This window comes from Drosophila novamexicana, unplaced genomic scaffold (assembly GCF_003285875.2).
Source record: "Drosophila novamexicana strain 15010-1031.04,08,12 unplaced genomic scaffold, DnovRS2.1 tig00004549-arrow-arrow-pilon, whole genome shotgun sequence".
Lineage (NCBI taxonomy): Eukaryota > Metazoa > Arthropoda > Insecta > Diptera > Drosophilidae > Drosophila > Drosophila novamexicana.
Genome location: NW_020825047.1, coordinates 191851 through 336029, shown reverse-complemented (window position 1 = coordinate 336029; position 144179 = coordinate 191851). Strand labels below are relative to the sequence as shown.

The 144179-nt window shown below is 36.7% G+C and overlaps 4 protein-coding genes and 3 long non-coding RNA genes across 8 annotated transcripts; 4 read left to right on the top strand and 3 right to left on the bottom strand.

The window, feature by feature from the left end:
- Positions 1 to 30870: 30870 nt before the first annotated feature.
- On the top strand, positions 30871 to 31597 carry LOC115769259. Its single transcript, XM_030713969.1, has 4 exons — positions 30871 to 30946; positions 31000 to 31120; positions 31184 to 31364; positions 31425 to 31597. The coding sequence occupies exons 1-4, from the start codon at positions 30930 to 30932 to the stop codon at positions 31589 to 31591; spliced, it is 486 nt and encodes a 161-aa protein (XP_030569829.1). The 5' UTR covers positions 30871 to 30929; the 3' UTR covers positions 31592 to 31597.
- Positions 31598 to 35918: 4321 nt separating this feature from the next.
- On the top strand, positions 35919 to 36824 carry LOC115769238. 2 transcript variants are annotated; one of them, XR_004018722.1, is made up of 4 exons: positions 35919 to 36088; positions 36156 to 36368; positions 36433 to 36633; positions 36689 to 36824. It is a non-coding gene; the product is annotated as an uncharacterized LOC115769238 (long non-coding RNA). The 2 variants fall into 2 exon arrangements; XR_004018721.1 differs by having other exon boundaries at positions 35922 to 36088; positions 36156 to 36633.
- Positions 36825 to 37410: 586 nt separating this feature from the next.
- Positions 37411 to 38406, bottom strand: LOC115769179. The gene has a single exon (XM_030713883.1). The coding sequence runs from the start codon at positions 38353 to 38355 to the stop codon at positions 37411 to 37413; it is 945 nt and encodes a 314-aa protein (XP_030569743.1). The 5' UTR covers positions 38356 to 38406.
- A 12140-nt stretch (positions 38407 to 50546) lies between these two features.
- On the bottom strand, positions 50547 to 50949 carry LOC115769279. Its single transcript, XR_004018730.1, has 2 exons — positions 50678 to 50949; positions 50547 to 50602 (listed from the first exon to the last, which is right to left on the bottom strand). It is a non-coding gene; the product is annotated as an uncharacterized LOC115769279 (long non-coding RNA).
- Positions 50950 to 52399: 1450 nt separating this feature from the next.
- LOC115769285 lies at positions 52400 to 52672 on the top strand. The gene is made up of 2 exons (XR_004018731.1): positions 52400 to 52541; positions 52617 to 52672. It is a non-coding gene; the product is annotated as an uncharacterized LOC115769285 (long non-coding RNA).
- Positions 52673 to 69906: 17234 nt separating this feature from the next.
- On the bottom strand, positions 69907 to 134419 carry LOC115769254. The gene is made up of 8 exons (XM_030713965.1): positions 133624 to 134419; positions 123063 to 123143; positions 79220 to 79428; positions 77380 to 77515; positions 74246 to 74379; positions 70973 to 71095; positions 70677 to 70878; positions 69907 to 70497 (listed from the first exon to the last, which is right to left on the bottom strand). Exons 2-8 carry the CDS (start codon positions 123115 to 123117, stop codon positions 70172 to 70174), a joined length of 1185 nt encoding a protein of 394 aa, XP_030569825.1. The 5' UTR covers positions 123118 to 123143; positions 133624 to 134419; the 3' UTR covers positions 69907 to 70171.
- Positions 106033 to 110650, top strand: LOC115769252. Its single transcript, XM_030713964.1, has 2 exons — positions 106033 to 107064; positions 107129 to 110650. Exon 2 carries the CDS (start codon positions 108595 to 108597, stop codon positions 110140 to 110142), a length of 1548 nt encoding a protein of 515 aa, XP_030569824.1. The 5' UTR covers positions 106033 to 107064; positions 107129 to 108594; the 3' UTR covers positions 110143 to 110650.
- Positions 134420 to 144179: the final 9760 nt, after the last annotated feature.

The window sequence follows — 144179 nt, the reverse complement described above, 5'->3', positions numbered from 1 at the left end:
CAGCGATAAGCGGACACAAAGTGGAATTGGGTAAATTTGTGTACGTGTTAGTGTTTGGGGGGTGTGTGTGTGTGTGAGTAGGACGTGGAGAATGTCATTGTTTGCGATACAATTGAAAAGTATAATTAATTAGACAGACACAGACATGGGACAACTGTAGCGAGGTGAGGCGAGGGCGAGGCTGAGCTGGCACTTCACCAAAGCTGCTTAGGCGCAAACATGGACGCAGTCACGCCTCCCAGCTGCTACCTGTCCAGCAAATCCCAACAAAAATGAACGAGCCCAACGCATTGCAGTCAGACAACAGATAAACACACACAGACAGGAAAAGCTATGGAGCCGCAGAGAGAGAGAGAGAGAGGGACGCACACACGCACACAATCTTGCTGCAGTGTAATTAGCATATTAGACAGAGTGCTGGCCGGGAGGTCCTTCGACCTGGCCTCCATTTGATGCAATTAACGTAAGGCGCTAGAGAGCATGGCCAGGCCGGACAAATGAGAGAGCTTCCAACTGGAAAGGCTTGAGTTTCTGTTGTTGTGGCCCATTCGATTGCTGCAACTGTTGATATGACAATTCTAGAGCAGACTGCATATATGTATTTGTGTGTGTGTGTGTGCATGTGTGTGTGGCTGCATGGCAGGATTTGCGTTGGGTTTGGGCATGCGGCTTATAATTTATAGGCTGGCCAATTTGTTGGCCAGCATTACAACTGCGATTGCACAGCAGACACAAATGCAATTGTCTCGAGACAACAAATTGAATTACAGATTTTGTGAATGTGTGTGTGTGTAAGTTAACCCAATGTTGGTCTTAAATTTATGGACATTTTGTGTCCAAGTCAAAGGCAAAGCCCAGTTTGAAGCTAGCAGCTGAAAGCCAAAAACGCAACCGCACAATCAATGGTCAAAAAAAGAAGGATAAAAGAAAATACATGGACATTCAAGGGGACAGCGCGGGAAAAATTGTGAAGCCAACAGCAGCAATAAAGGACTGTGAAAACAACATAGTCAAAAGGATAACCAACAACAATAAAACGCGACAACAACAACAACATTGTCTGTTGTGGCCAGCGCGCGCTGTCAACGCTTTCTAGTCGAGTGGGCGGGCAGCTTGGTGGGGGCTGCTTTGGAAGCGTGCGTTCGAAAGGATCAAAATAAATGCAGCATGCGACACTTGCAGCGAATATCCTTTTGGAACAGCGAACAGCTCTGCTTGGGGTTAGGTTTCGCAAAGGTGGGTGATGGTGGGGGGAGTGGGGGGAGTGTGGGCAGCATCCAATGTTGCAAAGGATGCGTTTTATTTCTATTGGGGTCGTCAGGTTTAACGCGTTTGGCCATTGTTGCCAACCATTGTGATTGTCTGGCCATGCCATCAGGAGCCCGCCTGCGGGCTGTGGGAGGGGGGCCAAGTTTTAACTTGTTTTTCATTATGATTGCCGCTAACAGCAAAGGTAATGAATGCTGCACGAAGATCACTTTCTAAATACAGGTGCAGATAATAGCTGTCAGGTCAGGAGAGAGAGAGAGAGAGAAAGAGAGAGAGAGAGGTAAAAGAGAAAAAGAGAGAAAAATATATATTAATGCAAGCATGTTGGAAATTAAAGTTAAAGTGTTAAAAGTAGCTTAAGATATATGCAAGAGCGTGAATAATATTTATTTTATCTTGCTTAGCCTATTTCATATAAATTTAAAAGCAAAGCGTTTGTGTTTCTTTTATTCTTTTCCAAGAAGATTATTGCTCAATCTGTTTAGACTCTAAAATAATATAATGCAATAGGTTAAATGTATAGTTGAACACATTACGCTTCAGCAAAAGCAACGTTTAATGATATAGCATTAAGAGGAATTGCAAAGAATAGCCAATATTGATAGCTAGATCATTTTGGATAATATGAATAGATTAAATTATAATATACTTTATATTTCGCTTTTGTAATAAGTCCGCAAGAGCTAAGTAATGTTTATGCATAAAGTATAAAGGGAAAGTGCAAAGTAAAAATAGAGTAGAGATATTATTTAAGGCATTTATATTATCTATGAGATAGTGGCTATTTTATTTATAAATTTTGTTTGTGGACTTTCCGCTGTATTTTTGATTTCTCCATGCAAGAGCTTTTATAATCCCTTTATTCTGACTGCTCAACTGGAAATTATGCAAATAAGTAAGCGGAATTTCATAATTTGCCAGCAAGCAGACACATGCAATAATAATTGTTATGCATTTTACCAATTTAACTGTAATAAATAAAGTTTAATGCATTTTCGTTTACCGCATAACTAAATTAGAAACAAGCTCAATTTCCATTTGAACAACACCCGAATCGGCAGTTAAAATAATTCAATATCCCAAATGTGGTCAATTGTTTGTTGTTTTACGTATTTTTCATATATGGATGCAAATGAATATGAAATGCCGCAGCTGTCAATGATGGAATATAATTTTTCAATCATTTTTAAATGCACGCCACACACACATGCACAAAATGCCCAACAAAACACAAACACCTCCCGGCAAAAATTTTGGTTTGATGTTTGGGCTAAAAATTGGTTATAGCCCGTGTGTGTGTGGGCCGCAAACAGTTTGTGCCTAATGAAATTTCACTGATGTCAAATTACGCGATAATTGAATAATTTGTGTGCACTAAAATATGGTATAATTTCCTTTTTTAAGTGCCTAGTGTGGGGTTTCTTTTAAAATAATACTGCTGCTAGCTTAAATGTGATGCCAGCCTGCAGACAGTTTATTACAATTGGGAATCCCTTTTCGCACGTGCGTTAAGAACCAGCCGAAAATTGGTGCCCACTCTGCACATGCGAAATCCTTGAAGCGCAGCATGTGGCAAAGGATATTCGTGCCATAAATAATACAGCGACAAGTGGCAGAGGCTGTGTCAAAAATGGGATGGGATGTTAAGAACGAATAGAAGATGCTCTCAAAACTGCGTGTATATAGAAGAGAAATATTTAAATAATAATATTTAATTAATAAATAATAAAAATGTTCAACTTTTAAAGGCAATTGAAGCAAGTTCCTAAAGAGCTTGAATAAACATTCTAAATAAGTTGACGATGTGAAAATTTGATCCCCTTCCAAAACATATATTTATTATCCAATTCCGCCGTGGCCCGTCTCTAGCCCAAATCAACAGCTCTTCTTTTGAGACGAATCTGATTTTAAAGCATGCTATGCACATGTGTGCTGCGAAGAGTTCTTCATTAAAAATGGCTTTTATGTTTTTTCCGAGAACTGTGCAACTCTCTCGACACATGCATATACAAATTACGAATCACAAATACCCTTAAAAACAATTCCTGCAACAGATTCAGCTGCCCCGTCCACTTATGGCAGAAGCGAGCGTTTGTCAATCAATTCATAAATACGAGACACACAATAAGAATCTTTGCAGCTCAGATTTAATTCGTTTTTATTAAAACTGATAAAAATCGGTAGAGTGGAGCTGGCTCCAAATGGAGCCGAAGACAAAAAAAAAAGCAGAAAAAAACGCAAAAAATGAAGAAAAAAAAAACCAACGTAAGCCGAACAAATGTAAATGAAATCGTGCGTAAAATTCGCACAAAAGAAAATCGTTGCAAATATGCCAGAGAATATTGCACAATATGTGTGCGCGTCCGTGTGTGCGTGTGCGTGTGTGTGTGAGCATATGAAAATTGATGTATGAGCAAATTGCAAAGGACACGCAAAGCATTTGTATACGAGTATACACGGGCATGCCCATAAGTAAGTATTGCCAGATTGGATGATGGCGGTACAAATTGGGGCCACACACACACACACGCACACACACAGATTGGGAAGCTACTGGGAAATGGGCTTTGATTTCAGCAGAGGCAAGCAGTAAAAATTGAGCAGTAATAAAATTTTTCTGCCATCCGTTTCTGCAAATCTTCTTCAGCGTCTTGTTGTTCGTGCCGCCTACCTTACTTTTTACGGCTCAGCCGGCAGGCACTTGAAATATGATTTCTTGTAGCTACTTTTCGTTAGCTAATTGTTAAAAAGCACAACGCATTAAATATTTATTGACTGATTTGCATACTTCAAATCAATTTTGATTCCAAGAATTATTTGCATACTATTAATTGCTGCTCAAATATGAAGCTATGCCCAAGAGCAAGCCATTAGAATGCACTAATTAGATGATGTGATGTAGCAAATTTACTTATATTCAATTTATTAGCCAGCGCATATAACAAAAATTTGTTGATTCTTAATGTTTACAATTTTTTATCAATATGGCAGAAGCTTCAAGTTAAATTTGGAACGCTTCAGATATATTAATGCAATTTATTCATGAATTAAACTATATTTAAAAATATTAAAGAAATTAATCTACAACAAATCTTAACTACAATTTTTAAGATATTGATAAAAGATAAAAGTAAAATTAATTGAGACAGTTTCAACAATGACATTTGTTCAATAATAAACGAAAATTTAATATATTAAAAAATATTTAAAAACATAAACATAAGCAAACAAACAAAAAAGCACTCTTACATATTAATCATAACTATAATTCAATTCATAATATATAAAATTTATACATTTAGCTTCAAACTGAAATTTGTTTATTAATGTTAAAATAATCATAACAATCCTAAACAAAAATATCGAAAAGTATTAAGAAGAATTATATTTACAAAACTATTGAAATAAAATAAGAAAAAATAAAAATTTATATATACATTAAATATCTTTACAATTTTATTTTAAAATGTTTTTATATATTTATTTTTCAATATACATTTTTTTTATTTTTAAATATTTTTGTGAATATATTTTAGTTCGCTCTTTTTTATTTATTTTACATAAATATTTTTTTTTATTCACCATCCAATTTATTTAATTTTTAATTTTATTTAGCTGTTTGGTAAAATTTACGGTCTATTAAAAATTGCATATCAAATATAAGATAGTTTAAACATTTTTAAAGTTTCAAGTCTGCAAGCAAGAAAATACATTAAAAAAGTACAAAAAAATATATTTTAGTTCATTTATATGCGTGTGTTCCTGGCCGAAGCTACAAATTTCAAATAAGCCAGCTCAGCACACAAAAAAAAACTCGTATAAAGCAAACAAATTGACGTGGTCTGCATAAATTGAGAGTGAGAGAAAAGGTGCGGCACAAATTAATACGAAAACTTTCTTGATTATTTGCGAATTACCTAAAGAAAAACAACAGCAACAACAACGAGACCGAAGTAAAAAAGAACAACAAGCGAATTGGCTTCCGTGTTTTAAAAACAAAGTCAACGGAGACTCGTTTTACCCTGGGGCAAATAGCTTAGGCAAACTTTGGGTCAAAGAGATGTCAAGTAGGCGCCTAATACGCACGAACTTGCCAAAACCTGAAAGACACGGCTGGTTAGTCAAAAAATGTGGCCACAGTTTTTAGGTGCGGCGCATGGTGGAGCCGTGTGACAGAGCCAGTGGCAGTCGTGGCGGCGACTGTTACGCGTGCCATTTAAAATTGTGCAACCGTGCGTATGCGTAATGTTTTTCATATGAACTCGTTGCCGGCTGGCCTTAAAGTGACAGTGACAGGCTGCGTGGTGCACAAATTGAAATTCAACAGACATAGAACCGGGATAACTAGCCGAGACAGACAGACGAGAGTGTCCCGAGTCCCGAGTCCTGAGTGCTGAGTCCTGAGCTCTGAGCTACAAAAGACAACTCGTCGAGTTCGGCTTCTGTGTGTGGCTCAGTGCACCAAATGATGATGTTTTAATTTTTTCGGTTAACCGAAAGTTTGCAGCAAATTTTCAACGACATCTTTTTGGCATCTTTTTGTCAAATTTGCTCAGTGGCAAAAACTAATTTGTATGCCAGGCACTCGAGAGTCGTTTACTCGTGCGACTCTCGCTCTTTCTATCTATCTTACTCTTCCCCTCTGTTTGCTCTCATCAGTGCCTTTGAATCAAAAAGTCGTCTTTGAAGTTGAGTTCAGTTGGGTTATTTTTCTTCCTTGAAAATCTCTTATGCCTGCTTCTCTGCATTAGCTACGCGAGCGCAGATTCAATTATTTTGGCTAGCTACGCGGCTAATTAAAATGCCGCACATCATTTACTTGCGAATGCATTTTTAATCACACTTGAAAAATGTTGTGACAATTTGCCATAAGAATTATACCTCTTTTTCTTCTTTCTAAAATATTTTTATTTTCTCTTTTTTTTTTGCACTCGTTTCGCAAGTTTTAATTAAAATTTGGCAGCACAATTGCTTCAAAATGGAGACACCGACACTGCAAATGGCAAATGGTACAAAATGTTTTCTTTCTTAACTGTTATTTTATATTTGAGAAGCTTTTTTTTAACTTACATTTTTACACTTGCCTCAGTTGTCGCTGAGCGTAAAATTAAATGTTCGCCCTAGGCGTCTATATTTTCAGAATTTGTAAAGCTAACAAATGCATTTTAAAATGTCTTTCCAGACTTCAAATGGTTACAAACTCTGGCGAAAACAGCACAATTTTGTTCAACGGGTAATACTTCTTTCCTTTTAGGTGAGTACTCAAGAGTGTATTATGCATCTTAAATTACAAATTCGTATTTAGATATTTAAATAATATGTAGATGTGCAAGAGAAAAATCAAAGGTTTTATCCTCAGAAACTGCAGCTCAGTATTAAATTTGGGTACGAATCAATATTTTGAATTTTAGAGAGCTTTTTATATACACATTTCAAAAAAAAAAAAAAATCAAAATAATGGCAATTATAATGGCATTAAAAATGCATTTTTGGTACATACAAATATTTTTAAAATTGTTCTAAATAATATGAGTGTAATTAGCAGAATTATATTTAAGTACGTTACACTATTTCCATGATTTCTTGACATATTGATTCGCCTTTTCATCATATTTTGCGATGGAGCAGATGGTCGAACCAAATCGCCATCAAAATGTATTAGGGCTCCGAGTTAATCCAAAGCTTGTTGCCATTTCATTTCCCAAACGGGTTTTAGCACACACACATCGGCACACACGCACACACCTGCACACTCGCATTTAGAGAGTAGCTCTCACTCTTGTGTATATATCGTGTGTATATCGTGTCATATGTTGTTGCTAGCCACGAACAATGGCTGGCAACAAAAGCGCAAGCATCAACTCCTCAAATTGATGCCAGAAGTGCAAAGCGAGAGAGAAAAAAGAAAATAATACAAAAAACAAAGCCGTATGTGGAGAAAAAATAAATAAAAGTAGAAGCCAACAACAGGGACGCGCTCAAATTGGGGAGCACAAAAAGCGCCTTTTGTCAACACAAATGAAATGCGCCCACAATTTCAAGTTTGACGATGCATTCGCATTCGCATACAGGCCCGTCCCATACAGTCGCGTCCCCCACCAGTGCGTCCAGCGTTCTGAAAGTATAAAATGAATGAAAAGTGAAACAGCAACAGCAAAAGCAACAACAACAGTAAACAGGATGTAGAAAAATGATGTTGGCTAGGACTTGTGCAGACACACACACACACGCGCACACACCCGCACACTCGCTTCAGCGTACTTACAAAAGAAATGACATTCGAGTGCAGCGCAGTGCAAAAAATGACATAAGAATGCATTAAAACCGCGCGCGTCAACGTTGACTGACTACGACGCCGGCTCTAGCACCTCCCCTTTCCCCCTCACCCTTCTTTCTCAACCTACCCAACCAGCCGGCCCCCACCTGTTTCACTCGCTGACTGGCAAATGCTTTTCCTACAATGCAACAGACGCGACAACGTCATGTTGACTTCAACCCAAACTTGCAGCACAGCCAATCCTGCCAGCCACCCGCTCGCTAGCCCCATTGGGGGTACTCGCCGCAGAGGACAAGAGCAGAAAAAATGCTCTGGCTGTGGGGTGGGGGTAGGGAGGGCCGGAAAGGGTGTTGGTATGTTGCACACAAAGTGACAAACAGTCATACTGATTGAATAATGGCCGTAAATCGCATTGGTGACATTGCTGCGTGGCCAGCCGGTGGGGTTGTGGAGCGGGGGGCGATTGAAGGTATTTGCCGTCCGCCTCGGCCCCTTCGAGTGATAGCCAGGTTTGACCCCCTCCCCCCCCCCCCCCTCCTTCTGGGCTCCATTGTTGTTTACCGCCCGTGCCAGTCATCAAGTGTGACAGCAATCGCATTTAAAGTGTTTACTTTGTGAGCGTCTCTCTCTCTTTCTCGCTCGCTCTCGCTATTTTTTCTTCCGCACTCTCAGTATCTCCATCTCTGTCGCTGGGCGATTTGATCATTCACTTTGAATTTTAAAGTGGGCGCCGAATGCGCTGATTTTTTGGGCGGACAGCGTTTAACATTGCTTCATTGATTTATAACCGAGCTGGTGGGCAGTCGCAAATGGATTAGATCCGTGAAATGGTTGACACTTTGAAGCTTTTGCCACATGTGGCACTGCAATTGGTGGCAAGCACCACAATTACGGTTTATTGCGTCGTGTTTTCTTTTCAAGATTGATCTTCGATAAATAAATAAATGAAAGTTAGTTTTTTAGTTTACCTAATGTCAATTAAACATGGAATTGCATGTGCTTACAGAGCTTTAAAGGCACATGTATGCGCTCTTAACAAACAATTATTTATAGAATTTATATTTATATTCATCTTTTACATCTCATATTTTACTTAACTATTTGTTACTTGAAATAATTCATTATATCAAGTAATCAAGTTAACTTTTAATCAATTTGATATTAACTCACATCTGTAAACGGAGCTTTTAGGGGACAAGTACAACAACATAAGTACGCTTGATTTAAATAGAATTTAATACAATTGATGCTGACATTTGATTTAAAAGTGGCTTTGAATGAATTAAAAAAAATTTTAGAAATCTTAATTTAATAAGTCAAACTAAAAAACTGCTTTAAGAACACGTGAAGCTTCAAGCAAGCTTAATTTTCCAAAAAATTAATAATATTAAAACAGGGCTTGAATATATAATTATTAAATAATAAAATTTATTACTTTGGATAATTTTGAATTAATTAGAATAAAGTTCTTTTGAATTTTATTTGTAAATTTGAATGAATTAAGCAACAGTTTTTTAATATTGCAAAATCTTAAGTTAAGTTACATTTAAATACAGCTTTAAAAGTAAATTAAAACTTTTAATGTATTGGGTAACTTAAATATATAACAAAAGGCAAAAGGTGAATACTATAATTATTATAAATGATTTTTAAATATTTAAATTCATAAATTCAGTCAAAACTAAAGTGAGGTATATCCTATGAATATATGTGTATAGGGGAGGGCAATGGGGTCCTCCTAAATAGTCTTTTGCGCCTATCCTCTATACTAATTTTAAACTAGAACCTTATTTTAGTCTTTCGCTAGATAAAGATCAAAAGACACTGAACGATTCCAGTGCATATTAAACATTCATCTTCTATATATTTTGCTATTGTACCTAAAGCATTTCATAAACATTAACTAAAGCCGCGTTTCTCCTTTAAAGTTTAAAGATTTTATTTTTAACATTAGTGTATTGTATTTCCTCGTATTTCAATTTATAATTTATGCCACTTTTTATCGGCCATTTAAATGCGTATTCGTGTTTTTTTGTTAACTTCAACTTCATAACCTCGCTCCATTTTGTGCATTTTTAATAAGTATTTCAACAGTTCCTCTACCCCACAACAATTTTTGAGAACTTTTCTTTATTTCCGTGCAATTTATTTCAAACCTAATGCATTGGGCACTCGGGCATTAGCACCCTCGTTCAACACACGCACACACACACACCCTCTTAAAAAGCAACCCTTATGCGTTGTCTATTTCTAAATTAAAATGCATTTTATGCACACACACACACATCTGCACAAAACTGACAAATGCGTTGCCCTAATTTGTTTCAATTCAATAGATATGTCTTTATAAGTATTGAACCGGGTGCTGCCCCCCCGTCACCCTTAAGTCCAATTGCAAATCAATATGCGAATGTTAAACCAACCCTCTTTTGGCATTCGGTTCAAATCGATAGCCGCAAATTTTGACATTTGGCCAACGACTTTGCACACAAATATCTTAAAGCAGCGCGTAGACAAATTTGCAATTTTATTAGAAATGCCAAACCCCCGCCCACCTTCAGATTGCGCCCCATTCTGGTCGGATGTACGAAATTAATACATTAGATATTTCCACCCTGCCCCCCTGGACAAGTTCTGAGCATGACGAGGTCGAAAGTCGCACATAATTTAGCCCAAAGTATTTCGACGCGTGCCAACACAGCGGGCGACTGCCTGGGTTTGCGGGGGTGTGCGTGGCGGGGTATGTGGCGGGGGTATGTGGCGGGGGTATGTGGCGGGGGTATGTGGCGGGGGTATGTGGCTCAGCACCGTAGGCCAAATTTGTGTCCGTCGCTATCCACGCCTGTCGCACAGCTCAAGAAACTTAAATCGTAACGACGACAATCAATTGATTTATACAACACTGGCAACTAGATGTTGTCCAGGGGGCGAAATGCTCTGGGGGGTGCGTGAGTGCTATGGCAATCCTTAATATTTATTTGGCAAATATTTGGCTGTCAGTAAGTCGGTCATGGGACATTGTTTCATGCCCCGGATATCTGCCAAGCCGTCTGCCTCAATCGAACCGGCCCCTCGGCTGGGTTTACGGCTTGCGCTCTGCGCATTTAATTGCCTTGGCAGCAGCAGCAGCAGCGCTTAAAACATTTGGTTTATTAAACAATTTCTGCTTTGGTTAACTGTTTTGTTGGTGCTGTTGCTCATTTCCAACATTTATATCAATTTGTTGTTGTTTACACGACGCCGCTTTCCGGCCTCGCTTTTTTATAGCGCCTTTCCGCGTCTTTCATAATCGAATTTTTGTTTACTGCAAAGTTGTCAGTTTATGGCCGAAAAGGTCAAAGGATTAGCGTCTGTGGTTGCCAAATACCTGTGCAGGTTGCTTTGCACTTTGGGACGAAAAGGCGAGAACATGCGCAGAAAACTGAAGATATAAATAAAATATGTATATGGCATGCATTAAAAGAAAGCAGGCAAAAAAATAAATAAATGATTCAAAATATTAAAGAAAAAGAGCTCAAAAAACTATAAAATACCTTAATAAATAATATTATAAAAAAATAAATAAAAATAATATATTATCATTGACATAAGTTGATGTCAATTTTATAAATTTTTTAATATTAATTTTCAAGTACAACCTGATATCTCACACTGAAAATCTACTTAAATAAGATGATTTATTTTATAATGTGCTAACCCGACTTTGCCCGTGGCATGTATGTTTTAAAGTCAATGTTTTCAAAAAGGTTTGAAAATGATTTTAAAACTGATCGGACGGTAATCAAACAGCTTTTATACAAACGTTTAACGCCAGTTTATCACGGTTGCGAGTGGAGTTTCCCAAATCGCTGAAAGACGTATTCATTATATTCCTATGTAGAGCTCTGAAAATGTTTGATGCAAATCGGACAAAACTTAAAATTCACAAAAAAAATCTTAGAAATGCACTTTCCACCGAAGGATTTTAGATTTTGAGAAAAATGTGAAACACATCTCAAATGATTTTTCTTATAGATCCTTGAATATGAATTTGAGCGTGGAACGACATCCACAAAATATTTGTCCCCATCTTCACAAAAGGGGAATACATTTTTGGAAAAGTGTGAAACACCCCGCAAGTGAATTTGAACAAACATTCTGAAAATTGAGTATAAGGCTGATCAGATGGTAAACAAGAAAGTTTCATACCAACGTTTTTCGCGATTTTTCCATTCTTGCGGGTGGAATTTCCCAAATCGCCGAAACACGTACTTATTAAGTTTTTATGTAGAGCTCTGAAAATAAGTTTGAGGTAAATTGAACAAAACCTAAAAGTGTACAAACAAAATCTTAGAGTCTCACTTCTACCGAGGATGCTTTGATTCTGCAAAAAATGTGAAACACGTCTCAAATGTTTTTTCATATAGATACTTGAATATGAATTTGAGCGCGGAACGACATCCACCAAATATTCGTCCCCATTTCCACAAAAGGGGAATACATTTTTGGAAAAGTGTGAAACACCCCGCAAGTGAATTTGAACAAACATTCTGGAAATTGAGTATAAGGCTGATCAGATGGTAAACAAGAAAGTTTCATACCAACGTTTTTCGCGATTTTTCCATTCTTGCGGGTGGAATTTCCCAAATCGCCGAAACACGTACTTATTAAGTTTTTATGTAGAGCTCTGAAAATAAGTTTGAGGTAAATTGAACAAAACCTAAAAGTGTACAAACAAAATCTTAGAGTCTCACTTCTACCGAGGATGCTTTGATTCTGCAAAAAATGTGAAACACGTCCCAAATGTTTTTTCATATAGATCCTTGAATATGAATTTGAGCGCGCTCTTATTCCGATCCTAGGGTAAGCAAAACAGTTTCATACAAACGTTTTTCGCGATTTTTCCATACTTGCGGGTGCAATTTACCGAAACCCCATCTTAACGTGCACCTTCATCACATAAGAAAACTACAGTGAAAATTTCAGCTTCCTAGCTCGAATGGTTTGGGCTGTGCGTTAATTACCAATCAGCCAGTCAGTCAGTCGGTCAGTCGGCAAGTCAGGCAGGACAAACAGTTTTATATATAGAGATTACTTAATATTACATTATGCATAATTATTCTATAGATAATTTCTCTTATATATCAAATCGTTCTCAATCTGAAATCTCAAGTACAACTCGACAGAATTAAACTTTTAACAAACTACTTAACTTAATCTATTTTATTAAAAAGTTTCGTTTGAGTTTCTGATTCCTGGCACCAAGGTGCCTGCTTAGCCAACTATATTGTTATTTAAAAAAAAGAAAGCTTCTTATCACTTGCTTATCATTTATCTTTATTATGACCTAAGCCCTTCAACAAATACGGCTTCATTTACTTTCCACAACACAAAATATCTGAAAAATTGTCGAAAAAGAAAACTTGAAGAAAGAAAACTCTGATGAAAGGCAACTTCCTTGTGCGTGGCCTTTTCCATTTTCCCTTTCATGCGCCATTGTCAATGAAACTTGGGCGAGCGTAAAAAGCAATACACGAACAAGTTTGTTATTTAGCTTTTGCACCTTTTACGCAACGTGGCAGCTGTATTTACAATGTGGCATTGTGTGGTAGGGGCACAAACAAAAACGCCCCCCCCCCCCCCCCCTCATTTTTAAAAGAAAACTGTGAAAACCTTACCAAAGTGCGCAATGATATCCCTTATTGGAGCGTGTCGCTGTCGCGAGCGGCATGGGGGCTATTTATGGTCCGGCCTGCGACTTGAATAAGTTGCAACTCAATCTTTGCTAATTGATTGCCATTAAGTGGTTTATTTTCTGGGCCACCAGCTTTATCCTTATCCTCATCGAGAGCATCTGAGTAATTCCAAATGCCAATAGTTCGGCGCGCACAAAGGAATCTTGTGTCTTGTGTGGGCAAACAAACCGAAAGAAAACTCTGAACTCGCCCTCACTCATAAAAAAGCGATTTCAAGTTGTCTTTAAGTTCTTTGACAAAAAAAAAAAAATAAAAATGAAGCAGCTAGCCCCAAATGTACCACAAATCGCTCCACCTTCCGTTCCGGAGTCCTTTTGTCTATTCTTCAGTGAGCCAAGGCCTATGCAAACATATTGAACATCCGCTCGTGTGGGTGGTCGCAAGGACTTCGGTTGCGTCTTCATTGTCCAAGCTATTTACCCAGGGCAGGCGAAATATTTATTATGCCATCAAATGGCAAAAGGCAAGGCGCTTCTCTCAATGAGCCATGCTCCTGTCCGATGACCACCATTGTACATAAAGCTCCTTCTGCTGCATCCTTTACGCATACATTTCAATATAGGGTATTAGGCTAGGGTTAGGGCATTGTGGTTTTTGGATCACCTTAGCTGGTGCTTCACATCGGCTAATTCTATGCGCATCGCAGTTGGTTAATAGTCATAAGGCAGCAATTGAGCTGATTGATTATATATGGGCGAGGTTAATTCAAGCGACTAACTGGTTGTAGCTTCTTAGTCCTATTATAATCCTTTGCAAGATTGATTTATGTAGCTCTTTATTTAACATAAAAACGTCAAGCAAAATTATATTTAAAGATATAATCGGGAAAATTGTTTTATAATGAAAAAATAATTAAATTAATATTTAAGAAGTCATATCAATAATCAAAATATTCATAAAGTAAAACACGTTATCATATTAATTATCATATTAATAAAATAAAAACCAAAAGATTCGCAAAAATATAATTGTCAAAAATGAGCATATGAAAGTATAATAATTAAATGGATCATTGAAATAAATAATAATAAATATACATTGCAAAGATGTAAAGTATTTAAAAAAATATTTTGGCTTATATAGAAGTAGGCATGACGATTCGGAATATTTTATTTATAAAAAAAATGTATTATTGTGATTATTATAACTATTTAAGGTTTATTTTATAATTTATATTATAACCTAATTTATAAAAATAATGGCCTAATGAAAATTCAAATTATTTTATTTTTTGTTTCATTCTCCAGATAGGAATATTTATTAATTGAAACATTTAAATATTATAAATATAATTTTATTTATTATAATATTAATTTATTAAAATATACTGTCTCTATTATATATATTTTTTTATTTAAATATTATTCTTTTTTATAAATAAAAATTTTATAAATAAAAATATTTATTACTATTAATATTATTAATTATAATAAATTAACTTTTTAATAGATTATCTTTATATAATAATAAATAATATAATATACATGTAAGATTATGACAAATATATTATTATTTTCTTAAAAACATATAACATAACAAAAATTAAAAATAATAAAGAAATAATAAAGAAAATTAAAAGATAAATAAATAAAAAAAAAAGAATTACATAAAATAGTAATATTTAAATTATTACAAAATTACGTTTATGCAACTCGCAATGTAAAACATTTATTTAATATATTTCATTTTAAATTCCGTTAAATATCTTATTTTTTCATTCTATTTTAAGTTTCGTGTAATATTTAATTTTAAATTTTCGTAAAATATTGTATACGCAAAAACTATCTCAACTATCCAGTATTCAGTATCGTCTCATATCCCAGCTTGCAGTGTGTGTATTTTTCGTGGCTGACTAAGGTAAATACATTTTAAGTATATTTAAATATATTTTTTGTGGTCGCATTTTAAACAGTTGGCGTTAGTTTGGGAGCTGGGACTCTTTAATATACACTGTGTGCGAAACATATTTAAGGTTGGCAAATATTTAAAATATTTCTCAATTTTGTAATACTTTTTTTTCCTTCCTTTTTTGTTGCTGGCAACTGTTATTACGTAGACCTTTGTGGCTATCCATTGTGCAGTGGCTGGCCATTAGACGTAATTCAATATTCCATTGAAGCTGGCAGCAGAAAAGTGCGGGGGGTGATAGGGTAGCCGGGTGGTGGGTAAAGCGGGGAGGGTTGCAGCGGCACATAAAAAACCAAAGGCAACTGCGGCCGCACAATGCCAAATGCCCAGTCGGATGGCAACGTGGACAACGGCGAACATTATGGACAAAGGGCCAGGCACACAAGATGCTGGGTCGCCAGTCAAGCAATTAGGGCTACTCTAACGAAGACTAGCCGAGTCGCAAAGCATGCGAGTGCTGCCTCTCTCTCACACATTGCTTTCTCTTTTTCTCTCTATCTTTCTCTTAATAATAATATATATGCATTTGTGTGTGAGCTTTGCTTTCATTTTTGAGCAGCGAGTAACGTACTTTGAACACATCTTAGAAAACTCCAAAAAAACGTGTAAGAGTGCTCTACTCGGCTAGCAGATACCCTGTAAGCAGCTCTAACCTGCCGCTACAAAAATTCACATATCCTCCGACATACATATGATTGCGTACACTTACACATGCACCAAATATACTGCAACTGTGCTTCGTCTTTCATAAGCCTTCCAACTATGGAAACTTTATTCTGGAATAACTTTTGTGTCTTTCGGATATTTTGAGGGCATTTGTTAGGGCACAAATGTGGCATAAGAAAGTAAATTTATATGTTTGGAATTTGATAGAGAACGGAGCTGAGCCAGAATATGTCCTTATGTCTGGGTCCAGGGTAAAAGGTAAGCACCTGCATGACATAATTATACCCATTTTTACACATTTTCCATGGCTACAGGGTATTTGAAAATAATAAAATTGGGCATTGTTTATTGGGCCTGTTTGTCTGCGACATCACGTTATGGCATATTAACTTTTGAGCAAAATTCTTGCCGGTTATTTTGAGCAGCATTATATACTTTATTTGGGTTAATCAATCATTATATCAATGCGGACCTTTGTTTGGGCTTGGGCTTTTTCACTAGGTTTTGAAATTTGATAAGCTCAATAGCCATTTTCTTTGGCCAAAAGAGCAAAGGGATTCTTGGAAAATATTTGGTTTCATAAGTATATTTTTCCAGGCGGAAATAATTAAGGAAAGGAACAGAAATGAAATCTTGTTGAGAGAGGATGAATACTGAAAAAGTGATAAAGATAAAAACAAATTTATTTTAAATATGTTGTCGACTAATATATTTTTTTTTAAATAAGCAGTTGTCAGACTGAATGCCTCAGACTAAGAGGTTTTTAATAAATTTTTACGAATTATATTAACAGTTCTTTAAGCGAGCTCGTACTTTAGCTTGTGTATGTATACAATTTTCTAGAGCAGCTTAATAATTCTATTTTATTTTAAATTTGCTATCCATGTTCAATTGTCAGCCCGTCTAGGTAATTATCTGGGTATAAACTATATTTCAATTTAATTTCTAGCAAAAATCATGTGCTGCTCGCTATCGAAATTTCCATTTCAAATCCAACATCAGCGAGAAATGTCACAAAAAACAAAAACAAAAAAAAACTAATTTTAGATAATACTGTAGTAAATAGAATACCGCAGCGCTCTGACAACCGCAGAGTTCATTAACATTTTGGTTTTGTTTATGCAAAATTGCATAAATTAAGCCACTGGCAACACGCAACCGCCAAAGCAGCTAATGGAAAAAAAAGTGACAAAAACAGAATAGAAATTGAAACTTGTGCTGTGTGCATGTGAGCGTGTGCGTGTGTGTGTGTGTGTGTGTGTGTGTGTGTGTGTGTGTGTGTGTGTGTGTGTGTGTGTGTGTGTGTGTGTGTGTGTGTGTGTGTGTGTGTGCGTGTGTGTGTGTGTGTGAATAAATACAAATGAATTCGATTTGTGAAACAATAAAGCTCAATGAGATCGCTTCCGGGGCGGCGGCTTCCGTTGACTGTTGATGCGCAAACAAAAATAATATCACGTATACGCCGCATCGGCCAATGCTGGCTGATAGCATTTTGCTGTGTATTTTGCCTTTGATGGAGAACGTGACAAATAATGCAAAATTTTCATGCACTTATTTGAAAAATAGTTCATTTTCATTTTCACCGAAAAAAAACAATTTGCTATATGTGGGAAAAAAAATAGAAGCAAACGTGAGTTGTTTTCGGCTGTCAACTACGCAGAGTAAAGGCCGGATGCAAACTTGGCCTAATCATGGCCACTGCCAATGGGCCAAGTAGAGCGAAGACAAAGTCAATTTCAAAGTTCGAATGAGTCGTTTCAATGACTAAACTGGCAATTGCCAAAGTATATTTATTTTATTGGACACCAAACAGCGTCGAGAGTTTGCCAAATTATTGTCATTATTTCGTTGAATGAGTTGCCACCGCCCACAAAACCACTCCCCTTTCACACACACACACACACACCCACACACGCACACACAGTTAGATAAGTTGCGTTGTGCTTGTTAGCACCGAATGGCCCAGGGGCAGGTACATCTATACACACACACGCATATTTATGTATGCGTAAGTGTGCATGTGAGTTTGCTTTGCTAGTTAATTAGCCAATTTGGCCAGACAGTCAGGGGAGCAGCTCCCTTTGTGTGTGTAAGTGGAAAAGTATCTACCAAAAAGTTTTGCTAATGTCAAACATAAACAACTCAAGGGCTCAGTTGATTTTTGCTTTTGTTTATATATTTTTATGTGCCTTTAATAGAGTAAAGTTATTCTTTCAAATATAGTTAAAGTTTTTGGATAGTTAGATATGAATACACATATTTAAGAACCCTTCATATCGTGGTAGACACATAAATATATATATACATATACTCTTTAAAATGATCAACGAAGTGCTGCACACAGGTGTATACAAAATATCTTATATCTTTTACCAAATATATATAACTCTGATTTGGTAATTTAGCTAGATACTAGATACGATCTGTACAAACGACAAATCTTATTGGAAAACTCAATTTATAAATCAAATTATTTGAAAGGAAACGAATGGGCTTGGCAACGCCGGATAACTTCGGCTACAATATGTAAGCAATCAGTAAGATCAAGAAAGGATTGAGAGGGAGCGGATCTGTTAATCTGCATGTTTGTGTATATATCGGCTGCAAAAAGCTTTTACTCAGAGTGTGGACACTGGATTGCGGGGTCAACGTGGACTTACAGAGAGCGAGCATTATTAACGCTTAGAGTGGGAGAAGCATTTCATATATTCATCCGCAGCTTAGCAGTCATGCTTTCATCCCGTTCTCTTTTTTTGTGCATTGAGCTGAGAGCGAAAAGAGCGTGAACAGTGTGAGTGTGAGATTATCTTAGTTATCTACACATAATTTTTGTTGTATTGGTGCGAACGCGGGCAATGCGTAGGCGACGTCTGCTTCGCTGCTCTGATATTTATAACTGTTGTTAAATATTTGCAAGAGGCATTATGCTCATTGAATAAAAAACTCAACGGCTTATGCTATTACATACTTATTATTTTATAAAATTCGTGAAGCACAACCACACACAAACATATACATATACATACATATATATTTTTTTATGCGGCTTATTACAAATTTAACGTTTGTTCATACAAAAAATAGATAAAATACAAATAAAAGATAAAAGATGAAGCAGAAAAACCGGACTGGACGGCATTGCGTAAGTCCAGCTAAATTATATAAAACATCACTAAGCCACTGAGAAACAAGTAAGAGGTTCTAGTCGGGAGCTCCCGACTAGGGGATACCCTGAACCCTCTTCTTCCAACATCAAATGCATATATATATTCTATATTAGAAGCTATATGTTAAGTTTGGTGACTCTAGCTCTTATTATTTACCGAAATTGTCCAAAAAACAGGATATCGATATCGATTTTTATCGATTGCTTGGAAACTGAGTAAGTTATCGATTATCGGAAACAAACTCGATCGGCGCGGGAACTAGGATCATCTACATCTAAAATTTCAAGTCTCTAGCTCTTATAGGTTCTGATATCCTTGCGTTCACACATACGGACGGACGGACGGACAGACAGACGGACATGGCTAGATCGACTCGGCTATTGATGCTGATCAAGAATATATATACTTTATGGGGTCGGAGATGCTTCCTTCTGCCTGTTACATACATTTGGCTTTCGCACAAATACAATCTACCCTTATACCCATTTTTAATGGGTTCAGGTTAATAAAAATATTGATTTTGCTTGTAAATTTGTACAAATGTGATTGTGTGTGTCGTGAGTGGAATTGCACAGATCAGCGCGCTGACAGAGAGCTTTATCCAGAGAGTGGACATTGTGCAGGCTGCACTTCCAGAGTTGTGGATGGGGAGTGTAAGGCGATTGTGGGAAGGGGGGAACTCTTATTTGTTGTTTGCTCTAAGCTTTGATTGTGTTAGTGTAAATGCCGACACAGCATAGTCTAATTTGGTCAGTGTGCATCTGCCCTGTGCTTCGGCCCGCGTGTGTGTATTAAATAGTTGCCAATAATTAAGTAAGTAACTAACTTCACTGCTTATAACATGAGATTATAAAATAAAAGCCAGTCAGTATTTCCTTTATACTTCGGTCAGGTCAGAAAGTGTTGTTTTTGGTATGCAGCCTTTTTGACACATAAAAAAAAAGGTTTTTCAATGGAACTGTGTTACGATAACATTCGAAGCTTCTGAGAGGGAGAGAGAGATAAATAGAGAGAATAGCTTTATATACCCTAGCAGATGCTAGGGTATGAATTTAGATGAATTGTGTACGGCTTCTTAGATTAAATATTTGCACGAAAGCTTCTTCGAAATATATTGTATTGAAATATATTGTACAATTTATATCTGCTGTGGGATATTAAATGTTCTTAAATTGTTCGATATGATTGTAGATAAACCACAGAATTTAGCGCATTGTTATTTTAGGATTAGCTTTTATATGCATTAATAATTCATATCTAAAGGTTTTGGCCTATTTGCTTCTGATGTAGGCTATCTGCCAGTCGATCACACTTACCCAAGCCACGCTCCTAGTCCTGTTTCTACCTGTGTCAACAGAATATTCTATTTATTCGGTTCGCCGGCTTAAACAGGCGACAGGATGCAGGACGCAGGACGCAGGGCTCGGAGCGTCAGTCATTTCATGGCTGCTTGAACTTGAAAGTCGACACAGTTAAATTATCAATTTGAAAGCTGTGGCAAATGCGCAGAAATGCGTTAAAAATTGATGTCGCGTTAGCAGGCTTTTGGCCATTCACCGTTAATCATGCCGTTAATTAATTAGTTAATTGTGTTTATGGCGTAATTTATTCGCAGTGAGCGCGCGCCGAGTGTTAATACATAATGAAATAAAAGCTTAAATGGGATTTGTTGTAAACGATTTTACAAGTGGCTCCTAAGTGTATTAACTGGAATTATGTGCCGTTTATAAGCGAAATACTTATACATGATAAGAGAGAGAGAGAGAGAGAGAGAGAGAAGAGAGATAAAAATGAGATAGAGATAGAGAAGATTGGGGCATATTTAACTATGAATACACTTTGTTTAGCTCAGGCAGCTTAATTGCTTTTGCCAATTCTTATCAGCTGTAAATATTGTTTGTCTGGCAATGCCCAAACTAATTTGTCCAACTTTCACTGTTTCTGTAATTTGTCGAATTCAACTATCAATTAACTTCATGGTCAGATGCTGCTCTGCTTCTTGTTTGCTGTCACAGACGCAAATTTCAATTACAGTTCAAGCAATTTGTGAGCCATCAATTCATTACAAAATATTTTTCTTATGCAGCCAGAGACACAACACACGCAGAGATAAACGAATTGGAGATGAGCAAAATAAGCCGAATACGAATCACGAAATTTGAAGAAGGTGTGCGATATGCTCAGCACGATGTGAAAGAATATGTACGATAGGTCATGTTGAGTGATGTTTTGATCTGTCCTGTTTTTAGTTGTGAGCCGTGTTCAGTCGTGTTTTGAGTCGTGTTCAAACGGATTGAGTAGGGATAAGTCGTGTTTACTTCTGTTTAATCGTACAAAGTCGTGTTTTGCGCAGTGTTGAGACTTGTTGAGTGTTGATAAACCGTGTTGGGACGTGTAAGGTCCCTTTTCGTCATATTAAGTCATGCTGTCAAATATATTACTTCGTGTTTATGCGTGTTTTGTCATGTTAAGTCATGTATTGAGTCGTGTTGTGACGGGCACAGTACATTCCAACGGGTGTATGTTCTGTTAGGACGTGCTTAATCCTGTTTCATCGTATTAAGTCGTGTTGTCGAATGTATTAGTTCGTGTCGATGCGTGTTCTGCTATGTTGAGTCGTGTTTTAAGTCTTGTTATAGTTGGAATAAGTCATATTAAGTCGTTCTTAATCTTCAGTCGTGGAATGCATTAAGTCGTGTTGATACGTGCTTAGTCAATTAAAATCGTGTTTAGGCTGATTGAGTCGTGCTTTTGGTGCTGCTAATTATAATAATTATTATCAAGCTTGTGATAAGTCGTGTAAAGTAAATTTTTGAGAGTGGCATAGTTGTTTTCATCTTTCCGAGCTGTTTAATCACAAAAATGTGTTCAACTCGATTACGCGTAGGTACAATTTTCCAATACTAACGCAGTCGTGCTTGATCACGCAAAAATAACACGAGACACGCTCAACTCCAACAGAGACACTTATAAGTGAGAAATAGAGACAGATGCAGAAGATATTTGGCAACAATTTCCTGCTTATATGGCAAACAACAATTTGGTTCAATTAACTGCAATTAAAAGGCCTTGCTTAAAATGAAAGGTAAAAAGAGCGAGAGTGTGAGATAGAGGGATAGGGAGAGAAATAGAGACACTGAGTGAGAAAATCTGAGTCTAATAGAGAAAATTGCCATGCAGACTCCGCTTGCCTGCACTCAATTAGTCGCATGCCAAATGAAGCTACAACATTCAATAATTTTGGTCAAATGGAGCAAGTGATGCACTGATAGATTGATTGCCCTGCGACTCGCATTTCAGCACAATTAGCTTTCAATTAAATTCAACTCGCAGCTGTCGCAGCTAGTTCAGGACAGGCAGTTGGTAAACAACAAACATCAAAAAAATAAATGTTTGCCTACTTTTAGTCCGGTTTATTGTGGGGCAGGCGTATGTGTGGAGCACATGAGGCGTCACAATTACATAAGTAAACAAACACTTTGGCTGGCTCGTTGCCGCGTTGCCTCGTTGCAGCCGGAACAATGTGCTACAATTTAGCAGTGTGCTCGGGCCACGCCCGTGGGCGTAATAAACACTTGACCCATAAACTCCACAAGTATGCTCCACGTGCTGCGTGAGTGCAATGAAGTCCAAGTCAAGTGCGCACGTGTGAGCGTAGACGTTGAGGCATTGAGGGATTGAGGGATCCTGAAAGGTGGCCAGGGGGTTGGCTGCGTTGGTAACATGCTAATTTGTCCATTTGTTTGGCTGCTGTTGTTTCAACTGATGAGAATTGCGAATGCCAGTTGCTTTGAGCTCATTCCCTACCCCAACTTGCCCCGACTTGCGCCTAACTTTGCTGAAACGCTGTAGAAAACCCTGTTTCCGAGAGCGGATTGCAAGAGGTGTGTAAAATGTTTTTCTCATTTATTTTCAATTTCATTAAACTTTGTGCCCGGCCATTTGCCGGATGTCAACGTGCAATGTGCAATGTGCAATTACAGGCAGCAAAACAAAACTTATAATTGGTTTTACTGCTTATTTATGCCGCATTTCTTTTTCCCAAATACCCTTAACAAAATAAAGAGTATAAGTAATCGCTTAGAAGCTATGCGGCATGCAGAGAACTTATATATTTAAATAAATAATAAATAAATATATAATAATAATAAAATTAAATTAATAATGAACATTAAATAAATAATAAATAATAAACAATAAATAATAAATAATAAATAATAAATAATAAATAATAAATAATAAATAATAAATAATAAATAATAATCAATAAATAATAAATAATAAATAATAAATAATAAAAAATAAATAATAAATAATAAATAATAAATAATAAATAATAAATAATAAATAATAAATAATAAATAATAAATAATAAATAATAAATAATAAATAATAAATAATAAATAATAAATAATAAATAATAAATAATAAATAATAAATAATAAATAATAAATAATAATAATAAATAATAAATAATAAATAATAAATAATAAATAATAAATAATAAATAATAAATAATAAATAATAAATAATAAATAATAAATAATAAATAATAAATAATAAATAATAAATAATAAATAATAAATAATAAATAATAAATAATAAATAATAAATAATAAATAATAAATAATAAATAATAAATAATAAATAATAAATAATAAATAATAAATAATAAATAATAAATAATAAATAATAAATAATAAATAATAAATAATAAGTATTAAATAAAAAATAATAATTAATAAATAATAAATAATAGATAATAAATAATAAATAGTAAATAATAATGAATAAACAAATTTAAACAACTAACAATTGATAAAAATTTGATTTAGTTGTGTTAATTATGATTTGTTCTAAAATATTGTTTTAAAGAGGCTTTTATTTAGGCAACTGAACATGTGTTTTTCTAAATATATTATTGATTTTAATATTTTAAATAAATAAATATATTAAATTAGATCTTGGAATTTGTGTACAATCTAATAAGGTATCTTGCATTTGTATATCCAAAAGCATAAAGCCACCTTATCATGAGACACTTATCAAAGTCAAGCTTGTTTTTGTAATTCTTTGCCATTTGTTTACAGTTCCCTTTCCACTTATCCCGTCTAATCCTTTGGTAAGCGCATACACTCGTCGTTGTTTTGCATAAGGCTTAAACTCGGGCTCTCTGAGTACCGAGTACCTGGTACGTTGTACGAGTAAATGCAATTACAGCATAAATCTCTGTCATTAGACTTTGTTTGTTGGGCAGTCGTCGCTTTAGCCCCCGTTCAGCTTACGGTTAGGTGGGTCAAGCTGGGGGTCGAGTACAAGTTCTTGCGGTTGCTGCGTTCTCCATGGCGTATGAGTTATGCCTGAGCTCTGATTCTTGTTGTTGTCGTTGTTGTTGTTGTTGTTAGGTGGCAAACAACGCAGCGCATTTAATAAAAACCTGACAATAATTCAAGGGTCCATACAAACACACACACACGCACACAAAAGCGAACGCAATGAAATGTTATGAAAGTCCTTTGGCTTTGCTCATTTCTCCAATTTTACTCCTCGCGCATTTTAGAATTTCTTGCACGTTCCAAGGACTCAAACATGTCACTCGACGTTTTATTAACTCAATGGGGGTGCGTGCCAAATCTCAGCTGTCAATACAACCAGATATTAATCAGAAGTGCCTGGCCTGCATCCATTGTGGCATGTCCCAATCGAAACCCCTCCAACCCTTGTGTGTATGCAAAGTATTGTGTATTAAGCGCTTCAGCCGCCGCACATGGGAGGCATATTAAAAAGAGTGCCAGACCCGAACACTCAATAGGTAGTCGTGCCATCCATCCAAAATCGGTTGAGAAAAGAAATGTAGGAAAAAAAGTGCTTTATTGACAGGTGTCGATTAAGAATTTAGCATTTTCTTCTTTATTTTTTTTTTGGTATTTTGCTCGTATAAAAAATTTATTACACGCACGAAAACACACAAACGTGTCGCACTTGCAGTCGTCGGTGGGCGGCGGATGAGAGGGGCGTGGCTTGTGGAAAGAGTTCGCTGATGTCGTGACATGTTAAATAAATCAACCATGGAACGCTCCTCATGCCGCCAGGGCCCACTTGCCGCAGCTGCGTAAAGAAAACGCTGCGTATTTAAGGTTAACATGCGTGGAGACTAGAGAATTCTTGTGGTTGCGGATGTTTCTGACAATGACAGGCAGGGGGGGGGGGGGGGGGGGGGTCATGGCAATACCATCTGTTGGCAAACACAGACTCTCCCGAGGCACTGATTGACAATGAAATTGGAATGGCTGTTGGTTGAGCTGAGTTTTTAGACTGGCGAACTAAGTTTGGTATGAATTTTAGGGTTCAACTAGGTGCTAGAATTGTGCTATTATATTCATAGTGTACGGCTGAAATGGTCAAGCAATAGAAAATGGGACGCCACAGATTACATTATCCTTGCTATTAGTGTACATGACCTATAAATAGTTTTAGCATTCAGATGTTAAGTGTTACTCGATAAACTCAGCATTTATTATTCAGTTTTATAAAATTGGGTGCCATTCCCAAAGAAAAGAATGTGAAAATCTCTGTTAACAAACATATAAGAACGGCTGCATATTCACAGAGAAAACGATCATAAAAATGTTAAAAAGTATTTTAATATATATATATATATATATATATATATGAATAATATAAAATAAATTGAAGTGGGGCTGATGCGGTGATACAGTGGTAAAACTTTGTTTTTAAATATTTGAAATATACTAGAGATTTAATTTCTTATAGGAAATTATTTTGATATGTGTTTTACGAGGATCATGTAAAATCAACACAAGTTTCCTAAAAAAAATGCAATTTAGCAAACTGAGAGACTTGTTCGTTAAAGTCGGACAGATAGAAAAGAATAGACTTTTGCAACTCAACTATTAAGGAAGATCAAGAATATGTATAAATACCACTTAATGGGGCTTACTTTAATAATATTAAATATCTGTCCTGTAGCATTCTCTTTTAAGTATTCCCCAAAGACTGAACTATCAATTTACACTCATTTGCAAATTTACTTAATTCAAGAACTTATAATTACAAGTAAGTTTGTCCTTAAAGCAAATTGTAATGATAAAAAAAATATCTCTATTAATGCTTAATATTTTTATTGTGTCATTATGTGACAATATAAATAAGCACTCTGCTCCGAGATAGCACACTTAATCTCACATTCTCTTTCTCTTACATCTCGCTCTCTCGCACTATCTCTGGACGAAGTTGCTGCCATTATTAGCTTTGAAATATATCTGAGCACCTGCTGTCAGTTATTTTTATATATTTTATACCATTTTAAACAACTATTCGCTATGCAAAATATAAAGGCAAAAGCACTTTTCGCTTTCTTCGCTTGACATTCACTCGGCTCGTTTGTTGGCTGACAATATACAACTTTGGCACATACTACCGCAACTGCTACTGCAGCTAACAGCAGCAGTAACGACAACAACAGTAACAACAACAACAACATCAACTATTTTAATCCAAAATGTAACCACATTCTCGTACTTTGTGCAACTTCATAAAAATGAAAATTTACAGCGTATATCCTTTATGCTCATATGCTCAGCTTCTCATCTGCTTACCAAAAACTCAGTTTCAGTACGATAAACGTTCAGCTCGTTTCCTTTGCATCAAGTTTTGTGGCTGCTGTGGGCGTGGCACACTCCCAACTTTGTTGCATTGTGTGCGCGTGTGTGCGTGTGTGTGTGTGCGAAGTGGTTGTCAGTGGCAGCTTTCGAAGGGTTTGCCTGAATGTTGATTAGGTGTTGAGCGATTACGTGAAATGTTTACGCATCTTCTGATGCAGCTGATGAGAGTTTACTTAGATGCAGTAGCTGCTGCTGCCGCTGCTGCTGCTTATAAAATTTATATTGTTAACCCCTTGAAACGAGAGGAACTTCAAGCCAGGTACTTGGGCACAATAGCTATGGCATCAAGATACGCGTAGTTGATAACAGAAGCCTTACTTGATATTGAGTTTGCCTTGAACATATGAAGAACCTAATATTTGATTCAATCAACTCAATTCGGCAATACCCACTCCACTTGACAATAGACTTAACTACATATATGACTTTTAATAACTAAATAAATGGGTTGTTTGATTTGTTCAGTATGTTTTAAGATTTTATTTAATGTTGATAAAATGTTGAGGGAATTATAATTTATGCTACTTGGAAGACGATTCTCTCCGGCGTTGAGACTTATAAAAGAACGAAATTTAGCTTTTAGATCCCTTTATATCTTCAATGGAAATAAAATATCTGGCAGCAAGTTTTGCCGGGTAAAACAAAGGAGTCTTGGATAGTATTAGTTTATACGGAATCAAACGCTTTATTAATTAAATTTTTTTATTAGCTATCTTCTGCATGGTTTATCGACAAAATCCATGCTTTTACGCGCGTCTCCGCCTCTTCTTCCTCTAACCAAACACTGGGGAAACTTCAATGGATATCATATACCTTTGGCTCTTACATTCGATCCTATAGAGCATATTAACTATCTAATATGGTGTGTATTGCAATATTTAAAATACAACGAGGCATGGGGCAGCTATCCAAGAATTAAAATATTCCCTATTTGTGTATACAATAATATATAGTCCAAGTTATGGTTATGTCAGTTATGTCAATTATGGCCCTTATGAGTTTGGAGGTTTATCTACGAATGAAAATGGAAGGAATGGAATATAATGATGCACTCGTTCTGTTAATGGCAAACGAGAATATGTTTATCGAATTTCCAGTCTCTATTTTTATCTTTAGCTCTTTTACTCTATCTCTTTTTTCTATTTCGGTGCGAAGAACAGACAAAACAAAAATATACATTTACTAGTATACTTTATGGGATCAAGGATGATTTTGTCAGTCTGCTACATACATTTTCACGTAACGAGCATACCCCTTTGTCCATTAACAGTGGGTTCAGGGTATACTAAACAAGTTTAAATGCCACCCTGAAGCCTTGCCATAAAAAGCCGTACAATGAGAAAAACCTGCAACAGTCTTAAGTTAGTCCAGAGTCCTATATGGCTGCTCGTCTTTCCCTAATATCGTTTGATGTCACGCTTGCATCTTTTATTTCATTTCCGACTCGTAGCAAATTAATTAAAAAATAAAATCCGCAAGAAAAAAAAAAAGAAGAAACAGAACAAAGGAAGTACAAGAAGCAGCACAAGAATCGAATTGGCAAAACGGGCAAAAATCGAGCAACAACAGTTTTTGCGTTGAAGCAAAAAGGGAAATAATTACACAGCACGAAAGACAATGCACTAGGTGAAAATTACATTTTCCAAATGTTGGGCTAGTGAAAAGCAGCCAAGGTTTGGCGAGCCTGAAAACTACACGTATTACATGGGAGCTTAAGTATCTTTGGCTGATACGTGTGCCGTGTAAAGATATTTATACGAACTTGTCTTGGCCAAGGTTGTTGCAGGAGCAAAGGATGCTGAATGCATTTAACGAAAACTTGCAAAACTATAATGTTAAGAAAAGGAAATTATACATCTTGTTCCGCTTGTTGTTGTTGACTTTGTTGCCTTTGTTGTTGTTGCTGCTGTTGTTGTGCTGTAACTGAGCAAGTCAAGAAGTTCTCAGAGGCAGTGGCTGCCTTCTGGTTTTGGCTGCACGAATGAAAGTGAAGCCTGCACCTTTATTTAAGAGACAGCCCCAGGCTTTAGTAGTTGCACAAGGGATTGGACTTATATCTCACACGCACGCCCCCCCCCCCCCCCCTCCCCCCCAACATTCTCCTATCGTCCTTGCTGAAGGGATGGGCTAGCGACACATGTTGTGTCTCCGACGCTGTTTGCTGAGCTGTTCGCGTACGCGTTCGGGTTTCGCCTGCATAAAGTCATTAAGTGGGGGAAATGAAAATAAATTTGCACTTGGTAAATAAATCTTTTTGATTTCGCTTCTTTTTCGCTGTTTTTTTTTTCTCTTCCTCTTTATTTATATATTTTTTTATTTGTCGTGGAAAAACACTGGAAAATTCTTTAATTAAATTTGTATGAGAGGCGCGAGTCAAGTCAGATAACATACGCGGCAACAGAAAAAGTGAAAAATGTCACCCGTAAAGTGTGTCAGCTGAGAATTTTCTCTTTTATTTTTGCACTTTTCATTTTGATAAATATTTATCTTTTGGTATTAACTTAAAGGTAATGTGCTTAACACTGAGAATTAATAATATTATTTTAATTATTTAATGAACCCTAAAATACTATAAATACAAATGTTGTGGATAATTAATTGTCTTTAAAAATTACGCAGATTAATAAAAAAAGGGCAAGCAATAATAAGTTAACAATTACAATTTTTTAGAATATGCTTGTAAAGATAATAAGGGTATGGAACATTCTAATTCTCAACTATTCATTTAATAGATTGAATTATTTTTAATTTATTTAAATTAAAATAGGGCCTTGTCTCTATTTAAATATTGTTGAACCGAGTCTATCTTTCTGATAAATTCATAGATTAGTTACTAAAACTCTTTTTAATTATTTAAATAAAAGACGAAATTATGCAGAATTTAATTAGGAAATCTCTTTAAATATTTATTCTACTCTAGTGTTTTTTACCCAGCATTGAATTGAATTTTTTAAGAGTATCCGACTCCGCAGATTGTATTGCGATATTCACAATAACAAAGGCATTTTTTTAACAACTGTAAACCACAAGAATTCCAGCAGAAAAATGTTGTGGCGCCAACATTAATGTCGCGTCCAACTTTGTATGCTTCAGGTGGCTATGAATTTCTGGTGCGTGTCTTGATTGGAAATTGGAGCATAAAAATTGTTTTACAAATTCACACACACACTCACACTCACAAGCACGCATATACATGTAAATGCAGCCAGGCACAGGCATTAATAAAACATGCATTTTATATATATTATTTTCATGTATTTATTGTTGCTTGCATTGTTTTTGTTTTTTTGTTTTATTATGTTAAGCTGAACAAATGCAGTTGCAACCGCGAGTCACAAGCCGCAAGTCGCTGACATTTTTTGCGCAATGACATTGACATATTGCAGCCAGTCTGAAAGTGGGACAACTCGTTTTAATATAAGGCACAATATTAAAAGGAAAAGCATGTCTTAAATAACTTGTGTGGCACATCATTAGGATGGATAGAAAAAGACGCGTCTACGAGCAGCTCAAGCACTTGGCTCAAGTGAGTGTTGGCTGTGTGTCATCTCATCTAGCTATCTGTTCATGTTTCTCTCTCTAAAACACTTGCCCTCTCTTTTGCTCTTCAGTTGGGTAACTGCAACAAGTGACTCTTCTGGCCACACTTTGCATTTGGACTTTGAGGTGCTCTGAGCCGAATGCTTTTTAATGAGTGCTTCACAGAACGTGCTCCAGCAGCTTAGCCTAGCAGCTTTTTAGATTGTTAATTATTGATTTTTTTACAAATTTTTTTTTTTATTTAATCTATGAAAATGTCTCAAGAGGCATCTTAGGGCAGCAAATCGACGAGACTGCACGAGTATTTAATATTTGGCGCCTGGCAAATACATGATATGATTTGGTGTATTCACAAATAACCTCTCTCAGCCAACTCGACGGGAGCAACAATTTGTTTAAATTTCCTCGATTTATATTACTTTTCAGTGACAGGCAGAACTGAAACCAAAGCAACTTTAATTTGAAGGAAATCAGATCTTAAGTTCGAGCCGTGACTAAAGCAAAATATTTAATTCTCTTAGCTTCCATTCGCCTCATATTTACTTAGAAGCAGCTGCTGCTGGGCGTGACTAATGTAAATATGTAAAATAAATAAACAAAGCGTTACTAAACAAGTGTAAAGTCTTTCTATGTGCTAAGCTAATAATATAGTAACATATTCAAAAGCCAACTGCTAAACAACATGCTTAAACGCTTCTGGTTCGTATTTCTGCTCCTAATTGAGACCTTTCCAAAATTAGTCTTTTATTTAGTTTCCTGTTGCTCTGTCTGCTGTTGATAGCCCTGTGCCTAGCCAGTTATAAGCGAGTTTTGTTTAAGGGACAATGCCCCAAGTTTGTGGAGCTTGACTCTGCTGGCAATTCAGAAATATCGGTAAATATGTGTAAATATATATTGGGCTGATCAAACTATAATATATTTGTGCAACTTTCGCAGTTTTCTGGCATTTGGTTTCAATATGCAGTGCATCCAAATTATCTGCAGGATAAATGCATTATACGAGCCTTTGATAATAGTTTCTATTGGGCACAGTTTGCGCAAACTGATAATGAGAATTTCATAATACAGTATTTTTGCTACGAGAATCGCCAGCGCAAATTAGGTCGACAGCATTCAAGTGGGTTTATTTAAAAATCTTTATAGCCTGCTCATTTTCAGTTATATCTTTTAATTATAGGATCTATTTCGATATTTGTGCGCGAGCGTGAACCAAGGCCAGAAACAATTGCAGCCATAACAAAGGCTTTAAAGTATAATTTTAAATTTCCAGTTGGCCTATTGAACTACACGGACTATTCGTATTGTACAGATATTGAAATTAAAGATGCTACCGCACGAGCTTAATTTTTATGTTTTTCAATGAACTTTTCCGCTGCTTTGGCTGCCATTTTGTGAGTTTTCTAATTTACAGCCAGGCATTATGCTGGCATTGCCGCAACTGTTAATTTAGGTCAGCGGAAACGCAAAATATCTTTCATTTCAAATCCGCAACCGCAACATTTTCTCATATTGAATATTTTTGGAGCAGGCAAAGTTGAGAGCTAAACAAAAGTTAAATTTACTTATCATTTAACAATTCTCGCATTCGCATTACGAATACGAATACGAATTGAGAGTCACTAAGCGAATCTTTACGCTTATTTACTTTCATTTCCAAGTATTTCAATAGAACAAACAACAACAAAAACAACAACAACAACAAGGGGCACAAATTTCATTCTAGCTGGGCCCGCACATAATTCATGCTTGAGGCAATTTGAATGTCCAATAATCAGAAATGCCTCAAGTTTTTGTGCTCGCACTTTGGCCTGACTTTTATTGACTTGGCTTTGCCTGCCTTTTTGATTTGATTATAAATTAAATAAGTGCCATGGCAGCGCCAACAACAGAACCACAATCGTCGCCCGCAACGAAGGTTGTCTGCCTCCGCCCCACCCCGCCCAGGCCCGTGCCAGCCTTTCGCCTCATTTGATTAAAGTTTTCAGTTTGCCTTGGAGTCGTTCCGTCTCCCCAATTCAACCTCTCTCTCTCTCTCTCTCTCTCTCTTTTGGCATAATCAATAATTTATTGAACTTGGCCCTGACCAGCGTAGCAAACTTTAATTTAATTTCTTGCCAAAAATTTGCCTGAACGCACACTCGGCGTATGCGTAATCTTTATATAATCAATGCATTGAACTCGGTTCCATCTGTCTCTCTCTTCGGGCCAGCCCCTCGTGCAGCATAAATATGCCATTGATATGGCTTCTACGTATTTTGCGTGGTTTTTTCTGTGTGGGAAAATTTCTTTTTTTTTTTTTTGCATGTCTGAGACGTGGATTCGTGTAGGTGCCATGATTTAAATTTTGTAAAAGGCTTTGGCTCGGTCACCGTGGCAAATATATTGGAAAAAAGCAAACAAGCATGTTAAAACCATTTTTCAAAATTGAGCTGAAATGTTTATTTGAAATTTTATGAAAAATTTATTTAGCATGTATCTACAGATATCTGGTTCTATATTCTTATAGGCCAACATTATTTTTATTTGGAAAATGTTCGTTAAAATGTATATATAAAGTATATTTAAAAGAGACAGTCCGTCTCGGGAGCCTCTTCTCTTTTGTGATACTCATTTGTATTTCGGATTGTATTACAAACATTCATCAACTAATTTTAATATTTAGCCCATTGTACTTTTGCTTGGAGGTCATTATGTATTTTTACCTTTATTTCTTGGTCTTGTTCTACCGTCTGGTATTTGGAACGCTGTCTAGCCTGGCTTATAACTGTTCAATGCTTTTAGTTTGATATGGGTTTAATTTGCTTGCCTTTTTGTCATGGCCATAACTGAGGAGACAGTGGGAGAGGTATCTCTTGCCCACTTAAGATGCTGCCAAATTTGAGGGTGGGGCACAGGACACAACAGGACACAACAACTGGCACAACTGTGCGTCCTTCCATTGGCCATGGATCTGGGGACGCACCTCGGCAACACGCTTATTAGTTGCCTAACCAAGCTTTGAGTATTAGTGTCAGCTCCAATGCTGTGGCATTTATGTCCGGACAGATGGAACCATAAACAGTGGTTGCAGTTTACCAATCTCTCCACCCACCCACACCCCCACGCCTCACCATTTGCAAGCCCCGCAATAAGCCCCATCCTCTGGTGCTTGCCGCTGTCAGTTGCAGTGCTTGTCCCTTGGCTGCTGTCGTAAATGCTAAATGATGCATATTTCATGGGACTTCCATGCTTTAGTGGCCAAAAATTGCAATGAACGAAATCAGTCAACACACGCACAACCCACACACTGATACACCCACACACACACACAACGTATGCAGTAACCCCAGGCTGAACTCTAGAGTTGTTGATAAATTGAATTCGATGGACTTTCGGCTGTCGTCTGAGTTCATTGAGTTGCCAGGGTTTTAAAGTCAGGCACGTTCCATTCAACTGGCAGAGAATTATAAACGAAATGCCGTTACATCACCCTCACCCCAACCAGGGCTGATGTATTTTCTCCTTTTTTTATATTTTACATGCATAATACTTGTGGGGTGTTGATAAATATTGAAATAGACGTCAATAACATTTTCGCACGCTGTGCTTGTTTTGTTAAGCCACCCACCCGCACGCAAATGTTGTAAGGTGTTTGGGCGTTGCTTTTGGGGTTGTATGAGAAGGATCTGGATTGGTTCCATGTGCGTGTCGCACCCAAAATCTGTTAATAATGACGCCTGACATATGTAGACTCAAGAGGAAGGAGCTGCTGCACGAACAACATCCCAGCCAAAAGCTGAAGCATTTGTGCGTGTGAAATATGTTTTGTCAACTTATTAAATATGCTCAGTTCTGTTTTTCTTTATTTTTGCTCCTTTTTTATTTTGGGTTCGACTACGTGCTGTGGCATTTGAATGTCAAGAAGAGAAAAGGTTTATCTCGTGATGCGGTGACTGAATTGATGGTTAAATTATAAGGTGTGGTTGCTTTTGCTAAAGAACCCTAGGCCATAAGCTAAGATAAAGTGTGGAAATTTAGTGCTAACTGTGGAAAAAATATAACGATTTAATAATGTTGTTAAGTTGATAAAATATAAGAGCGTCATCTAAAAATTTATATTTTCATTGCTATAAACTATATTTTTATAATTTTATTGTTTTACTTATTTGCTTTGAAAACAACCGAAAGCTCTGTTTGAACTTTATTGTAATCATTACAAACCTTATTTATTTTGAAGTTTCAGTTTCCGCCCTATTAAGCATTCAGTTAATTAAATACATTGCGTATACGCACATCCTTTATTAAATTTCAACAGAGTGAGTTAATAATTTAATTGACATTAATTTGAATTTGATTTATTTAACATCAATTCATCAATGGCAAATTAACTATGAATGCTCTGTAAATATGACCCAGCCCACACATCGAGTGCTTTGCAAATCATATTACGTATACGCCCAGACACTCACGTACATGCTAGAAGAGGGAGGCCACACTCAATGCCCTGGCAAACGACATTCATCTGACCAAATGGCAACCGTTTTTTTTTTTTGGGGTCATCCTCTCGGCCAACGTGTGTTTATTATCAATTGCAGGGAAGAGGGGGCAAAATAATAGAGATGTTGAATGTACTTGGGGTGCGGTTCAGGGTTTGTTCTGTGAGCACTTATTTTTATGTGGCAGAAAACAAAAAGATATTTTATCTGCGCTAGGCGACAGCAGCCGTCTGTCTGGCTGTCTATTTGCCCCCAATGCTACGTTGTGTATTTACAGGTAACAGGTAAAAAGCATTGAAATGTGCCCGTGTTTTGTTTGCGAACAATCTGCTTTTTATTTTGAACGTCTCGTTGGCGCCACCGAACCGAGCAGCGCCCGCTTTTAATGGAGTAGACAACAGCAGCAGCAACAACAACAACAACAAAAATAACTGCGTTGGCGACATCAAATGGGCGCCAGTTGCCAACCCCTTTTCCCTCAGCGTCCTGTCAACGTCTCCTATGCGTGTGCCTAGCATTTTTGTCTCTGTGCTCAACTTTACGAGCTTGGAGTCCCGGCTATCAACTGGATGTGTGTGTGTGTGTGTGTGTCTGTTTAATTATGCCATTAAATTTCAGTATTGCACTCATAACTTTTGTTAGCTGCTTCTAGCACAATCTTTTTATTGCTGCAATTGTGAATATAATTTAAATTAATACGCATATTGGCAAAGCCAATTTTCATATTAGCCACGGCAGAGCTGTTCAATTGGAACCAATTTACTTATTGACACTATCTAACAAAATTAAGCAAAATGAATTATATACAGCTTGGGCCCTAAACATGCACTTTGCTAAACAAAAATTGGGTACTGATTTATTTTTTAAAAATTATTTTGAGTTTTTAAAAACCATGCAATTTATAAGGATTGTACCCGAAGACTTCTATAATAATTAAACATATATAACTAAAATATATTTTCAAAGTTTCCATTTAAAATGGGTTTTATAAATTGGTTGGCACATCAGCATTCAGTGCCGGACTAATCTTTTTTCGAGCTCAATTTTTAATCGATTACATTGATAAAACATTTCTCTAATCAGAATTTGGAAAATCGAAGTTGGCCTAGAAGTTGGGAATTTGAAAAACACATTGACCTGAGCCTCTCAACAGATGTTCAGTACACTTTAGCAACTCATAGCAGTAGGAGCTTAAAATTAAGAACCAAAAAACAAAAATTTTTTAGAAAACAAAAAAAAAAAAAAAGAAAAATAATTGTAAAACACATATCTAGAGCACTCCAGCACTCCAGATTTTAGTTTAAGTAGAAAGTGCAATTTTCAAAAAGAGAAGCCAAAAGCTCGAGTGTTTGCGAAGGACCATAATGTAAGTTTTTTCTTAAAAAGAAATGGAACAATTTAGACAAAAAATAATGTATAAATTTCTTCAACAGCAACTGATAGCTAGACATCCGAAATGGACCAAATATAATTCGGGACAAATCGGAATTAAATACAATTAATACACCATACACCCGTAACTCCTTATACTACTTATTACACTCGGATACACACAATACATACTACTACAGACCCAACGGAGATCAATGAAACACTAGACTATGGAAAAAACACATGTGCAATCGCGTTACACAATGCAACACCAAGTATATCCATATCCATATTCACACGTGTACATAATATCGATGCTCATTCACGTTACACTTTCAGTATCATTTTGAAACATCGGAGGACTGGAATCGACTGTATTAACACTACTTGTGCAACAGCATAACACTACAACACTGTTACACTGTTATATATAGCTTTTATACTAGCTTGTTCGGTAACACTCGTCGCAGGAGTGGAATAATCGACCATAACACTGACACTGAACACTTGAAAAAACTACCTGTGCAATCGCGTGACTCTGTGAGTATATTTATAAGTACATTATATATGTATATAAATACTTACACCCGTTCAGCATCATTGTCAACGGTTTCATCATCGGAGAAGGAGCGGATAATCGACGGTGGTAACTTTTGTTTGCCTGGCACTCAATTTACGAAAAGCCGAAGCCTTAAATATATATTTTGTAAAGAACGAAAATAAATTGATATATTTTTTAATTGTACAACTATTTTATTCATATACGCGGTTAGACTTGCCCAGCTATGCGAACACTATTAAGAGTAGGTAAATTCAATTAAATTGTAGTTTCCAAAGTGGATCAGACAAATATTTAAATAGGGCTAGATCAATTGTCGAATTCTAGCTTATAAATTTTCCATCTGATGGCTCGCCTTCCAAAAGGTTACGTCTGACAACTCTGGCCACACTGGGAGGCCAAAGGAAAGGGTCATTAGCAGTTACCACACACCAGCCGTGTATTCGCAGTCCGCGTCAACATAATTGATGAGTTTTGGCTTGTAGCAAACCCGAATATATCCTAGTTGTGTCCTGCGGTGAGACGCACACACACGCACACACAGCACTTGCACACACTGGAGCACCGCGTGTTGGACGTGTAGGTAAATTGGCTTATTTTGTCGACAGTTTAAGTCCCTTGGGTATTTATTGAAATTTACTCGCAATGGCAAAACACTTAAGTTGGCATTAGGCCTTCCCCCAAGTTGTAGTCGGATGCATTTGATAAATGATTTTTAGGCTCCCTCACGGGTCAGAGTGTTTGGCATACAAAATAAATTATATAAATATATATATTATATGTAAACTTACAAAGCTAGAAGCTAACAAAACGTTTAAAGAATTTGTAGAAGCCGCAGTAATCACGGGCATAGGATCCATAACACGTGGCAAACGCCTGTTCACATCGCAGGCATGGATCATGGAGCGTTTCATACTATCGCCAGCAAAGGAACGCAAATGCCGGGCCGCCTCCAGGCCACAAAGCATGGCGCCCCTAGTGTAATAGCAGTCGAGCACATCGTTAAAGGTCTGACAGACCTTGGTCGCATTACGCTGCTCATACCAATCCGCTGGCGCCTCGCACTCGATCATGTCCGTGCGCAGCTCCTTTAAGCAGCTGTGCGCCTCGTTGAGGCTCGCGCAGCGCTTCTTGTTGCTGCTGCTGCTGTCGGCGCCGCCGTCGCAGACCTCCTCCTTGTAGTACTTGAGACCCTCGGCTAGCTTGCCATAGATGTTGTCATCGGAAAGGAAACAGTTGCTTGTGGCGGTTCGTATGTGATCCACCACGTCGGATATCTCCTCACAGGCCTCCATCAGCATCGGCTGTGCCAGCAACAACACAATACGCTCCGGACTTACCACATAAAGGCGTGCCAGCTGCATTACTAGGGGATTATCATCGCACAGACGATTTTCGGAGGGACACGCAGCGCTTTTGCTCTTCAGCTGATAGCCGGGCGGACATGTTGCCAGAGTCCTTTCCTTCAGCTGATAGCCAGGCGGACACGTAGCGGATCCGGCATTACTCGACTTGCTTATGGGTGTCGTTTTCTCAGCTTTACCTGACGGCAATACTTTTGTAGTAGCTCCATGGCTGTGCGCCTCGAAACCATAGCGATGAAAGTACCAGGGAAACCATATTGCCTCCGTTGTCTGCAGTTGAAATAGAATCAGCAGCAGGAGCAACAGCAGCTGCGGAAAGAGTTGCCAAGTCGTTGACATTGCCCAGATATATACATTTATTTGAATACTGGATTTTCTTGTAAGCCTGTTCAAGTGAACTTTGTTTTAGAACAAATATTCAATGTTCAATATGTAAAATATGTAATTGCCACGGTTTTTGTCAGGGAGACGCATCCCAATCAACGCACAGATTTACGATTATTAGTTTATTTAGTTCATTCGCAAGAGAGCAAGATTAGCAAAAAGCTTCTAATATTAGCTGTTGTATGCAAATATTGATTCCTCCATTAGTGTTATGAATTGGCTGCACTGATATAGATTATATTATAATTATAATTAACTTGGTTTGTTAATCTATTCTTTACAAAAAAATCACAAATTTCTAAAAAATAAATCGCCAAAGGTTAGAACAATTAATTAATGCTTTCAATATATATTGTTGAAGCCAAGCCTAAGTCAAAAATTGTTTACGTTTGTAATCTCATCTGGTCTTTCTATCTAAAATAAAATAATTGTATGTACTCTAGCAAAACAAAAGTTTATTTAGATTGAAAATTCTCTAATTATTTACTCTAATTTATTACTCTTTAATTCTCTGGCGTATAGTTGGACAATGTTATAAAACTGTAATCAATCTATGCTTTGAATATAATTTATATACATACATATATACATATTTTTCTTTTCAGGTAAACTTTTGGAGTGTTGTAATCCCAGCTGGACTTCACTGCCTTACATTTCTCGTAAGTCCATGCTGCTGCCAATCTTCAAGTGAAAAACTTGACAACGAATAAACAAATAATCGCAGGACTTTGCCAAACCTCACACTCAGAATGCAAATGGAAGACTTTATAAACTCTGGCTTTTGTGTGAGCGAACGGACATAATCTTTTGCGAAATTATCACAGAAATTGCACAAAGCAGATACAAGTAAGTGTTTCATTTTGTGCGCTTTGTGTAAAAGAAGAAAAAAAAAACAAAACTCAAATGAAATCGCATTTTATGCTGTCCATAAGGCGACCTTACCACCTCCTGCCCAACGACTAACCCCGCTGCCGCTGCTGTCTTTATCATTGCTCGCACCTTGACGCACTTTTTGTGAATTGTCAAGGATATGGCGAGTGAATTTTATTAGCCCTCATAAGTTGTAAAGTGTATGGCAAGAAGCGAGCACAAAGCGAGCTCGACTGACTGGCTGAATGACTCTGCCGGGTAGATTTTTGTGCGTCCCCTCACTTCATGTTAAACAGATTTTTATTGCACTTTTTTATTTGCATTTCTTGTTCACGGATCCCGATATTCTTTCTGGCATTTGTTTTGCTTTTTTTACAAGGAATTTACTTTGTCGCACTTGATGTGGATATTTCTTATTTTTTTTTTTATTATTATTTAACATTTCGTTTCATTTTGTCGCTGTAGGAAATGAAATATTTTTGCATATAAAAAACATTTGACTTCATGCTGTGACAATGTTTTCACGCTGTTTATGCGGCAGCTTCCACTTTTCTGTCTCTCTGTTTTTTTTTTATATTTAATTTTATTTTTGCTCCGCTCATATCCGCCGCGTAATAAAATAACAAGGTAAATATGCAAAAGAGCAAAAATTTAAATAACTCATGAATAAGAGAGTACGCAGTTTGAGAGAGACAGAGAGAGAGAGAGGGTAAGCTCTTGGCTGTGTCATCATAATCAACAGATCATGAAGCTGAGTTTTTATATGAAATTTCATGCCTTTATTAATGCGTTTCTTATCATTAATCTTCAGCTGCAGACAGCAGCTTGTGATTGTCATCCTCATGTCAGATGCCTGTAACAATTACTTGAATTGACCAAAGGAGGCAATATGCGAATAGAGATGGAGCATAATAGAAATGAAGACAAGGAGATAGAAAGAACGCGGAGCGAGAGAGATGGAAAGGGAGAGCGAGAAAGAGAGAGAGAGAGAGACTTTCGCACACTGGCCAATTCAGTGCATGGCAAATTATGCCATTAGGTTGGCATGTCGAAATTTGCTCAATGAACTGTGTTAAATTTTGCGTGTGTCCTGTGCGCTGCTCCTGACTGACCCAAACACTAGGATGCTGCAAAAACTGACACGAGCCTGATATAAAAATTAATTGGATTTGTATGCGACGTGTTCTTAAAGCCAAATGCTGCTGATGAGAGTATATTAAAGTGTCATTTTGTAGATATATTGTGGGTGCAGAGACATCGAAAGGCAGATTACCGGATAGAGATAGTGGCACATATTGGGAAATATCTCTCTTAATAGAAAAATTAATTGCATGGCATGCAAAGGTTCGATTATTATGATATATTTTGCCTACATACACGATTATTATTATATATTATTTTTATAACAAATCCATTTAAAATAGAATAATATTAGTAATAGATTGTGACGCTCAAATATAAAACACTTGGCACTGTATGTCTGCGTTATTTTTCGTTGCTTAACACTTGTAATTCTAAGCAAGTTCAAGCTATGAGAGGGCGTTGGCATTTAGATAGTCAATAGCCTCTGATATAACCACGAGGTTCTTGAATTCGATATGCAGACAATCTATACCCTGAACCCATTAAAAGTGGGTATAAGGGTATATTGTATTTATGCAAAATGCAAATGTATGTAACAAGCAGAAGGAAGCATCTCCGACCCCATAAAGTATATATATTCTTGAACAGCATCAATAGCCGAGTCGATCTAGCCATGTCCGTCCTTCCGTCCGTATGAATGAACGCAAGGATCTCAGAACCTATAAGAGCTACAGACTGAAATTTTAGATGTAGATGCTCCTAGTTCCCGCGCTGATCGAGTTTGTTTCCGATAATCGATAACTTACTCCGTTTCCAAGCAATCGATAAAAATCGATATCGATATCCTGTTTTTTGGGCAATTTTGGTAAATAATAAGAGCTAGAGTCACCAAACTTGACATATAGCTTCTAAAATAGAATATATATGCATTTAATGCTGGAAGAAGAGGGTTCAGGGTATCCCCTAGTCGGGAGCTCCCGACTAGAACCTCTTACTTGTTTTAATATATTTTTTTGGTTATTTTAGATTGAAATTTCTCTAACAGGAATCCCAGCTTAGAATTTGTAAAATTATCAATAATTTATAAGCAAATTGTTTTGATCAGCTGACATTCTTGCTAGTATTATTCTCTTGCGATTGAAATTTCAGCAAAAACCCTTTACTTAAGTCAAGCAAGTAGCTATAAAAACGTAGTTGATGAACAATCAGTCATTTAGTCGGAACAAAAGCAGTTTTATACAATGTTTAAAGATAAACAGAGCTGAACTCTGACTCTGACTGTGTTGTCGACGAAATGGAGTGCATTTTAAATACATAAATTTATGTATTACACATAATTTAATGCAATTAATTGAACATTAAAAGTGCAATGGAAAATGCACAGCACGACGCAAGAATGAAAACAAACGATCCGGATAATTTATGAACAACAGAAACCTCTGATGAAATTTGATTAAAAATAATGGCTATATATATTTATATTGTCATAAGTAGGTGGAGACTCGCTGCGTTCGCGGAGCGGAGAGCATAATTAAAATGTCAAACATGGCATAAATCATGCTGTTGGTTAATGCACTGTGCGTGTGTTCACTGCGTGTGCTAAAATTTTAATTGCATTTTCATTAAAATCAATAAAATGCGAAACTCGCCAAAATATCTGCCCACCCATTCAATTGCCCTTCGCAGCTGAGGAAAGTGCACTTTATGCAACCGGGGCCCCAAAAATGGCACTTCATTGCGCAAAGAACTTTTACAGTCAGCCAGGTGCGAGTGCTTCAAAATGAAAAACCTAATGAAAATGCAAGCAGCAACGAAAAGCGGCCAAGACACACAGAGGGAAAGGGGCAATAGGAGCAAAGAGGTTTTGGTACCAGCTAGTAGATGTGCTGCCCAGTGCAAATGGAAATTAGATTGCCCCGGCGCCAGTTTGCCAGACAAAACTTGATACAAGTTTTTCTTTTCTTTTTTGCATACCCTATGCTCAGAAAATCGTCAACAAGAGTCTAATAAAATTGAGCAAAGCTATGTAACAGACTGGAGCGAAGATTTTAAGTTCAATTGAGTAGAAAGTGCTTCGATCGGCAGCAGTTGTGTGACTTTTAATGTTTCTTACCGTCCTTTTCTTTTTTACTAGACAAATCGATATCGATATTTATCGATTTTTTGCTACATTTACACGCGCTAATCTTGAAGATCTCAGCTAGTAATAAATATTTTGTGTCTTAAATGTCGTATATGATATTAAAATTCAACTCTGATGATTTAACCGGCACGTTCACAAATCGATAATCGATTGATATAAAAACTCCTCGTGAATATCGATAAAAAAAACTCCTAGATTTGCTGACTGTAAACAATTATTTTTGCTGTAAATATTAGTATCATTATTATTATTTTTATTGAAATAATTGTTATTATTATTATATTATAAATTTAAAAAAAAGCACCGGCTTATATGGCCTAGGGCTAAGATAATACAACATTCACACACTAGCCTGGGGAATGCCTAAGTGGATCATAATAAATTCCGTATCTCTAGCCAGAAAGATGCACATCATGCTTAAAGCAATTCAAGTCCAAGTACAGGGTATCTTTTAGTCGATTTCTTAAAGACGCTTTTTTGGTTTTTATTTGTAACTGCTGCCTGTGGGAGCATGGCAAAGAGGAAGAACTTCAATTGCTAGCGTAACTAGTTCAAGTTGCTTACAGTAATTATAAATTTACCTAAGGAATTACGCAAGCTCGTTGAGTGCAGCTGAAGGAGTTTACAGGTGGCGGCACGAAACTTTCGACAGCAGCCGGGAGAGTACAGAGAGCAGGGGGCATGCACCACGCACCACACAGCTGGCAGCAGGCAGCAGGCAGCAAGTTGCAAGTAGCCAGGCCAAGTTGTTGGGCAAGTACTTGGCCCCAGTAACAAGTAATAATATTATTGATAGATTAGAGTGGGTCGCCGCGCAGGGCCAAGTTAGCTAACGAACATTCTCAAATGCAGTTATTGTTGTTCTTATGTGTGAGGTTTATACTAGATGATTAAGGACCTATCCAGGGTGCAGCGGTGCCGCTGCCATGTTTTATATCTAGGAACGGTCCGTTCATTGTCTCTTCGCACATGAACTGTTAATGGATGTTGCAAAAAACGGAAGAGAGTAAAGCAGATTGAGAGCTGCATAAAAAACTTGTTGCCGTTTATACCTTAAAAACTTAATTTGGCCATTTGGCAAGCCATTTCATGGCTACTAGAGAAAAAAGAGCTCGAGTACATTTCGGTGCTTTTCCTTCAGTTTCTTTGTGGCAGCCCTTTAACAGATCGCATATTGGGGCCGTGACGTCCAAAAGCTTCTTGCGGCAATCCCAAAAACAGAGCCCCAAATTGCGAATGGGCAACCGAGGCATTACCTTGGCTAAGACTCGGCTCAAAGTCTGCGGCCTGGGTGTTGCTCTGCGGATTTGCTACGGCATTAGCACCTTTCACTTCCGTTTGCCCTTTTCTCTCTTTTTTTTTCCTTTTTGATTTTTTTTTTTATCTGATGCTCACGCACTAAGCATGCGAATGGAGCATTTGCGTCCTTTAGCTTTCGACACCAAGTACATTTTCCTTCTCATCGACTGTTTTGAGTTCGTGAGTGTGCTTTGAATTGCAATTACATTCTCTTTGTACGTCTAACAGATATCTGTTAGTTTCTGGTTTTGCTGAACTAGTCGAGAACCAAAAAAAATTTACCGCACGCATGTTTATTGAATCAGTTGCGACATAGTTTTGAAATCATTAAATTCCTAAATGTCAGTTCTGTCAAAATTGGTGCATGTTTGACAAATTTATGAATGTTCAAGGCGAAGTTCCTAGCCCATATCCAGACGAGTCCTGTGTCAAATAACATGCATCGGCCAGCGACCAGAGGGCATGAAAACTAAACTAAACAAAACTAAGGACTATCTACAAATCCTTTGGCCACCTAATAGTTCTTTTCCTTACAACTTGCAGTATTCAACGAAAATGAAGCCAGTCCTTCAGGCAGCCTAGATAAGCAGAAAAGTTCCTCCGCAGAAAATCCGTATTAACTCAACTAAATCACCTGGCCACAGCACAGCTTAAAGAGAATATTCAAATTTCTAGTTTCTATAACTAAGCCATTCCGAACAATTTCCTTCTTCTGGGCAACAGACAGTCCTTGCTTTGCTAATTAAGAAAAAGCAATAAAAAAGACAAAAACCTTTGAAGTACTCGAAATATAGAGAATAGGCCGATCCCTTCGGATCCTTCCGAGTCCTGTTGCAGACAATGCGTATGGTCTATGGCTATCAATCGATTAACTAAAATCAAAATCGTGATTGTTATTTTCGAATTGTCAATAGTTTTATGATTTTAAATATTCCCTAGGATCGCTTCTCATATTTGTGTGATCCGTAGATCTTTTAATAAAAACGGGCTTGCTCCTTTAGTATTCTGTAAAGAAATGACCGAGCTTTTGCAATTTTCTGAACGAGAGGATATTTATCTATACGACTTGGTTCGTAAAACCGTACTTGTGGTTTTGCAATTATTGATGTTATCATTTCATCCTGTATCCCATAGACTCGTTAAAAATTTTTCTGATCTAACAACCCTCAATATTCTAAGAGCCTTTGACATGACCTATGGCCAATTTTATGTAAAGGACATTAACCACTGAATCGTCCATATCTTGGCCATTTCAAATATAATCCTCATATCCTTCGGCTAACAGATAGTTAACATCTTCTTGACTCAAAGCGTACCTAAGTCCTCTAAACAGCCAAGACATAAGGACATTTGTTTTGTACCTTTAAAAGGTTAACATTCGGTCGTATCCTTGAGGATCATAACACGTCCCATAACTAACTAAATGCCATCAAAATCGTACTTGTGGTTTCGAAAATTTGTCCATTTTTTCCAAAAAAAAAAGGATATTTGTCTCTTAATCGTTTACAACACGTCCATTTCAGGACAATCTAAATATTCTTAATAGCCTTTCGGAAGAAGGTAGTCCACATCCAAGTCAGAGTGTAGAAAGAAAAGGACGAACGTCCGTAAAACAGTCGAGTACAAAAACATTTCTTTTATACCTTTAGAAGGCTAAAACTCGGACATATCCTTGCATATCATGTCACATCCTCTGCCAAACGACTCGTTTTGACCAAAAGACATCGAAATCGTCCTTGTGGCTTCGGAGATATACAGAGTTTTCTAAAAAGGACATTTTATTGATGTCCACATCTTGTCCAAATTCCTATGGATATATGAACGAGATACCTATTTGGTATTGTTAGAAGCTGAACTATCGATTGGCATTCCAGATTTTCCATGATTTGACAAAAAATGCCACTACAATTTTTCCAGGTGCTTACGTAAAATTGCTACAAATTGGAAAATCCGGGACAAACTTTGCCATTTAAAGGACTATCGAACTTTTGAGTGAAGATAGTCATCAGCTTCCTATTTAAAAATGTACAACCCAAAGGACAACAGTCCTTCAGACAAAAAAGGGTTGGGGACAAATTTGTAAACCGAAAATAGCTTATAACTGGGCCATATCCCGGAGTAAACTGACGAATTTACGTTTGTATTTACCGAGACTCCCAACTGGCCAAAGTGCATCAAGATCGTCCTTGTAGTTTCAGAGGTATTGCGATTGTACTGAAATTTCGTGATTTCAGCCAATTTTCCTTGCGTTCGAATATGAAATTTTAACAAGTCCATGATTCTTAGATGACCCCCTAATTTTTTGATGTAGCTCAATGCGGTTGGCCGCTACGATCCTAACGCGGTATGTCCTTTGAAAATCTGCAAGGAATTGCCGAGCTATGGTAATTTTCTCTTCTCAAATACCCTTATAAATATCATTATTCAGATCATGTTAAAGGTTCTATATAAGCTCTGAAAGTAATAGCATACCTGTATTCAGACCATTTCGATGCGCATTTCGCAGCGAACTGATCCTGTAGATTCTAAAAGGACTATATAGATGGTATGATATTTCAAGCATACTAAGGATCGTAAGGGAGCGGAGCTGCTGCTGGGGCGGCTGTAAGAAAAACAATGCATGTTTTTGGACTACATTCTTGCATATTTGTAGAATTGGATCCTGTGGTATGGAATAGGGGTAAGGCAAATTTAGCTGAAATACAAAAATGTTTAATTTAATTATTGTTTTAATTGCTTAGTCTCGTGTGAATTAAGTCCGATCTTAGATATATATATCTTCTTAAGCCTGAGAACGTCTATAGAAGCGATTGGAGCTATTAAAACGCAAATTTTTGAATGTCCTTATCCGAGGAGTCATGAAAGGTATACCAAGATCGGTCAATATAGTAAGAGTGGTTCCTGTATTCAAATTTTTGTAAATATATCAAAAATATATTTTCAATAAATTTTTTAACATTTCTTAACAACATGCAAAATAATTTAAAACAAAATAAGTTTGGGCTTTATTTATATGTACATCTGAAAAGCTAGCCTTGCATTCATTTTACTGCGACTAGGAATGTGTGTGTGTGTGCCCAAAGAGAGCATAAACTTAAGTGAAGTTTCCATAGCAAAATAAAATGTTAATGTTAATAAGTTTACAGTTCTTCCCTTCTACTATTATAACAGCGCTCAGCTCTGCTTTCAGCTGCGATCCGAGCTCGTCCACCCACTGTTATCGCCTTAGGCTAAAAGAAGCCAACTTTTACGCTCAAAGTATAGAAATACACATGAATGTGTATGAGTAAATGTGTCTGTGTGCTTGGCTTCCGCAACGCGTCTTAGCTCTGCTCTCAGCTCAGTTCTCAGCTACGTGGTATTCTCAAAGAAGACGTACATATGTCTGCCTTGCATTCTTATTCGTTTTGCCTCTACAACTGTAATTCCCATAAATATATATGTTTGTAAATAAATATGTATGTATACGAATATATATGTATATTTAAATGCGTGCATGTACTTATCAACTTGCATTGGCGTTGTTGTTGTTGGCATGAAATAAATAAACCTGTTAATTTAATACCTTTGTCAAGTTGAATCTCTCTAGTTTACACTATCCGTAAGCACACATTATTAGTCGAAGTAAAACGTATTTAAACATTATATTAATTATTAAAATATTAAATTAAGGCCAATATGGAGGAGCCATATTAAATGAGGATCAGCTTTTACTACTGTCATATTTAACTTAATGAATAGTTATATTCGTATAAATATTTTGAGGTATAAATATATTTAAATTATTTATTGTTTTGTATTTATTCAAATAAAAAACACCTTTAATTATGTCAACATGGTTCAAGTAAAGTTCCATCTCCAAATATCGGACGCACACAGCCGGCAGCTGTTGATGGATCTTATCTTCAATTTGAATAAGTATGTGTGTGTGCGAGTGGGAAACTGTTGCGCTCAACAGCAGCATGTGAGCACGTGAGCTTAACTGAGTGCGTTAACGTGGTTAATGTTAATGTGGAATTTGAGCGCCATTCTGTTATTCGGGCTGAGAGAAGAATCCACTTTAACATTGTGTTCTGCTGTGCTGTGTGCGAAATGGCATTTTATGTTTACATTATGTTATTGCTTAGACTCGCAGTACTATCGAATATCCTCTAAATGTTAAGCTCTTAATTTAATCAAATTCGCACAAATGGGCTTTTGTTATGAAAATCTATCCATACAAAAAAAAACTGCCTGAATTTAAATGTTTTAAATAATGCATTATTCGGCAACAAGCCTGAATTATGTCTATTTACATTTACCAATTGCTATTTGTATTAATTAATTAGTAGTGCTTATCACAAGAAAGGTGTTAACTCATTTGCTTGATTAAACTCGCTAATAGTTCGCCTGTCCACGTAGAGAACACAGTTAGGTGTTGAAATTGTGCTTAAGTTTGTGAAGGAAGTTCAGATGAAAATTGCGCTCGAGTTTTTGTGGAAGGCGGCGCCGAGTTGCTCGCAACTTATCCTAAATTACAATCACTTAGAACAGTTTTAGCAGACATTATGCACTCATTTTAGACTTCCGTCTAATTTACATGATATTTAAATTATGTTGCCAGCCAGGGCGCTGTTGCTACCACCGACCAATATGGAGCAGCTTCATCAAAATGCCTGCTTCGTCGTCCTGCCTGGTCCTGCGCTTGGTCTCTGCTTTGTGTCTGGGAGTCCTTTTCTGTTCAAACTTGCAGCAGCTGCCGCCGCATCTACTTTGTAAAAACTTTCGTACGCAACGGGAGTGGAGTGGAAGGCGCGGGTGGGTAGCTGCGGGAAGCATTGGCTCCAGCTTGGTCTTGGCTTAGCAGCAGCAGCAGCAGTGGCTGCAACTGCATAAAATTTCGCCAATATAATTTTAAAGAGCAGGCCACGGCGGCAAGTGGCTTCCTGTCCTGCCATGCCCAGCCTGTCTGCCCAGCTCTGCCCTATCGTGTCCCATCCTATCCGTTGGTTCTATCTGTCTGTAAGCTTTTGCAATAAAAATGAATTAAATGCAATGAAGCGGCTGCTGCTCATCCTGTCGCTCCTGTTGCTCACATCCTGGGCGAACGCCTCGGGCGTCGCGCAAATTGTTGCAACAAAGTGATGCCCCAGACTGTGGCAAGGTGGGCGCCCAGCAACTGGTGTCTGTTATTGTTGGGTTAGCTCAGGTACACCGAGCTAAGTATTATAGTAGAGTACAGAAACAGAACGGTACATAGATTCGCTTACAGCCGGTTGGCATTCGCGCCACGCCCACTCATGGTGCGACCGCCTGCTGCATTTAATGGCAATTTGTAGTCGGTGGGCGGCTGCCTCATGCAAATTTGTGGCTTATAGTTTATCAAGCCCAACTTTCGCCATACCCCTCCCACCCCTCCACTTGAGGCATGCCAAATGCGTAAGTTTGCATAAACTGCGTAGGTGCTTGCTTGTTAGAGGCGGTACGGGGTGGGTGGAGCGGTGGGCGTGGCAAGTTTGTGTTGCCGGCCAGGGGGAAGGGAAGGGGCGTGTGCATGCTTGCCTTTGTTGCGGCTTTTATGGCTTTTAAGTTGCGAGCCGCGTCAAGCGGCATTTTTGACTAGGTTAAGTGAAATGAAGTTATTTAAGAACGAAGGGTGGAAGAAGTTGAAGGAGGGCTTAAATTGCATAAAATTTGCAAGTGCTTCCCGTTTGACTGGGTCAAATAAAATGCAGTTGGAATTTTTATGAGTCTGGGCTGAGGATGAAATTATTTGATTAACGACAATTGAATAATATGCCACGCAATTTACATAGCTGTGATGAAAGAGCATTAAAAGTATGAAATGAAAGAATGTAAATATTCAAATTATTTTATAGATGGGAATATCTGAATTGAAGCAGCAGCTACCTGGGTTACAGCTGCCAGGTTTGTGACTCGGAAATAAAGGACTTACTCAATTCTCTTAGACATATTTCAAATGGAGCGGCGATTATGGATGATCCTTACAACCAGGTTTGTATTTTAGATTTTCTATATAATTTATACCCCTCATGTCGCCAAAAATGTATGAGGGGAACTTATATGTAAGCAAAACCAAAATATATACTATATATAAGTAAATTTAACTCTATAAAAATAAATACATTTTAAGTAATTTCTAATAAAAAATTAAGGTAACAAACAATTATAAAACAAAAGTAAATGCTTTATATTTAAATAAATAAAAATATACAACAAAAAAAAATAACATTTTATTTATAATATATAAGAAACATATTTCAAAATATAATTTAGGCAAATTGTTAAATTTAAAATAGAAATACATTTAAATAAAAAAATACATGAAAAAAATTAAAAATATTTTGTGAATAGTAACTTTGAATAAATATAAAAAAAATTTCACATTGTAAGAAGTTAGAATATAGAAATTATAATATACTAAATAATAATATATTCACTTATATTTCTATTATTACACTCGTTTTGTCGAACATTACTAAATAACTAAATAATAATAATTTAAAAAATACATTTAACAAATGATAAATTTATGATAAGAACAACTTTGCAAAAGTATAAATTCCTCATTTTTGTTACTATTATCTATACTACATACTATTCCTAGGGGATATACAATACGCTGAATATTTTGCTTATAAAATATCAAGTATATTACACTTACAAGTACGTGTTACTGATATATTTTATATTTATTTGTTGGCTGGCTCGAGGTCCGTGTTTGTTAAAACAAACAATGAAAACAATTTTATTTTAATTTTCTTCCGATATATTTCGGTTGCACATCGGCAAACCGTCTTCAGGGCACTAACACCAAGATACAAAAAACAATTAACAATTATAATACAATAAATTAAACATTATTTCGAACATTTTACATACATTATTTTACACGTCTGCGCTTTTTGACGTGGAGATTGTTACTGAGGTTGTTTGGCTGTTTAAGGGGTGTCTGTACAAGTGAGCGCAATTTTCTGTGTCTGTCTTGTAGTTTAGTCGTTTGTTGGTTGGTGTGTTAATTATGTGTAGCATTTCCAATGTGTGTCGCTTGTTATAGTGTTGTTCTTGTTGTAAGATTGTTGTTTCATCAAAATTTGGTGTGTGGTTGCTTTTTATACAATGGGTCATAAGTGCTGTTTTCTGTATATTATTTTGATGTCTTCGTTTGAAGTCCGATTTATGTTGACTAATCCTTGTTTTTAGCTTCGATTTTGTTGTACCTATGTAGACACTATTGCACTTGTTGTTGTTTTCCCCGCCACATGGTATTTGGTAAACGACGTTGCTTTTGTCGATCATCGGGATTTTCGACTTTATCTTGTTGAAGAATTTTTGTAATGTATTCGTCGGTTTGTGTGCTACTTTTATATCTTGTTTGTTATAACAGTCTGAGTTTGTGAGGCGTTCTGATAGTCGTGGTACATATATTAGTAATTTGTATATTTTAGCAGGTTCTGTTGGCTTTTTTCTTTCGATTTGTCGTCTTTTTAATAATGTTTTGATTATATTTGGGGGGAAGTCATTTTTGGTCAAGAGTTTTTTGATTTCATGTTCAATTTCTTTGTGGTATATTGTGTCCGATATTTTCATCATTCTATTCATACAGCCTAGTGCTGTATTGATTATCATACTCTTTGGGTGGTTTGAATTGAAGTTGAGTATTCGTCCGGAGGCTATGGGTTTCCTATAGCACTTTATTTTGAGTGTGTTGTCCATTCTGCTTACAATAGAGTCTAAAAATGGTAATTTCCCGTCCTTTTCTAATTCCATTGTAAATTTTATCTGTTTGTGGAAGGAATTCAATTCTTTTAGAATATTTTCCACGTCTATTTTGTTCGTTATGGCAAAAAGGTCATCTACATATTTGGTCAAGAGTCTTGGTTTTATTTTTAATTTATCTGTAATCTTGTCCAACAGTTCCTCCATTAATATATCTGCGATTACTGGGGAAGCCGGTGATCCCATTGGCATTCCCTTAAGTTGTGTGTATATTTTGTCTTCGTATTTGAAATATCTGTTTTCCTGTATGCAAAATCTAACTATGTCCATAAATAGTTGTTTCGGTATATTCGTGTGCTCTTCTAATTTGGTCCATTTTTGTCTTATTGTGTCAAGTGCTAATTCTATTGGTATGCTGGGAAATAAGGATACTACGTCAAAAGATACTAATGTTTCCTCTTCTCTAATCTGGTAGTTGTTGACTCTGTCTTTAAAATCTACCGCGTTCTTGATGTTGTACCTAGAGTCCATTGTCAGATTTTTTAATATTTGTATTATATATTTGCACAGCCCGTAAGATGGAGATCCGATGGAAGAACATATTGGTCTCAGTGGTGTTCCTTCCTTGTGTATTTTTGGTAGTCCATATATCCTCGGAGGTACCGCTGTTGTTGTAGTCATCTTATTTCTTTCGTCCTTTGAAATAAGACCCATCTTGAATAATTGTGCTACGAAGGTGTTATTCTTTGTCTGTAGTCTTGATGTCGGATCCAGTCTCAGTGTTCTATACGCGCATAAGTCGTCTAAAAAAAAAAATTTTGATGAAACAACAATCTTACAACAAGAACAACACTATAACAAGCGACACACATTGGAAACGCTACACATAATTAACACACCAACCAACAAACGACTAAACTACAAGACAGACACAGAAAATTGCGCTCACTTGTACAGACACCTCTTAAACAGCCAAACAACCTCAGTAACAATCTCCACGTCAAAAAGCGCAGACGTGTAAAATAATGTATGTAAAATGTTCGAAATAATGTTTAATTTATTGTATTATAATTGTTAATTGTTTTTTGTATCTTGGTGTTAGTGCCCTGAAGACGGTTTGCCGATGTGCAACCGAAATATATCGGAAGAAAATTAAAATAAAATTGTTTTCATTGTTTGTTTTAACAAACACGGACCTCGAGCCAGCCAACAAATAAATATTGAAATATGGAAAGGTCGCCAGAGCCATCAATAGATATATTTTATATTTAATAAGCAAAATAACCACCGTATTGTATTTGCCAAAAAAGTGTTGAATTTTAAAATTGTAGCCTTCACTAATAAAAAAAAATTAAATCATTTTAATTGTAAAAATATATGGACATATTTCTTTTCCTTTTGGGGTTCTGTAAGCTAAAGTTTTTCCTGCACACAAGTAAATTGATTGGAACAGGTTTTTTGTGCAATGAAAATTTGAATCTTTTTGAATTTCGTGCATGCTTCGATTGTATATTTAAAATTTCCCAATGGCAAACGCAAGCCGACAAAAACAGGAAAATCGGTTGAGGGCGAAATTAAATGAAATTAAATTAATATATATATATATATATATATAAATACACACAACCTAGCTGAAAGCTAATTGTGGAGAAAGCACCCAAAAACAAATTAAATATTTAGACAAAAACAACAAAATGCATAATATGCACATTTAGCGTATTTATGAAGTATTAACTGTTAATAAATGTTAAAAAAATGCTGCATAAGCTGCGTCGTGTGGCAAATAAAAGTAGTCAAATAAAAATGGAAAGCAGCTGCAACATTCAAGTAGCTGCCAGAGAATACCAGGGTCAGTTGGGGGTTACCAAAGAGAAACTTTCTTTTTCAGTTGCGTTTCTCTCGGCTGAGTTTACTTAGAGGAAAAGTGCGTCCCACATGGCGTATGAAAGTTGGCAACTTGTGCGCGTGTTGAGCGAAAAAAAGAAGAGGAAGTGAAATAAAGGCCAGGCAGACGGAAGACGGGGGAATTGCGCTTAATACTGTTTCTGCTGTTGTTGCTGTTGTTGTTGTAGTTGATACAAACAAAGAATGCAAAATTGCACTGAGCTATGCAAATTTGTTGTTGTGCTTTTTAGCCGTGTCTGCAGCTGAAGCTGAAGCCGAGGCTGGGGCAAATCAAAGCCAATGCTCAAGTGAAAGCGGAAAGTGAACGAATCGGAACAGCGAATGGCGAAAACGTTAGCAGTACAAAAGCGAAGTTCATTTAACCCGACTGCCCCATACTCTGTTCACCGGCTGATAACAACTAAAAATAACCGAAAGGTGTCTTATTATTGGTTTGAATAATCTACGAATGATTATTCCTACAAGCTAAATGCATAACTGGCTTCATGTTGTGATTTTAAAGCTGAATTTTCAAAATGTGCCTTTCAAACTGTAGCTTCAAAAACTAGCACTAAGTAGCTGCTATTTTTAAACTTATTTTTCAACTGTGAATTTAAAACTGTGCCACTTAAGCTATAACTTTTAAACTCTTACTTTCGAGCGGTTGCTTTAAAACTGTTACTCTTAAACAGGAAGTATCAACATTTCATTCTTAAATTATGATTTTAAAACTGTGATTTCAAATGTCACTTTACAATTCACTTTATAGTGTAACTTTCGAAATGTGTCTATCATGCTGTGACTTTCACACTGTGATTCCAAACTGTTGCTTTGATTTATTGCGAATGTGATTTTTAAATGCGACATTGACTTGTTCCTTATAAATGGTGACCTTTTAAGCTGTGACTTTCACGGAGTGACTTTCAAACTGTGACTTTCTAAAATATCGGGTTTTCGTAATTTTTGTAGGCGGTTAAGGCCTTATCTCTTTGGTAAAGATTATCAGACGTCTACCTGGTAAATTTGCTGACAGCAGCTTTAAAATTGCGCGGGCTGATCAATTAACATAACGCTTGCCCAGATATAACATATATATTTACGAGTTTTACAAAAGCGAATTCATGAGCAGACGCACAAGACAATATGCACTCTTACACTTTGTACACAGAGTATCAAGAAAAAAAAGACAAGCGCAGATCGTCCTTCTGCTTGTTGTGTGTCCTCTTATGCCGTTGTCCTGTGGCGTAACAGGAAAACGTGAGGCAGCTGCTTCAGTTTGGAGCACTTCACGTTCTCGCTGTGCCTTTTCCTTTGTTGGTTGTCGTTTTGCTCTTTACCATTATTTTTGCATGCCTTATGCATGTCCCATTTGCTGTTGTTGTTGTTGTTGTGGTTGTTGCTTCTCGTCCTGCGGGATTCCACAGCATTTGTTGGCCAACATCTGGTGCTTGTTTGTATTGTGCTGCTGCTGCTTCTGCTTCTGCTGCTGCTGCTGCTGCTGCTGCTGCCGCTGTTAGCAGCTATTTGTTTGATTGTGGAAATATTTGCATGCTAGTATAGTTTTTATTGGCACAACGTTGACACTGATAAGTTTCCCCCGGGAAACTCTCTCATGCTCCCTCTATCACTCTGCCAGTTGCCAGCCTCAAATTAAATAACAAAAGGGGACTGCACTTAAAGGGCGCGATAGCGAGAGAGAGAAAGAGAGAGAGAGAGTGGGGAAGAGCAAGGAGAAAGCAGGCACTTGAATATTAATTAATTCTTTTGGATTTGGTGTGCTCCTCGCTCTGTGCGTTGCTTCAGCTGCCCCTTGGCTTCTGTCATTCCATTTGCATATTAAACATTTTTTCTGAATTTGACCACTGTGTTACACACAAACACACACACACACGCACACACACCTATTGTGTGCAACAATATGCTTTAATTTAATCAAATGGTTTTCTTAAAGATAACTTAAGCGAGAGCTGATGCTTTAAAATCAGCTGTGGATTGTTCTTGTAAATGATTCTAAGAAGTTAAGAACCAGTGCGTAGTACATTTATTGCCCCACTGATCCCGACAATCGGACAACTGCTGCCTTGCATCCTAGAGGTTGTGTTACACTTCCAATATTAAGTTAACAAAGTATAACCAAGCATATATTTTCCTATATTCTAAAAGGCAGAATCAAACAAAAGATAGTAAAGAAATGCGATTGTCAGTTTTAAGATGTGGTAAAGTTAGAACAAGTTTTTGAGAACCTCTGATTTATATTATTGTAAAGAGTAGCTGATTGCTGTGATTTACCTCTTGCTTTTAATAAAATAAAAAAAAAACGTTGATCAGCGAAAAAGATGCTCTAAAAACGCAGACAATTATTTTATATTAAAATAAACAGGAAGATTTCATTCCAGTGCCAGTTAAAATTTACTGAACTATTGGCCAAAAGTTCAGTTAGCCTGAGGAAATTAATGGAAGACCCTCAAAACTTGCATATTTGCATTTGTTTTCCATTTCATAAACCTTTTTATTTTTTGATATTTTAATCTTAACACTTTAAGCGTGTTTTCTGTCAAGCAATGCTTCTATTTATGAATCTGTTTTTTTTACCTTTCTGGCGACTGACTGCTAAGCCAACGTGTTCGCAGAGTCTCACACATACACACACACACTCGCACACACACATAAAATACAAGTCAAAAACAAACATTGAAATTGAATCGCAATCTTCGTTTGCGTTTGAACAGTCTGACAATAGACAAATGGGAAAAAAACGAAAACAAAAAAATGGCAAACGACAAAAAAATACAAGTAGGGAAATGGAAAAAACTGTTGCCTTAAAAGAGGTGTCCTACACACAGCTAGAGCTGGTTTTTTCTGTTGCTGTTGTTATGCATGCAAAATGGAATTGAAAACATGTGAAAATGCACACACACACACACACACGCACACACACAGCCAAGCAGACACGCACATAGCACTCGTCTGCTCACGTTTTGGCACTGTGTCCATTCATTAGCCGCCATTCACTCAAGCATCGTATTTCGCATACGCCCCGTGGACCAGCAGCAGCGGCAACGTTCTCAATATCCGTGCATATTTTTGCAGCCAAAAGGCAACACAGTTCCTTATGACCGTGGCCAATAGTCATCTACATAGTTGGTTACATTTGTGGCCGCCACATGAAACTCATTTGCGCCAACTGCTCAATGCGTTCTTAATCAAATATTTATCTTAATACACTCTCTCACGAGAGAGAGTTCTCAGTCACGAGAGAGAGTTCTCAGTTGAGAGTGATTGACGTGTTTTACTTGTGCTCCAAGATTTTTATATATTTTTGCGCTTTTATCCTGTTTTTTATTTCAAAATTTTGCATTTTTCGGTGCTTTATTTAAGAAGCTTTAATCAACTGTGCAAAGTGTTATCTGTTGTGCAGCGTAAGTCTGTTAATTATTACATTTTATAAAACGCGGCATCAGTTCCGTGTTGTTGTTATTGCCTGTTTTGATTCTTTTGCTTTGGTGCTCCCCTGTGCATACACTTGTTTGTGCGTGTGTTCGCTGCATACTTTCTGCTTGTGCATCGCGCTCTCGCAAACTTTTTCTATTGCTTTTTGCTCCAAACAATTTGTTTGTGTATTTACTTGCTCTATCTTGTGCACCGTTTTCGTTTTGCTCTGTGCTCTCGCAATTTGCATACGCATTAAATAATTATGTTGTGCTGTAAGAAACCGTGCACGTTCAAGCAGGCTGATGATTCTGCACTGCCGCAATTTGTTAATTGCTGGCTGTGTGAGAATATGATGCATGCTAAATGTGCAGGTCTCACTGGGCGTGATTGCGACAAGATCGCTGCTATTGCCAAGAAGGGCTGTGGTGGCTTGCGTTGGTCGTGCCCAGAATGCATCGTCAAGCAAATTGATTTCTCTAGAATGTATAATTCTGTGAGAAGTCAATTCTTAAAATTAAATAATGTGGCTAAGCAGCTCTCGAGTAATTTTGACTCGAGTTTCGAGCTGCTTGGCAAATATAAATTTGAGTCCCCAACCAATCGCCGGTTGGAGCCTCAACTTTTGCAATTGCCCTCTACGTCTGTTCAGACACCTACTACTTTCTTGTCCCTTCCTAGCAACTTGGAGGTATCTCCAATGTTGTCTTTATCGCCTTCTCCAAGCGACTGTCCAATTACCCCTGTTTCAACCCCTGTACTAGTCCCAGTAGAGCCCGTACCTGATCCCGTCCCAATTAATCAAACTGCCTCAGCCCCATCAGCTCCTGGCCGCAAAGGTAGACCTGCGCGCAATCTTGCCCAGATTGTTAAAAACAATCATTGTGCCTCGCTAGCTCCCCCAACCCCTGTATTACCTACAGCCCCACCAGCGCCTACTTTAACGGTAGTTGCCCCTCGTAGGCAAGTCTTTGTGTCTCGACTTTCGTCGGACACCACTTCTGAGTCATTGGCAGCCTATATTGCTAGCAAATCTTCTGCTAGCGTGTCAATAACTAAATTTAATTTCTCCACCCCTCGTGAAATATCATCATTCAAAATAAATGTTTCACATGATATGTTCCCAATCATTTGTGATCCCAAATTTTGGCCTCCACACATGATTGTTCACGAGTTCAAGCCTAAAAAGCGTAACCAGCCTGTCACCCTTCCAGTCCCTTCAATACAGGGTACCATTTCTGCCCCAAAAAACTAGCTTCATCTTCTGACCAAATCTTTATTCATTATCAGAATGTTAGAGGTCTTATTTCAAAACTTAAAAATCTATTCATGGCCAGCACTTCCTTCAATTCGGATATAATAGCATTTTCAGAAACATGGTTGAACTCAACCATATCTGATTTTGAGATTTTATCAAATAACTTTAGTTTGTATCGAAATGATCGGCCGACTCGAGGTGGTGGGGTGTTAATTGCCGTTAAAGCCACTCTCCAGTCTGAACTTTTCTGTTTTAGTACGCCTACTGACGCTGAGATTGTCTCAGTTAAGGTGTCTTTTCCTACACGGAATGTCTATGTAACATGCTCTTATGTCCCACCTTCTTCTGATATTCAAGTTTATATGAAACATATTACTTGTATTAAAGAAGTTTCTTCACACGTGCGTGATAGTGACCTATTTATGGTGTTGGGTGATTTTAATTTGCCCAACATCTCTTGGTCATTATTTACTGCCAAAAATTATCTAGTGCCCTCAGCACAGCACGATTTTATAGACTGCATGCTTGATCTTTCGTTGTTTCAAATCAATTCAATTTCTAATCATTTGACTAGAACACTTGACCTTGTATTTGTTAACGACTACCTTATTTCTAATGTGTCTAGGTCCCCTCCTTTATCTCTTCCTGAGGATGTCTATCATCCAACTTTAGAGATTGCAATGCTAAATTGTAATCCTCTCATTTCGTGCTCATCAGCCAATAAGCCCCGCTATTGCTTTCGCAAAGGAAATTATTCTTTGCTGAATCAGCTTATTTATTCAACCGATTGGTCTTTCTTATATGACTCAGTTGATATGAATACAGCTATTAATTTTTTTTACATCACCCTAATCTCCCTCTTAGATGTGTGTATTCCTAAGTCAATTCCTTCGACTACTTTTTCAAAACCACCCTGGTTTACTGCCAGATTATCACATCTAAAAAATGTAAAATCCAAATATTTTAAAAAGTTTAAAAAGTCTGGTTCGTGTACAGACTTGGCTAAATATTCCATAGCCAAGTCGAACTTCTTTCTTCTTAATTCTCAATGCTATGAGAATTATCTAATACGTTGTAAAAGACAATTTTCCCGAAATCCGAGACAGTTTTATAATTTTGTAAACTTGAAGCGTAAATCTTCAAGTTTGCCATCTTCTTTTTTTCTTGGCTTGGATAAAGCTAGCAATGACACTGATTCTGCTAACCTGTTTGCTAATTTTTTCCAATCAACTTACTCTTCAGTCTGTCCTAATACTAATGCTTACCCTTATACTATTTCTTCCGCAAGTTATATACCTCCTCTAATTATTTCACACTCCTCTCTCCTATTAGCTATAAACTCTTTAAAGTCTTCTTACTCTCCTGGGCCGGACAATATTCCTAGTTGTCTTCTCAAGGAGTGTAGTTCTTCCCTTCTTTATCCATTGCTAAAGCTTTTTAATCTATCCCTTGAAACTTCTGTCTTTCCATCTCTTTGGAAAGAATCTTATATCATTCCTCTTCACAAGAAAGGTGGGAAGTCTGATATACAAAATTACAGGGGCATTGCAAAACTGTCCGCTATTCCTAAATTATTTGAAAAAATAATCACTTCGAATTTGCAGCATTTCTGCAAATCAGTTGTTTCCCCTGTTCAACACGGATTCGTAAAGAATCGGTCAACTACGACCAATCTGCTTGAGTTTACTTCCTTGGTAAACGATGCTTTCCTTTCGAAAATGCAAACTGATGTCATTTACACTGACTTCAGTAAGGCGTTTGACTCTGTGCACCATGACATTTTACTTTTTAAACTTGACCGAATAGGTTTCCCCCTGTCTCTTCTGCTTTGGATTAATTCTTATTTAAAAGGTAGGACCCAAAGAGTAATGCTGAGGCTGACTACCTCTAAACGGGTTCACGTTACTTCTGGTGTTCCTCAAGGTAGTCATCTTGGACCTTTACTCTTTACCCTTTTTATAAATGATCTCCCCTCTGTCATATCACATGCCCGTGTACTCATGTATGCGGACGATGTCAAACTTTTTCTATCATACACTAATCCCCTACATCATTCTCGTCTACAAGACGATTTGAACGCTATGCAACTATGGTGTTCGGCCAATCAATTGCATCTAAACTGTTCAAAGTGTATGTTTATGACTTTTAATCGTACTACACCTTATCTTGTCAGTTATACAATCGACAATATCCCTTTGCAACGTATACTAACAGTTAAGGATCTAGGCGTAATTTTTGATTCTAAACTCTGTTTCAATCTTCACATAGATACCATCGTTAATGAGGCAAAAGGTGTACTTGGATTCATTAAACGATGGTCTAAAGAGTTTAACGATCCTTTTATAACAAAACTTCTGTACATCTCTCTTGTTCGCCCTATCCTTGAATACTGCTCTTGCATTTGGTCTCCACAGTATAACAACAGCCAGGATCGTATTGAATCTGTTCAGAAGCAATTTCTGCTTTTTGCCTTACGAGGTTTAAATTGGGACCCTAATCTTCGGTTGCCATCCTACTCCAGCAGACTGCTTCTTCTCAACCTTCCGTCGTTAACCAACCGTAGGACAATTCTCGGTGTTGTCCTTCTACATAAGTTGATTATTGGCGACATAGATTCTCCTTTTCTGCTAGGGCGTCTTCAATTCTCTGTTCCGGCTAGACCAACCAGAAATTATCGCCCCTTTTTACTATCTACGTGCACAACAGACTACGCTATGCACAATCCTTTTCGCGTGCTATGTAAAAATTATAATAGTTTGCATCACGTTTTCTCTACCGAACTGTCTCTACCCCTAATAAAATCGTTGCTTTCAGGATACCTTCGGGAAGTCGCTGACCATTCCCAGCTATGAGCAGGGGCATAGCTTGCCGGACAGGCTGAAAAATTTTCCCCCACCGGGTCGGTGATTTCCCATTACTTTTCTCTCTGTCCTATCTACTTAACACTCTTTATCTAACTTACATTGCTTTACTTTATTAACAATCTTCTCACTTTCATTTTTCCTATTTATTGTATTTTCTTTATTAATATAGCAAATTAAGATTATTTAAATGCTACTTGAAAACACTTTTTTCCTACTTACAACCTTCTGCTTAGATGTAGGCTCTAATAGCGTCACTGACAAAATTAGCTGTGAAAAGGGGCACAGCTGGCCGGACTGGCAAATAAAACACCTCCATCGGTCGGTGATGCTATTTAGAAAATTGTATCCTTTAACTAGGCTTTTAGCATAAAATTCTATTGTAAATTCTATTGAATAATGAGGAAGACACTCGTTTTGTCGACCATTAATAAATAAATAAATAAAATAAAAAATAAAAAAAAAAAAAACAGGTGCGAGCTTTCAAATACACTGTTTGTGTGTCGGACATTTAATTTGTTTATTTATATTTATTTGCCACAGTTCTGGCAGCGCCTCCAGTGTCGTTTTCGTTTATCTTTATTTGCTCATTTCAAATTTTGTACAAAATTGTTTTTCTTAAGCGTGCCGAAAAAATAAACTCTTATTTGTGCTTGTCGCCTTTTCACTTTTCATTTTGTCTAAATTGCGCGCATAAGTATGCTATGTTTTTTTGCAGAATTGTGGGAGTTTATTAATAAGCTGCGTGGATGTGTGTGTGGATGGATGTGTGGGTGTTTATATGGGTGGATGTGTATGCTTGCGTAGGCGTGTTTGTGTGGGTGTGTTTATGGGTGTCTGACACGTGTTTGTTTAACAGCTGATAAGTTTGCGATTTTGTTGAATCTTTGTAGAAATCAAATATGCTTTATGAGCCTGAACTGCTAGCTTAGATTCAATCGAATTCTTTCAGTATTGTCTTTATATTGCTTTTTTATCAACCAGCGGAGAAAAACGGAGGAGAAGCTGTATTGACGGACGGAAGTATTACGGTTAAATTAATTAGCATTAGAATAATTAGGGAGATACGAAGTAATTTTACGGGGAATTTCCCTATATAGTATATATATATATACATCCATGTGATATACCTGTAATAGGTTATAATATTTTTATTATATATGTTTGATAAGTTGAAAAGTATCAACATTCAGTTTGCAGTATGGACAAATCAGTCGAAAATTAGTTAGTGAATACGATTAAGATGGAATCTACGGCAGTTCCCTGTCGATTTTACCACAATGAATTAATATCTGACAGAACTTTTTTTTTTCATTTTATAATATGTGTGTTAATATTTGCCAAGTCTGAGATTGTTGATTGTTGATTATAAATTAATCGGGATTTAATTCCTTAAAAGTTCTTTAATATTTTAATTTGGCGAAGAGTCCATTTTCTTTTAAGCAGTGCCTTAAAGTATCTCAAGAAAGATCTCACACACCTTCACGTATTTACTTTTATAGCAAACATTTAGCCATGCGACTCTTCTAAAGCTGTCCACCTAGTTGATTTCTGTGTTTGTTCTCGTTTTTTTTCGTATGCAGCAATTCAAATTTGTTTATTTCAACATATCTAAGTATCTTACTTACAAGGCTGCATTTCCGTTCCAGACTGGGCACGCAAACGACTTTTGCCTCTTCCTTCCCGCCCTGGCTCAACCCTTCCCTTAGCAGGCAAGCCCTCAAACTAAATGGAAAGTACGACCCAAGTGTGTAGATTTCTCTGTTTTGCCTTTGATTTTGATTTATGTTGCAGTAAACAGCAGCAGTAGCAGTAGAAACAGCAGTTGCTTTGGGGCAACCTCATTTGATACTTTGTCGCATCATTTCACCACAGAAAGAGCGAGCGAGAGGGCGAGACTAAGATAGAAAGAGAGAGAGAGAGCAGGCTAGACTAGACCCAACTCCAACTTTGACTTTGCAAGCCGCTTACCCTCTCCCCTTCGTAACCAAACAGAACAGACAACGCATTCCAAACGCATGACTTTCTGTTGTTGTTGTTGGGTTTTCATGGCGCTGTGATTTTTTTGCTGCATACTTTTCAGCGTCAGGCCAAAGAGCCATGCCACTCCATCTTACTCTCTCACTCACATAATTGTGGCGCAAGCTTTAATGTGTGTGTGCGTGTGTGTGTGTGTTTGTGTATGTGAATAACCACATTCACATTGTGAGTGTTTACGCCTTATAAAACGCAACATTTTCAGCCATGCAGCGACAACGACATTAGAATCGCTGCCAGCCTGGCATTTGGCAATGGCACAAACTTGCCATTACCCTAACTCCTCCCTTGCCCGTCACCCCGCCCGTCTTAACTACACCAAAGCTAAAGGCAGCTGTAGCCGAAGTTCGCACTTGGTGTATAAAAAAACATGAGCGTTACGCTTTGTTTGACTAAAATTTATGTTGATGTTTCTTTTGCTTTTGTTACTTGCATTTCTTTAGAAATACCCTGCCAACAGGGTATTCAAATATTGTTGATCAGCATGTCAATAAAAACATTTCGAATCGAGTCATTATATCATAGAGCTAAAAGCAAAGATCGGTCGAAACTGAGTTCCCAACTAAACTCAGCCGTGACAGGGCAGTAGTAAGGGTATTCAGCAGGCGGCTTGCCTGGCATCTCTGTTTTTGCCTTCTTTTTTTATATATATTTTTTTTGGCAACGCCACGCAGACAACGCGTCGCATGACTCACGAGCGGCGACAAGTAGAGTCTGCCAGTCAGCTCGTCTGTCTATCTGTCTGTCTGTCTGTTTGTGGGTCTGTCTGCCAGTTTTAAAAACGTTTTAATTTCTTGCCAGATTTTTGCACTATTATATTCACAGCCAGGCACACAATACACATAATTCACAGATGTCTCGCCGCTTGTTCTGGCTATTAAATCCATGTTGAACCTGCTCGCAGCCCGCATAATTATGTTTATATATATAAAGAAAGAGAGAGAGGGGGAAATGGAATGGAGATGCATTTCACTAAAGTAGCTTCTTTATTTTGCTTTTTTCTTATTTTATGACTTATTAAAATTTATAAGCATTGAGTTTTTTTTGTTTGCGATTCATTATGCCTTGTATTTTATAGCCAGAGCTCGGCTAACAATGTATCTAGTTAAATTTTTATGCTGTAGTTTTAGCATATGCCTATCAAAATTGATAGCGTGCTTTTTGGCGGTGCTCTGCGGTTTTATGCGCACTAAAATCTTGAATGTATCCATTTCGCAGATAATATTGCTTTTTTATGATTTTATCAATGTGGCTGCAAAATATAACACAAAAAAGAAACTTGAATTTGTTGTCTAATAATGTCATAAATAATACTGTTAATAATATTTTGGCATTAATAAAAAACTGTGTGTTAATGTGATTAAAAATAAATAAAAATAATAATAATTATTTTGATATATTCAATTTTAATTTCTTGACTATTTCTATCGAAATATTTAAATAATATCTAATAAATACTTGAATATATTATTTTTATAAAGTTAGAAACAACAAAACCTTGGTATATCATATTAACCTATAAATTATTTGTGCTTTATCTAATATGGCCGAAAACGTACACAAAATGTTGACAAAGTGAATATTACTTCAACTCGGGAGGCAGTTCCATTATGAATTTTAGAAAAGCTTAGGAAAACTAATGAAAATCCAAAGCTGCGCTGCCAACTTCTTTGAAGCAAGCAAAATCCAAAGAGAATTTTCTATTAACGCACGTATGCACAAGATGTGCGTGGCCAGGGAAAGGGGCGGGGCTGGCATATATACGAGTGGAACAGCTGTTCCACACATAGTCAAGTTAGTTTCAAGTATTGCAATAAAAAGAAAATGGCCAGAAGTAAGTTTGGGGTAGGTGAAAAGCTAAGAGCAACTGACTGACAAAACCTCAACATGCCACTAAAAGCATAATCATGCACTTAACTAAAGCCAGCATGGAACTTTCAGCTGTAGGTGTAGTCAAAAGTGTTTGCGTGTGCGTGCGTGCGTATGTGTGTGAGTGTGTGTGTGGCAGGGGTGTAGCTTTAGTCCGCTGGCAGCACAGGTGTAAGTTGAGTTCTTGTAACGCACGTAGAACTTAAGTCATCATCATACAAATAAAAATTTATGACTTTAAATGCGTGTGTGTGTGGTGTGTGGGAAAATTTTGTGGTTCTGTGTGTGAGCGTGTGTGTGGTGTAGGTTTGGCTTGGCTTTCCTCTGTTTACCCAAATATTACCTTTTTTGCACTTGTATCTGTTTGTAGTTTGTTGGTTGGTGCTTGTACTTATTTTACTCGTATTATACCCTGCCAAAAGTTAGCTCCTTAGCAGGAGGCAGTTGCTATGCGTTCCACATTCACAAATGCGTAATATCCTCATTTAAAGTCTCTCATAAACAAAGCTATCTTCAGGAAACTTAGCAACCATCAGTCTTTTATATAGCTTTTACAGGATCGGTCCAAGAATTCTTTGTTTTCCAATGTATCTCAACTATAATCAGAAGGCATTTGCTTCCCTATGAGCCATATCTCAAATGTCTCGCTTTACAATATCATATAGCTCCTATATAAACAATAGACTTAAAAATGACTATCCATTATTTAGTTTTGAAAAATATTTAATCAAAATGTTTCCAGTTTCTCAGTAAAGATCGATCAAATATTTAAGTAATATATGAAAACATCATTGTGTGTCGGAAAGTGTATTCAATGTTCGGCACCTCAAAGAAAACAGTTTCCATTAATTGGTTCCTTTATGTGGTATGCAAAAGTTGACTTTGAGGACAGGTCGTCACAGTTGAAGCAAACAAGTAGTACTAATTTGTTTATTAATTATTAAGCAACAATTTGCTTATTAAATATTAAGCAACATAATATTTTTACAAAATCTCTAGAATTAAATAAATAATAATAATGAATATTATAAAATAATAACAATTATAATAATACAATTAATAGCAATCATATTAAAACAATACAATATAATAATTTAACAAGTAACAATGAACATAATAATAATAATTATAATAAAAATAATAAGTATAATAATAATAATGTAATGATAATGAGCTGCAACATATGTATATTATAAAGAAAGATGTAATGTATCTTTACATAATAAAACAAGTAAGAGGTTCTAGTCGGGAGCTCCCGACTAGGGGATACCCTGAACCCTCTTCTTCCAACATCAAATGTATATATATATTCTATTTTAGAAGCTATGTATATGTTGCCCAAAAAACAGGATATCGATATCGATTTTTATCGATTGCTTGGAAACGGAGTAAGTCATCGATTATCGGAAACAAACTCGATCTGCGCGGGAACTAGGAGTATCTACATCTCAAATTTCTCTAGCTCTTATAGGTTCTGAGATCCTTGCGATCATACATACGGACGGACGGACGGACGGACGAACAGACAGACGGACATGGCTAGATCGACTCGGCTATTGGTGCTGATCAAGAATATATATACTTTATGGGGTCGGAGATGCTTCCTTCTGCCTGTTACATACATTTGGATTTTGCACAAATACAATATACCCTTGTACCCATTTTTAATGGGTTCAGGGTATAAAAAATATTAATTATACAATATAATTTTATTTTAAAATTTTAATAATAATGAACTGAAAAATAAATTATAAACACAAGAATATTAAAAATAAATAAATGTATAATGCTAAAATTAATATATATAAATTATGTATGTAAAAATTCCGTCATTTTGATTTCCCCTTTATTAATTCTTGCTGAAATCAGTGGCTTCAATTAACTGCATATTTATTTATATATTCATGTCATTAAAATGTGTAGCACGTGGCCAATTGAATGAGTAGTTCACGCAGCGGGATTCTCATTACCAATCGCAATATTCATGAGCTTTGCTGCCTGAAGTTAACTTTAGCGAGAATTCCTTCAGTAATGTGCGTCTACTTAAATGGAAAGCGGTGCAGAAAAAAGATGAGAAAAGGAAAGAAACTACAACACAAAGCAGCTTGCGAGCTACTTTTCAACTTAAAGTTATTATCCTGGGGTAGGCTAGCAGGCAGGCGGGCGAGCGCTGCAGCAGCCACTTGCAGACTTGCCAGACTTTTGAATAAATTTTCAATCTGCCGTCTGACAACGAGGACAACAACGACAATCAGCATTATGAATATGTAGCTACATCAACTTAACTTGATGTATGTGCCTCATTGTTGTAGTTGCCGTTGTTGCTGGGCGTCAGTTTGTCGCTAAGTGAAAAGCCAAGCCAAGTTGCTTGAACATTTTTAAAAGCCGCTTTACTTTTGTAAATAGTCAACTTTCGCTTGGGCGCAAACTTTTCGCCAACACTACGGCAAGAAAGAAAAAGACGGAAGCTCTGCATAGAAAGACGAACATTTTGCCCAACTGCATTCTTGCTGTTCTGTTCTGTTCTTCTTCTTTTTTTTTGTGTGTCATTTTTCGTTAAATGCTTTTAGCCGCTTTGCCAGAAACTTGACTGATACGCTTGAAGCGCTCACTGATACTTTCCTGTTCGTTTCTGTATGCTTTTCCTTTTGTAGATATAAATGGCATTAGTAATGCAAATAATTAAGCACTAAGCAACTGATAACAAATCATCAATTAAATAGAGCCAATTAAATCTAATGCGTTGGCCTCCAAGAAAAATAATCAAAAGAAAGGAGGAGACGAAAAATGTTTTTGAAATGAAAGAAAAGTGCGCTAATCAGGAAAATGCGCTCGAGAAAATGTGCGACAAAAGAAGTGGTCGAAAAACAAAGTGTCCGCAATTTCTCTTTGTGGTCAACCGCCATTAACGTTTATTACGCCCGCAAATCGCCAACAATGAAGCCGCAACACAAAAAGCAAAGAGCAATACTCAGGAAAAAAATATAAAAAAACAAAGGAAAGAAATAAAATAAAAACAATGTGCAAAAAAAAAATATAATTAAAAATAAACATTACGCAGACAATGAAAAGAAACAAAATAAATAAAAATAAATAAATAACAGAGCGAGAAGAAAAAATGTGTAATAAAAGGTGCAAATTGCATTGCAGGACAACCAGACGCCTGAGCCTGTGCGTGGTCCTGGTCCTGTGCTGCCACCAGAACATCCTGCCTGTCCGGCTGAAGCGTTTTAGGCGCCTAATTGAGCGTTTTAGTTATGCTAATTGTAGGGGACGACTCCCCCGGCCCAGCATCCCATGCCCACAGCTATGGCCAGCAGCTCATCTTTATTGTTGTCATTTCTTATTTCGCATCTCGAGTCCGGCACAGGCATGAGATCATTAATGCGTTGCCATTTGGGGCGTGAGGTCTGGGTTTTTGGAATGTACATAATTAATTGTGTAATTATATGGAGCAGCAGTATAGGGATACATATGCACTGGATAAATAAATACAAATTGTTAAAAAACACAAATCTTTCTTAACGTTACGAGTACAATTTCTTTTAAAAAAAAAAACATAAATAATTTTTAAAGCGCACTGCCAAGCAATTCTTTAAGTGTGCAAATATATATAAATTATAAACTATTATCATATACTTTATCTAATAGATCAAACAATACACTTCCAAAAAAAGATATGTCCATCTCATGATATTAAATAAATATAAATGTTATTATTATATTTAAATGAATATGTTATGTAACCATATATATTTTTTAATTATAGTATAATATTTTAATAATTATTTGATTGTTAAAATATATATAAACTGAAAATATATGATAAAAATTTAAAAATAAATATGTTCCTAAGGTGATCTTCCTTAAAGAATATTAATATAAAGTTTTAAAAAAGATCATAGTTAAGAGAAGTGCACTAAATCATTATACAAAATAAATTATATAAAAGAGAAGAGCAATTAACTTTTTAGAATTCGTAATACATTTAATAATATATTTAAAAGAAAAATTAAAAAAAATCACAAACATACATATTGCAAACTTAAAGAAAAACTCAAGAAAATTGTTTAAAAAAAAATTTTTTTACATTAATAAAATTATTAAGAAAAGTTTAGCAAAAAGTTGCATTTCGAATAATGTAATATAATAAATACAATACATACATACATTTGGATTTTGCACAAACACAATATACCCTTATACCCATTTTTAATGGGTTCAGGGTATAAAAAATATATTTAATAAAAAAAAAACTTTTATGTGGAGTTTTCTAGTAACAATAATGAACATTATGCGATGAAATAAACTCAGCTTTACATGTACGAACCTTTACTTTACTTACCCGAATTTGGGAACATCCTTATGCAAATAGATTACACATTTTTAAAAATTGTCTTTTTTTGTCGCTCGTTTTATTTTTGATTATCTACCGTAAATACTTATCAATTATACAATTTACGTTTTCCTTTTTTTTTTGGTTTTGTTTTTATATTATATACAATTATATATATATATATATATATATATATATATATATATATATATATATATATATGATATTACATACATAGGTGTATTTATATACTTATAACTTAATTGCTCTTCTTTATTTTTTACTCGTTTTGGGTTTGTGTGTATGTGTGTGTGTTGAAATTACAATTAGGCATAATACATATACGATTATATGTATGAATGTATACAACTTTATGTGGTACATATAAATATCCATCATTTATATACGCATATATAAATAATTTTTACTTTCGTTATACAAATATATATATTTATATATATATATATATATATGTGTGTAATTAATTGTAGAGAAATAAAGTGAAAAGCTTAGCACAACATTTTCTTCAACTCTTTATCGTTTATATTTTATAGTGTATAAATCAGAAAAAGAACCAGTTCGCAAGTGGTTCCGTTTAGGTATGTAGGCAAGTAACAGGCTTATTGGCTCGGCTCGGCAAAGAAAATAATCAGTTTGCTTATCGAAACCTATCGATAAATTAAAGTTTTTTTTTTTTAAATTTTTGGCTTTTTTTTTAGAAAAAAGAAATGAATACAAATGTATCTGCACAATTTTTGTTGTTAGTTTTGAATGCCTTTGAAGTTACTTTGAGCTAGCTGAAACTGGTGTCTGTGTATTTGGGTGTAAATATTTTAGATACATTTAGCAGTTACTTGCTGTTGCCTAGGGCTGAAGCCTACTTTGCTGCCTGCCTCTGCTGCTGCTGCTGCCGCTGGTGCATCTCCGCCTGCTGCCTTTTGACCCTCCCTGAAGTGTGGCACAAGAATTACGTGACAATTGAATCATGTTAATTGCCTGCTGCATCTGCTGCATCCTTTGCTCGTGCAGTTATGCGCCCGCAGGCGTTGCCTCTGCTCCGGTTCGTCCACCTGCTGCTGCTGCTGCTGCTGCGTTTTGTATGTGCCCTCCCGCATGGGCCTGTGCTTTGTAATCTGCAACAGCTGCGACACTAATTGCCCGGCCAGCGACCAGCTGAGCAGCGCCAACAGCGTTCCAGTTGCAGTTGCAGCATTTGCTGCCACAGTTTGAAGACTGGACGCCGACGAGCTGACACCGCGCCAGGCCGCGCCGCCATCCTCTAAACCATCGGCGACATCGTCTTCTTCGCCTGAGGGTACAAAATGAAAGAGAAAGTCTAGCGAGAAATAGAAAAATGCAGGCGATGTACTCTTTCGTTGTTGCTGTTGTTGTTGTTGTATCTGCTACTGTTGCTGTTGTTGTTGTCTTTTGTCTCCATGGAGACGTTTATGTGTATGTGCACACTAATTGGCTGTCAAAACAACTTACCCTGCAGCTGTGTCAGGTAACTGTTCTTCTTGCTGTGAAATTGTTCATCCTCGTGCAGCGTATACTGGTCATATATCTCATCGGCACTCACGCGATTCCCATTGGCGCCATTGCCGCCATATTTGCCAAACGGATCCGCCTCCAATATGGTCTTTTCCGTCGTCTTCCAATACACATCATGCAGCTGAGCACTGCAGCGGAGCTGTTTAACACAACAATTACTCATTAAATCAGTTCTGCAGTGGGTACTATTAGTACTCATATATATGTATATAAATATATAAACTATATTTCACCTTCAGTTTGCCATTATCAAAGTGCTGATCAGTAACCACGAAGTGAATGCCCACAATTGCAGTTTCCATATCGTTGCGCGCATCCCGCAGTATTTTATGATGTCGCACATGTGAGGGATTAACCTGCAAGATAAATAATCAAATTTTGTAGTCCGATCTTCAATAATATGCAACTAGAGAATAAATATTTTTATTAATTAAAAATGTCCTTTTCATTTTCTTATTTTCCTGTGAGAAAAAGTATGGCCTTTTGGTATTAAAAGTTCTCCAATTTTATAGTAATGTAGGTAATTATGTAATGCTGTTATTTGTTTTATTATTTGTTAATTTAATTATAAATCAAAATCTTGCTTGGTCGAGCAACCTTTACTATATCACATGTATCTAGAAAGTACATATTCCACTTAAAATATCATACGCCCAAGTTCACTCGAGCTGCTTGTAAGGCAAAGATCCTATTTCTTTTTTAAACAGTTTACCTAATGTTTAATTTGGCATAAAGTTCTGCTACAAGGCGTAACGGATGGCAAATCATATAATAAACGCAGCCAACTAAATAATTAGCTTACCGAAGCACACACACGCACACAGAGAGAGAGACAGAGAGAGAGAGAGCAAGAGGGAGAGAAGAAGAGAAGAGAAAGGGAGATAGCGACACACACGACCACTCACACGCTCACACGTCGACAGTTGGGGCAATTTGAGCTTCAGTCCATGGCAAACAATGCTCATTGATGGCGCATAATAGCGGAAACAACAACAACAACAACAACAACAAAGGACGGAAACGTTAGCGGCTAAACAAAGCACGCTCAGCCACACTCACACTCACACTCATGGACACACTTACACACACACACATTGGCAAACCGCAATTGCGCGCTGGCAGCTGAAAAGGCGCTTCACGTGCAATTCGTGGGTCAGGATTGCGTTGCTTATTGGGGTTCGCCGTAGTCGATTGATTGCAAGTGCACAGCTCCCAACAGCCCCCGCTGGCTGCCCTGTGCCCCAAGCTCCCAGCAATGTAACGCTTAAAATGTGCTTAAGCAATAAAGCCACAAACAATTAAATAGAAAATGGCGCTAAAATATGGATGCACTGCAAGAAAATGTAAGCATATAATATATTTAGAAGAATTGATCATCCATAATATATTACTGAGCAGCTTAACAGTCAAAATAGCTAAACGGAAAGTATGAAACAATTTTTCTTTTTCACAAAAATTTCTTGTTTACAAAAAATATATATACAAGTTTTTTTTTCTGCTATACGCTCTCAGAGTATATAAAATCTATTAACAATCGTATTACTTTATCGTAGAATTCTCACTGAATTAATTAAATATTTTAATCAATTAAAAAACAAAAGAAAAACGAATATAGAACTAAATCAAATTCATGGAAAATTTAGTTATTACTTTACATATCCTGTATACTATTTTGTTAAACCATTTAGCAGGGTATTTAGTCTTCGGCACTCAGAAACTAACTAAACCTTTCTGCTTTCAGCATAGCTTTGTATTCCACTAAGATCTTGAAATTGTTTTAACAATATGTTTACCCAATTAAGGACTGCCTTGCAATTACATTGTAGAATAAGTGGATCAGAGTCCTTGTAATATAATTTGTGTTAGCTATTTAAATTGTAAGCTACGAAGTGGCCGAAGCAAATACAATCTTAGTTAAAGCATCAGACAGTTGCTAGGACACCAACAGCTAAAATAAAGAGAGCTATGGTATTTAAATGTGTGCCAAACTATATAAATCTTTTATGATATATAAAGATAGAAGACAGAAAGAATCAAAATGTACAAAAGCGAAAGAGATTTGTAATAAAGTAGAGTCAAAAATTATGTTGTAGAAAATGTATGGAAATAAATGCTTCTCTTCGAGTATTTACTTAGCAACGCATTATGAATATTTGAAGCAAATCGTAACAATACGTTCAACATTCAATCCCATGTTCAAAGTCTATTTTACAGTTTTAGATCTGGCTAGAAATATTTTGATACAATATAAACAATATAAAAGGCTAAATCTAGAAATACATACATGCCCAATTTTATATGATTATTTAATTAAATATGTAGCCTACTTTTTATACTCTTGCAGAGGGTATTATAATTTTGTCGTGAAATGTGTAACGCATAGAAGGAGACATCTCCGACCCCATAAAGTATAAATATTCTTGATCAGCATCAACAGCCGAGTCGATAGAGCCATGTCCGTCTGTCTTCTTCTATGCGAACTAGTCTCTCAATATTTAAGCTATCTTTATGAAACTTTGCAGAAGTACCTCTTTCTTTTGCACGCAGCACATATGTCAAAAACCGCTGGATCGGACTACTATATCATATAGCTGCCATAGGAACGATCGGTCGAAAACTAAGTTGTTGTATGGAAAACTTTTTGTCATTCAAGATATTTTAATTAAACACGGCGTTTAAAGATTTCACTATGCTCCCTTCATTTTAGCAAAATCTTATTTACATCGGACTACTATATCATATATTTGTCCTAGATACGGACAAAGCACTATAAGCATTATGAAAAGGTTGGGTCTGCAAGGGTATTAGATCTTCGGCGTGCCGAAGATAGCCTTTTATTCTCGTTTTTATTTTTATTTAAAATTACAACAATCGTTTCAGGAGTTGGGGCTTTGATTTATGCAAACCATTTGCTTTGGCTCATTTCATCTTTCAAACACAAATAGCGTAATACTTCCAACAAATCAGCGCAAGTTTCATCCCACTTTCTAGATCATATAGGACTATTATACCAAACATTCACTTCATTATGCGCAGACATTCAAGTTATTTAAATGAGCTACGAAAAACAGCTGCGTTGCAATCTGAAAAATAGCATTGCATACATTTTGGCGCACAAATGGCAAATTAGTCGGAGCCGTAAACCGTAAACCAAACAAAAAGCCAAACCGTGAGACACGCCCCCTGTGCATTGGTCGTGCATTGTTTTGGTGGGCGTAACTAAAAATGAAAACTGTGAAAATTTCGTTTGGCAACTGAGGAGTTTTCCAATGTCGTTTTGCCGCATTATTATGTCCGGTGCGCGCGTGCATAAAACACGCTAAATTATTAGATCCGAAAATAGAGCGAGTAATGGATGGGGCGTGGCATAACAGATGCTGATCGGAGCCAGTGTGTGTGTTGCCTGGTAATTACAGGGCTAACACACACAGGCACACGCATAAATTACACACAGGCATGCCGCGCTTAAAAACAAGAAAATTGTGTTTGCATAATTTGCGACTCACCTCTTCATTATTCACCGTCCATGTGAGATTGGCCGCCGGCCGGGAATGTCGCGATGTGCAATTGCCCCGCAATATGTCGCCGACCCGATATCTGGGCCGGATTCCGGTTATGAATGGTGCATTGTGCGGCGTCTCTGTAAATGCAATGTTTGAGTGTGAGAAAGTGTGACAGAGAAGGAGAGAGGGAGAGAGAGATGACTGTAAGTTTGGCAGTTCGGCTCTGGAGATTGACCTGCATTTTGGCCATCGACTGTCACTATAGTTTTCACGTAGTATCCCACCAAGCATTGTCCGAATGCCCAGAGCTCCTGCATGTCTGGCTATTTGAAGGCCTCCAATTCGTTGCTGTTTTTATTTTGTTTTTGTTGCTGTTGCTGTTGTTATTGTTGTTGTTGTCTGCGTATTCATGTCGACATTTCGACATTTTGCGTAATGACAGTCGAGTTCTGATCCGTGCGGTTTCGCAGTCTATAATTGAAATGCTTTTGTAAACCTACGCATAGCACAGAGCCCTTTGCCGCAGTTATGATTGAGCCGTGCATTTTGGTTGTGAAAATGACAGAAATCATTCGTTGTTAACTGGGGTTGGGTTCTGCAAGCTGGAACCGTGCGGAATCATGAAAACATTTTCAATTGCTTTGAACTGGCTTGCCGGCTCAAATTATTATTAACCTTAAAGTCACTTAGACCTCAAGTTACACTGGGCTGATAGCTATGGGATTGGCATGGTTCCAGTTCTTAGCTTTTATGGAGTAGTGCTGGAACTGATTTCAGACATGGGTTGATCTAGTCCTGAGTGGCGCTTCATCGGTTTAATAGTAGTCTCTTAATGTTAAAACAATATTTGAGCCTGTTTTTAAACAATTTTAACTAGTTTTAAGACACACTTGAGTCAGTTTTAAACAAGATTGAGACCTGCTCATAATAGGGCTTGAATCCGCTTTGAACCAGTTTTAAGCCCGTGTTGATTCGATCTTGAACCAACTATTATGAAAGCTTGTACTATTAAACTACTTCTTTATAGCGAAGCATATTATGGAGCAGTTTAATCAGAAGTGTTGAACTAGTTTTGAGTTATTTTTAAATCGAGATTTATTGCCAACGCACTAGCTATTATTTGAGTATTAAATAGCTTACAATTGCTTTGACATTTGAATCCTAGCGTCGACCAAACTCCAGCTAGCAGTCAACTGTTTGAGCAATAAAATTGTGCTTGATATTTGCAAGTAGCATAAGTATTTTAAGCAAGTACAATAGAACTTGTGGTTCAATAGAACGACGAATTCAATGCAGACGCAACAGAAAAGAACTTAAACCAAGTATTTTCTATTCTCTCATTCCAATTCATGCCACAAGTCAAAGCTGAGCATAAACTTGCAGCAAGTCAAACACCAGAGCTATGAGATGGCAACTACTGTCTAATTCCATGCATGGCTGTCATATGTGAACAGGACATGCCCAGACCGAGTTCAATTGGGCAGGCCAGGCGACAGACCCAGACTTGAGCCGATGTCAGAAGTCAAGAGATTGGGGACCAGGCGAATGCTAGACACCAGAGCACCAGAGCCAAATGTGGGCGTTACTTAAAAATAAACTTCTAGTTCGAATGTGCGGTATTCGAGCAGACAAAATACAAACAAATTTGCTGGCTTCAACTAAAGATGAAGATATTTAAGCAGCCAAACAAAAAATAAAATAAAATGCACTGGCAAAACGTTTGAGATGGTCAATAAACTTTTGGCTTCAAGTGTGAGCGAGTGTGTGTGTGTGTGTGTGTGTGTGTGTGTGTGTGTGTGTGTGTGTGTGTGTGTTTGTGTTTGTGTGTGTGCGGATGATTGGTTTACGGACTTTGCCAAAGTGGGGGCAACACAAATTGGCCGCTCGCCCGTCTCAGCAAACTCTGGCCGTGTCTATTTCATGTTTATATGACCATATGTATGCCTTTCTGATATGTTTGTGTGCATTTGGAATTGGTTTCTGTGGCAATCGGACCAGCCACAAGCCAACGCCAAACACAGTGGAGCAGCACCCATATATATTATCTTGTTTTCTGATTATGCCGATATGGCTGCAACATTTGTGGCGTACATCATTAAATGCTGTTCGTGTTGCAAAGGCTTATCGCATAATCGATGGTCGGTCGAGCAGGCACTTACGAACATCATTTAATTAATTAATATCAAATTGTTTGATAGCCTTAGAGTTTATGTGAAGAACATATGTATGTAAGGTGGCACAGGTAGGAGCTTTTTTATAGCTGGCGCCTGAGCAGACACAAATTGGATAGATAGATAGAATAGGGATACTTGGGAAAGAGTATTTTTTACTGACTTAAGAAGATTCACATAAACAGAGTCTAATTTGGTAAGAAAACTGATTAACTGTTGGCAACTAAGTAGACGCACAATAAATTTGACTCTAAATATGAAATACGTATGGGCATAACTTATTTAAAATATCGTCTGGCCTTTAGCTTAAAGCATTTAAGAGCTCTGCTGTGACCCAGACAGCTTAGCAAATGAGATACTCTATTATATCAGAATTAAATATGAATAGAAAGATGCCAAAAGATGTTTGCTTTATGGGAAAAGTGTCTGGCTTTTATCTGACATAGTCTAGCGCATGCTTATAACACTGTGCAACAAATGTAGCATTTTTTTGGGCAGTAAGGATGTTACCCACATTGTTTTTTGTAGAATGGGGCAAATATTTATTTTCCTTTTGATAAGCTTGTGGGTCTCCATATGGAGTAAATATTTGGTTGCTATAGTAAACAATTTATCTTAAGCAATTACTAAGCTTAAGCAGATTTTTACGTTTTCTCTAAAGACAATCGTAAGCTCTTTGACTGTGTCATAGTGTAAATATTGTTCGAGCTGGAATTGACTTTGATTAACAAATTGCAATAATAAAATACTTATAAATGAATAACAGCCAATCCGTGCTTAATTTATTAAGTTGTATATCATTAAAACACTTGTACATTATTTAATATTCGATTGTGTGTGTTTTGCAGCCAACCCAGCAGCATTGAGCCTATCAATTTAAATATTTTCGTGTACTGCAATTTTTATCAGTTGTTGTGCCTTTGTGTTTGTGTTTTACTTGTTTCTTATTTGTTTTTGTTCACTTACCAATAACTTCCAATTCGGCGGCCGCTATTAATGTATGAAATGAGGGCGCATCCGCAGATACTTCGCAACTGTATTTACCGGATGTTGGCATTGTTACCGCATCGAGCACCACTTGGCTCTCGTTCGAGGATGCGCGCTGGGAAAATAAAAGAAGAAGAGGGAAAGGGGTTAGCACGGGCATGGGAAGTATGAGTATGGGAAGTGCCTGCTGACATAAAAGCGAAATAAATTTGTTTAAAAAAATACACACTACAGCTCTATATATATATATATATATATATATATATATGAATATACAACAACAAACGTATCTCGTGGATTGCTGTTGGCTTCGTGTTGAGCTTCCTCAATAATTGAGCGGGCGCACAACAAGAACATAAAAATATAAAACACAATCCGCTGGTTATGGCTGCAAAATTGTTGAAACTGGTCAACTTTATGCGGATCTCAACGAATGTTTGCGCCGTTTTTATTTTGCGCATTTCATAAGCCACAAGTTTATGGCTCTGACTCTTGTATACTGTATACTGTACTGTATATACATGCACATATATATATTTAATAATTCTGGGGGATGTTTCAAAATCATCAACATTTTAAATAATAAAAAACTGCGCGTGTGTTATGTTTGCCAAATATATGTATTTATATGTATATATATGTTTACTTTCTCAATTGATATAATTTTTTTCTGCGGTGCCGAATGCCTAAAGGTGTCGCGAATTGTTAAATGAAATATGGTTTTTTGCTGCTGCACATTTTGAATCGAAAAGAAATAATGTTCTGGCCTTTATTATGCCATATTGAAATCCCAGTAGTGGTTTTATGGACCCGATTTGGCAGCTGGCACTCTGATGAGTTTTATATTAATAAATATTTAAGGCCAGCGGATGACATATGCCCGAAAACTTCATAAAACATTTAATTAAATAGAACGAGCAAAAAAAATGCACAAAACTCGTTAAACGGATGTGTCAGCTACATAAAACTCGCACAATTCTCTATAGTTCTGGACTATCCAGAGTCGTGTTTTATAATATTTTTCTAAATATTCGCATTGTTTGTTTTTTTGCAATTGGAGCACAAACATTTCCATTTGCCATTTTTTTCCATGAACTGCAAATTGTTCGCTACTATTTATTTATTTTTATTTTTGCTTTTGCCATTGTCGCATGAAATAGAAATAGAAATGGAAATGGAAATGAAAATAAATAAAATGCCCATGTATTTCTTTCATATGCCTGAATAATTTCGAAAATTGTAAGGCAAGTTTAAAATGCCAATATTTATTGAAAAATATTGTTCGCCCAAACCAGAAAACCGAAATGCAAAATGACAAAATAAAAAACAACTCAAGAGTTGCAAAAAGGAAGCGCCACGAAAATACGATGTGTTTTTTTCCGGCCCTGTAACTGCCATCAAGCGGAAGTTAAAACCCGTGTTTTGATTTGATTGTGCATTGAAATGTTGTGTGCTCGTTGAACTATGCCCCCCTCCCTCCCAACGGTGCCCCTAATGGTGACCCAGCCTATCCCGCTGCCTGGTTAAGTGAAGCATTTCACTGTCGCTTCGAAGCGCCCGAATTGCAAATGCTTTACATTGTTGCGTTTCGCGTTTAGTTTTCATTATTTTGGTATTTTATTTTTTGATTCGATTTGAACCAAATATTTATTGAAAATGTAAAAAACTATGCACAAATTTAAATACTAACAAAGCTATTTGTATAGAAAATTATTTGTTCTGCAATTATTTTTAAAAAATACGTAAAAAGTGCAAAACGTAAAATATGATTTGTTTCTCTCAATTTTTTATAGCCATTTCAAAAACTAAACCAACTTACCCTGACTTTAACTCCGGGAAAATGAAAAACCTTCATCGGTGGCGTTTCTTTGGGCGTATATCTGTAGAACTCCCGCCTGCCCTTGTACCATTTAACCGAGTACAAGCTGTCATCCTCGATGTCATAGAAGCATTTGAGCACCGCTTTCTCCCCGCGCCGCACCGCGTGCGGCACCCGCACCCGCACATCGCGCAGCGCCGTGGACAGTTCTGCGAAAAAAAAAGAGTTGCAAAATTCGAATTAAATATAAATATGCACGGCATTTTTTTTTTAATTTATTTGCTGACAGCGTACAAAATCAAACTAAGCAATCAAATCCTTGGGGCGCGTATTTCTCATATTTAATTTTCTTTTATATACAATTTGCATTTTATTATCATTTTAATTTTTTTGTTTTTATTAAACAGCTTTGCGAAATTATTTATGATGGGCATTTTATGTTTTATTTCTGCGCTTTATTAAATAAATCCCAACAGCATTTTATGGACTTTCGCCAATTCCCCAAAGCACATCTGACGTTTGCTTGGCGCATATTGATACCCTTTCTGTGGTAGCTGTTGCATAACTTTGTTGATCGATTGGTCAATAGATAATATATAAATAAATGCATAAGTAATACAAATTTAATTTGAGCTTAAGGCATAGTCTCAATTTGTAAGGTTTTATTCAAAATTAGCAATTAAAAATGACTTTAACAATTTCCTTCTCATGTAATCCTTCTTTCATATTAAGACATAATTTAGTGTGCATTAAATTAGACAGCTTTTTAACTCTCTCTCTCTCTTTCTCTCTTTCTAACTTTGTCCACAAATAATTCAGTCTTCTCACGTATTCACAAATGTCTAACTAAGCATTTTCATAGCATAATAATAATATACATATGATTATTATATAATTCATATATTTATTTCATATATCTCATGCATGTACTTTGAATGTCTGCTGCTGAAATTTGTACACATGTCGACGCTTGTTTATTGTCAGCGCATTTTTAGGCCATCAATTTAACTGCCTGTCGCTACGTTATAAATCAGCATAAAACAAGGGAGACATTTCCCTCTGCACCCCTGCTCCCCCCCTCCCCCCACAGCTTGTCTGTTTGTTGTTTATTGTCAGTGCTTGATAAAATATGCAATAAAAAATGTATTTTTGATTTGTGTATGATTACGTGTGATGAGAATTAAAAAAATATAGCACGCTTCGTTGTTGATTTTCATAAAAATTGATTATAAAAAACGCCATAAAAAAATTGTGCGAATGGCTTTGTTTTTTTTACAATCACAATCAACTGATTAGAAATAGGTTGTAATTGTTCTTGGGGTTACATTTAAATATTTTATTTAAAATCTTTCCAATTGTTTACTCGATTTTCGAATGCATTTATAAACCTTAGCTCAGAATCTATTTCTATTATCATCTTGCACTCCATTAATATCTCCTTTGCCTGAAAGTCAATTTAAATTCTCACTCTCTCGCAATCTCTTTCTCAATCTCTTTCTCAATCTCCCTCTCAATCTCCTTCTTAATCTCTCTCTCAATCTCTCTCTCTCTCTCAATCCCTCTCTCTCAATCTCTGTCTCAATTTTAGTCTCCCTCTCAAGCTCCATCTCTCAATCTCTCTCAGTCTCCCTCTCAATCTCCTTCTTAATCTCTTTCCCAATCTCTCTCTCTCAATCCCTCTCTCTCAATCTCCGTCTCAATTTCAGTATCCCTCTCAATCTCTCTCTCTCAATCTTTCTCTCAATTTCCCTATTAATCTCCCTCTCAATCTCTCTCTCGGTCTTCCGCTCAATCTCCCTCTCAATGTCTCTCTCTCAATGTCTCTCTCTCAATCTCCCTCTCAATTCCCTTTTAAATGTCTCTCTCTCTCAATCTCAGTCGCCTTCTCAATCTCTCTCTTTCAATCTCCTTCTGAATCTCCCTCTCAATCTCGCTCTCTCAATGCCTCTCTCAATTTCCCTCTCAATGTCTCTCTCTTAATCTCCGTCTCAATGTCTCCTCACAATCCCTCTCACACTCTCAAATAATTATTTATTTACTATTATTTATAACTAGCTTTCGCTACCACAGAAATTTACTTTCGCACTTTTCCATTAAGAACCTGTAAAACCTACTCTATCCTCTTTTGTAATTCCTGTCATTTAACACCACTTTACGCTTCCTACTTGGACACCGCCGGCCACGCCCCGCCCACCGCCCTTGACAGTGCATCGTCAAGGCTGTAAAAATGCGGCAGCAAATGAATGTCCAAACAGGCAAACACACCCGTATTATACAACCAAGGATTGCTTGTGGGTGCTTGTGTGGGTGTAAATCCCATCAAATAACTGTAATTGCAAAGTTTTTGCACGCCTACAACAAGAACAAGAACAACAACAACAACAGCGGCGGCAGCAGGAACAATGCACATGCAACTCGTCCATTTGTCTGCAGCTCCCAATTGCCAGGACTCATGAAGGCGTCCTCCTGGAGGCCTCCTTCACGTCCTCGTGTCGGTGGCACTGGCAACGTGTGCAATAAATATGAATAACGAGCACAACGTGAGTGGCACACAAAGTAAAAAGCAGCCCACACACACACTCCCACACACACACACACACACACATCCACTCTGGCAGTAAAATGCCAGCCTGAACTTGTCGAGGCGACACACGGCGGCAAATATTTGCCTTGTGCTGCGCTTGAGGGGCGCAATCGAGTGGGTTAGGCATAGGACTTATTCTGTGACTTCTTTTGTTTAATCCTTGTTTATGCAACATGCATGACAAATTTTATATAGCCAGCCAACCCGGCAGACAATCTGTGGCAAACAAATGTCCGGCAACGAATGTGATTTACACATGCAAACACCAAAACAGAAAGTGTCCAAATGTGATGAACCAGTTAATAGATTGGCCAAGGGAATCCCAGCTGTAAGAGGCGAGCAATAAATCCTCAAAAATAAACATAAAAATCATATTTAAAATAGGCTTTCGATTTATAATATTTTGTAGTTCATTTATGTCAATGATTTTATTTAATTTTATTAGCGACCGATTGTGGCTTATTTTTAAAAGCATAAAAAATTATCTCATTCTTATTTTAGCTAGTTTTAGCAAACCCAACTAAACCAACTACATTAATTTGAGTACTTTTCAAACGATTTCTTAATATTGTAAACCTTTTACATTGAGTTTAATAACAAAATCATAGTTTATTTCATTCTCATCTGCACTCTCTTTCCCTTTCACTCATTTCTATTAAGAAAATCCCCCAAGCAAATAAATGTTGTACGAAACTTTTTTGTTAACCATCCGATCGGCCATAAACTCAATTTCAAAGATCTTTGTTCAAATGCATTTGTGGGGTGTTTCACACTATTCCAAAAAAAATCATTTGAGACGTTTTTCATATTTTGCAGAATCAAAGCATCCTCGGTAAAGAGATTTTTTTGATGCAGTTTTAAGTTTTGTCCGATTTGGTTCAAACTTTTTTTCAGAACTCTACAAAATAACTTAAAGACTCAATTTCAAAGCTTTTGGAGAACATTGATTTTATAACATACGTGCCACGGGCAAGGCCGGGTTATACCCGCTAGTATTATAGTTTGTCAATAGCAATTGTGATTTACCAACATATTTTATAATATAATAGTTTTTCATTATTTTTTAACAATTTTTTCTTTTTCCCTCTATTTTTATAAAACTTACAAGGACAAAGTTTTTCTACACGTAACAAGACACTTTTTAGCAAAATTATGAAATTTTCTCTCTCAGATTTTGGAAGTGAGTTTGCAGTCAAATTTAGTGCAGCTAATTGAAACTTGAAAGTGCAAAAGGAAGAAGTAAAAAGCTTAACCCAGAAGTGAAATAACTTGACCTGATCACACTCTCATTATCCACCCTCCCTCACCAACTTCCCACTGAGTTGCAGCTCTGCTGCAAGCTGTCCACAGCAGCCACATAATTTCGTTCCACATGAACTCTTAAGAACCAACATTTGCCTCACTGACCACTCTGTTTACACGAGCAACTTGCAACAAATATATATACACATACATTTATATTCCCTATATTCTATGTATACATAAAATAGAAAAAAATTAAGGCAGCTATAAGTTTTTGAAACTTTGGCCAGGGCAAGTTTATGAACTTTGCTTAGATTGTTGCAGAACATTAAGTTTCACTTGGGCAACAGTTGCCAGTCGCCAGTTACCGGGACATGGCATTTAAATTTTCTATTAGCAGGCGGGCGGCCCGACTGCAGTCAAAGCAGGTGCAATGCCAGGGGCAGAGGAGGGGTGGTTGAGGGGCTCTTCTGACGTTATCGCCAGCTGCCATTTCACACTTGTTTGGAGTTGGTTTTTGGTGTCTGGCTCCACTGGCGCCAAATACATCATAATTTGTCGTGACATTTGAGCCATTAAAAATGTAAAATCGCATCAAAGTGTAACTCGATGCGGGTGCTGCAGATAACAGCAGCAGCAGCAGCAACAGCAGAAGCCACCCCCATAAAAACACATAGTGACCCACACTGCCGCATTTTCCAACACTATTAGTGTCAACGGCTGACAGGCGCATACTTTGTGAAGCAGTCATTATTCAATCGAGTGCATGCGCTAGAGATGCGCACGTGTCGTGTCAAGTCATAATAATTGTATAGTTTCGTGACACGAAAAATATTGCTTACATTCACAAGAACAAGCAATTATCCTCTTATTTCAGATTTAATTAACTGTATTTTATTTTACCAGCTGTTCCACATGAAAGGTTTCATTTGCTACATACATACATATTCGAGCTTCAGGTTCACTTTATAACGGAGAAAACATACATGCTGACAAAACAGAACATGAAGCTGCTCAGCCGAGTTTTACTGTGTTATTAAATATTATTAGTTTATCAGAATATTGCAAATACTTTTTTAATAGAACTTGATACAGCAGCAAAGAACAGGTGTGGTTAATTATTGTTACTCAGAACCCCGATGAGCAGAGCAGACGGGCGCAGACTAACTCGTTACATTAAGCACAGGTCTAAGCTAGGCCAGCATTCACACTAATACATTGACAACATAGAGCACACAGAAATTTAACTTCTCACCTACGCTCTCCACTCTGTCCGCTGCTCGCATAGGCTCTCTCAGCTCTCTCTCAATATGTGAATTACCCCTACGCCCCTTGATCGAACGACAACCTCCGCTGTTAAGTACCTGCAGACCACTCAAAACATGTTGTCCACTCATTGAGTGAAAGCTTTTTCCCAGCGTGCTGATCCGCGTATACGCACACACACACATTTACAGATTACAGAAATACAGATGAATATATATTGTTTTATACTATTAACTTGATTGTTCTTTCTAGTTAGTTTTCCCGACTAGAGGATACCCTAAAACCTCTTCTATCAACGCCAAAGGCAGCTCGCGCTACGATCTCGTTTGCTTTAGCACCCATCAAAATAATTTAACTAAAAAAAAAAAATAGTTCCCGCACTATTTGCAACCGCCTCTATTAACAGTCATAACAGCAATTCAATTTTATTAAAAAAAGAAAAGAAAATACCCTTGCAGACCGAACCTTTTCCTTTTTAATGCCCATAATGCTTTTCCCGTATCTAATCTGGTTAATCTGTTTATTTAAAAAAAAAACAATGTTATTCATACAAGAGCCTCGTATCCGATCGATCGCTCCTATGGCAGCCATATGATATAGTGGTCCGATCAAGCCGGTTCCGACATATGTTTTGGGTGAGTCATTGGAATTTTCACAATAAAATTTTAATAATCTAATAGAGATCAGCAGAGCAGACGGACACAGACTAACCCGTCACTTTAAGCACGGACCTTTCGTTGCCAAATTGGATCACACACAAATTTAACTCCTCACTCACGTTCTGCACTGTGGTCGCTGCTAAGCATTATACCCAAATGAATGAATTACCCCCTTTCTAAGTAGCTGCAGCGCATAATGTCCACTCGTTGAGTAAAGACTTACGCAAGTTCGCTGATCCGTGCATACAGACGACACACACACACACGCACACACACACATATGCTACAGTTATACAAATGCATACATATTTTTTTTATTTTTTTAACTTACATTTACTTAACAATTTGTTAATTTGTTGTAGCAGAATTAAAACGGAGCTGCCTGGATTCTTCTTTGTGGTGAAACTTATGTTAATGATTAAAATTCACTTTGATACTGTTCACTAGAAAAAATGTGGTGCTCACTTAAAAAAACGATGTGCATTTCTTGGTATTAACTAGAGTTGTGTCGTGTAGTTCAGACAAAGTTCGGTTGAACGGGTCATTAAAATGAACTACTGAACTTATTCAGTGATTAGTGATCTAAATCGGTCATTTAGTTCACTTGTTCAGCTATTCAGTCGGTCATGAACTATACATTCTTGATACTCGTTCAGTCGGTCATGAACGTTGTATGCAACTCAGCAGCTGAACCGTTCCTGAACTATACATTCTGTTGAGATGTTCAGTTCTTGATAAACATAAAAGATAGCGGGATGTTAATTTCACTTTTGATTTGACTGCATAACTAAGCGAATAGTACATGATCGACTGAATAGCTCAGCAGAATTCATCGTTCATGACCGACTGAATAGCTGAACGAGTGAACTAACTGACCGATTTAGTTCACGGCCAGAAAATGAACGAGTGAACTTATTCAGCAAATTCAACTAGAAATCCCCACTCTAGTATTAACATTGTCTTGGAAATATTACCGGCCGTTGGTTATGAAATAATATCAATAATAATATATAATGGGATTAAATATTATTTTTTTGGAAATTGTAAGAAAATTATTTTTATTAGCATATACGAAAAAAAACCGATCAGCACGAGAGACGCGCACAGACTCAATCATCGCAAAAAAAGCTTATGCCTGTATTTGCACTAATACGATGAGAACATAGATCACACGATCCACAATGCTTTCGCCTTGCACAGGCACTATACACATGCAGACATACATATGTATGTATGTATGCATTTTTCGGCTTTATTTTTGCCGTTGTTCTTTACAAACCGAATGTGGAATTAATACAGAAACAGCTTGTAAAGCGAATTGAAGCCCAATTGCATATATAAATATAACACTTTTAAATTATTTTTATTAAATAAACAATATGTAAATTAGAACCTTTGTGCTGCTCACTATTATTACATATACAAATTATTTTTGATTTTTTTCTTTTCATAACTATTCAGCAACCAACCGTCTGCTGCTGACTCACTGACTTTGTCAGCAGAGGAGTCGGGCACTGCATGCCGCATCCCCGCCACCCGTAGAACCACGACTGTTTATTCAAGCAGACTTGACGCCGTCGCGTCTGGGATGCTGCTGTCCGTGGGTGATGGCCGGGGCGCAGGCAAGGGCGAGGGTTAGGGAGAGGGTGAGTTCCAGTTGCGAGGGTGACTGAAAAATTGTTGACAATTTTTGCTTAATGCATTTGGATGTCAGTTTTTTTCGGCGACTGCGACGGCAACTGCGACTGCAGCTTTATTTCCTGCGCGCTTTCTGCACAGTTTGTTTGCGCTGCTCAAACACACACACACACTCGCACACACACGCTTTTCATTCATTTCATGCATTTTTAGCGTTGCCAACTCGAAATTGCGAACAAGTTGATGAGTCTCGCTTTCGCCCTGCCCCCTCTCTTCAGTACGACCCCCTTTTGGTTGTCTTTGCCGCCTCGTTGGAGCCATTGAAAATGGCAGCCGCAGGAATGAAGCTAAAGTTGGGTGCTGCTGGGTAGTTGGAGCCTGCGGGGTCGTGGAAGGAGGGGGGAGGGGGGGCAGGACATTGATGTCCTGACTTATTGCTTTGTGCGGATTATGAAATTTAAGCGCGCAAAACCCTCGTGCATTTTGTGTGTTTCTTTAAGAGCGACTGTGCGGGTTGTTGTTGTTCTTCTTGTTTGCTGTTTAATGGCACATTTTCCGGGTTTTCCCGGACTGACGCCTGACACTGGAACCGAGCAACAGCCAGACGCAGTCACATTGTCAGCCGCTGTTGGTTTTGACATTAAATTAAATGCATTTCGGTCTTAATTGCAAACGGATCCGGCACTTAAAACAGCTGCCAAAACACCAAAATTTCTAGTATGCCATTTTCGAGGGTGTTTTTGAAATAGTTGTTGGTCATAGACAGGCAAAGCGGGCATGGCTTTCAGCTGGCCAAGCCGAAGCTACATTTAAATGTCATTTGCTTATCGAATTTTGACATTTAACAAAGATTTTGTCAATTAAATATGTCTCTCGTGAAGTAGGTTGAACTTCGAGAAAATAAATAGTACTTGTTCATTTACTTAAAACTATCTTGGTAAACAGAATATGTTGACATACAAGAACTTAGTTTTCGAGCAAACTTGAAAAACACAATAGTTTTCCAAACAAGCAACTACTTTAAAAGTGATATAGCTGTCCAATCCAGCCATTTCTGACGTATGTATTCCTTACAACAGAAAGAGGGAGAGATTAAAAAATGACAGACTAGTTCGCATACTGACTAGGTTCGACACGATTATTAATACTGATATATACAATTCATGAGGTCGGAGATGACACTTCCGTGCGTTACACATTTTGAGACCGAATTATAATACCCTCTCACAAGGGTACAAAACACACGAGTCCCATTTAACGTGCATTTTTATCAAGAATTTGACAATGAATTCAATGCCCAATGATAACCAAACGTCTGTCTACCAATTTTCCACAGTTCGAAAACCGAACAGGCCTGTCCGTTAGGCAGTCAGTGAGTCAGTTAGTCAGTCAGTCAGTCAGTCAGTCAGTCAGTCAGTCAGTCAGTCAGTCAGTCAGTCAGTCAGTCAGTCAGTCAGTCAGTCAGTCAGTCAGTCAGTCAGTCAGTCAGTCAGTCAGTCAGTCAGTCAGTCAGTCAGTCAGTCAGTCAGTCAGTCAGTCAGTCAGTCAGTCAGTCAGTTAGTCAGTCAAAACGAACAGTTTCAATTGAACACAATTAAGAAACATTGCAAATCTTTTGAGAACTTCTTCACACTTTCATTCAAAAACTCATTTACACCGAAATAAACGCTGGCGTATCTACAAGATACTCGCGTGGGGTTGCCAGCAACCCTGGCCATTTATATAAAAACTAAATAAGAAAAGCATCGCTAAATCGCCAACTAAGCTCATAAAACCCCCACGCAAAGCGAACAAGTGCCAAGCAGCGTGTAAAGCAACGTTGAAAAAGCGAAAAAGTGAACAAATAAAAAAAATATACGGAAGCAGCTAAAAAAAGAGTCCAAAATTTTAAAATAAAATAAATGGAGCGCCTGGACTATAAAAAAGTGCAAGGAATCAAACAACTGAAAGCAAGAGACACTAAACATGACCCACAAAAGAAAAAAAGAACTAGCAGAATTTAATTCACAAATTGTGGAAGATTAAATACTCTGCAAACTTGTTAATACAGACACAAACAACAACTTATTGGAGCTGTCATATATAGAAGTCTGATTTTGGGTGCTTTCAATATCATTATTTTGTTCTTGATGAGTTTTGTTAAGCTGAACAGAAAACCAAAAAGTTGTTTTGATACAGAAATTAAATTCTCAATAATTTGTTATTATGATAATCAAATCATAAAGTAGCTCGTTGTGTGTAAGATGTTGTTTGTGTTTTTATTCATATATTATTCATTATTTGAATTTATTTCAGCCCAATTCCTATAGCTACAAGGTTTTCCATATGCAATATTCACCAGCCGCAGACATTTTTAATTAAATTTAGCTTAAATAAATAAAATGTTGTTAACACAAAGTAAGATATATAATTTTTATAAAAGAGGAATCCAATCAGATTGACTCGTATGTATAGAAATAGATAGATATAGATAGATATATAGTTATATTTAAGTATATATACTGTTTGCCTTTTTTTGAATATTTTAAATATTGAAATATATAAAAACAAAGTTATATATAAAAAATAAATTGGGCCCCGGACCGCAAGCCAGCTAGTTAAATATATTTATAAATTTGATATAGTCCAAGTCATTTCAAGAAGAAGAGCTGACTTAATAAAGCCATGCCATGTAGCCTTCAATAATAATGATATCTAAATAAACAGATGTCAGAAGATGACATTTCGCAGCTCATTTAGGGTAAATATCAGAAAGAATATACTTTACATTATTATTTTTATATATTATATATTCTTCCTGATATATACCCTATATTGGCTGCGAAATGTCTTTTTATCAGCTTAAATTCCCTCTTTTAGGGTATTTAAGAGAATGACATGTCAGGTTTAGGCTAACGCGGTAAAAAGTGAACATCGCTTCGTGTTGCAGCACCTTGTCTCAGCTGTTAAGCCCAACCCCCCTCCTCTCACCCCTTCCTCCCACCACTTTGAAGCGTTTCTAATCTAACACTGAAAATTGCGCAAGAATTTGTTGCAATGAGCTTTTTATTATCCATTTTCAACTCACAAGCACTGCCCCACATACACCCACACACACGCACATACACATGCTCAAGCACACACACACACCCACACAGACACACATGCACACCCATACACAAATCCAAGCTCTGTGTGCATTGCTTTCGGGATTTTACACTCTTTTGCATTCCTTTCGATAGAGAATTTGCAATGGCAGCGTGTTTTCGGCTGGTCGCCAACCGTTCTGCACATCTGCAAATTTATACCCTTTACACCTACGGGCACGCCCACAACTTGTACGCCACCCCCTCCTCCTTTGGGCATTCTGACTAGGTTCAACAATATTTGCGGATTTGTTAAATTTGCGCAGTTCCTTTTTCACATAAAGAAAATTAAACAATTTGCCACAACCGAACACAACGTGTTAAAAGCTCGTTTGCCACGGAAAACTGTGGTCGTTTAAGGGAGTGGAGGAGGGGGCCTCCGGGAGGTGGGTTTATTGTTAGTAACTAACCTTAATTATGCGCAAACAACTTCGTGTTCCTAGGACTAACTTTAGACAGCCAAACAAAGTGAAATTCAAATATGAACATTTTTACAATTTTAATAAGTCTAATATATTAAATTAAAAGGCTGAAAAAACGTTGTGTTCTGTATTTTTATTTTGTTTATTTTGTACTTTACCTTTTTTAGAAGTAATACTTTATATACATATTTATTAAATTTTCTTTCCTGTGCGCAATGTTAAAAGAAAAAAAACAGAAGTTTATTTGAATATTTGTCAGTCGAAAAAGAATAGTCTCGTGAAGTTTTTGCCGACTGGAATTTTAGGAATTTCGCACAATAACCTTGAATATCATAAATAAAATATTTTTGTTAAAAACTAAATTATTTTCCACACCTAATACATACCCTTGGACAAGTAAAGTCATGCAATTTCTAGCAAATGCTTTGCAAATATTCAACATATAAAACAGTTTCCTTTTAGTTAATTGCAAATTTAATTTTGATAAAATATTTAAAAATAATGCTTAAAAGTACAATGTTTTAATTATTTTATGAATTATATAATTTTGATATTTTATTTATTTTCGTTTAATTTATCCATAATATATATTTTTAAATATTTAATTACCTGGTGCGGTCCATTAAATACTTAAAAAATGTAAGTTCACCAAAACCAGCATTAATATAATTATTAATTATATTATTTTGGTTTTAATTCCTTTTCATCATATAAATTTTTTTTTGTTTCGTATGAAACTAAGTGATTCAATAACAATGAAAATTCTCTAAACTCGTTTTGCCTTAAATATTTTATATAATAAAAATATATTTGTTATTTGCTTTCCGTTTGAATATAGAATAAGCACAAATTTTAGAAAATATACCTAAAAATATTTAAATTTGGAGCATTTTGTTCATTTTGGAAAAGTAAAAAAGATTTTTGAAATTTATATATATTGCAAACTAAATTTTAGGCCCAACAAATAGAAGTGAATCATGTCAACATTGTGTATACAAAGAGCTCATCTAATTAAACAAATGCTTAGCTGGGAAAGCTTTAGTCGAACTGTTGAGTGTTTAGGCCAAGAGTTTGCATGTCCTGTAAGGACAAGCCGCAAATGGCAGCACAAGAAGTTCTGCAAAAGGCTAAGTTAAATTTATAGGCATTGAGCCAGGAATTGCAACTTCCGGCCGTGACAACACACACACACACAGCACATACACAAATGCACACACAAGCTCGCACACACACTGCTACAATCTGCGGCATATCCAGACATGGGAAACTTACAGTTAGATTCCCTGGCAACTTCATTTGAGAACGTAGCGGAACTTTAGAGAAGTTCTCGTTCAGCGACAACGACAACGACAACGACGACGACGACAAGATAAAATATAAATAGCTTGAATTGTTGCCGAGGGGAGGATGTTTGTGTATGTGTGTGTGTGTGTGTGTGTGTGTGTGTGTGTCGGTGGATTGTTGCGGAAGTGCCACTGATAGCCGTCACATGCTGAAGATTTACTTATTAATGCCAGCCCGAATGGCATCCTGGCAAAAAGGACGAACACGCCGCCAGAGAGACAGACAGAGAGACAGACACTGAGGCAAAATTACCACCCGCTGCGTTACTTTGTTTTGTTTTGAAGTTTTGTTTGGCTCGAGTTGGGCTCGACGTGGTCGGTCGCCTTCGTCTTGAACTGCTTTTGGGCTCCCCATTGACTTTCGACACCCTTCTCAGTGTGTGTGCGCCAACATAATTTGTGCCCAGCCCCGGCAGGAGTTCGAGCAGCAGATCGGGCTGTTGCTCTTTGCTTTTAGTGACTGTGACAGTTTTATGCGATTTATGCCATGGTAAATTAAAAATTACGCGTGCTGCCTGTCGCATAATGCCAACCCAGGGCCAGTGGCAGGGCACCCCGAGCAGATAATAAAGAAAATTGGGGTAATACTGCCACGCAAGCGGTGGCAGAGGTCGCCTGGCCCAAGTGCCCGCCAATCTATGCTGTGTAATAGTTTTTATCGTTATGAAATATGGCCAAAGCGTTTCATTTTTGTGTAAGTGCTTAAGCTTAAAGAGAAACCAGCTCGGACAAAAATTTCAATTTTAAGCTTATACATATATTTTATTCCCGATGCATTGGGCTCATGCCACCTCCCGCCCAACCGACCGATGAGGAGGAGTCGTCTCACGTACGATACAAGTCGCGAAGTACTCGCTAAATAATTTGGAATATATGACATTGTGAGAGTTTACTTGCAAAAGGTCTTATTGCAATTTAAGTGAGTACACTAATCAGACTACTATGTCGAGAGAGCCGCTTGGGACACCTAGTTGTGATCCAGTTGCGTACCTGTTCACGACTTCGCTGAAATTTATCGATTATATATATTTCATCTTGTCGATGAGGCGGACAGAGGAAGAGTAGACTCCGAGCAGAATTATATAATACTTGCTTTGATCAACACAGAATGGTTTATGCAAGGCAAGGGTGTATAATTTCGTGTAAGTCTAGTAGAGATAGAGAGAAGAACAGGTGATATCACACGTAATTCACTAATGAATCAATATGAATATCAAGCATGGTTCTCCGATTAATTAAAGAAGGGAGATTAATCATCAGAAGCCTACTGCGGATTGACGGTAGCCGCACACGAGGTTCCCAATTTAAACAATAAATAACAAGAATTCTTTCTGTACAGATTCAATTCTGTCTTGATGAATAGAATATTTTGGCGACCAGATAAATGAGGCATACTAACGAATATTATATAGATATTATGTAAAAATAATTAAATAAATATATAAGTTTTTGTCTTTGCAAAGGCTGAGAAGCTTAAAGCTAACTATGGATCAACTATACTGCTTACCAATTTGATTTTATTTATTAACAAATTTAATTTGTGAAATTTTCCATTTAGATATATTCAAATTCAAATATTCCCGAATGCACTTGCTACTCGTGAGTGCCCACAAATTTAAATTTAGCGCTAATTTGCAATTTCAATTGATTTGGTTTCTGGCTACAAGCCCACAAACCAAACCACAAGCCGAGCGGTTAAAACCTGTCTGATTTCTAGACAATAAAACACAATTGAGTGCATTTCGGATATTAATATATGAAATGAAGCAAATACTTCGACAGCCAAACACACACAAAATCAATGCCATCTATTTGTAGGTGCAGTCGGGGGGCGTACAACTTGGGCGCCACAATCCCAGCCAAAGGTCCCGCCCCACTCGAATTGTCATCGCGTGCGAGGGACAAGTTTTTTAGCCGTTTTTCTGTTGGCTGTTAGCTGTTGGCAGTTGGCATTTGGCTGGCAATCAAAACGCATTGGCAATCAATTGATTTATACGTAATCGGTGCTCATGTTTGATTTGCAAATAGCTGTCATTGGGCCATCATAATGTCAGTGGCAGTGTGGCCAGAGCCCAGACATGTCTACGGCGCCAAATGAAAAAAAGAGAAAACCATATTCCACCAGTAAATTTAATTACATTTCAGTTACAGGCAATTCGTGAATTTCTATTCAACTAATATTTTTGGGGCTTTTGTTTTTGACAGCTGCCGTGACACAGTTTTATTTGCGGGCAACTAAATATTTGATTTCCACAACATTTCAAATGCAAGGCAAAATAATTCTACTCTCTGTGGCTCAAGGACTTGACGGAATTTAAATTTAAAGTCGGATTCTAAAAGCATTTTTAGCTATAAAGATTTTTGTATGGAATTTAAGGGATTTTTCTACTTTAAAAAACTGTTTAATTTCAGATTTGGGTAATTGATTTTTGTTGAGAGAAAAATTTTGCTATTTTCCATTTCACTTCAATTGAGAACCGAAACAACGAGTATTTAACTTAAAAGCTCGCATGAATATCAAAAATTCTATTTGATTTAAGAAATTGTAACAATTACGTTTGGAAATTGTCTTTTAATTTGACAGTCATTGGACAACAACAAAATGTGTGTGTTTGTGTAAGGAAAATTCCAGAAATTGTTAAAAATATTTTTGTTAAGTGAAAGAGAGAGAGAGAAAAAAACATAATCTGATACACATCTCAGTTATTTTTATTTAGATATTGTAGGCAAATATACAAAGGCTTTTCAGGTAAAATATGCTCTTAACATACGACAGGGATTTGCATTATATTAGCCTTAAATAAATGCACAAGAATAAAAAACAATAAACAACCTAATACGTTTTGCCTTTTACAAAGAACATGATAAAATATTTAAACACTAGAGATACTTAAGCGTTTCATATGCCACACAAAATATTACACAACCGCACAAAGCACCAACTACCACCCACCCCCCGAACCGACCTAGTCTGCCAGAAGGAAGAAGCAGCATATGTGAAACGCTTATCAGTTTACGCTGCTTGCTTCATTGTTTTAATAAAATTACTTTTCTCCTATGCAGAAAGCGTGTACTCTCATCCGGGTCTGAGTCCGAGCTGCTAGACGAGACGCGCTGGGATAAATTTTCATGCTCGAATTCTTGGGGCTCACATAATGCTTACCCAACAAGTTGCATAATAAGAAATGCGCTTCACTTGAAATAGAATTTAGCTTTGGCCATTTGGGAATTATTTACGAACCGATGGGTATTTGGGTCACACAATTGGCAGACGAATTGCCCAGTTGGTCTATTTTTTTTTTTAATATTTATTTTTATTTATTTATGTTTATATTATATTTTGCATTTATAGTTGGATAAATGCAAATCTTATTCAAATAAATTTAAATATATTTCTTAAAATATATTCCTTGTCCGATAAATTTTTTTGAATATAGATTTGTATTAATTCATTATATTTTACAACTATTTTCGGAGTATTCAAATTTTATATTTGCTTGAACTTTTTTTTACAGCTTATCAGTTTTTTAAGATATATAAAAATAAAAATTTAAAAATATTCCTAATTGTAACTACGTTTGGCTTTTTAGATTCGTGATTTTTAATAGCCCAATTCCATTATCAACATTTCTTGCCAATGTGAAATATGCTCGTTTTTCCATAAGAAGCCACATTTTTCACATTTCAAAAAAATGTTTTTATAGTATTCGGCCTATTATCCCACAGTTTTAAGCATTAGAAGCTGGCCAAATCTCGCAGAGTCCATTAAATGGAGTCCATACTTCGAGGTATTGTTTGACTTTTGGAAGGAAAACTTTGCGGCGTTGAGGTAAATCAAATGCATATGTTACCGGCCGCAGACACTTACTAATGGAATCGCAGAATGTGAAGTTTGTAAATGTTACAAATGTTGATTATAGTGGAAACAGAATGTTAGCATCTCATAAAGTATTTTGATTATATATTTTTCATGTATTGACATGTTGATTAACAGATTTTCTTTTTGTTAATATATTTCATATTTGTTTTAAAAGAATGCACTGGCATATATTATAGTCATTAGGTTCAGTTATGTTTAATTTTAAGTGAACGGATATTTCAACCAAAAATAAAATTTTTTTTAATTTTAAGACATATCACATAAGCTTGATTTTTGTATACCCTTGCACAGGGTATTATAATTTTGTCGTGAAATGTGTAACGCAAAGAAGAAGACATCTCCGACCCCATAAAGTATATATATTCTTGATCAGCATCAACAGCCGAGTCGACATAGCCATATACGATTGTCCGTCTGACCGTCTGTCCGTCTGTCTGTTTCTATGCGAACTAGTCCCTCAGTTTTAAAGATATCTTAATGAAACTTTGCAGAAGTCTCTCTTTCTGTTGCACGCAGCACATATGTGAAAACCAGCTGGATCGGACCACTATATCATATAGCTGCCATAGGAACGATCGGTCGAAAATTAAGTTGTTGTATGAAAAAACATTTTGCTTATCAAAATATCTTGACTCGGTATTAACTATTTTCCCTGTGCAAAAGCACTATAAGCATTATGAAAAGGTTGGGTCTGCAAGGGTATTAGATCTTCGGCGTGCCGAAGATAGCCTTTCATTCTCGTTTACATAGTTTCCCCAACTTTTTCAACTTTTTGGGGATTTGGGGATTGATATAAGGGCAATTTTCTCAAGAATTGGATCGCAATAAATTAAATTAAAGCATTTGTCTTTTAACTCTCCTACACTGAACATGAAATCAGTAAATTTTTAAGGAAAAAGAAAATCTCTTATATACCCAAATACCTATTAAAGAATTTAAGCCCACAACTGCAGCTGTGGCAGATGACCTTTTGGCAACCCACAGGTAAATAGTTTTCTAATAAGCTGAGTGCTAAAGTTTTCGTGTGTGATATTTTCGTAAGGGTATTTAACGCCGTCCCGCCCTCGCGGCCCGTTAATGCGCCAAAATCGGCTCAGCTTATGGGGCCCCGGTATGTTTTGTTATAGCCTCGCATGCTCACGATATTACAGCACAAGGAAAAAAAAAGCAAGTCACCGGGCCAAAAAAAAAAAAACAAAAAATAAAATTGACCTAATGCAATTTTCACCTAGCTGTGCGCCGCCCGTCCCTCTTCCACACGCGCCTGACGTAATTACTAAATACTTTTGCTGCTGACGCTGTCCAGACTCGGGTTTTCGAACCTTTCCAGCAATAGTTCAGCTATTTCTTTTGTCTTTCGTGTGTGTGTGTGTGTGCGTGTGTGTGTGTGTGTATGTGTGCGAGTGTGTGTGTGTTTCATTTCTCTCCTGCTGCGCTCTCCTATGTTTTGCCCGTGTTACTTATTTTCTTATCGTCTCGGATTTGTGGCCACAAAATGTTCGTGCGCTTTTGTTGGAATTTGGCTCGGACTAGCTTTTATTTTTCTTATTTGTCTGCCTGGCTTTCATTTCGTTTTCTTCTCACGCTCGCTCGCTCTCTCTTTCTCTCTCTCTCACTCGCTTTTTGCCACAGGTCTATTTTGGTTGGAATTCCTAAAGTACAAGCGTGTGCCATGTTTATTTTTAATTAATTTTCCTTAAGCAGTCTAAGCCTTAGAGGCAAGCCAGAAATGGATGGGAGGGAAAAAAACACAAAAGTGAGGGGAATTTTTCTACATTTTTCACAGGATTTCCTTTTCTTCTTTTTTTTCGGTTGGCTGCTGTTAATTTTTGCAATTTTCTACTTAATTTCCTCGCTGCTTGTTTTGGCTGCTTTCCACTTGCCACTTTTGAGGTCGACACCATAAATGTTAATGGAGGTAATTGTGTGCGAGAACAAAAACTCAACTGGGATTGCCATTGTCTGTCTGCTTGGTTAAAGATAAACGTACGATAAAAAGCCATTGAAATTATTGAACTAAATAAAAACCAATTGGCTAAAGGCGACTTAATAAAAGTCAGTTGGATATTGTTCGCCTTTACGCTGTGCCAAAAAAAAAAAACGAAAAATCCTTCGTGGTTATCAGGCAAAAAAAGAAAGAAGCTTCTTGTTTTAAGAATAGTAAGCAAGACTCTGATCTAACCTTCTAAATATCGGAAATTCTGGGATTTATAGAAAGCATATTTGATTCTAACTACGTATAAGTTGCTCAACTCTTATTTAAAGCAGAATTAATAAAATAATAATAATAATACAATTAAATTATAGCTAATAAATTTATCTGAGAGACAAAAATTGATAATTGATCTTTTTTTTTCCTAAACAAAATGTACGAAAAAATTGGAAATTCAGTTGAAGAGAAATGACACTTTCTTCGATATTTTCAAAACATACTTTTTATGGCCAGAACAAACTTCTCTGAATTTCGGTCTCTTAGATACTTATATATATAATATAATAAATAATAAATAAATTAAAGTTTCTAAGTATTCAAAATTTTAATTTAATTAATAGTATTATTTATTAGCTTAGAGGGAGTCTAATTTAGTTATTGTTTTCATCAATAGATCAATAAGTTCAATAGTATATATTTATAGTAATATTTAAGTATATTTGTATTTTCAAATTTTGCAATAGTGATATTTAAGTATACAAATCAAAATTAATTTTGTAGAATGAAAAGCTGTAATTTTATGCAAAATTCTATTTCATGTTTTTCAGTCTAAATTATACGCTTTATTATATTATGGCATACATTCTGCTCATCCTGATATTAACCACAATTTAAGTTCAAGAATTTCCCACAAGCCGCTGTCAAACGGAGTTTTGTTTAGCTATGTCAACTATTTCTCAGCTATAATTATATTCAAATATTTGCGCCGAAAGTTGTCAGAAAATGGCAAAATTTTCGCAGATTTTCCTCAACATTTTTATATATGTAAAATGTGTGTGGAAATCCTCCAAAAACTTAAGCAAACATTAATAAATTAGTTAAAGTAATTGAAACTTTGCGTAGGGTCCTTGGAGAAGCTCTTCTCCCTGCGCTCCGTCAAGCTGCCAGACTTGACAATTGGAAAATGTGAAAAGCAAAAATAGAATTATTGTGAAAAGCGAGCAGAAATCGCATTAGACGCAGCCAACGACAATTCGAATTGTCAAGCGGCCCTCGCTTTGGGGAATACTGGATACAATTTATTTGACAGCCAAGTGCGACGCTGACCAAGGACTTAATTTATCAAAGGCACAAATAAACGAGAAGCTGCACTCACTCCAAGCAATATAAATATATAAATATATAGAAGAAGAGCTGCTTTCAGGTGTCACTTGGGCAATTAGCTTAATACGATTGGCCAATAAAGCAAAGTTAATTAAGCGTCTCCAAGCTGACTGTCAGTCAGGGCTGCCTATATCAATTTTCGAAAAAAAAGCCAAATCAAATTAATCATTTATACGCTCATTATGCTTTAAACGCTGCTAATTTCAACTTAATTTGGCCATGTCGGCCTTGCCTCAGCAAAACCCTCCTCCTCCTCGTGGCGTGAAAAATGCCGCCAACTGTCGTCTAGTTGGCAGCCCAAGTTAAGGGCAGGTAAAGGTAAAGGTGTTGGGTTTTTTGCGGCTTGGCTGACGGCCCAACCCGCCGTGTCTAGGGGTTGCCCAGCTGCGGCAGCTCGGCGCGTTTTGGACATTTAAACTGGCTTCAATTGTGCTTGAAATTTGTGCCATTAGCGGCACGCAGCTAAGTGAAACTGGCTCTGAGCTAAGCTGTGGCACAATTTGTGGCAGGCAATGCGGCGCACAGAGAGCTGAAAGGGCAACTGTCCAAAGCAGACAGTGCACAGTGGCAAAGTAATAGGTTCTTAGACAAGCTGCTTTCGCTCAACAAGTTATCAAAGACAATTTGGTCAAAGTAAATGCCAAGCCAAGAAAAAACTTAGCATATATTTGAAGCATTAAAACCCCTAAAGCAGCTCCTAAAGCACATTAAAGCTTTTTGTAAGATTATATCAAACGCAAGCTAAAAGCTCTGTTTATTCGAATTATCAAGGCTTATTTTTAAGATACCATTAAAAAGAGCATGAAAGCTTGAATTAGGATTAATTTAAATTGTAAAAGCTGCTTAACGAAATCTAGCTGATATCTACTAAGCTCATTAAAGTTTTGGCTGGAGCGATACTTTTGAATATGCAGAAGATTTACAAGACTCTTTTTAACAATAAGGCTTAGCAAGCACTTAGAGTGAGCATTTTTCTGTGTGCTGTTGGGAAACTTATCTTGTTTAAGTTATAATTAACTTTTTAATAATTAAGCTGAAAGCTCATTTTAAAGAAACTTAATTTAGCTTAAAAGATGTCAATAGCTCTGACGGCAGGTATATAAGTAAACAGAATCTATTAAATAGAACGGTTAAACGGATTTATTTACTACATACATTCAGAGCTTAAAGCTCGGATTAAGCACACAGTATTTTGCTTAAAACAACTCTAATTAAGCGTTAAATGGATGTTTGTAGTCAATGGCCAGTTTGGTCTGGAAACCTTCAAAATAATGCTGAGAAAATCTAACACAAGCATCTGAAAGCTGGGTGCTGGAATGAATGTGATTTGATTTAAGGGAATTTAAAGTCCGGACAGCCTACTTTTGCGCAACCCACGTGATTCACTCCTCCACTGAGCTCTCTTTCTCTCCCTCTGCCGTCGGCACAGCTACCCATCAATCAGCATAAAATATGACTGTTAATTGTTGATATACAAACTCATGTTACCATCCACTCAACTTCTGAATAGCTGACAGAGACCAGTTCACAGCTACAACGACTGAAAATTCACGTAAAGCACTCGCAGGCAATCTGTGTAAATGGAATTAATATGCCAGAGTTGTGCACTTGTGTATTTGCTGAACCCGCTTTGGGCGTAAAGTTGCGGGCGCGGTAAAAAATGTGCTGCATAATTTTTGGCGTAAATTCAATTTAGACTTTTTCAACAAGTGATGCAATAAAAACCCTGTCGAGTTGCAAACGCGTATGCGCATATTAATTTCTGACTGGCAGCACACTTGTTTTTTTCTTTATTTATAAATACAAGTGCAACCAGCATACAAATATTGGAAAAAAGCTGCACGACTTGGCAGCCGGCAGCTATTCAGCAGGCTAATATCAAGCGGATATCGTATGGCGCACACTTCCGGCGCGAAATGCTAAAGTCGGAAATGCGACTTGTCTGTTTTATTGGCAGACAGCGAACGTTTGAGCCATAGACGGTTGGCCCATAGAAAGCTAGTGCTAACGCATAAATAATAAATATGGCATGTAGTAAATGTAAAGGCGCACTGAAATTCACATTAATTCAGAAGGCTCAGCTGGGCGTTGGTAGACAACACTCCACACTGCCACGCCCTCATGACATTTAACACTTTGGCAAACAGGCGGGCTATGTGCCATTCCATGTCGCCATTCAAATGCACTTGAAATTCTTGAAGCAACAGCTGCGACCTGCTAAACGAGTTGCCTATGTCTGTGTGCGTGTGTGTGTGTGTGTTGGGGCGTGTGCTGGTGGCAAACTTGTTGGCAGCAGCCGCGTGAAAAGCGCCAAAGCCAAATTAAATAAGATTTGTTTGGCTGCCATTCAAGATGTGACTCGGCGCCCAGGTCAGGGCACTCGAACTTTTGCTGATGCCAACACGGGCGACTTAACGCCCCGCATTTTAATGAGCCAAGTGTGGCAGCCACGCCCACCTAGCAACTGCCCCACCTTTTGGCTTTGTTTGCCAACAAACATGCGTCAAGTTCAACAACAACAACAACGAAAACAAGCAGAAAGTTTTTATCATGACGTCTTGGCCTTAATTTCGGTCTGAAGCATTTGCCACATTGTCGCCTTAGCCAAATTTTGTTGTTGGCGACGTTGAGCACGTGGCAAGAAAAAAGCGCGTTTAGAATGCGGAAAAGTTCTTGAAAATTGAGTTTTGTGTGCAATTTTTATTTATCGATTTGTCGCTTTGGTTGCTTTGGGGTCAAAAGCGATGCAAAGCCGTTAGCAACAACTGCAAATGGCCCTAACAATGGCCAAAAGCTGTCTTAAATTACGCAAACATAACGAGAATTGCCGGGAAATTAAATTCAGCGGCTGACTAAAGAATATAACCTAGATAAGGATCAGAAAAGGGTCAAATTAATCCAAATTAAATTTAAATTTATTTAAAGAACATTTTATGCCACAACTCTTAAAGTATTTAAAAGAAAATCGGAATTATTCACTTTTATAACTCACTCTATGATCTCATAGGGTTTTTACAGTTTTTCGATATAACTGCTTATCGTTGAGAGGTATATCGATAAATCTGTTTATATCAGATTAAAAGACAACTTTGTTTATAATTCATTTGAAAGAAAAAGCTCACTCAATAACATAATTCATCGATATGTTTAATCGATATACACACTTGCTTCAATAACAAATACCTATCGCTAACTTTATGGATTATTACAATTACAGTTTCATTAATTTTAATACAAGTTAGCAAAACTTATCGATATATTATTACTACGAAACGTTAAAAACCACCGTCGACAAATATGCTTATATTTAATATGGCCATTTATGTTTAAAGCATATAGGGTATGAGTCTTTCGCCCAATTACACTTATGATTAATTATCGATCAATGTTTTTGAGCTAAACATCTTTCTGCATTAGAAGATATCTTCATTACATCGATATCATACTCTATCAATACGTTTAGTTAATTTGGTGTTTTGATTTTTTTAATATTCTCATCCTTGTTTAAATACTTGACTATGCCAAATACTACTTTTCAAATACTACTCTCACCCAATTAAACTGATTGACTAGTTAAGCAGCGCCCACCCTTCTCGATTGCATCACTTTACTACATCATCATCTACACGTATTTCACCTTTAAATTAACCACCTGAACTGCCAATCAAGAGCGAAGCCAATGCCAAACCTCAAAAAGTCTGCCTGTCTGACCCATTACTGCCATTCGATATATTCGATATGTACGTGCTGATTGGCAACTCTGGCTACTCACATTTCTCATTTGAGGTCACAAACCGAAAATTGTAACGAAAACGAAATGTTCTCTAGTTTCGGCAAAGTTTTCTAAAAAAAAAAAAAAAAAAGAAAAGGGTTGCTAAACGGAAAGTCAAAGTTCCATTGAGGTGACGGCAAGGCAAAAAGTGTAATCAATAATTTTGATTAGTATCGCAGCGAAATGCTGAAAACTTTCACAAAATGCCAACAAGTTGATTAAATTTTACAACAGCAAAAACAGAAAAAAGTCAAAACTTTATTTGCTGCACCCTTGCGGCAAGCTTTACACCTTTGTTGCAGCTATGCACATTGTTCTTGTTGTTGCCCTGTTTTGTGGCGCCTCGTAAATGTTTAACAGCGAAATATGCATGGAAAATGCTTTCATTATGTTTTTATTGCTGCGACGTCTGCAAATGTCAGCAATTCATATGTGATAACGCTGATATTGTTATTTAATATGCAACACACACGACACACACACATACACACAGCCCCATACCTGAGGCAGGTGCTGCCAGCGCTCTGGGTGCCAGTTTTTATAAATTGCCATGCATTTTCTAGTGGCAGTTAACTTGGGCCCAACTACGCGAAGGAATTCGAAATTGTAATGCATTTAAAACTTGGCGCAAAAAAATAACACATGGAGATAGCTAAAAGGACTGTGGTAAAACCAATTGAACTGAAAGCGTGCAGAAATGCTGCATTTTTAAAGTTAATATTAAAGCTATTAAAACTATTCTAAAGCGTTAAAAATTATGCGAAAAAACTATAGCTGCTGGCTAGACGCAATGGTTAGAGAGTTTAAGAAATATGAGAGATGGAAGCCCGTTTAAAATTAATTAATGCTTTAATATTACTAGAAAAGTTCCAAAATATGATAGAAAAAATATATTTATAGGAATTAAAATAATAATGTGAATTATATGATAATAAAATGAGAAACAGCAATAATAATAATAATAAATTAATATATGTAACAATAATAGGACTAATAATGATAATAATACTATTAGTAATAGTATTAATTAAAATAATAAGAATAAACAGTTACAAACAAATATTTTTATTATTACTTATTATTATTATTTACTTAGCATCCTATTACTTATTAGTAATAACAATAATAATAATAATAAAAATAATAATATTACAAATAACAATAATAATAGTTATAGTAATCATAAAAGATATTATTATTATTATTATAAGTAAAAATAATAATTGCTGCGAGCTAAATTTTTCACAAAATATTTAATAGAACTATTGGAAAAAACCTCCGACATCATAAACAAATGTATGAAAAGGATTAATTAAATCGTAAACACAAGTCAGCAAATACATATAATAATTATAAATGTTTATCACGTAGCTATTCCTGGTAAAATAGATGGAAAATTAATTTAAATCGGAAATTTGTATATTAACAGCGTTTACTTTTATGCAAATCTGTATTCAATATTAATAATCTACATTCGTCACATATCTTTGAATTGAGTCTTCCAGAGTTAAATTAATTAAATAGCAAATTTATTAATTTATTAAATAGCAAAACGTCCGCCGTTCAACAAAATATATTTGAAATAAAACGATTTACTAAGTAAAATATCAACGTCATTTAATAGCAAATCTTGCAAGGAAATAAAACATACTTATTCCATTTTAATGAGTTGAAGTATAACATTTTGTATCAAAATTAAATATCAGCTTCATTTAATAGTTAAACGGGCGTGGAATGAATTATACTTGAGCTCTCCAACTATTTGCACAATAATTGAATATTACAATTTATTTGATAAAACTGTTGCCAAAAACACTTTGCTGTTGTCATTTGCAGCTGTTCATAAATTATTTAGTGATAGAAATTTTCGATAAATTCGTGTTAATTGAGATTGCAGCTCCTGACACACATATTAAGCATATGAACAACGCTTTTTAATTGTTTAAAAATAAAATAAAACAAAATCAATTAAATGCTGTAGAAAAACGCAGACAATTTCCAAAACAGGTGTGTCGAAAATTTTATTTTCATATAAAATAGTCAAATGAATTTCGCATGCGACACAATTTTCATTTAATTTTAAGTGCTTTTATTTATGCCATTATGCAAAGGTATTTTGTGTGTGTGTGTTAGTGTGCGTGTGTTTGTGTGAGAATGTGTGTGCTTTCTATGTGTTTGTGCAAATATTTCATTAAATTTTGTAAAGTATTCTGCGCATATAATAAATAAATATAAATATATACAAAAAATGTAAAAAATAAATAAAGGGGGTAAATCAAATATTTTTGTGAAAATAATGTGAAGAAGAAATGCATTTGTTGATTTAAAATAATAATTTACTAAATATGCACAAATATTTATTTACTTACGCATTTATTCACTTTTTACTTATTTGCCTGCAATTGCAATTAATAATTAAAATCATTAAAATTATAATTGTTAATCGTTGTAAGTGTGCTTTAGCCGTGCTCAAAAGCGACTCAGTGCGGCAGAAGAAGAAAAAAAAAACAAAAAGCAATTTTCCACTGTATGCAGCCACGCAAAATGTGCTGGTAAAACTCCCATAATGAACATGGATTCAAATTTACTTCAGGGCTACCAGCTGCAACATGAAGCCTTTTGTGGTTGTGTGGTTGTCTGCATTTGCGTGTGTGCAGCGTTTTGTTATTATGCACCAGACGTTCGCCACGTAAATTGTTAATAATGATTATTAACTATTTGGCTCGTGCCCGGCACAGATAACAGCAACAACGACAACAAATGGCAAAGGCTTTTACGCTCGCTTATACCACACTGCATAAAACTATTATTAAATATGTACCTTTACAAGTTGCACAGACAAAACAATTCAAGCTAATAGATAATAGGAGGAGAGTAGGTTGAATGGAGTTTTGTCATATTGAAATAAGACACTTCGTTATTCCCAACAATTAAGCAGAATTTGCTTATATTTAAACAGTACATTCTAACCCTTGATGCAAATGAATGGGGCTTGACTTTTTATTGAGCAAAGAAACACATCAAATTTCCAAACAATTTTCAGCTCAATTAGCTTTGGTTTGTAAAAGGCCTTTTCAATTGTTCAATGCTAAAAGACTTTGAGAATTACAGCACGTTAAAAGCGTCTAAAAGTGACATTCAGAATTTAAACAAGTTAAAAAACTGCACTTATAAAAAAATATATATTTATATATATATTTTACATATATTTCTTTTATCAAAATTGCGCATTATGGAAATAATCCTAAAATTGAATGTTAAGCTTAATATCTAGATTTTGAATTTATTAATTAATTGCAAAAAATGTATAGTAACACAAATTTACAAAACTATTTTTTAGTTGGAATAAAACGGAAATATCTTAAAGCATTTCTGCAGCAAACTACGAACAATAACAATTAATTGCCAGCCAACATGAAAATGACCAGCTTTAAGCAATTCCCAATGCATATATGAATATAAAAATCATAAATCTCAGCTTTTACACCTTCAGCTAGTCAAACCGAACCGAAATATGTCATTAATGGCAAGTGTGTGCTGTGGGGGCCAGTAAGTTGAAAAAATTAAACTTTTAATATTAAGTCGTATATAACCAGCAACTAAAGTAGAGTATTATCTCTCGAGGTGGTCAGCGTAATGTCATCTCGCTCCCACGCCTCGGCGGTTGTGTTAGTTGCATCTCCTCGCGTCAGTTTCGCACCTTATACATAAAGCGACAAGAAACGGCATCAAAGAATAAGACAAGCAATCACGCCATAGTTCCGTTAAATATCACAAGCGACAAATGTAGCTGGCGTGGCGTATCAGTTGCATAGCCAAAGTGAGTTATCCACGCGGTCACCTCGTTCACTTCGTCTTCAGCTGTGAAAACGAACAGACGCAACGGAGTCATAACGTCTGCTCATTTTTCTAATTAACATTGCTAAGATCACACGTGTTAAACTTTTTCGGTTATAATCAAAATTGAAGACAAACGTATTTGGTTAAGAAGTATTCGCGAACGCGACATAGTGTTGGAACAGGGAGCGTTAGCAGCGCCCGACAAGCCCAGATATCGGCCGGTCTGCGTACGGCGCCCCCGCGCTCTAAACATTAAACATAATTCGGCGACCGGCCGAAAGAGCCCCATAATCAATCACCGCCCCTATTTCGGCGATTATTCGGCGAATTAGTTAAGCTCCAGTTCACACCGGCTGAGGCGCAGTTGGCTCAACTTAAAGTTTACACCGGTTCTTTTCATCGCTATATATTTGTCTAACGCTTAAAACGACCGAGTTGTGTCTTGCATACCTTATCTTACTCGGCAGAGTATAGCCACGCTTGATAGCGTGAAGCGTAGGTGTGACACAAAGGAGTGAAGGAGAAGTCTTTATCTGGAAACGAAATAGAGTTAACCGCAATCGAATAGTCTAGCTCGCTCGATGTCTCGCGCGCATGCGTTCTAGTTGAAACAATCCGTCGTCAAGCCGCGTAGGATTATCAGCTGTTTGATGTTGTCTGGAGGCCAGCCAATCTGAGTTTGGATTCTTAGTTCTTAATTACTTTCTTTGCTTTCGTTATTGTTTTTTTTTAATGTAACCTTAATATACAAATTTCCTGTGAGTACATAGTAGCGTTACCCGTAGCAGCGATTTCCGTTTAAATAATTTTCTTTATGCACAGCTACCAAAAGCTTTAAAGCACCACACCAACTGCACTTTCGATGGGCCCAACGAACCTGCACCGATGGATATAACAGTGAGTGACAAGTCCGAATATAACTTACAGTGAGTACGGCCTATTATTGGCGAACGAATTATTTAATCGGTTTTATCGCACTCGGAATGCTCGTGTATTAACATGAATATATATAATAGTTTAACACCGCCCTGTTACACCTGAGTCTAGGCAAAAGAAAACAAAATACTAAAGAGTAAAGCATTCTTATATGGATCAGATGATTGTTATCTGAAGTTTACTTTAATTAAAATGTACCGATAAATTGTACAGGAAGGTCCGTCGCCGGTACGATCCTACGCTGAAGTCATATTGTTTATGTTGAATTAAATAAAACATTAGTAAAGGGGTAACCACCCAAATTAATCACGAGTTACCAAGGTTGGGAGGGTAAAGAATGGGGAGCGATCAACACCTACCGCACCCTAGCCACTGAAATTCTCACATAACAGTCCGCCGTTCTCATTTTTATTAATTCTGTACGTGAGTACAGCCCGAATACATCTTATTGGACCTTCATCTTATTAGTATACAGTCAGTGCACTTATCCTTTCTGAGCACAAAAGGAGTGATATGTGAAGGGAAGAGGAAAAGACCCACGCCAAATCCGACGAGCATAGTATAGAGCAACGCTAGAAGTGCACACCTTCCGAATCTCTTCACCTCTGCGGAAGAACATCAACCGCACGAAGCTGGTGGCCTCTTGAATAGAGCACAAGATCGCATACATACCCTTCTGCATGCAACAGAAAGTGGCGCCCAACGTGGGGCCCGAACGGCTAGGAGAAATAAGCCCTACATTATAGCTCTCAAATTTCACCCATTTAATAACATATTAAACATTTACTAAATTCCGTAATTTTATGATTTGAAGTTTTCCATATCTGTCTTATGAGACTGTTCTCTGGAGAAGCGATTATAATTCGAGTGCTTACGGATTAGTCGACCGAGTCGAATCATATTTCAGGGATAACTTTTAAGTTATAGAATTCACCCAGTTACCCAGGTTGTAGCGACCCGTTGATATGAATGAATCATCGTCTCTAGGAATAGCGATACCTATTACGAATAGTTCGACCAGAGTGAATAGACTCACATACAACAATACGCATCTCGATTCTGGGGTAACGAATGCGAGATTAGGTCGCGTAATTATGCGGAAAAGCAACTTAAGAATAGTTGACCTGTAAATACAAACCCGACCTCAGCAATTAGAAGTATCAGTAGTTTTCGGTATTGGCGACGTTATGTGAGATTATCCAGTTGGGATAACAATATGACCAGCATGGAGTCGGAAGGTGCGGACCGAATTTATTATTAACAGTTCAGTTTAAAGTTTCAGTTAAAGTTTAAAAAAAAAAAAAAAAAAAAAAAAAAAAAAAAAAAAAAAAAAAAAATATATATATATATATATGAAAATGGCAGTTCGTCACAGTAGGGAGAACCTGACAGATATATTGAGCGAACAAGATGCAATCTGCAATATTTGCGACCAACCCTTAAGTCAAGCTGATTTAACCGCAGTTTCGCCATGTAAACATAAATTTCATTACCCATGTATTACCGAGTCTTTAAGAGAATCTAACCACTGCCCAACTTGCAAAAGGCTCTGTACATTTAATCAGTTGGCTTTATCAAATAACAACTTGCAAGCTGAATTATCCGCTGCTGACCAGTTAGTCGACATTGCTACGCATGAGGAAGCATCGGAAAACAGCAGTACCGGCAATCGAGGTAGAGGCAGAACAAGCAGAATTAGTAACGCAGTACAGCGCCGCGGTATGGTGACCAGATCCCAACAGCGGAGCCAACTTGCGCCGCTGCCAAACATTTGCGCGAGTGAGGCAAGCGTGTCTCACGAAGCCCCTAAAGCACAAAGTGTGGAAGATATAAACCAAATAATTCAGGCCGCTATGCAGCGTCAACAGCAACAGCTCATGCAGGACCTGACAGCATTGATTCAGGGACAGTTGTCAACACGTCAGGTTGACAGTAATAGTCATCACTCGGGTCGAGAAAGAGTGTTTACTCCACCCGGTGAACCAGTTTTTATAGCAGACCGGAACCAGAATACATCCTCAAGTTCAGGTCATATCAATAACCAATACAATGGCAACGCCAGGAGACCAAACGCTTCGGTTCTGCCAGACAAAGTTCCAAACATTATTCAGAGTTGGCGAATCAAATTCGATGCAGCTAGAGATGGTCTGCAAACGGACGAGTTTCTCTACAGAGTTCGAGCACTAGCTCAACAGAATTTAAACGGGGACTATCAGCTTCTATGCGATCACTTACACCTCTTCTTCGGTGGGAAAGCCGTCGAGTGGTATTGGAGGTTTCATCGCGCTTGCCCTCAGTTTACTTGGGACGAGTTTTGTAGAGAGTTTAGAAAGAAATTTGATGACATTGATACAGATATGGATATCTGGGAGGCAATTAACAGCAGACGTCAAGGCGATAAGGAAACCTTCGAGGAATATCAGTTTCAAGTCGAGAGACTTGTGTCTCGCCTAAAAACCATAATTTCAGAAGAATCGTTAGTACGACTTCTCATCCGTCATTCAAAGCCCCATCTTCGTTACGAGCTAATGCACTTAGGCATAAACACCCTAGCGCGTTTAAGAGAAGCAATTCGCACTCACGAGCAATTTTCCAAACAAGTTAAGCCCCTATCAGTGAAAAATATTTTTCCCCAACGCTCTACTGTCTCCCAGCTCGATAATGGGTCGGACGCCGAAGAACTAGACGAAGTTTCAGCGCTGCAGCACAAGCAAATGAAGTGCTGGAACTGCGCAAAGTCAGGCCATCGGTTCGAGGATTGTCTTGAGGCGCGTATCATCTTTTGTTATGGATGTGGGATGAAGAACACCTATAAGCCAAATTGCCCAACATGTAACCCGTCGGAAAACCGCAGAAGGGATGCGTCAGCCAACAAAAACCTGTCGCATCCGAACCATTAAAAGTAGATTGTAGTACTCAGACCGAAGTCACAAATCCAATTTCATACAGACCATGTAATCCACCATGCCAGATACCTCAAGCTAAACTAGAGATTCACCAACCATACCAAGTTCGAGCAGCTCAGTATGCATCAGCCAGAAAACGCATCTTCGGAGACGTAGACAGTTGCTTATTGATTCGAAAACCCCGACGTTCAACCTTGCGAATGAGGTTTTTCTGGAAAAAGGTAGAAGAGAGCCGTAAAAAGCTTATTTCCGCCGTATTCTTGAATTCAGATAACCGATTGTACACCGATATCAAAATCGACGATAATAGTTATACCGCTCTTTTAGACTCAGGTGCAACTATAAGCTGCATTGGCGGCGTAGCCGCACAAAAGTTCATCAGACATCCACAGCTACAGAAGTGTTCTGGGCAAATCAGAACAGCCAATAATGCCAAATGTTCCGTAGTTGGCAGACTTGTCGTTGAAATAACTTATCGCAACCAAACTAAACCAGTAGAATTCTTTGTAATACCTGACCTAGAACAAAACTGTTACTTGGGAATCGATTTCTGGAGAGATTTTGGTTTACTTAATAGAATCACTGATCTTCCCTCAGAATCGGTGGCAGAACTAGATGTAGGTCGAGATGATAACACAGTAATTAGTGCGAAAATGCATTCTCTCTCAGCAGCTCAGCAGCGCAAGCTCACTTCAGTGATTAGCAAGCTACCCTCTTACGAGAAAGAAGGCTTGGGACGCACACACCTAATAGAGCATAACATCGACGTCGCTGATGCTAAGCCCGTCAAGCAGCGTCATTGGCCAGTTTCCCCTGCCAAAGAAAAACTTATGTTTGCCGAAATTGAAAACATGCTGGCACTAGACGTGATAGAAGAATCGAAGAGTCCATGGAGCAGCAATTGCGTGTTAGTACAGAAGGGAGAGAAAGTTCGTTTGTGCTTAGATTCCAGAGAACTGAACAAGCTGACGCTGAAAGACGCGTACCCGCTGCCACATATAGACGGCATTCTTAGTCGCTTGCCTCCCGCTCGTTTTATCACTGGTCTCGACATGAAGCATGCATTTTGGCAAATCCCGCTTGATAAAAAGTCTAGACTATGCACGGCGTTTACAATACCAAACAGGCCCTTGTACCAATATAAAGTGATGCCTTTCGGACTATGTAATGCCGCGCAGACTCTATGCAGGCTCATGGATCAAGTAATCCCAGCAAGTCTACGAACAAGAGTATTTGTATATTTGGACGATCTCTTGGTTCTTTCCGACGACTTTGTTTCGCACATGAGTCTGTTAGAAGAAATAGGTATATATCTTCGTAAGGCGAACTTGACCATTAATATAGCCAAGTCCAAATTTTGTATGACAGAGATAAAATATTTAGGATTCATTATCGGCCATGGACAGCTCAAAGTCGACCCTGGCAAGGTTAATGCGATCAATGAATTCCCAGTCCCAACCACGGTGAAGCAATTGAGACGGTTCTTAGGTCTCGCCGGATGGTATCGACGATTTGTAGAAAACTACGCTGCGATAACCTTTCCCTTAACTGAACTTCTGAAAAAGAATAAACCAATGAATTGGAATTCGGAAGCGAAAGAAGCCTTTGAACTATTGAAAAACAAGTTGACATCTGCACCTGTTTTGAGGACGCCTTGTTTTTCGAAACCTTTTATATTATTGTGTGATGCAAGCCTGCATGGTCTTGGCTGTGTGTTGGCACAAGCAAATGATGACGGCGTCGAATTACCAATTGCATATATGTCCGAAAAATTGTCTAAAGCCCAACGAAATTATTCAGTCACCGAACTCGAATGCTTAGCAGTCATTAAAGGAATAAATAAATTCCGAGCCTACATTGAAGGGCAAGAATTTACGGTAGTTACAGATCACGCTTCTTTACAGTGGCTAATGAGGCAAAAGGATCTATCAGGGCGCTTGGCCAGATGGTCGATCCGATTGCAAGGCTTTTCATTCGAAATAAAACATCGTAGCGGATCGCAAAACGTCGTTGCCGATACCCTGTCTCGGAGGTACGAAGCCGACATTTGCGAACTTTTGAATTTTGGACCAATTATTGACGTATCGTCCAAAGAATTTACTTCCCAGGAATATCTAGATTTGATAAATAACATAAATGATAACCAGCATAAGTTACCAGACCTAAAGGTTGTCGATAAATTTGTATATAAGCGAACTGAACCCGCAAAAGATGATGATACAGCTAGATCAGACTGTTGGAAGCTTTGGGTTCCAGTGAACTTGAGAGAACAGGTCTTATATCGAGCCCACAATCCGGCGGATTCAGCTCACCTCGGAATCGGCAAAATGGTAGAAAAGTTAAAGCGACATCTCTTTTGGCCCGGCATGGTAACGCAAATTCGTGACTATATATCCAATTGTTCCACATGCAAGTCAACAAAAGGTCCTAATACAGTTCTTAGGCCACCAATGGGCAAACCTATGACATCGGAGAGACCATTCCAAAAATTGTACATGGATCTATTAGGTCCATACCCACGGTCAAAGAACGGAAACATCGGTCTTTTAGTCATTGTCGACCACCACACGAAGTTTCACTTCCTGCACCCGTTGAAAAAGTTAACGTCTAATAGAATCTGTGAGTTCTTAGAGAATCATGTATTTTACACATTTGGAGTACCCGAATCCATTTTAACAGATAATGGGTCCCAATTCAAATCTGGCTACTTCGAAGCGTTTTTAACTCGCTTCGGCACGTCACACATCTGCACCGCAAATTATTCTCCACAGGCGAATGCAAGCGAGCGATTGAACCGTTCCATATTAGCAGCTATACGCGCATATGTAGGAAAGGATCACACAAGCTGGGACAAGTATCTGAATGAAATTAGCGGATCACTGAGGTCTAGTGTGCATCGTAGTACAGGATTTCCACCATACTTTTTGTGCTTTGGCCAGAATATGATCATGAATGGTAAAGACTACGAACTTCTTAGAAAAGTAAACTTAGTTACAGACGACACTTCCTTAAAAACACCTGATCTATTGCAACTAGTGCGCGCGAAAGCTAAAAATAACATCTCTAAAGCTCATGCAGCTAACGCGAAAACCTATAATTTGCGTAGCCGCACGATAAAACTAAATGAAGGCGATATTGTTTACGCACGTGGCTTTGCACAAAGTAATGCAAGCAAAAAGTTTAGTAGCAAACTCGCCCCAGCCTTCAATAAAGCTAGGGTTGTCAAGAAATTAAGTCCGACTTATTATGAGCTGTCAAATGAAAACAACAAATCTATTGGAGTGTATCACTTAAAAGACATAAAACTATAGACCGACTGATAAACGAAGTTACTGACCCTTTTTCAGTTAACATCTTCTCCAGTTGAGACTCTCGTAGTATTAACTGTGGTGTGGGGGCCAGTAAGTTGAAAAAATTAAACTTTTAATATTAAGTCGTATATAACCAGCAACTAAAGTAGAGTATTATCTCTCGAGGTGGTCAGCGTAATGTCATCTCGCTCCCACGCCTCGGCGGTTGTGTTAGTTGCATCTCCTCGCGTCAGTTTCGCACCTTATACATAAAGCGACAAGAAACGGCATCAAAGAATAAGACAAGCAATCACGCCATAGTTCCGTTAAATATCACAAGCGACAAATGTAGCTGGCGTGGCGTATCAGTTGCATAGCCAAAGTGAGTTATCCACGCGGTCACCTCGTTCACTTCGTCTTCAGCTGTGAAAACGAACAGACGCAACGGAGTCATAACGTCTGCTCATTTTTCTAATTAACATTGCTAAGATCACACGTGTTAAACTTTTTCGGTTATAATCAAAATTGAAGACAAACGTATTTGGTTAAGAAGTATTCGCGAACGCGACATAGTGTTGGAACAGGGAGCGTTAGCAGCGCCCGACAAGCCCAGATATCGGCCGGTCTGCGTACGGCGCCCCCGCGCTCTAAACATTAAACATAATTCGGCGACCGGCCGAAAGAGCCCCATAATCAATCACCGCCCCTATTTCGGCGATTATTCGGCGAATTAGTTAAGCTCCAGTTCACACCGGCTGAGGCGCAGTTGGCTCAACTTAAAGTTTACACCGGTTCTTTTCATCGCTATATATTTGTCTAACGCTTAAAACGACCGAGTTGTGTCTTGCATACCTTATCTTACTCGGCAGAGTATAGCCACGCTTGATAGCGTGAAGCGTAGGTGTGACACAAAGGAGTGAAGGAGAAGTCTTTATCTGGAAACGAAATAGAGTTAACCGCAATCGAATAGTCTAGCTCGCTCGATGTCTCGCGCGCATGCGTTCTAGTTGAAACAATCCGTCGTCAAGCCGCGTAGGATTATCAGCTGTTTGATGTTGTCTGGAGGCCAGCCAATCTGAGTTTGGATTCTTAGTTCTTAATTACTTTCTTTGCTTTCGTTATTGTTTTTTTTTAATGTAACCTTAATATACAAATTTCCTGTGAGTACATAGTAGCGTTACCCGTAGCAGCGATTTCCGTTTAAATAATTTTCTTTATGCACAGCTACCAAAAGCTTTAAAGCACCACACCAACTGCACTTTCGATGGGCCCAACGAACCTGCACCGATGGATATAACAGTGAGTGACAAGTCCGAATATAACTTACAGTGAGTACGGCCTATTATTGGCGAACGAATTATTTAATCGGTTTTATCGCACTCGGAATGCTCGTGTATTAACATGAATATATATAATAGTTTAACACCGCCCTGTTACACCTGAGTCTAGGCAAAAGAAAACAAAATACTAAAGAGTAAAGCATTCTTATATGGATCAGATGATTGTTATCTGAAGTTTACTTTAATTAAAATGTACCGATAAATTGTACAGGAAGGTCCGTCGCCGGTACGATCCTACGCTGAAGTCATATTGTTTATGTTGAATTAAATAAAACATTAGTAAAGGGGTAACCACCCAAATTAATCACGAGTTACCAAGGTTGGGAGGGTAAAGAATGGGGAGCGATCAACACCTACCGCACCCTAGCCACTGAAATTCTCACATAACAGTCCGCCGTTCTCATTTTTATTAATTCTGTACGTGAGTACAGCCCGAATACATCTTATTGGACCTTCATCTTATTAGTATACAGTCAGTGCACTTATCCTTTCTGAGCACAAAAGGAGTGATATGTGAAGGGAAGAGGAAAAGACCCACGCCAAATCCGACGAGCATAGTATAGAGCAACGCTAGAAGTGCACACCTTCCGAATCTCTTCACCTCTGCGGAAGAACATCAACCGCACGAAGCTGGTGGCCTCTTGAATAGAGCACAAGATCGCATACATACCCTTCTGCATGCTACAGTGCCGCGAGGCTAATTCAATATAATACTTAAGTATAGCCATTGGGGAAAAATCAATGAATTATCTACGTTTCGATTGCAATTTAATATACATTTACGGGTAATAGAAATCTAGGCACTTATCGCCCTATAGTATTTACATGTGTGTGTGTGTGGTGGCCACTAATTTCGACTCGACTTGCAGCACAGGCAAATTGTAATTAAATGTCAATTTCCAGAAACTCGAACAAAAAAATCAAGAATCAGAACAAAACCAAACGCATTAAGACATTAGCAAAGGGCAACCAGAAAAAATAATACAAAACAAACATACGAAATAAAAGTAAAGCATTAAAATCGTTTTGTTTAATAACAATAGTGTGAAGGGGGCGGGGGGTTAATGGTGGGGTACAAGGGCCAACATATGCCCAGCGGCAAATTTGGCGAGCGGCGCCTCCAACTTGTTGTACTTATTAAAATAAAATCAAGTACACGACCCATTGTCGGGCCCCAAATAAAAAATCAGAGAACCGAAAAAGAGCCAGTATAATTAGGCTGGGCGGGATCCGGACAGAGGGCGGTAGAGGGCGGCGGGAGCAGACACAAATTACGTTTTGTTGTAGTGCGTGCCGAAGATTTTTATCGGTTCGTGTAAATTGTGCAGCCAACAGAAGATTGCCTGACAGGCAAATACCTGTGAGTGCTCCACACGTTAATGGCAGGGGGTTAATAAACGCTATAAAGCGACACCTAGACACACAACACACACACACACGCAGCCACACGCGCTTGACTGAGTTTCAGTTTTTGTGGCAATTGAGCAAACACGTGTCGGTTTTAATGTCACTGCTCATTGCATAATTTTTAATGCAATGCGAACTAATTGAGTTAATTTAAGGCAAACGCCAAAATGTTGTCTGACAATATTTGGTTAGCTGTGAGGGGGTGAGGGCACGGAGCTCACCTGAGCTGCAAATGAAAATAATTTCGTACAGCTGCTCTACATATGCCCATCCAGATAATATCTAGATGACTCTGTTAAACTATTGTTGTGCACAGCGAAGGGATTTGCTATTTAGTTGGTTGTATTTTTGTTTATTAGCAGGTCCTATTTTCAAGGCCCCGCAATTCACGAGCAGGAAAAAAGGAAAGTAGTTTTAAAAAAGACCAAACATGCACAGACAATTTATTGAAATTCCAAAAAAAAAAAAGGACTAAACTTTTTTGATACATTTTATTTGTGAATCCTTGTCGCTTATTTTCGATTTAAAAACAAAAATCTAGGCCACTTTTATTGGGCTTTGCTTAATAGTTGTGTGCAACTGAAGCAACAATATAGTTGGATTGGAGGCGAGAGGCGCCTCCGAAGGTTACACCCAACCTACCTACCTGTGAGCTACCCTTAGATGGCCTACAGCACTCGACCTCGTTCCCCATCACTATAAATATCCTTTGACTGCATATAGCCACAATTGTAAATACCATAAGAGCTACATAACAATATAACTATACCACTTTTTCATAGTCGCATATTAAAACAAATAGAATTTAAGAGAAAAACTTTTGGTGTATTCTGTTATGAAGTTCCTTCTCTTATACAAAATATCATCTTCGGAGTGTCAACTATGTAATACAATCGCAGAGATACATCAGATGTCCAATATATTATATTTTTAACATTATACATATGATTATTATATTTTTGATATAGTGTTCAAATATAGTTCTGATTTTGCCATACATTAGATGTACAATATATTATATTATTTACATCATATATATATATATTATTTATGAAGAAACTTTGCCTTGAATCAATTGTTGACACCCTAGTTATGTGATATTATGATTCGAATCTTAAACCTGACCTGCGAAAAATAGTTGCCTTGGCAATTATATGTTATCCGGCTACATAGCATATGTATATGCCGCCTGCTAGAAGAATATGAGTTGATAGTTTGAAAGCGTGGAGTCTAAATAAACATGTGAGAAGACATGTGGACAGACCAAATTGACAAGTTCGTCTGTGCTTAATGAACAACAATATAAGGGCCTCATCATGTCGGAGCTGCCTGTCTCTGCCGTATCCTATAATAATTCTATAATAATAATTCAAGTTTTTAAGTCTTAGCTCTTTTTGCAACGCTCTGACTGAGCATAATAACGAGCCCTTTTCCAAAACTTTAATTTAAATAGTGCCTAAATGCAGGGCTCGCCTGGCATTCGGGCTTGCCTAGGCAATTGGCTTCGTAATTGCCAAATAACGTATTTTCAAAATTTGTCCAGCAATCGTTTATGCACATATTTTGGCTAACTGGCAGCTGCACATTTTGTTGGCCATGTCGCATTTTGTCAAACTAACACATCATTTTCCGGTGCATGCTTCTAGGCAAATGCGGCTCGGACACAGCTATTTTGCGGCCATTTCGATGCGTTCTCAGCACGCACTCAAAAACATAAATGTGCATAAAAATTGTTTCCTGTAATTATGTAAATAACGCAGCAGGTTCTGCAGTCGTAGCTGCGTGAGCTCACATTGAAAATGAAAAGCGAAAATAAAAACTGTTTTTTGCGACGACAAAAAATAACAAAAAGAAAAAAGGGAAAAAAATTGTAAAATGAGTCCAGAGAATTGACCTTAGCAGCAATTAAGCCGCTTAACCCCCAATGGTCAGAGTCATGCTCGCAACGCTAACACTCCCCTTTCTCTACCCGTGCCTCCACCATGCAGCCAACCACCTCCGCCTAAATCCACATAAAAATTTTTAAGCTGCCATTGCTCTCTAGCACAGCCCCTCTACCAGCCACACCCCTGCCCACGGCAGCAACCACTTGACAAATGGAAAACTGGCACCCAAACTTCCGGCTGTTACAGCCTGCAGTTTGTCAGGCAGCCGCTCTAAAGCTTCAATTTGTTTTCGTTTTTGGCTTTTAGCTCGTTGCGAGATTTTCATGAATTTTATGTAACGATCTCTCGGCCAGCCTCCTGTACTCCGCCCGTTCAGAGGAGCTGCCGGCATTGGTTTGAGGCGTGTCGCACGTTGAAAAACTGCATCGAATTGCAAATTCAATAATAGTTGTGCGATTCGTTCGTGGCTGTTTTGATTTTTATCCAAGCAATCGAACCCCCTTTACCCCCTTTGGCCAACAGGCCCCCCACACCTCACAGATTATTCATATTTTCCCCGTGTGTGTGTGTGTGTGTGTGTGTGTTTGCCATTGATTCGCCCGTTAGTTTTAAGTATGGCAAACGAATGCGGAACCAAGTCAAGCACCACAGCGCTGGGGTTAGGTGCTTGTCTAGGGGCTGGGATTACCAACGTCTCGAGTGCGTCACAGTTATTGCTGGCTGGTGGGTGGCTCTGGCATGCACTGTAATTGGTTCGATAATAAATACAGCAATTGATTTGTTTTTCTTTTTTTATCTCCCCCCACACACAGCTTGGATTCAGATTTAATTAAAGGCAAGGTGTGTTGAAAAGAGAGGGTAAATGCATAGGAAATCAGTAGCAAAGTGATAAGGGAAAGCGTGACCCCTTTTGAGCGCAGGTCGTTGCCACACACTTGTGAGAGCACTCAAATTGATTGAAGTAAAATCCTTGCTGGATATTGATTAAGTTAAAACAGACAGCTTAAATTAATTAAAATATATATTAAATAAGTAAACGTTTTCAATATTAAATTATTTTTAACATGCCGCTTTTCAGATTTCACACACATCATGCTGTCAAATAAATGACATGTAATTGTTTTAAGACCCAGAAACTATTTTTGGCTTGTCATTCAGTTGTCACAGAGCATCTCGAACAATCTCACATGAATGCTCTGGCCGAGGGTATTAAAGAGCTGTCATGAAATGTGCAACACATTCAAGCGCACTTCTTCGAAATCATAAAGTATTATATGGCACAGTACGAGTGCTGGTAGCTGGTTCAAACCATGAACTGACCAGATTTTGCGAGCTTTTACTTCTTATGATTACATCAATTCAACTCTTCGATTTTAGGTTCGATTTGGAAACTGGTTTTTCACAATTTGAACTCTAATCAAAATTTACATCTATGTAATCAAAAATACATTTTTGTTGAAAAATCTTTCTTTTTATATATAATGTATAATAATGTTTTTCTGCAAATGTATGTAACAGGCAGAAGAAAGCATCTCCGTACCCAAAAAGTATATATATTCTCGATCAGCATCAATAGCCGAGTCAATCTAGCCAAGTCCGTCTGTCAGTCCGTCCGTCCGTCCGTATGTATAAACGCAAGGATCTCAGAACCTATTAGAGCTAGAGACTTGAAAGTTTAGATGTAGGTGTTCCTAGTGCCTGCGCAAATCGAGTTTGCTTCCTAATAACTTACTCCGTTTCCAAGCAGTCGATAAAAATCGATATCGATATCCTGTTTTTTGGGCAATTTTGGTAAATAATAAGAGCTAGAGTAACCTAACTTGACATATAGCTTCTAAAATAGAATATATATATATATATATATATGCATTTGATGTTGGAAGAAGAAGGTTCAGGGTATCCCCTAGCCGGGAGCTCCCGAGTAGAACCTCTTGTTTTAATTTATTTTTATTTATGACCCATTTGTGATTGTTTACTTTCTAGCAATATTTAAGAAACTTCATTGATATAGAAATTCGTCGTCTTTCCAAATTTAATTTGTTTAAAAATCTCTTTCGTTTTTCAAGCTATCCTGGCTTAACTCATACAAAAACTCCTTATGCATATTTATATCGCAGCTGCAAGAGTATTCAATCTTCGGCATACAATTTTATCATCAACTCATCTGCTTTATAAAACCTTTCTTAAGCATCTTAAGTCTGGCGTTGTTCTAAGCGCTAAAAATAAAGCCACAAAGCCCACTTGTCATGGCCTAAAAGAAGCCCCTATACCACACTCAAAAAAAAAGGAGCAGCACTAAATAAATTCGAATGCTACGCCGCATACAAAAAAAAGAAAAAAAACAAATGCCAGGCACGTTGCTCGCATTTATCAAGCGAATGACAAAAACACAATCACACACACACAACAGTCATGTGTGCTAACAAGAACAACAACAACAATTGGCACACCTTCACACCCACAAACACACACATGCGCAACTACACACACACACACACACGGAGATGAGCCTGTCGCTGTTGACAAAGAGTCGAAAATTTCAGTCACGCGAAAGGATTGAAAGTCATTTGATGTATTCACTGTCATTTAAGTTGCCGAGCTGATAAACTGACTGATAGATAAATACATATATATGCACATATACACATGCATGTCGGCTGATATTGAATCGAATCGATGGGGGCCTGGCCCTGCCAATAACAATTACAACAACAACAACGAAACGCTTTCAGCTGTATGCATATAGCAGTAGATAAACCCAAGAATCGGCAAGTTAAATGCATTTAAGTGACAAGGACGATGGCACTAGGAGTCGTCTGCCTTATTGACATGTGTCTTGGCCAAGACAGACAGATCGACAGACGGAACGTTAGTTGTCGCAGCAACTCAATTATATATACACACACAATATATATGTATATATGTATATATATATAACACATATGTGTGCGAGCGGAGATAAAATTTAAATCTGCGCCGCATGTTCCACGTGGGCAACTTGTGATTTATTGAATAAATCAGTGGGATGTTCAACTTCACGAGTTCTTCAAATATTTATCAGTGTCTGTGTGTATGTGTGGGTGAGTGCCTGTGTGTGTGTGCGTGTGGTTTTGAAATTTATGTGCACAGGTAAATAAAATGTGCCTCCGCAGACCTGCTGAAAGCCGCAAGACGAGGCAATAAAAAAAGTGTAAGAAAACTGTGCAAGTGTGTGTTAAACATTAAAGAGCACATTTTTGAAAAAGAATTTGTGTGCACACACTTGGAAGGATTTAAAAACATGTGCATACACTTATCGACAGAGGAGGTACAGAGCTTAGCTCCAAGCCCCTATTTCATCATTTTAAAACCAGAAAAAAAAACGAAGACCTAAGCCCGAAAATCCAAAATAAAAGTTTGTTTTTAGATAAAAAACTTTAAATAAATGCAAATTATAATTTCTTTTAATTAAAAGCTTTATTTTAAATTATATAGTTTTTGTTTTGGCATCTGGATCAACAAACCTAATCAGAAAAATCTTAAGAAATTTTCACTTTAAAAATATATATATATGCAAATGATATTATTTTGTAAATCAGCTGTTTTGCAGTACGAGCAAAACTATATTTGGAAACATTTTATTTAATATTGAACAACAAAAGCTGCCAGGCCGAAGCTCTTATTAAAATGTTGCCTTAGGCATCTATGAAAACCAATTGCACGAATTTCACAAAGAGCTTGGTTCAAGCCCTAGAACATGCTTTGTAAATTTCATGCTTCTGCCTTGAAATAGCCCCCAAAAGCGGTTCAATTAAATTTGCGCCAAAAGAGCACAAATAATTTGATTAAAAAAAGTTTTATAAATCATATTCTCTGCACGTTGCAACCTTTAATATTTAAGCCTTGTCATTAAAAATTAATAATAAATGTTATTTTAGTTTTTGCTAACTGCATTTGGCAAATCGCATAAATTTTAATCGCACCGCCTTTCAGTGGCATTATATTTAATTAAGGCTAATTAAGAAAAAATAAATATATATTTTCGAACGCATAGACATATAATCGTTTGCAATATATGCACATAAATAAATATTGTTTTTTATGTGATTTGTTAGCCTTCCTTTTGCCCCCGCAAATTTATTGAGTGCATTAATTTTGCGATTATGTTTGACATGCCATTTAATTACTTAATTTTGCATATAATTTTGATTTCATATTTGATTTTAATTTATTTTCTCTCGAATTTTATTTTGAACTAATTCAGCTGCACCTGATCAGCTGGATTAAAAATGATTTCGCTGATTTCAATCTATTTTCCAAACAGATAAACCTTTCAGAGTGCATCACGTTTGTCAATGCTAAACAAATTGTTTGCTAATTGAACTAAATTGTTGATATGTTGCCTTTCGTGTCGACTAGCATGCGAGTATTTCGCCTGAATACAAAATATTTGCATACGTTTGCTAATTTATTAATTTAATAACCATTGCCAACCAAATGTTGACTTTATTTCATCAATCATAGAACATCACCTTTACAATTATATTTATGTTATTCAAGATTTCATCTTTAATATAAAAGGTTGAGGTTAAAGATGTAGATTACATTTAAAGGGAATTTTAATTTTATTAAAAACAAGTCGTTTAACATATTTTAAAAATGTTTTTGCCATAAAAATAAAAAATTTGTAAATTGAAAATAATTAAAAATATAATTGGACCCTCTTGCCAATTTTATTTTTGTCATAGTTAAATTAGCTTAAAGTCTAAACGAGTTAAAAAACTTAAGAAATAAATTGTTTTTTATAAAATGTAAAAATTGGATATTAATAGAGATTTACTATTACTTCAAGCAATTGCATCGACACAAGAAAATTATTTAGAACCAGTTTATAAATAAGCAGAGGCTAAGCAAGTTTGAGATGTATGAAAATCATTTTCCATGGAACCCTAATATGTATAATGATTAAAAGATCGTAAAAATAGCTGATGAATATAGAAAATGGAACTTACCAATTGCCAAGGTGAGAAGAAACGCAGTTCGATAGAAAACTTGAAGAAACCGCATGTTGTTTATTTTATTTGTTAGTAAATCTGCAAGAAAGTATAAAGAATATTCAAAATATTATAAATAAAAAGAAGAAATTGGTAAAAATGCTGCCCTCACTTAAAATTAGTCTAGCCTAGCATAATATTATAATTTATGATATGGCTAGCTATGGTAACAAGAAAGTCAGTTTCGGCTAAGCATTCAAAATGCTTGCTAGCCCTTGGTGTGGAACTTTTGTTCAAAGACCAATAAAACCAGAAACAATAACAACAAAAATGGGTTGCTTAATGCGTTAAACTTTTGCTGCAACACGTAACTCAAGTTAGGCTGCAGTTGGCGGTGCCCCGAATGGGCTTCTATAGTTGGGAGCAGCTGGGGCAGCAGCTACTGTGCGACAGCACCTGGACAGGTGTGGCAAAAGCGAGTTTGTTGTTGTTCCGCAAAATATTGAAAGCAATTTTGTAATCAAAATGAAAAAAAATAGAGGAAAGAGCAAACGAACAAGTGGAAGAAGAAAGCTTTATAAAGTAATAACTATAAAGAAAACTGCAGCGATTTAGCCAAGCGCCCAAAACACACACACACACACACACACACACACATTTTGGGCTAAAAGTTTAACATTTTAGACGAGAGAGCGGCAAGGGGGTTGACTTAACGAACCACAAAATGTTGGGGCAAAAAGGCAGGCGTGCTGTAGACTGCACGACTAGCAGATACCCTCTTACCGTGCAGAGAAAAAGTTATACAAACATTTAAAATACAGGCATGCTTAAAATGGATGATATTATTAAATATAGTTATCAGGCGATAAGCTTAATAAAATTGTTGCAAATATTTGTTGGGTTCGGAGTCCTTCTTACTCTGCAACATACCCCATTTGAGACATATTATGGGTATACAAAATAAAAAGTGTGCTCATATGAGAAATATTCCACATTTAAAGTTGAAAATCGGATTATTATAATCCCCTTAGCTCATTCTGTGCAGAGAGGGGCATTGCTTTCTCTCTCTCTCTCTTCTTTTCGACGCATGACATGTTGTAATGTTTTGTGGCTGCAAATTGTATTAGAGCATGCCGAGACCCAAACTCATATGCCTGGCCCAAAAAATGGAAGGGCACATATAAAAGAATTTTCGAGTATTTTTGGCCCATTAAGCTTTGCAGTGCCCGCTTTTAATTGCTTTGGCTTCATTAACAGCAGCTGTGAGAAGAACCAAAGAAAAAAAGGCAACAACTTTTTAATTTATGCATTGACAAACTTCGGGGTCCAAAAAACAAACCCTGCCGCCCATTGAGAACTAAGTGGTCAATGGGCTAAGACAACAGCAAAAACAACAAGAACTGTGTCTGGGCAGTGCAAGATAAGCAGCAAAATGCAATCCAGACACAAGAGTTTCGCACAGCTTTGGGGCGTCAAGGGTTAAAAGCGGGTCACACGTACTACTCGCAAAAATTGCATACAGCGCAGAAGAGCCGGAACCTTTTAATTGGTTTTCGGTCAAACAGTGTAAAAAAAAATGTGGAAAAAAGCACAAGATTTTTTTAAAGCGTTTCTTCGAGTTGACTTTCCGCTAACTGCAGCTCGTTCTCGTTCTCTCTGGCGCTTTAGACCTTTCAAGGGAATTGCCCTAACTTAAAACGACGCAACTTTTAAATACCCGGAGTCGCTGGCAGTAAAGTTAAGCCAATCGCTTTGTTGCAAACAACAATTTTAACATTATTCTAAAATATTTAAACAATATTAATGTTGCATAAAGTAAAACTCAATAAATGTAGGATCCTACGACTTCATATAGCTAAATACGCACAAATGGCGCAAGCCGTTTAATAAGTAAATATATTTAACGTATTAATAAATAACTTAAGAAGGGAAAATATCAAAATATATATATACTTATATATTTTAATTTAAGAGCAGGCTAACTTCAGCAAACTTTTAACCGAACCGCACTGCAAAAGGATGTGAACTCAGAGGTTAATTGGACAAGGCAAATAATATTAATTCGACAAAAACAAATAGTATAAATATATCTACTACAGATTCTGTAGAAATTATATATTTATTAGTTGATAGGTTTCTGGCGAAAATTTTATTCAAATAGGTTTCTGCTGCTCAAAATCTGTATGCTCTAATGCCATCAACTATATTTTATTAACATATATTGACTTGGTTTTCTTTTTCTTTTTAACTAGCTCAAAAATGAATAATTTATTTATATAATCATAAAGCTATAAATGAATATAAAAAAAAGAACAAATATTATTTAATAATAAATAAAATACTATATAAATGATTTTTGATATTATTAAATAACACTTACACTGTTTATATCTATATAATATTATTAATTTAATATTATTTAAGAATAAAAAAAAATTAAATTATATTATTACAATTAATTTTTTATTCACATGCATAAGTTGATTAGCTTTTATTCAAAATATTTGTAATGAATAAATGTTATTAAATAATAAAATATCTTATAAACATTTTTTGTTGTTATTATTAACAAAAAATATATATACTTTTTATATTTATAGAACATTATTAATTTTGTAATACATATGTACATATGTAAATTGATTTGCTTTTATAAAAAATAAATATATGTTATTATTAATATATAATAATAATATTTTAATAATTGATAAAAATGTAAAGCTATCAATTTATAAATGCGAACACATGTCTTTTGTACAAAATGAAAATAAAATGTTATCTAGTAATAAATGTTTCGAATTTAATTTTTAATTTATTTTTTTCGATTTCAATTAGTTTACAATTTTATGATATTAAAGCAAGCAATAACAATTATTATAGCAGCACAAATGTCAAGTTGGAAGCAAACACAAATACACTTTCAAATATAAAAGAAAGATAAGATAAGATATGATATAGGCGAAATTAATATTTGAACAAAGGGGTTTTAATGATACAATAATAATCAAATAAAAATTATAATACAATATTAAATATATATACAATAAGCTAAGAAAATTTTAATTTATATAAGGCATATAAAATAATAAAAGAAACAAGTAAGAGGTTCTAGTCGGGAGATCCCGACTAGGGGATATACTGAACCCTCTTCTTCCAACATCAAATGCATATATATATATTCTATTTTAGAAGCTATATGTCAAGTTTGGTTACTCTAGCTCTTGTTATTTACCAAAATTGCCCGAAAAACAGGATATCGATATCGATTTTTATCGATTGCTCGGAAACGGAGTAAGTTATCGATTATCGGAAACAAACTCGATCTGCGGGGAAACTAGGAGCATCTACATCCTTGCGTTCATACATACGGACGGACGGACAGACAGACGGATATGGCGAGATCGACTCGGCTATTGATGCTGATCGAGAATATATATACTTTATGGGGTCGGAGATGCTTCCTTCTGCCTGTTCATAAATTTGGCTTTTGCACAAATACAGTATACCGTTATACCCATTTTTAATGGGTTCAGGGTATAAAAACAATAATAAGAATAAAAGTAAGTAATATGAAAAAAAAAAATAATTTAAAAGAGATATACATCTTTTACACATAATAATTAAAATTTCTATGTAGTTCCTTTTTATATGCAATGAAGTTTATATTCGATGCTTTTCTGGCCAAAAATAAAAGTATGCAATTCCTAAATTATTTACCCATTACAACTCCCAGCACCACAGGAATTTTCCCATGCCTGTCGCTCGGATATTACTTTGCGAAAAATAGATGGGGAGGAAAAAGTAAAAACTACATTGAACCTCGTTTGGCAGAAAGGCTTAGCAACTTGCACTCTGCTCTTATTTTTATCTCTCTGGCCATATATTGAAAATGGCAACGAGAAAAACTTTACAAATTTCCAGCGTAAATGGTTATATACTATGGGAAGGGATGGAAAAAAATCGAGTCGATTCAAGTGTGCAACTTTTTGCGATGCCACACACAAACTTTGGCCAAGGGATCCCACATATCAAAAGTTCTTTGGGCAAATAGAACAACAGACAGACCTTTGGGCGATTGAAAAATATTTCCATATGTAAATTTACCAAATGTTATTCTTGTTATACCCTGTACTAGCTGAAAAATTGGTAAACAAAATGTGCGCTCTGCGGTTTCTCTGTCTCTGCCAGAACCTCGACCCCGTCAATTCTATTAGGTATTAGTTTATATATTATATATTTTTAGAACTGCATCAAATGCCGAGTCGATGCAGTCTATGTTTTTACAAGTATAATGTTATATGAGTACATTTAAGGCGGCTTTCATTACGTTCGTTAAGCATAGAGAGTTAAGGCTAGATAGAAGCTAGAGCTTTTGATATTGTAAACAAGGGTCAGAGTATGGAGCTGCTTTAAAACTATCGAAAAACTATAAATATAATCACTTAATTATTTTTTGTATAGACACAAATCATAATATCACCTGTAAGGCCCGAACATTTCAAATGAATTGCATAAGAAGTACAAAAGTTGTGAAAGTGTGCATATTTTTGCAGAGGAGAACAGATGGAAGTCAAGGCTTAACGCACAATTCCAATATCAACATTTCTTACATTTTTTGCGAATGTGAAGTAAATTGTTTGTCTTCGCCCCGAAAATCGCAGAATGTAAAGTATGCCGATGTTACAAATGTTTAGCATAGTGGAATTGGGCTTTTAGCCGCTGCGTAAAGTGCTTGTAGCATAGGGATTGGAGCGAGGGTTTCCTACAGGGTAACTTTCAATAGGGCACTCTACATTTTTGTTGTTGTTGCCAACATACACAACTATATATGTATCGATATATATGTTGCCTACTTGCATTTCAAGTGCAACAACAACAATAAATATGCCTGGCAATGCTGAAGACCAAAATGCAGAGAAATCTACCTACAAAATTTGCTGGAATTGTTGTTGTTGTTGTTGTTGTATATTTGGCTGCGGTTGGCAGCGCCGTCGCCTGCAAAATTTTGTGGCATGTGGAAATTTATTTCATAATCTCAACAGCAACAAGAACCGCAACAACAACTGCAGCCCAAGCCCGAATAAAAAAAGAAGGAACGGCAGGGAAACTTTTTGCATATGAGAACCACGAGTAGCTAAGCATGTAATTTATATCCTTGAACGTCGCACTTTCTAGCGCGCTCTCTCTCTCTCTTTCTCTCTCTCTCTCTCTTTCTCTGTCTCTCTTTGCCTCTCTCTCCCTTCCACTCTCTTCTTTTTTCTCACAGCAGCAATCGGAGCTGCAGTCTTTGGTTCTCTTGGAGCTGCAATAAATTTGCTTTTGTTGCGGCTGCTTTTCGCCTTCTTCGTCTTTGCCTTCTTCTGCTATATTTGTTGCTGCTCTGCAATTTTATTTGACCACATAAATTGTTTACCAATTTTCACAAGTTTGTCTGTTCAGCCATATGTGTGTGTGTGTCTGCCTGTGTGTGTGTGTGTGTGTGTGTCTGTTTGCAGTGTGGCAAGTCCTTGTTTGTTCTCAATGCTAAAAGCGGTTTAATAGCACTCTGGCAACCTTTTGATTTAGCGCCCGCCCGAGTGCTGCCCATGCATCTACTGAAGGCTCAAGTGTTTCCATTTTTCTTTTAAATAATTTCTAATTGGAACATTTGTGAGATGCCAATAAGTCAACAGAGTGAGAATTAGTGAAGGATGCAGGGAGAGAGAGAGAGAGAGAGATAGAGAGGTCAGATAGAGCCTATAGAATTTGGTTTTATAGCCTAGACCCATTAAAATGGGTATAAGGGTATATTGTATTTGTGCGAAATCCAAATGTATGTAACAGGCAGAAGGAAGCTTCTCCGACCACATAAAGTATATATATTCTTGATCAGCATCAATAGCCGAGTCGATCTATCCATGCCCGTCTGTCTGTCCGTCCGTCCGTATGTATGAACGCAAGGATCCCAGAACCTATAAGAGCGAGAGACTATATGTCAAGTTTTATTTACCAAAATTGCCAAAAAAAAACAGGATGTTGATATCGATTTTCATCGATTACTTGGAAATGGAGTAAGCTATCGATTATCGGAAACAAACTCGATCTGCGCGGGAACTAGGAGCATCTACATCTGCAATTTCAAGTCTCTAGCTCTTATAGGTTCTGAGATCCTTGCGTTCATACATACGGACGGACAGACAGACGGACATGGCCAGATCGACTAGACTGTTGATGCTGATCACGAATATGTATACTTTATGGGGTCGAAGATGCTTCCTTCTGCCTGTTACATACATTTGCAAAAAAAAAATTATACCCTTTTTAACCATTTTAATAGGTTCAGAGAGCGCAGACGTGTAAACAATTGCCCTGAATTGAAAAAAACGGTGTTCAAAAAAATTGTTTAACTTATGTTTTAAAGCCAAAAAAAAATTGTATTTTAAGCCGAAGACATATCTTATTCAAAGTTGTATTAATTTGTAAGTCACAATTTTTATACAAATGTATACAGAGGAAAAAATCACCATTAAAATCGGAAAATCAATTTTAAACTATTATCCTTCTTAATAGATAAATTGTATAAGACTATGTGTTCGCTTTTCCAGTATATGTAACTAAAGGTCAGTGCATTGCAAACTGTAAGAATTTTAGATATTAATAATTCAGGATGATGTGTGGTTAAGCTAGAAACTTTTGCAGTTTTGCAATTTTAGGCGCGGGCAAGAATTATAATCTCTTATTAAATGTAAACGATTTTGAAAAACGTGGCAACAAATTATGGACGGACTTAAAATAATGGAAAGGTCGTCCAAATCAATGAGTATTGGGCATAAAGTAGGTAGAACCAGTGTTGGATAATACTTATATTTGTTCATTTAATTTTGTACTACATTTTTTTAAATAAATGTGTATTTGTATACCCTGAACCCATTAAAAATGGATAAAAAAAGTGTAAAACGCATTTGTGCAAATTTAAACCAAAGCAGAAGAAAAACATGTCGACCCTATATAGTATATATATTCTTGATCAGCAGCAATAATCGAATGAATGAACGCAAGGATGGAGTTAGAGACTTGAATCTTCAATCTCGTCGCAGCAAATGCCGAAATGCCGTGAAATGTTTAAGTCTTATCTTAAGGTAACCTACAACTATTTGTGTCTTGTGTATGTCTACAACTTTTTGTGCACTTTGGCTTCCATCAGCTGTCGTCATACAAATTGCAGGTTTTGCAGATGCGCTTCAGCTCCCATCACTTTATCAGCATTAAATTTCATTTTAATTAAATGCAAATTAATTACAAAACTTTATCAAGCCAAGGAAAAGAGAGAAAAAATATATATATAAAATAACAGACTGTATGAAGCAATATTATTACGAAAAGGCTTGGCAATATTTCTGCAAAAATTCCCACAACGACGCACCTTAAGCTAATTAACGCAGCTGCCAGGTGAACTGGGCGAGTTTTATTTTATTTTTTTTTTGCTGGAAAATTTTTGAAAAATCTTGCGCATAAACCACAGCAGAGCGCACAAAAAAAGAAAATGAGAGAAGAAAATGCTGGCGTCGAGAGAAATGCCTTTAGCCAGCAGAGCAGAGATAGAAGAAGAATGCGTTGTCCTTGCAGGTGGCAGTAAAAAATTGTTAAAATTCCTGGACTGGACCGGCAGGCGCCTTTTCGCAGCTCACAGCTCATTAAACGCTTGTCACCAGTTGCCCTCTTCGGTTGTTGTTGTTGTTGTTGCGGCTCCTGCTGATGGAGTTTTTGGGTGCCAGGATAAACCGGTACAACTTAATGCGCCCCTTGGCCGTGCTAAATAGCTTTCATTATTTACTTTATTTTTCGCATACAGCGGACGAAAAAAAACTTTTGGCATTTTTATGGCCAAAAGCGCAAAATGCAGCGCAAGCGAAAGAGAGAGAGAGAGAGAAGGAGAGAGTGCGAGCGAGTAGGCAACAGCAAATAAATGTTATTTCACAGCCTTGCGCCTGTTTAAACTCTATGTGAAATATTTGTATTTTAGTTTTTATGCTCGGTACGCATTTAAATGAAATAATATAATACAAGAGGCGGCACAAACAGATCCAGCTGCTAACAGGGCATCTTTCAGTCGCGCACACCCGACCAGTTTGCTTTTACTAGCTACAGTTTAAGGGTTTAAAGCCGCCCTAAAGGTCCCTGGCCTTAGCCTGGCTATAATAAATCATGACGCATATCAATCAGTCAATCAAACATGCCCCAGAAACTTGTCTACATATTGATTGTGCGCTACAAAAACAACAACAACAATTTATGCCTGACTCAGCATATTTGGCAAAAAAGAAAAAAAAAACAAAAAGCTCAGCTATGCATTTGACATTTTCCGTCAATGATATCAGCAGAAAAAAGAATGGCGAGGAAATAAGGAGCACAGCAAGACATGTGAAAGGACACACGACAAATGCTAAAGCTAAAAAAAAACCAAAGCACATTGTTGCATAGTACACAGAGTCCTGTGCGCCCAGTCCTCATGTTCTCAATCCCATTCCCAACTCATGAGCACAACTTTTGTGCATTTGACAAGTTTTGTTTGCCAAGCCATACGAGCGGACAGTCCATGCCACGCCCACACATGTGGAAATTGCCTAAATGGCCTGATTGAAATGTATTTAGCGATAAGCACAATCAAAAGAGTGCAGGAAACTGTCCAGAAATATACCAAAATTTTCAAATACCAAATAGTTCAGCTTTGGACAAAAGTTGTCGAATTGTAAAAGGATTATTTCAAGAGAAATTGTTTATTTATTTATTTATTTAAAAATGGTCGTCAATGGTTCCTTATTTTTCAATAGACAATGGCAAAGCCTAGTTAGAGAACACAATTTTCTAGCATCAGCGACCGATGGAGAGCCTACATCTAAGCATCTGACACCCTTGTAAGTAGGAAAAAAGTGTTCTTAAGTAAAATTAAAAATAATCTTAATTTCCTATATTAATTAAGAAAATACAATAAATAGGAAAAAAAGAAAGTAAGAAGATTGTTAATAAAGTTAACAAATGTAAGCTAGATATAAAGAGTGTAAAGTAGATAGGACAAAGAGAAAAGTAATGGGAAATCACCGAATCAGTGGGGGAAATAGTTAAAGGAAAGGGAATAAAAAAAGCTAGAAGACCATTCAATTTTTTAGAGGATATCTTAAAGAATGAAAATTGGTTTAGATTACTTTTTATATTATAAATACTAACAATTAACTGGCGTTGGTAAGGCTGTTTAAAAATTTGTTTCTATAATAATCTAACCTAAATTGTAGCATGGGATATTGAAGAAAATCCTTAAACGGCCATAATTCCTAAACTCCTCCTCCTCTAATCTAGTTTAATAAATAGCGATAACAGCACAGAAATGAGCAGATTGCCTGAAAAGCCAGTTAAAAATTCGCAGCTTCAACTTGTTGCGAATTGTAAGCATCAAACATTGAAAATAAGGGAAAATGAAACAAAACAGAGGCTATTTTTTGTATGTTTTGGCCTGGGACCTCGACCGTGCTAGTAAAAGAGCTGCACACTTTATCAACTAATTTCAATTTGTACAGACTGTGTTTGTCTTTTTGTCAATAGCTTAATAAATATTTAATTTAATAAAATTTAATATACATACATTAACTGCACAAATTATTCCCATAAGAATATTTTTTTATAATAAGAATATGCCTATTTTAATATCGACGAATAAGCTTGCCGGTAAAATTTTGGTTAATATTTTTCAGGTCTTTTTAAAATATTTTTTTGGGTTAACAGGAATTCAAATTGAGTTTAATAATATAAAAAAAAAAAAAAAAACAAAAAATAATTGCACATACAAAATTTTGGGAGATTATTCTCGTAATATATTCTAGCAAAAACTTTGTATGATGAGCTCTTAAAAGAAAGAGTTCTTTAAAAAATGTTGATAAGTAAGAAAAATATGCATAAAGTAGTTCTCAAAATCTTATTTCGGGCTTATAAGACTGTTAAAAAAAAGAGAGTAATAATAATAACTTTATAATAATAATACTTCAAGAATTTGATTTTAAATTTGAATTTGATTGAAAGGAAAAGTTCATTAAAAAATGTTTATAATTAAAAATATAACAAAGTACTCTTCAAAACTTTATATTGGGCTTAGAGGACTGTTCAAATAAAAAATTTAATAATATAAAAATAAGTCAAAAAATAATTCTACTGCAAGAATTAGAGGATAATATTCCCGTAAATACAAACTTATGAGCAGTATTAAGAGGAGCTCTTATACGAGTTTTTAAAAAATGTTTATAAATAAAGCTTAATAATAGCAAAAAAAAGTCTAAAAAATATTGTGTATCAAGAATACTACGAAAGGTTATTTAAAAAAAGGTAAAAATTAAGAAGAAGAATAAAATGTGTTTGCCATTATGGTTATTCAAAAAATTATTGTTTACAAAAACAAGATCAAACAAATATTCGTTGTACACATTTTATTAATATGGGGCAACATTTTCTTAACGGAAAATATGCCACAAAAAAGCAAGTCAGAACAGTTCAAGTTAAGAGTTCAGAGCTGGTAAATCTTCTATATTTTATATTTTTAGAACTCTTGGCTTACCTTTAGAAAGTCCAAATAAATGCAATAAGCAATATGTTTAAGTTGAGTTTTGGGTAAATTATATTTCTTTTTGTATATTTGCTTTAACAAAACTTCAAACGGTTTCACGCGTTTTGCAACACTTTAAAACCTTGTTGATAATTTTTGCGCATTTCTTCTTTTCGTCTGCTTTCGCACAGTTTGGCAAACAAATTTAATGCAATTTGCTGTTGTTTTCATTTAGATTCGTTGGAGCGAGCCGCATCATGCGAGTGCGAGCGTATTAGAAGGCGTGTAAGAGAAAGAGAGGGGGGGCAGAGTACTATAACGGTATGGGTATTACTTGTGGGTTTTTGTTTTAGCGTCGTTTGTCGTTGCTTGTGACTTTTATTCGTTGTTTCTTATCTTATTTCGCGTATCACGGAACTCGTTAAAATCACCTTAGAACACGTGACTGCACGTCATGCACAAGCTCACACACACACATGCAGTTCTGAAGCAACAGCGCCGCGAACACACACACCCACACACACACGCTGGCAGCAAAAACAAAGTGTGCCGTTAGGTCGATCGCCGGTCCGTTGTACCTTGGTTCAGCTGCTGTTGCTGGTGTTGTTGCTGCTGTTGCTTGATGCTTCGTCTTCTTCTCCTTCGCCCGCTTCTTTTAGCTGCTCAGGTGCAATGTCAAAAACACAAAAATCTGCACACGACTCGCTGCGGGAAATTGCAAATATGCGCACACACAAACACACACACGCACACATATACACTAATATACTGCGTAGCAACGTGAGTTACAATTCGCGTATTTGTTGGCTGCAGTTTGTTGCTTCGCTTCTGCTGCTGTCCTCTATACGCGCGACAAAAAAACTGCGACGGAGCTGAAACGCAAAATAGTCCTCACGCAAGGGCAACGCAATGAAAACTGAGCTAAGAACTCGCAAGCCGTTTTCCGAGTTGTGTCGCTTCGTGTCCTTTGCACAGAATTTGTACAACGAAAACGGCGGCCGAAGCGTCTCACATGCTTCGGCTGGCAGCACGAAGCACTGTACGAAGCTGCATTCGGCTTGTTGCCTAACAAACGCATCCAACGAGAGCAGTCTGTCGGCGGAAGAGTGGGAGAGCGAGAGAGAGTGTGCCGTTTTGGTTTGGAGCGCTTGGTCGGTTAAGTGTGTCAACAGGGGCAACAAGTGAGGGGCGTGTTTATGGCTTGTGGTGAGCAAGCAGTTCAGATGCAGGTGCAACATTTTATGCCTTTGTTGCAATTTATCTTATTGGCAATTTACGGCCAATAAGCTGATAATGACTTTCAATATTTCAGTTACTAAGCACACATATAATTTTCAAATAAAAAAACATACATTTGTATGCATATGTTCATGTATATGTATATTTATACACAACGGGTTTCTTAAAATGCGGTTAAGTTAACGGTTATGCTTATTTTGAAAGTTTCTAAGTATAGAGATGATAATCTTAAATATAATTCTTACTAGGCACGATTTCCTCATTGATATTATTTCTGCAACTATTTTGAATTCCTGAAGCTACCAACTATATATTCGCTCACTCCAGTTTTGTTTACACAATATCGAACTGCTTGATATATAAGGAGATTTTAGAACTGCTTGCATTTCCACCAACCTTCCCCTTAGACAAGTAAAAACACCGCGCATTTCCCCTTCTAAATTGCTGCTTCTGTGCCTGTATACTGCTTGATGTCCCATTTAAAACAACTGCTTGCGCAACGGATACACTGCTTTATCGATTAACCTCACACACATGCAACTCGATTATTTAAATAAAAATAACAAAATAACAATGTAAAATAAGAATATAAAATAATACAATTTTAGTAAACTACATAGAATATTAAATCAATGAGAAACAAATCGGACGAAACTTAAAACTTAGCACAAACAATCTTTGAATCGTGGTTTCCACAGAGGAATCTTGGATGCGGTGAAAAGTCTGAAATACATCTGAAATGATTTTAAAAAAATTGACTAAGCAACATTCTTTTATTAAATGATAATAAATAAATTAAAATATATATTATTATCAAAAATAAGAAAAATAAAATTTTATTAACACAAATATGAAATAAATAAAGTAATACAATAACTTATAATAAATATAAAATTTAATTGAATAAAAAATAAATAAGAATAAATATAAAAACAATCAAAAGAACATATTTTATAACATGAAATGCGAAATTAATAAAATAAAATTGAATGGTCAGAAAATTTTAAATTTTAAAAATAATAACAAAAAAAATTATATTATAAAAAATAAAAATATTAAATGAGTTTAATTAATACAATAAATAATAATTAAATTTACATTTGAAAATAATTATTTGCTAACAAATATTCACTAAAAACAATCTATTATCAAATTATTAAATAATGATAAGTAATAATGAAATAATATATAAAAAAATATATAAAACTGCAACAAAAGCTTTCTTTTAAACCTTTTATATTAGTTTTTATAGCCTAAAATAAAAATATGATTTATATATTGTAAATTGTAAGTTTTATTCTCAAAACAATATAAAATTAAGTTTTCTATTTGACATGTGTGAGCAGCTGGTTCCGGTTCCGGTTCCAGTTCCGGTTAAGCTTGATGTGAGCAGCTGGTTCCGGTTCCGGTTCCGGTTAGTCTTGAATAATCTTGATGTGAGCAGCTGGTTCCGGTTCCGGCTCCGGTTAATCTTGATGTGAGCAGATGGTTCCGGCTCCGGTTCCAGTTCAGGTTAATCTTGATGTGAGCAGCTGGTTCCGGTTCCGGTTCCGGCTAATCTCGATGTGAACATCTGGTTCCGGTTCTGGTTCCAGTTCCGGCTAATCTTGATGATCTCATAATTCGTATTGGCGCCCCACATTTCGTGGCATCATGTGTTTGTGGTGTTGTAAAGTTTATCGAGTCGCTGAACTCGCCCCGTTCGAGTTGTTATCCTTGGGCTGGCCGTTATCCTAGTTGGCCGATGAGGATGCTAATGACTTTATTGTCTCCAGTTGTCTGCATAATTTGTATTATTTCTAGCACAGACTCCGACACAAGGCTTGCCAACTGGCAGACACGGATGAGTTGTGCGTGTGTGTTGGCTGGTTGGGCGTGGTGGGCGTGGCAGGCTAATGAACTGGAAATGTGTTGTTCCAGTTGCTGCGGCCACACATACACACACACACACACACACACACACACACACATCAGCATAATTGCAATTTTTATGATTATGACATTTTGCGCTTCAAGTGTTTTGGCCAATGGCAACCAATTTCCGTGTCCACGTTTTGTTGAGCCCGTTGGTCCTTTGGCCGTGAATGGCAACTGGTTATGCTTCTGCTGCTTCTTGTTCCTTTTCTTCCCTATTTGATTTACAATTATGCAGCTGAGCCTTTTGGCGCAGACAGAAAGTCGCCTGGCAGGACATTTTGGCAGTGCATCAAACTGGGAACTCCCGAAAAGGCAGTTCAAATAGTTGCCTAAATGCAAATAGTTATGCTCTGATTTATAATATATACATATGTGTTATATGTGCTTGAGATTATATATGTGTGTCAATGTGAGGAGAGTTGGGCTCAGAGACAAATTGGTTTAAGCATTTATCGCTATTCAAATATTTGACGCATTTGAGAATCGTTTTATTATATTATCTTATCAAATTAATAATATCATAGAAATATATATATATATATATATATCAAGGATATAGGGTCGATTTAGGTGGTGATCAAGCATATATATTTATGTTTACTCTGGGCACAGAGAGACCTACACACATATAATTTAAGCTCTCTCTATCCATTATCAATCATTTTATTTTATATAATTTTTTTAATATGTTTTTATCATTTTCATACAAATTAAGTGAAATTTATGACAACTTTAGTTTGCAACAAAATATAAATTTGATTTTAAGATATTTGTAGTAAAACTATCGCTGTCAAGTCTTCAAGTCAACGTCCAGTGCCATCACTAAATAACAGGCTCATAAAATAGGTAACTGTTTCTTCGAATTCTTATTACTGCCACTCCGTGCACACGGAGAGCGCGTGCTAGAGGCGACTCATTGAGTAATAAAGAGAAAGAGCAGGCGTTTGGATCAAAAGCTCTTTTTAGAAAAACTTCCTGAGCGAAAACGAGGTTGCAAACTAAAATTGCAAACACATCACCCGGCTGTCTGCAGCTACTTCTGCCAATGCTCACAATTCAATGACAAATTCAAAACATTTTCCATAAGAAACAACAACAACCATAATCAAATCAAACGACTCGATAATGAAAAAAGCACACCACAAATTCTGTCCTTGCTATCCCTTTTTGTTTGAGGCTACAGTCTATGATCTTAGCTTCTGCACCCTTCTAACTCATTGTTGTGGTTTCTAAGCACTGCTATGCCTATAATTCGCAAAGTCATGTCTTCTTCTTCTCCACTCGCTTTCAACTTGCAAGCAGATCGGCAGATTTTTATAACTTTTCATTTTTCGACCAGCAAGGCAACTTTTCTCAAAATAGGGTATTTTAACTATTCATAAGCAATGTAACCAAATAGCACAAACCATCTTATACATACAGTTTTATTTAATGTCTATAAAAAATATAATTTTGTATTTAGTGTGCAACTATTAGTACAGTCAATAATAATTGTTTTCTTTATAAATGATATACCATTTTTATAAAAAAGAGTATCAATGCCGCGACCCGCCAAATATTTGTTTATGTGTGTCCCATCTCACACATATTGGTGCAAATTAGCATATATGTATGTGTCTGTCAAGCCAAGGGAAGTCTGTGAATTTAAGAAGATTGCAACGTTCTGTTGCGCCTGTGACGTCACAGTCCAAGGCTTTTCATGTGCGATCATTTTGCATATAAAATTATAACATATGTCAACAAACTATTTTCTATAAAAGACCCCATTCATAAGTTATTTAAATGTACGTAATAAAGGTAGAAATATATACTAAACATCACAAGAAATAAAATTCTACTAACTGTGACATCATAATATATGATGTTGGGCGCCGTGCGCGTAACCCTTTGATCTGAATGCCATGGCTTGCTGGCATTCAAATGTTCTACCTACTTGCGCCGAGACTCGGCTCTGCAACAACAACATTAGAACTCAAATAGTGTTGTTGTTGTTTCTACGCGCCGCCTTGTTGGAACGACAGAGAAACCAGCAACAAACACAGTGGCATTATTTGTCCCTTTTCTTTGCACTGAGTTTCCTATGTCCTCATCATCGCGCAGAAACTTTTGAAGATCAAGACGGACGACGAAAAAAACAAACGGGTTTTCATGCGCACTGTTGTTGTTTCGCGAGTGATTTGTTGTTGCTTCGTATAGTAAAAGAGCTTTATTTTTGAGTTTGATTTTGCGTTTGCGGACCATCCCAATCTACCTCTCGGGATTTTCAAAACGGTAAAAAAAGCTCGGAGTGTGAATTCAGCTCTGTCTCTTTATTACTCAATGGCATATATACATACATATTTCGCTTAAAATATAAATACAACATAATCATTGGCGAGGACAAGGTACCAAGAAATTTCTTGGGATAGGTCATAAAATAACTTTGTTGCCGCATACGAAGAACCAAATTGGTCGACGACCGATCGTGCGCTAAATGCCGAGGCACAGTCAGTTTATGACTCCCCTCCCTCGCCAACAAGCGACATCTTCAGCGTCACAACGACACGTAAACTTTATATACATACATACATTCGTACGTAAACAAATTGTTTTATAAGTATCAGTCATTATTCCTCAATGCTCAATGAGTATCAGTATGCACTCACCCGAATTTAGCGTGGGCATTGCACCGTCTTTAATCTTTTTAAGAGGCAATCTTTTTCGAAGTGTTCGTCGCACACTCTAGTTTGAGAATTGACATCTTGAACATTTAGTTTTAGATTCGCACACCACTCCAACAAATTATTCTTGCAAAGATGTACATGCAAAGATGCAAGACACGCATACATACAAAGCACATCAGCTGTAAAAGCGCGCGCACTGATGGAAAGCAGAGAGAAAGAAGACAAAACAATAATTTTCTTTGCATTTTGGGCATTCTTTATTCGTCAATGAATTTTGGGCAACAGCAGAAGTAGCAATAGACAGCCGAGTGTTGTGCTTGCAATTTGTCATTGAGTTATACTCAATTGTGTTTAGTTATACTCAATTGTGTTTGCAACCTCGCTATCGCTCCTGAACTGTTTCGAAAAAGAGCTTTTTATCCAAAAGCCTCCTCTGTCTCTCTTTATTACTCAATGTACTCAATGGTTGAAGTAATGGGAATACGAAGATTAAAACAGCAGCTGCTTATTATGTGCGCCTGGTTTTTAGAGATGGCACTTGACTTAAAACGACGAACATCCTCACACACTCACGCTTAACATTAATGCTATATTCATTGATTATTTATTTATATTAAAGAATATTTGGATAAAATATATGAATAAATAAAATTGTGCAAAATTATAATACAATAAATACTTTAACATAATGTAAAATATTAAAAATTTAAAAAAAAATTTTTAATTAAAGTTGGGAAGTAAATTCAATAATCAATATATTATATTAAAACATAACATAAAACAATATTTTGAAAAAAAGTTGATTAAATAAAAAATAAGAAAACACAAATATTAAAATAACAAATGAACAATTCGTTTATTAATATTAAAACTAAATAGGAGCCAAAATTAATATTTATATTTATACTAAAAAATATGTAAACATTTAAATTTACATTAATTAAGATGCTATAGCATGATTTGTTATAAATTTAAACACCCTTTAGCTGATTTTTGAGTGCTGTGTAGTTTCTTTATGCATCTAGTTTGTCCAAAAGCAACAAATAATTATTATGAAATAAAATAAGTATTTAGATAGGCAGCTAACAAATATTTTAATTGCTCAAAAATTATGACAAATTATGTGCAAAAGAGCCTTTACCTTTGCTGCCTTTCGCAAATATGTACAGCCGGGTTTTTCTGGTTTTTAGGTACGTACAATTTTTCCTGGAAATAATGCGTTACCTTGAAATTCAGGAGCAGCTTCCCTAAGATTGCGTCTTTTCCTAATCCGTCAGCTGCCTGCCTGACCGTTAACTATGCAGGTCAGCTGAAGGTCCATTTGGACCTGAACTGGCGCTATAAAAGGGCTGCTTCAGCCGTGACCCTCAGTTCATTTCAGTCCAAACGTTGTCGCGTTGCGACGTGTTGCCAATTCGCCCTGTCGACTCAGCTTTGCTTCTAGTATATTTGAGTAAATTGTATAAAATGTGTGTCCGAGAACGTTCAAAATTGTGCCTATAAATGCATGACAAAATAATTTCGAATTGTTAAAAAAAAAAGTTCAACTACTTAGTTAAATAAAACATAATGCTGAGTCGACTTAGGTCCGCCCGTCCGCAGTGATATATCAAATTTTCGCTTTACAAATCTTTAACTTCGGCTGGCCGAAGAAATGTCACATATGAGCTCGGAGTTGTTGTGAATATAGTGACATATTATTTTCTGATGTTAGAATGTGTTATCATGAATTTTCTTAATTTTTAATAATCGAGTTTCTATGTGTGTGAATGAATTTTCCTTCATTTCGATTTGCTTAATGTATATTATTTTCTCGTACTATTCTCTTCTGATTTATTCTTGATTCAAAAATTATTCTAAAATTATTCCATAATTTCCTTTAGTTTTTATTTCAAACAGATAAGAGCCAAGTTTTTAGTTCTGTGCGTGTATTTCTAGCTGTTATTTTTACTACCTATACCAAAATTGTTCTTCTTCTTAATTTTTGGTTGACGCCGATTACAGTGAATTCTCAATAAATGGCATACTACACTGACCTTAGCACTGTTCTTTCTTTGGCTCATTGTTTTTGCCCTTAATTCTTTAACCAGACAATTTTTCATTTAATTTTCCTATTATTGTCATTATCGGATCGTATTGTCTTGTATTGAACTAATCATGCTCGACTACTCCAATTTTGCAGTTCCCCTACATCTTCTAAAGCGCCTAATTTACCACCCTCTCTCTTTCTATTTAATCCTCCATACTAATTATGACTGATTCGTCAACAATCTACATCTAATTACATAAGCCAATGAGCATTGATAGAAAAAAATATAACTTTATTTTAATTAGAATTTCACAATTAGTGCCAGATGCGATTTGACGGTTTAAGATTCTCAGTAAAACTCAACTTCTAAATGGGCTCAAGATCATGAGCTCCCTCTCTCTTTAAACAATGCTCTCATTCTATTGATGAGTTTCTAGAATATTGTAAGAGCCTGAATTTGAGCCGCGTAGGCAATTTTGTGGGAATAATGATTGATGAATAATGAAAGTTAACAATTAAGAACTAATACTAAACGAAATAAGAAAACTTATTTGGCAATTGTTTTTGGATCGTAAACAATTGTAGTTAACATAACGTGTTTTTCTTACCCAACATTTTCTATTATAATAGTTCCCTGATGAGAAGACGTCATACTTTCTTGATGGTTCTTTATTTTATGATTCTTGGAGTTAGAGCTGTCCACCGTGAAGCAGTGAGCAGCCGTTTTACTATAATAGTTCCCTGATTAGAAGACGTCAGACTTTCTTGATGGTTCTTTATTTTATGATTCTTGGAGTTAGAGCTGTCCACCGTGAAGCAGTGAGCAGCCGTTTTACATACATGGTTTTTAGGCTTATTAGAGAACGTGAGAAAAATATTTTCTCATTGAAAAATTATTATTTTGATCGAAACGAAAAATAGTGTACAGACGTGTTATTATGTACTATAGTGTAATAGTATGATTTTCTTTATTGATTTAACTTATTTTTTTGGGTTGCCTCTTTTTCAACAACACGTCTTCTTACTCTTAGTACTGTAGAGAGACTGCCTTCCACTTCCTCTCCGCAGCCGCTTTTCTTTATCGATAATACATTTGCTGCATTATCGATATATACTTATCGTACTGTTATAATTAACATAGATAGTGACACTATAATACCCTGGCTGGGGTTACCAATGATGCTCTTATCCTATTACAATAGTACATTCAGTTCATCAAATATTTAACTTATTACGATGCCACAATATGCTCTTTTTTTTGTTTAAAAGAAAAGCTTTCTTTTTTATTGGGTTTTTAATTTGCCATGCCTTTCGATATTGATGAAAGTATGAATTATATTAGCGATACAGTTACGATAGATGCCAGATGGGCGATTGAACAAAAGATGTATATATTTTCAACAAAAACCATTCAAATCGTCTCTTGATTGAACCAGCTCTGTAAACAACTCGGCAAAGGGATACCACTCTTTGGAATCGCCATAGATGATGGGTATCTGCATTGGTAGCTCCTCCTGTTTTTGGTTGACAATTGTCTTGCATCTGTCCTGCTAGTTCTTCTATCGTGTTCTGTACATTGAATCCTAGCGTTTTAATTTCCCTATCAAACGTAACTTTGCTGTCAAACTTTTCTTTAAATAATTGTATTTCTTGTTGTTCACACAAGAAGTGTATCTAGCCGTCGCTACTTCAATGAAGTTGGTTCTGACTCCGGAACCAGAACAAAAACATATTCATCACTTACACTCACACTAAAACATTTTAACATAGAATCAGAAAATAATAGACGACAAATAACCTAAAGTGTGACCAAACATGTTTTTCTTAAACCAACGAAAAAATGTTGTGCAGAGCATAAACGCACCCCCAAGGATTCAGCAATTCAGCAGAAGTTTACCTGGAAGCCCTGCGAACGCCCTAACACAACATTTGGTCTTCGAGCACTTTTACAATTTTTGGCTATTTATATCCAGTTCGCCCCAGCAAGTATCGGTGGATCTGCAACAGAAGTTTACCTGGAAGCCCTGCGGACGCCCTACCACAATACTTGTTGTATTTCTTTCCAAAGATATACTATCTTTGTTTTGAGGAGATGCTAGTTTGCACCCCACTTCGGTCCCTTTTATGTTCTATAAAGTTTAATAAAAATCAAAAGAGCCCTTAGACTGCTTGTACTGCGTGATTTACTTCTCGAATCAGTGATGAGCTACTTGCAATGGTATTTTGTGGTGGTTTTAAAATAATCGTATGTGACTTCAATATCGTGATTTGAGAAGTAAAGATGTAAATCAGATAATTCAGATATAATATTAATCAGACAGCGTTCTGCTGCGAACAATCTTCTTTCTCTTCGATCCAAACATTTGACTGTTGTTTTCCCTAATGTGCACCTGCGTTTTAAAACATCTACCTGTCTGTCGAACTCATTGACTTTCCTCTCTATTGCCTCTGATTTCATCCTATCTTCTGTTGTTTTGCTATTTAAGCTACCTTTATTTTGACTCTAACTGTCATCACATCGTATTGTTTCTTATTGAATTAGTCATGATCGACTACTCTACTACTGAAACTGCCTTTTCTCCTACCTCTTCTAACTCGCCTCCTTTACCACCATCTAATTCCCTTATCCTGCCAACTAACTGCGACTGCTTCGTCATACACTCCATGCTTTTATCTGACATCATTGTGAAAAATTGAAAAAATTATTAAGATTTTCTTAA

Bases quoted from the DNA above. Each gene is read 5' to 3' on its own strand.
- LOC115769252 (XM_030713964.1), top strand. From the start codon at position 108,595: ATGAAAATGGCAGTTCGTCACAGTAGGGAGAACCTGACAGATATATTG.
- LOC115769259 (XM_030713969.1), top strand. The intron at 31,121-31,183 runs GTAAATATGTGT...CAACTTTCGCAG, and splicing joins CTGGCAATTCAGAAATATCG to TTTTCTGGCATTTGGTTTCA. The intron at 31,365-31,424 runs GTGGGTTTATTT...TTTTAATTATAG, and splicing joins ATTAGGTCGACAGCATTCAA to GATCTATTTCGATATTTGTG.
- LOC115769254 (XM_030713965.1), bottom strand. From the start codon at position 123,117: ATGCGGTTTCTTCAAGTTTTCTATCGAACTGCGTTTCTTCTCACCTTG. The intron at 79,429-123,062 runs GTAAGTTCCATT...TTTTTTTCGCAG, and splicing joins TCTTCTCACCTTGGCAATTG to AACTGTCCACGGCGCTGCGC. The intron at 74,380-77,379 runs GTAAGTGAACAA...TTGCATTTACAG, and splicing joins CGCCGAATTGGAAGTTATTG to AGACGCCGCACAATGCACCA.
- LOC115769179 (XM_030713883.1), bottom strand. From the start codon at position 38,355: ATGTCAACGACTTGGCAACTCTTTCCGCAGCTGCTGTTGCTCCTGCTG.